Source organism: Glycine soja, chromosome 7, assembly GCF_004193775.1.
Source record: "Glycine soja cultivar W05 chromosome 7, ASM419377v2, whole genome shotgun sequence".
Taxonomy (NCBI): Eukaryota; Viridiplantae; Streptophyta; class Magnoliopsida; order Fabales; family Fabaceae; genus Glycine; species Glycine soja.
In genome coordinates, this window is record NC_041008.1 from 6,793,783 (window position 1) to 6,904,351 (window position 110,569).

General features: G+C 30.7%; 10 protein-coding genes and 2 pseudogenes across 25 annotated transcripts; 7 read left to right on the top strand and 5 right to left on the bottom strand.

Moving 5' to 3' along the window:
- Positions 1–5,868: 5,868 nt before the first annotated feature.
- LOC114418460 (remorin-like) lies at positions 5,869–10,210 on the bottom strand. 2 transcript variants are annotated; one of them, XM_028383805.1, is made up of 6 exons: positions 9,869–10,210; positions 8,871–8,872; positions 8,015–8,065; positions 7,638–7,725; positions 7,192–7,273; positions 5,869–6,309 (listed from the first exon to the last, which is right to left on the bottom strand). In XM_028383805.1, exons 1-6 carry the CDS (start codon positions 10,051–10,053, stop codon positions 6,115–6,117), a joined length of 603 nt encoding a protein of 200 aa, XP_028239606.1. In that variant the 5' UTR covers positions 10,054–10,210; the 3' UTR covers positions 5,869–6,114. The 2 variants fall into 2 exon arrangements, with proteins under 2 accessions (XP_028239606.1, XP_028239607.1); XM_028383806.1 differs by lacking the exon at positions 8,871–8,872 and having other exon boundaries at positions 9,873–10,203.
- Positions 10,211–16,636: 6,426 nt separating this feature from the next.
- On the top strand, positions 16,637–19,973 carry LOC114418461 (rop guanine nucleotide exchange factor 3-like). 3 transcript variants are annotated; one of them, XM_028383808.1, is made up of 8 exons: positions 16,640–16,839; positions 17,304–17,670; positions 17,757–17,873; positions 17,952–18,106; positions 18,201–18,275; positions 18,348–18,644; positions 19,075–19,419; positions 19,597–19,973. In XM_028383808.1, exons 2-8 carry the CDS (start codon positions 17,340–17,342, stop codon positions 19,717–19,719), a joined length of 1,443 nt encoding a protein of 480 aa, XP_028239609.1. In that variant the 5' UTR covers positions 16,640–16,839; positions 17,304–17,339; the 3' UTR covers positions 19,720–19,973. The 3 variants fall into 3 exon arrangements, with proteins under 3 accessions (XP_028239610.1, XP_028239609.1, XP_028239608.1); XM_028383809.1 differs by lacking the exons at positions 19,075–19,419; positions 19,597–19,973 and adding an exon at positions 18,760–19,040 and having other exon boundaries at positions 16,637–16,839; XM_028383807.1 differs by having other exon boundaries at positions 18,201–18,644.
- Positions 19,974–25,595: 5,622 nt separating this feature from the next.
- Positions 25,596–29,761, top strand: LOC114418462 (tRNA-specific adenosine deaminase TAD1-like). The gene is made up of 10 exons (XM_028383810.1): positions 25,596–25,836; positions 25,974–26,094; positions 26,592–26,779; positions 26,904–26,984; positions 27,472–27,585; positions 28,057–28,226; positions 28,307–28,383; positions 28,470–28,589; positions 28,667–28,754; positions 29,422–29,761. Exons 1-10 carry the CDS (start codon positions 25,674–25,676, stop codon positions 29,530–29,532), a joined length of 1,233 nt encoding a protein of 410 aa, XP_028239611.1. The 5' UTR covers positions 25,596–25,673; the 3' UTR covers positions 29,533–29,761.
- Positions 29,762–34,050: 4,289 nt separating this feature from the next.
- On the top strand, positions 34,051–38,655 carry LOC114418464 (protein O-glucosyltransferase 1-like). The gene is made up of 6 exons (XM_028383811.1): positions 34,051–34,456; positions 35,497–36,032; positions 36,768–36,960; positions 37,051–37,115; positions 37,228–37,438; positions 38,045–38,655. Exons 1-6 carry the CDS (start codon positions 34,292–34,294, stop codon positions 38,405–38,407), a joined length of 1,533 nt encoding a protein of 510 aa, XP_028239612.1. The 5' UTR covers positions 34,051–34,291; the 3' UTR covers positions 38,408–38,655.
- A 4,278-nt stretch (positions 38,656–42,933) lies between these two features.
- Positions 42,934–49,935, top strand: LOC114418465. Of its 11 annotated transcripts, none has more exons than XM_028383813.1 (15): positions 42,944–43,164; positions 43,407–43,470; positions 43,837–43,913; positions 44,019–44,220; positions 44,292–44,366; positions 44,536–44,640; positions 45,208–45,248; positions 46,020–46,133; positions 46,791–46,905; positions 47,012–47,202; positions 47,305–47,421; positions 47,491–47,571; positions 47,720–47,958; positions 48,419–48,458; positions 48,889–49,935. In XM_028383813.1, the coding sequence occupies exons 3-15, from the start codon at positions 43,866–43,868 to the stop codon at positions 49,453–49,455; spliced, it is 1,935 nt and encodes a 644-aa protein (XP_028239614.1). In that variant the 5' UTR covers positions 42,944–43,164; positions 43,407–43,470; positions 43,837–43,865; the 3' UTR covers positions 49,456–49,935. The 11 variants fall into 11 exon arrangements, with proteins under 11 accessions (XP_028239617.1, XP_028239623.1, XP_028239624.1 ...); XM_028383814.1 differs by having other exon boundaries at positions 43,407–43,465; XM_028383818.1 differs by having other exon boundaries at positions 42,945–43,068.
- Positions 49,936–50,544: 609 nt separating this feature from the next.
- Positions 50,545–53,267, top strand: LOC114417681 (LIM domain-containing protein PLIM2b-like). Its single transcript, XM_028382778.1, has 5 exons — positions 50,545–51,190; positions 51,778–51,871; positions 52,013–52,041; positions 52,376–52,465; positions 52,802–53,267. Exons 1-5 carry the CDS (start codon positions 51,056–51,058, stop codon positions 53,084–53,086), a joined length of 633 nt encoding a protein of 210 aa, XP_028238579.1. The 5' UTR covers positions 50,545–51,055; the 3' UTR covers positions 53,087–53,267.
- A 2,121-nt stretch (positions 53,268–55,388) lies between these two features.
- LOC114418466 (K(+) efflux antiporter 2, chloroplastic-like) lies at positions 55,389–66,359 on the top strand. Of its 2 annotated transcripts, XM_028383824.1 has the most exons (21): positions 55,389–55,544; positions 55,852–57,547; positions 57,887–58,058; positions 58,126–58,216; positions 58,646–58,782; positions 58,873–58,932; positions 59,046–59,165; positions 59,485–59,553; positions 60,389–60,454; positions 60,756–60,845; positions 61,522–61,626; positions 61,819–61,947; positions 62,177–62,386; positions 62,796–62,945; positions 64,082–64,135; positions 64,229–64,287; positions 64,743–64,809; positions 64,883–65,059; positions 65,219–65,275; positions 65,720–65,794; positions 65,938–66,359. In XM_028383824.1, the coding sequence occupies exons 2-21, from the start codon at positions 55,938–55,940 to the stop codon at positions 66,058–66,060; spliced, it is 3,621 nt and encodes a 1,206-aa protein (XP_028239625.1). In that variant the 5' UTR covers positions 55,389–55,544; positions 55,852–55,937; the 3' UTR covers positions 66,061–66,359. The 2 variants fall into 2 exon arrangements, with proteins under 2 accessions (XP_028239625.1, XP_028239626.1); XM_028383825.1 differs by lacking the exons at positions 64,229–64,287; positions 64,743–64,809; positions 64,883–65,059; ... (1 more) ...; positions 65,720–65,794; positions 65,938–66,359 and having other exon boundaries at positions 64,029–64,116.
- A 3,475-nt stretch (positions 66,360–69,834) lies between these two features.
- On the top strand, positions 69,835–76,568 carry LOC114418468 ((+)-neomenthol dehydrogenase-like). 2 transcript variants are annotated; one of them, XM_028383827.1, is made up of 7 exons: positions 69,835–70,009; positions 71,134–71,188; positions 71,333–71,579; positions 72,070–72,144; positions 72,483–72,656; positions 73,942–74,132; positions 76,499–76,568. In XM_028383827.1, the coding sequence occupies exons 2-7, from the start codon at positions 71,169–71,171 to the stop codon at positions 76,551–76,553; spliced, it is 762 nt and encodes a 253-aa protein (XP_028239628.1). In that variant the 5' UTR covers positions 69,835–70,009; positions 71,134–71,168; the 3' UTR covers positions 76,554–76,568. The 2 variants fall into 2 exon arrangements, with proteins under 2 accessions (XP_028239628.1, XP_028239627.1); XM_028383826.1 differs by lacking the exons at positions 73,942–74,132; positions 76,499–76,568 and adding an exon at positions 72,735–73,356 and having other exon boundaries at positions 69,853–70,009.
- Positions 76,569–83,597: 7,029 nt separating this feature from the next.
- Positions 83,598–86,286, bottom strand: LOC114418469 ((+)-neomenthol dehydrogenase-like). Its single transcript, XM_028383828.1, has 5 exons — positions 86,162–86,286; positions 85,780–86,026; positions 85,097–85,162; positions 84,452–84,631; positions 83,598–84,205 (listed from the first exon to the last, which is right to left on the bottom strand). Exons 1-5 carry the CDS (start codon positions 86,179–86,181, stop codon positions 83,828–83,830), a joined length of 891 nt encoding a protein of 296 aa, XP_028239629.1. The 5' UTR covers positions 86,182–86,286; the 3' UTR covers positions 83,598–83,827.
- Positions 86,287–88,454: 2,168 nt separating this feature from the next.
- LOC114419496 lies at positions 88,455–91,176 on the bottom strand (annotated as a pseudogene).
- A 456-nt stretch (positions 91,177–91,632) lies between these two features.
- LOC114419506 lies at positions 91,633–92,979 on the bottom strand (annotated as a pseudogene).
- Positions 92,980–97,484: 4,505 nt separating this feature from the next.
- On the bottom strand, positions 97,485–100,204 carry LOC114418470 ((+)-neomenthol dehydrogenase-like). Its single transcript, XM_028383830.1, has 5 exons — positions 100,061–100,204; positions 99,708–99,957; positions 99,111–99,152; positions 98,836–99,009; positions 97,485–98,618 (listed from the first exon to the last, which is right to left on the bottom strand). The coding sequence occupies exons 1-5, from the start codon at positions 100,084–100,086 to the stop codon at positions 98,241–98,243; spliced, it is 870 nt and encodes a 289-aa protein (XP_028239631.1). The 5' UTR covers positions 100,087–100,204; the 3' UTR covers positions 97,485–98,240.
- Positions 100,205–110,569: the final 10,365 nt, after the last annotated feature.

Here is a 110,569-nt window from a genome sequence, read left to right on the forward strand (position 1 = left end):
GTGAAGATAAGAAGATTTGTTGGATAAAAAATCTATGTTTATTTTGGTGTCAACAGAAGCATGTAATCATGTAAGTATAGTTATTCGATGTAACACGGGACAACATAAATTCTTACTTTGTTTTGTCTTATCTTGATTATATTGTTTAGAATTAGATCTTCAACTAAAAAAAATAGACCTTTAAAAATGATGTGCAGTGCCAAACATGCATCATGATATCATGAATATAGACAAAACAATGTCATTTTGTCAACCAATAACTGAACAACAAGTTCTTTTTATGGACAAAAATTAGTTGTTAATTGTTAGTTTTTATTAGTATTACCTCAAATTTTTTAGTCTTAGCTTCCAGAGCTGCGCTCTCGCTGTTATGCCTAGCAGCAAGAATAGAACACCCCTTTTGGGCCCTGTAACACAATAATTTCTCAAGTTTACGAAAAAATTAACATAATGAAACAGACTAAAAAAAAAATCAAATGACACTGTAAATTTGTAGAAACATTCTTCCCATAACATATTGACATACAGATCACAAATCACATCTTAAATATTTTTTTTTTACGTAAGTCACATCTTAAGTATAAGCCTCATCTGATCTTGAAGCGTATGAACTTATGAAGGGTTTGCACTAGGAGGGTTATTGTGCTATGCAAACCGTATCACCATAGAACTTATTTGATAGATTGTCTATTTTCAAGTTGGGATTCTTTACGCAATGTAACATGGTTTTATGCCAAGTTACTACAAACTACAAACTGCAAAATGGAATTAAAATAAGGACTTACTTATTCTCTGCTTTGGCTTTCTCACTTTCTTCCCATGCCTTCACATTAGACAACCTTTCTCTTTCTCTATTTTTGCCTGTACACCAAAGAAGTGTTTCGGTCATTTGTTAAGGAAAATACTATATGCTATCCGTAAAAATTAATTGGTGAACCATATATCATCTCTAGAAATTATATTTAGAAAGACCAAACTCATCCTCATGCTCCTGAAGAAGAACAGAAAGAGCTTTGGTTATCTCTTCTGCTGCCGGAATAAACTAGGTTTGGAGCTCTACCATAGCTTTGGACTCAGATATACATAGATGAGAGGTGACAAGTGAAAACACCCTATTTTAAGAATATTCCATCAACATTTATGACCTATTACACTTACATATCTCTTTTTTCTCTCTTTCTCTAAGCATTGGATAGCATGCATGCATGGAGTGGTCAAACAACAACAACAACAACAACAACGCCTTATCCCACTAGGTGGGGTCGGCTACATGGATCAACTTCCGCCATAATGTTCTATCAAGTACCATACTTCTATCCAAACCATTAATTTCGAGATCCTTTTTGATAACCTTTCTTATAGTCTTTTTGGGTCTTCCTCTGCCTCGAATTGTTTGTCTTCTCTCCATCTGGTCTACTCTCCTCACTACAGAGTCTACCGGTCTTCTCTGTACATGCCCAAACCACCTAAGTCTATTTTCCACCATCTTCTTTACAATAGGCGCTACTCTAACCCTCTCTCTAATAGCTTCGTTTCTAATTTTATCCTGTCGAGTCTTACCACACATCCACCGCAACATCCTCATCTCCGCTACACCTACTTTATTCTCATGTTGGCTCTTGACCGCCCAACATTCTGTTCCGTACAAAATCGCCGGTCTTACCGCAGTCCGATAAAACTTTCCCTTTAGCTTGATCGGTACCTTTGCATCACATAACACCCCCGATGCTTTTCTCCATTTCATCCATCCTGCTTGAATGCGATGATTCACATCCCCTTCAATTTCCCCATCATCCTGTATTACAGACCCAAGATATTTAAACCGTGTGACTTGAGGGATAATATGGTCTCCTATTTTCACCTCTGAGTTAGAAACCCTCCTTCTTTTGTTGAACTTACATTCCATATACTCCGATTTGCTTCTGCTTAGGCGAAAGCCATGTGTTTCTAGAGCTCGTCTCCAAGTTTCCAACCTCTCATTCAACTCCTCCCTCGACTCTCCAAGGAGGACTATGTCATCTGCAAAAAGCATGCATCTCGGCGCTATCTCTTGGATTTGTTCCGTGAGGACATCCAGAATTAAGGTAAAAAGGTAGGGGCTAAGGGTTGACCCTTGATGTAAACCAATTGTGATGGAAAAATCGTCTGACTCTCCACCCTGTGTCCTAACACTAGTCGATACCCTATCATACATATCTTGGATAGCTCGAATATATGCAACCCTAACCCCTTTCTTCTCTAGAGCTTTCCACAAAATCTCTCTAGGCACTCTATCATACGCTTTCTCCAAGTCAATAAAAATCAAGTGCAAGTCTTGTTGGGCCATGCGATATTGCTCCATCACCCGCCGTAATAAATAAATCGTTTCCATGGTCGACCTTCCCGGCATGAAACCAAATTGATTCTCAGTAACTTGAGTCTCCTTTCTTAATCTCCGTTCGATCACTCTTTCCCATAATTTCATGGTATGACTCATGAGCTTGATTCCCCTATAATTTGCACAATTTTGTATATCCCCCTTGTTCTTATAGATTGGCACTAACGTGCTTCTCCTCCATTCCTCCGACATGTGTTTTGACCTCATAATTTCGTTAAAGAGTTCGGTGAGCCACTCAAGACCTCTATCTCCAAGAGTTTTCCACACTTCAATAGGTATGTTGTCTGGCCCCACCGCCTTACCATTACTCATTCTTTTCAACGCTTCCTTTACTTCCTGTTTCTGAATCCGACGATAGTACTTATAGTTCCGGTCCTCTTCTCTTGTGTCTAGACTGCTAGAGTCATATCCATATCCATCATTAAATAAGTTGTGGAAATACACCTTCCACCTTTCCTTGATATCTTTTTCATGCACTAAGACTTTGTCTTCTTCATCCTTAACACACTTTACTTGATCCAAATCTCTAGTCTTCCTCTCTCTACCCTTAGCAAGCCTATATATAGATCTTTCTCCGTCCCTGGTTCCTAGAGCTTGGTATAGTCCGTCAAAAGCTTGGGCTCTTGCCTCACTCACCGCCTTTTTGGTTTCATTTCTAGCTATCTTATACTTATCCCAAGTTTCAGAATTTCTACACCTAGACCACTCCTTGAAACACTCCTTTTTTACTCTAACTTTGCTCTGAACATTTTCATTCCACCACCACGATTCTTTACCCCTAGGTCCAAAACCTCTAGATTCACCCAACGTCTCTTTAGCCACTTTAATAATCTCTTGGGACATCTTGTTCCACATATCATTTGCACTTCCTTGTGATTGTCCACACCAACCCTCCCATATCTTTTGTTGGAAGATTCCTTGTTTCTCACCCTTCAAGTGCCACCATTTGATCCTTGGTGCTACCAGAGGACTTCTTCTCTTTGCCCTATCTCTAATTCTTACATCCATAACCAAAACTCTATGTTGGGTAGTCAAGCTCTCTCCCGGGATAACTTTACAGTTCAAGCAATACTTCCTATCAGACTTCTTGATAAGGAAGAAATCTATCTGAGAACATGTCCCTCCACTTTTGTAAGTGATAAGATGTTCCTCTCTTTTCTTAAACCATGTATTGGCTATAGAAAGATCCAAAGCCTCCGAAAACTCCAAGATGGATTTACCCTCCCCATTCATCTCCCCTAGGCCAAAACCCCCATGCACCCCCTCAAAACCTCTAGCCACGCTACCTACATGTCCATTGAGATCCCCTCCTAGGAAAACTTTCTCTTCTTGGGGTATATCCTGAAGTACCCCTTCTAGATCCTCCCAAAATTTTACCTTAAAGTGTTCTGCTAACCCAACCTGAGGTGCGTACCCACTAATAACATTAAAGGTGTCCTGTCCCACTACCAATTTTAAGACTATGATACGATCTCCTACTCTTCTTACATCCACGACATCCTTCTTCCACTCCTTGTCCACAATAATCCCTACCCCATTTCTTGATCTGATTTTTCCCGTATACCACAGCTTAAATCCCGAGTTGTCTAATTCTTTCGCTTTTTCACCTGTCCACTTAGTTTCTTGTAGGCACATAAAATTGATCTTCCTCCTCACCATAACATCCACTATTTCCATAGATTTTCCAGTAAGTGTGCCTATATTCCATGTACCAAAGCGAATCCTCCTGTCATGAACTAGCTTCTTTACCCACACCCGTTCACGAAAATGTGGGAACCCTTGCTTACTTTTCACTACATCCGGGCGGCGATGCAGCGGCCCTTGCTCTTTTGACACTGTACTCGAGCCATACAGCGCGTTGCTTCCGGGCAACGACCTAGCATTCGCATTATTACGTAATTGATCCATGTCATAGAGATTTGACAAAGTTTAACGTTGACTGTCGAAAGCCTAACACAACCCTCTCCTTTTATCCGGGCTTGGGACCGGCTAAGAATAGCAAAGCTACCCTAGGCAGGATTGCATGCATGGAGTGGTCAATGCAACATTTTCCTATAATATTGTTACATCTTTATCTCAAACAACCTTTGTAGCAATGTTCCTATAAATAACCCCTGTCTCTTCAACTCTCACAGTGACTTTGAATAAATTCAAAACAAAGTGTTTGATATCGAGGAGTAGTCCTGTTAACACGAGGTTAACATGATAAGTTCTGCTTAATATCTCAAAATTTTATTCTCTTACTCTTATGATCTTTCATTGAGCTTCCTTTATTTCAGGAGATTTGATTTTCTTCTCATGCTTTTGTATAACTGAAAGTTGAAATTCTGTTATTTTGTAACAGGAGCTCTTCCACTAATTTATTTTCACAGCAAAAAAATATTTGTGGATATTGCTATTGGTACCACCGTTTCTTTCTCAATTTTTCACCATTTGATTTTATTTTTTTTTGTTAGTTACTCAAGTAATTTGACTATTATTGTAACTTTTAAGCAGTCTCTTTTGCAAACAAGTTGCAATCATGCAGTTGCCCCTTTCTTGAACCGATAAAATTGTAAGAGCAACTTTATCTCCATTCCATGAACCATGGCTACACAAGCAACGGCTACAAAAATAAATAATTAATCTTTTTTGTTTTGATCCGTATGAATTGAAGACAATATAAAGGATTTATAATAATTTATGTATTTTATTCAACCAACTGAGTCATATGCCATTGTAAATAGTTAATCCAAAGACTCTTTTGATGAGAAACACAAAGTACGTCCAAGTGTGCAACTATCTTAAGATACTCAATGATGATGATGCTTATGCGCACATTTATTTATTATTGCATAAAGCCAAGCACTCGCCTATAGTCCTTGAAGCCCCGCATCATTAAATACTGTCCTCAAATATGCATAAAGATTATACACATTTTCTTATAAAACTTCAAATTCGTCCCAATTTATGTCGTAGCAACGTGGGGTAACTCACTTGAATGTGTGTTGCAAAATTGTTGCTCTCTCTTTATCTCTGGTTTATGAATTATGATTCTCATTTTGTTAATGTCCCGTGGTAACGGATATGGACGGGAACAACACCTAATAAAAATACTAATTAATTTCTTTTGTTGATCATGAAATTAAAGTGAAATATTTATCAGTTTTATTAATGACTAGTTCGTGTCGATGATTTAGTAGAATTTCTTCTTTTAATAATATTTTTTTTATCTATAAAACTCGAATCCAAGATTTTACTTAAAATTAAACGCATTATTAATGGAATCAACTTCTTGTTGGTGTGACACCAATTCACTAACAATTGAGGAACTAAATCAATTTGTTGTAATAACAATTATAGAATTAAAATTAATTGATAATTTACAATTTTAAAAACTATTTTTCCATTTCTTTTATTGTCAGAACCAATTCTACTGAACATTATAATTTCAAGATGAATTATTGATTCATTCCAGAATAATTCTTAATATTGAAGAGAGAGAAAATCTATTGCTTGGTGAATAGAATGATTCTGTTATGGAAAAAACAAATGAATAAACAGCATAGAACACTTCATCTTAACAAAAAGATCTAGAGGCTGTTCTGTATGTCACAAACTTCATAGTGTCCCCCTTTCCATTTCGTACACACATAAACAACATTTAAAAAACAAACATGAAAATATTATAGACAAAAATTTCATTATTGCTATGACATCAGGCACAAAAGCACAACAACAAAAAAAGGAATAAAAATTTAAAAGCATCCAAAGGCCTTCTTTGGAGAGGTTCCAGTTGCACGGTGTTTTGCAGCTATTTCCTCTGCCTTGAGAATTTCTTCACCACGCTTGGCTTCAACCATTGCTCTCTTCTCCTCTGCTTGCTTGTGAACTAAGGCTATTTTGTTTTTCATTTTTTCACCATATTCTGCTTTCTTTTTCTCTAGTTGTTCCTGCTTAGACTCGAGAGTATTAAAAAGATGAATGCAATACTCTTTAAGTGCTTGTATGTTTTTATGTGGTATTCAATGTTGAGTTCCATTATTTGAATATCATAAATAAATTTAATTAGAGTGCACTCTTGATTAAAAAATAAAAACAACATACACTAGCATGCAATTATCATCATAACTTTTGTAATAATAACTAGAGCAATATTTATAATAATTACTTGAGTGATATTTAGAATGGATTTTAATTGATTAATAATGTAAAAATATTTATATTGACTGTGACAAAATTAAACTAAAAAAGTTGTGTTAAAGAATTTGTTCCTTATCCTTTTGAACGGAAAGGAAGGAGAAAAGGGGGTCCCTCCGAGGAGAAGCCATGTTTAACTTCTGCTGTCAAAATTGGAGTTTTTTTATACACTATTTTGTATTCTTATGATAGAAAGAGATAGCTCACCTGTTAAATGGATATGGACAAAATCTATTTATTAAAGAAGTATCAACTTTAGTACGTTCCAGACTGTAGCTGTTCATTTCATTAATAAAAGCATAATTCTTTTAGTAAATGGACTCAATTAGGGACTCCATAGGTATTTGATACCATTTTGACAAAAGCAAGAGAGTAATTGGATAAAGGTTCCACATGTCTTGTAAGAATGTGACAAGGGTGAGGAAAAGAGAATTTATTGGATAAAAAATCTAGATATTTTTTGTGTTAACAGAATCATGTATATTATTCCATCTAACACAGGACAACATAAATTCTTACATTATTTTGTCTTTCTTATCTTGATTATAATGTTCAGAACTAGGCCAAACATGCATCATGAATAATAGAAAAAACTATGTCATTGTATCAACCAATAACTGAGCAACAAATAATACCTCAATTTTTCTCAGCTGAGCTTCAAGAGCTGCTTTCTTGCTGTTTTCCCAAGCAGCAACAGCAGAGAGCTGCTTTTGGGCTCTGTTAACAGAAAACAATAATTTCTTAACATAAAGACACACACAATAAAAAAACAAAAATAATTAAATGACGTTTTAAATTTGTGGAAATATTCCTTCCTTAACATATTGGCCTACAGATCACAAAAGTCTTAAATATTTTTTTTTTGGTAAGCCACATCTTAAATATAGGCCTCATCTGATCTTGAAGCATATGAACTTATGAAGGGTTTTGACTTGTTGGGTTATTGTGTCATGCAAACCGTATCAACATAGAACTAATTCGCTAGATTGTCTATTTTCAAGTGAGGATTCTTTTTTGGAATGTAACTTGATTTTATACCTAGAAGGACGAAGTGCAAAATGGAATTAAAATAAGGACTTACTTATTCTCTGCTTTGGATTTTTCACTTTCTTCCCAAGCCTTCACATTAGACAATCGTTTCTCTTTCTCTATTTCTGCAAGAGCAATGTCTGTACACCATAGAATTGCATCAGTCATTTGTGTTAAGGAAGATATATGCCATCCAAAAACAAATTAGTTGGAGAACCATCATCTCTAGAAAGCATATTTAGAAAGTGGTTTGTTAACATATTCATGTTACATAGCAAGATATAAAGAAGTGTCAACTAGAAATCCATCCATGTACATTTGAAAGGAGTCCATAGACTAGATAGTGCTTCTCAAATTGACAAATTGAAGTAGTTACTTATGAAACTAAAAGCTATATTAAAAGTGTAAATACTATATAATAACACCAACCTCTATCAAGGGATCCACCTGAGGCGTTCTTTTTTACAGGTTCTGGTATCTCTGTAGATCAAAAGTAAAATGGTAAAGAAAAGCAATGATCTCAAAGGTGAAATTGCATCAATGGTAAAGAATGCACGCTAGCGCTTTCATGATCAGATTCTAATTTAAAGACAGCCAGCTGGATAAGAAAAATGCTTAGCATAACTTTTTCCTATTAATCAAAGCATCATTAGCCAAAGTGGAAAAAGACCTTTCATCCCAACATGGGGGGCCAATATTTTTTGACAACTTGGAGGGCCTAATGAAAAATCACTTTATTGGGACAGGGAAAGAAATTGTGCATTGACGTATAGAACAAGAAACGATGAACATGCTTTTGTCGAAAGAAAATTGCTTTAGTACAGCCTAGTTAGACACGTATAAATGAATTTATAACTATGAAAGAGTATATACTATGAATATTGTTCAGTTAGCTTCACGAAAAAACTAGTACAGTTAACTAGATAAACATTTATGAAAGTGAGGTTACCCCATTAAGAAGACACATCAAAGAAAGAATACACAGCTAATTATTGAAAGGCAACCCAAAGAAGATCACTGATGGAGAACCATGAACAGTCAGATAAGTAAGCCAAGATGTTAAATGAATTATTAGAATTGAAACATACAAAATGAAAAAGTTTCTCTTTAAAATTTTTCTAATTCACATCTTTAAAAGGGTTTGTTTGGTATGGTAGAAGGAAAATAAAAAAGGAGAGAAAATTTTGAAATATAAATCGAAGAAAATGTGAAAAAGAAAAAAAAATCAACTTTTTTTTCTTTCTCTGACTAAATAGAAGAAAATACATTATCTTATTTTCTTTACTCCTTAATTTCTTTCCTTCCAACCAAAAATACCATAAACACTCACAGGGAAACAAGGAAAACGGAAATTCCTCAGATCCCATAAATAAATAAAAAATCATGAAACTGAAAACAGGATCACAAAATATATAACCGATGAAAAAAATAAACTAAAATCAGTTAAATTGCAACAACTTTACCAAAAAAAAAGAAAGTAAAATTGCAACTAGAAGTTCTTACAGAGCCATAGTTCTTTTTCCTTTGATTTCCCATTTCCCAACGCTTTCTAAGAAACCAGACAGAAACTAAAGAACAGAACATTCACAAACATCACACTCAACACTCTATAGTACCTAACCAAAATTAGACATATCAATCACTTAAAGCTGGATTTTTTATGACAACCCATAATTATTCTCCTGGAAACCAATCAACACCAAAAAGAAGCACAGAGCAGTACACCAAAGAAAACTTATGGATGAATAATAAACTGAACTGAGCCAAAACCAACTACACAAATCAAGCTCCAAAACATTTTCATAAAAACAAAAAAGGTTCATTAAAAAAGAAAGTCAAGTGGAACAATACAAATTAAAACCAGGTAAGAGACCTGTGAGACAATTTAGTGAATTTACAAACACTGTTCATGTTCCTTCAATTTTCCAACGTTTTCTCATCAACCAAACAGTCACAACATAGCACAATTCACGGTGAAGATTAGTCATTGACATATATAATTTTTTTTTATAATAAACGTACAAATGAGTATATTATTTTTTAGCAAGGAATTCTCATACAGGTGATTAACAAAACAATACAAAACAATTCCTACTACTGAACAAAGTTATTGAATACAATTCACATCATGATAACATGGATACTCCAAAAAAACAAAACAACACAATAGAAAAAGCATCCAAGCTACTAGCTAGCATGTAATTGTAAAATTTGAATTTTGACGGTAACCCATGATTCAATCAAAGCAAAAGTTTGGAAATTTAAACATGAAAGAACAAAAACTCACTCTCATTCTCCTTCTCCACAACAACAAGAGCTTTGGTTTCCTCTGCCGCAGCCGGAACAGGTGGTGGCACCGCCACCGCTTTCTTCTCGAGCGGCGGAGCCTCAGCTAGCGGTGGCTCGGGATCCACCGGAGCCGGAGCCGGGACCGTAACAGGTTCAACCTTGGTTTGGAGCTCTGCCATAGCTTCGGAGTTTGGTTCGGTTGAACTCGGAGATATCGATTGATAGATAGATAGTGAGTCACGTGTTTATCTGAAAACAACAACGTTTATAGCAACGTTCCGATAAACAAGTTGTGCTGTGCCTCTTCAACACAGAGTGGCTTTGAATTTAAAGTGTCGCGAAATTCAAACGGATAAATAGTGAAATTACTGCACCATCATACATGTAACATCGTCCATCGGTCATATTAGTAGTATATGATACATAATTAAATTAGTAAGTGAAACTTATATTAACATTAAATAATATATCTTTCACTATATTCTTAATTGTTAAGTTAGTTTCTTTATTTATGCATTCTAACAATATCAATAATATTTACAATAATTTATACATTCTTTTCTTGCAACTAAATTATATTTTCTTAATCATTATTAAGTTAGCATAATATTTAATACTCGAATTTAAATTTTTAATTAAATCATAATAACTCCATGTTAGTTAATTAATCAATCATGCATTTTGAGCCGTACATAGATGACAAATTCTATCTAATATGTAATATAATTACAAATGAACTCGAGATTATTGATTAAATTAAAATAATTTGTGTTAGTAAATTAAATGTGTTCTATAAGTTAAATCAATAAAAAAAATCGTGACATAAATTTAAGTATACCTTCAAAAAACTTATAAGGTATTTTTATTATTTAAATGATTAATACCACCGACTTTGGCATAATTACATGACTAATTTTGCCGTTACTTGAATGAAGACGAGAGAACTTATAGCGTGGAATCCGTGGGAGCACAATGTTTGTGGGGCATGGGAGATCTGGAGCCGTTCATTGACGATGTGGTTTGATCGTGCGGTGGATGTGAAGTGCCGACAGGTAATACAGGTAAATGGTGGCCACGTATGCATGTAAAAAAATGAATGAAGTTTATCTGTTTATACATTGAATGATGAAAATGGTGGTGGAGGAAGTCTTATTCTTCTTCGGTTGGTGGGTCCCACTTAGATTTTGGTTGAGGTGGCACCATCTTTGAAAAGAGATTTCGGAAGATAGCTAGAATAAGTGAATAGTGATATCACATTTTGTTTATATAAAATAAATGAATCAATAAATATCTCTCCAAAAGTCCATATCCAAGTGCCAATAATTAATGAGGGTATCCAAGAAAGAAGGGTTCACCATAGACACTAAAATGTATCTCCAATATATATGTTTCTTGGATTTCATTAGGTTAACCATCCAATTAAGTGTATGAAATCACAAGGCCTTCCACTAGCTAGCATGCTGGAGATAGGTCTATTAAAAAAAAATCACTGTTTTTACTTATAGCAACACAAGGAGATTAACTGTTTAATTTCAAGAATGATTTATTTATTTATTTTACATTATTGATGATTATAAAAAAATCACAATTTTCATTTTAAATATTTAAATAATTATATTCAGAGGATGTTTTATAATTATTAATAAAAACACAAATTATTTCCTTCAAATAAAAAAATGCAAAGGATGTAATTACTTTAATTAATAACATTTTAATTATAATAATATTTCATTGATGACGATTTACAGCCATTTTAAGAGTGTGGGTGTAAATTTTCATTTATTATCATAAAAATAAAAAAAATTGGTTATTATATACACAAAAGACTGAAATTAAAATTGAATAGTATTACTAATTTTTTTTATATTTAAGTATTTTTTTTCCTTTTCTATTTTTTTTTTAAAATTAGGTGGATCAATTCATAGTTTGTCAATGTGCATAGTGAAGTTGAGTTAACTCCTCCTTGTGTTTCAAAATAGCTGATATTTAAACCTTTGAAAAAAAAGTTCAAATTGATTGATGTTTTCACTTTTTAATTAGATATTCAAACATTAATTTATTTTAATTTTATCCTATTATAAATAATATCTTAAAAGTATAATAATATATGTATTGAAATTAAGAGAGAAAAAATGATATTTTAATAAAATTATCATCTAATAAATATTAGTTCTCTTGAAATACTTACTTTATTAGTTTGTGCAAAGAAATCTTAAACATTAGTCATTTTATGATGAAGAGAATATTTTTAGTAAATTCAAAGTATCCTTTAATCAAGAGTCAAAAGATTAATCTGATAAAATATTAAGATTTGTTCTTCTATGTACATAAACTTAAATCTATCGATCAAACTCTTAATTTAATTATTTTTTAAATTACCAACAAATATAAGTAAGTTGAATGGATTCATTTTCGAACCAACTCACAAGTAGACTAACTCAAATGAGTCAACTTGACTCACTTTGACTACTCCAACTATCATTATATTTTTTTTTCTTTCAAAAAATAGGTTTTAGAACGATTTACAAAACATTTTTTAAAAACAAAAAATTCAAAATAGTTTCAAACATACGCCAAACATGCCTGTGCTACTTGACAAGTACACTAATTATGTAGGCAATGATTATGTGTTTTAGATATATACCTATACCATCCAACTCATTATATTTTTCATATTTTTTTTCTTTTTTTATTACATTACCTATCTTATACTTGTATTTCTTTTCTATTTATAGTATAAAAGGTATATTTCACACACATAAAAAAAAGGTATTGTAATAAGACGTTGTAAGAATAATATTACACGTGTTTTTAAGTTTGACGTGAGTGAAAAAATAATTATAATACTGTATTAATTAAATATTATATAGAAATTTAATATTGAACACAGAAATTGTGAGGGTTGGTTAAATTAACCAAATATAATTAATGAATAGTTTTTATTAACTGAAAATGCAAAATAGTAGATTATAAAAGAGAGACGCGTGATTTTTTTTAAGGATAGGGACCTTCAATTTACTCGGTGTATACACGGGAAAAAAGAAGCAATCATATCATGCACCCTAAAGATAAAGACGTAAAGAGGATTATTCTTGACAACTTTTCTTTCATTATTAATAATCACTATTCTTCGCACTTGATAATTATAATTATCATGATTCATCTCATCTTTTCACAAATTTAACGTTGCGAACGGCTTTCAATTAATTCAAAAGAATCAAAACCAGAGAGGGGAAAAACAAAAGAAAGAAATAAAGATGTTGCCAGCGATATACTCCTTTAGGTACAATGCCAACCATATATGTTGGACTTTTTTTGTGATTTTTTTTTAGTGATTTTCTTTTGTTTGGTGAAAACCTTATATATTGGATTTAATGATGAATTGTTTTAAGGTGAGCGAGAAATTTACTTTAAGGAGTAAAATAAAGAATTATAATTAAAAAATAAATAGTTAAAATTTGAACAAATTAAGAATGTTTGAATTATTGTAATTTCTCTCAAGTTCATATTTTTTTTATGATTAGGCTGATTAGCCAATAGTTTTTCCTTTAAATAAAGATAGCCAACTGTTTTATGCCTTTCTTCGTACTCTAATCTTCATTTGAATTAATGGGGAGATTTTCCTTCCAGCTGTTTGTTTTCTCAAAGACATTAATTATTGATAATTTACTAAAACCCTAATAAAAAATTCGAAAGAAAGAGAAGAAATTAAAGTAGAAAGGGTGTAAAAGTGGGAAAATGAGTAACTATAACACGTACGGTGGGTTTGCGTGGCTGCTCCGTATAAAGTGTTTTACCATTCTTGTGTCGGTAATTACACAACTGATAGATAGTGATGGGTTTGGTGGTAAGTTTGTTTTTCTCGGCATGCATATAAGGGATGTTGTTTTTCCTCACGTCAAATTCGATTAATTCTAGGTTCAAACAGTGTTGTTTGCCGTTTAAATGGCAACAAAATCATTACTCATTCACTCTAATTGCAAAACACAAACAACACCTTAGCTAATTTGTCTTGCCTTTTTATCTAAGTTGATCTTGTTTTTTTTTTTATTATTATTAATAGTGTTATCCGTCGAATCAGATAATTAATCTCCTACGAGGTATAAAAGTTATGAAAAAGGTTTTAGTTCAATTAACATATAAAATCTTTTTTTATGGACAAAATCTTGAATTAATTAACTTGTTTAATGAAATTCATTATCTATCTATTATTATTTGAAATGTGATTTGTTGCTTTGTTTATACAAAATCTAACCGTGTATTTTATTATTACCTTATCTAGCCAAACAATTCATATTGTTTTAAGTAATCTTGAAAGACATGAATATTTTATGGTGGACTATTCAAGTTGAATGATCTACATCTCTTTAAGTCCTAAGCTTAAAAATACATAGACATTTTATTGTTGACTTACTTTATTATAAAATTTATAATTCCTTAAGAATGTATTTGGATAGAGAATTTTAATTGAGGAAAGTAATTTATCAGAGAATTTAAATTTTTTTAATCTAAAATTCATTGTCTGGATATTATTTTATGAAGAATTTAAATTTTTGAAATTTTAAAATAGAATTTTAAACAACTAAAAATATGAGATTTTAATTTCCTTCTAAAATGTGAGAAATTAAAATTCTCTTTTTTGATAGAAGAATCTTCTAAAAATGTTTCCGTATTTCCTTTATAATTTTCATCCTCTCTTCCCCTGAAAGTTTTCGAAATCTCGTTCTCAAACTCATTACTCATTTTTTTACTCTCATAATTTTAATTTTTTTATTCAAATACAAAATTTTAAAAATAAAAAAATTTCAATTGAAGTATTCAAAATTTTTAGAATTTAAAATTTTTCAAAATTTTAAATTCTTTTTCGTGCAAACACGCTCTATCATCAACTTATTTGATCGCATAATTCACAATTTGTTAAGCGTAAATCATATGAGACATTAACTTTTTTATAGTGGGCTTACTTGACCAAACAATCCATGATCGGGTCCAACAATCCACTGTCTCACAAATATTGAGTTTGAAAAGCTTTGAGCACTTTCTGGTGCACCTACCTAACTAAATTGTCCATCTATTTTTTTTTTATATTTTAAACAAGCTTTTATTTTATTAATTTTAGAACATATAACACTACATGCATTGTCTCATTAGTTATAATAGTTTCAAGCTACGGGGCATGTATCTACATTCTATGTAAAAAAAAAAAAAACACGACTTTCCTTCCTTCTCTCAATCTCCACCCTTAATCCTTTGAAAATTTGAAAACAAAATACATTGATCTTTCAATGTCATTAGTTTCATATTTCAATAATTAATGTGGTGTCATTGTATCAAAGGATTTGCTAGAAAGTACTCCCTAGTTTCGTAATAAGTGCTGTTCTAATATTTTTTACACCGAAAAAATAAACTAATAAATAAATATAAAAAAATAGTAGTTATACGAAACAAATCTTATTAGTAATATTATATTAAAAAAATAAAATCAAGGGATCTAATTTAGTTGATTGAGTAGTGTGTAAGTTCAATTTTTAGGTATGAAAAATAGATTAAAAAACTAAAATGACACTTTTTAAGAGTATTAGTGGAATAATTATTGATATTACATTAAAAACTAAAATAATACTTATTTGAAGACTTATTTTTTCAACACTTGTTATAGGAAAGGGAGTATTTGGTATCAAATATGTCACCACAAAAGTAGATATTTATATATAAAAAAAAGGTGTCTGCATGTAAAAAAAAAAGATATTTATTCTTTATTTTGTGTTTCATTAAAAATATGAGAATCATATATTATAAGAGTAAATAATAATGATACATAATTTAAGAATTTTACTTTTACAAACTTTTGATAAACTCTCAGGGCACGTAGACCTCAAATATTAAAACATTCAAAAAAAAGTTTAATGTATAAAATTAATTTCTATGTAACTAAGGAATATTTAATTTAACATCGTAGAGTACTTTTGAATTTAAGCAAAAGCAATATAACATAAAAGATGGAAGTATTCTAGGGAGAAAAAATTAAATTATTAAAGACTTGCTTTTATTACAAAATTTTAACGTTAAGAGGCCAAATGAAAAAAAAAAGGTATTGGTCGTTGCCAACTAGTTTTGTGAAGATAGCCAGCTATGATTCTTAACCATACTGTTAACTTGTAGTATCATTTTCTTTTTCTTTTTTGTGGCATTCCTGGCATTGTTCCCTTGCCAGGTACAGTGCTCTCTTTCTCATAAGTTACGTGCAAGTATTACTTATTAATAATTGATGTTGACCATCCAAAAAAGAAAAAAAAATTAATGTGGTTAAAAGACAGGAAAATTGCGTTGGAAAAATGTGCATTAACATATGTTTCCCTACGTGGCCTGCATGACAGCTCTTTGTTTTCATTTCTACTTTTAAAAAAAGGGTTATGCATTATAAAAGAATTTACACAATTATTTCATCACAATTTATTATATATAATAAAATTATTAATTTTCAAATAATTATCTTAAGATAATTTAAATAATAATTTATAATTAAATGATAATATAAAATTATTTTATATTATGAATACATACATATTAATCTCATTTCTCCCTTCCTTTCTGTTCTACTCTACTTAGGTATGTTAGTTTATTTTTTTTCCATTTAAGTATGTCAGTTTTGTAGTTACAATCATGCATAGACATAGTACCACCCAACCACTCCAATCCAAGACTTCAATCTCTAACTCCCTTTTTTTATTTATGACAACCTTGCATGTATTTTTGTATTATTCTCCAACACAATATTTTAGTCATTTTGCAAATGAGTTTTCATTCTCTAAAGAAAGCTTTCTTCTCTCTCTCTCTCTCTCTTTTTTGGCATGAATAGTCTTCAAGGGAGAAGATAAAGGCACAAACGCTAAGGAGGGAACTGTTTCAAATGATGTTTATTTAGCTAGCTACTGTTCAAATTCAAACCAAAGCCATTAAAAAAGGTAACATAGAAAAGAATGCCGAGACCGTTGCTTTTTCGTTTATTTTTATTTCTTTTTTCATAACCGTTTGTCTTTGGAGTTTGAAAACTTCAGTTGTTTTTCCCCCTCTGGATAAAGAATGCTTTGTAAGCAACCCTCTTCAGTGGATTATTTCGGGGTCTCAATAGCAGCAACATTCTTTGAAAGATTTTGCTTTTTTGTTAAGGCAGGACAAGAACATCCAAGTTTTCAGCCTTTTTCTTTTGATATGTCTTTTTTGTTTTTCTTTATTTTTTCCCGTTTCCATAGTTCAATTTCAATAAAGTAACTGTTCATTTTAAGCTGAGTAGTGGATCCTACTTTGATATCATAGTATGTGACTATGTTCATAGGTGATCATGGAGTACTAGTGTGATAACTACTAAGTACTATTGGAGTCCACAAACCCAATTTTTGTGACTCAACTTCCATGATTATACGTGTAGGTGTTGAGGAAATTTAACATAGGTCGTTGAGTTTAGATGGACAATTCATCCAACTTTGATGACAATTCTGATGTGGGGTACCAACCTTCACCTTCTTCTGTGGATCAAAATGATCATTCAATCACTGAAAACGTTGGATACTCCCCTTTATTCAGTGGGGAATCCTTCGCGTATTGTCGGTCTAATTCGGAGGTCTCAAACTTCTCTGAGCCTATTGATGACAATAGCTTTGCAAGTGAACCTTCACCTTCTCTATGGACACCAATGAAACATGGAGCTAGTCAAGCTGCTCTTTCAAGGTTAGGAGTGAAGCAGCACAGACACTCAGTGGATGAGAAATCTGATGACCTTGACCTCTTAGAGACAGGTTGGTTTGCACTCAGCTTGTGAATTTTTCCTATGTGAAAAAATGCAGTTATATAGAAATTAACTCAGTTTTGTGGGTATTTATAGAGCTTGATATGATGAGGGAAAGATTTTCAAAGCTTCTATTGGGGGAAGACATGTCTGGTGGTGGGAAAGGTGTCTGCACTGCAGTTACAATATCAAATTCAATTACCAATCTCTGCGGTAATTTTTTTAATAGTAGCAATAGCATAGTCCAATAGTATGGCTATGGTTTAACTTATTTGAATTGGGAATTTGCAGCAACTGCTTTTGGACAAAATTTAAAGTTGGAGCCTCTGAAGCCTGAGAAGAAGGGTATGTGGAGAAGAGAAATGAATTGTCTTCTATCTGTGTGTGATTACATAGTAGAATTTTCCCCAACTGCACAATATTTAGAAGATGGCACAATTGTGGAGGTGAATTATTTCTAAACCCTTTAATTATAAGGATAATGAAGATTTTTGTGCATCTCATAATGTGTCTAATATGTTATCTAGTGGTGTCTCTTAGATGATGACAAGCAAACCAAGATCAGATATTTACATCAACCTCCCAGCTTTGCAGAAGCTTGACACAATGCTCATAGTAAGACAAATTTCAAATGCTTCTTGTTTTCATCCAAATATTTTGTGCCTCACAATTTTATTTTTTTTACAGGAAATATTGGATAGTTTCCAGGATACTGAATTTTGGTATGCGGAGCAAGGGAGCATATCAGGGAATTCAACTCGGTCACGGGGAGGCTCATTTCGAAGGATTGTTCAGAGGAAAGATGAGAAGTGGTGGCTGCCGGTTCCTTGTGTTCACACTGGGGGCCTCTCTGATAAGTCAAGGAAGCACTTGAATGAGAAAAGAGATTGTGCTAATCAAATTCATAAAGCTGCAATGGCTATAAATAGCAGTGCTCTTGCAGAGATGGATATCCCAGAAACATATATGTCTAATCTTCCCAAGGTTAGTCCTTATATCCAATTGTTATTAAAGACTATTTTGTTTCTCCAAGTTTCAGTCTACATAAAATCCAAGGAATGAGTCTGCACAGCTGAAATATTTTTTACATGTGATTCAGGATTCCACTAAGTTGCTATAGGGCAAGATAGTTGTAGATGAGTCTTGCACAGAAAAGGATTATATAATTTCATTGAATCATATATGATGCTAAAAATGTAAATTCAATGAAATCCTCTATTAGTCTTATGCTTATCTCCTTGAAATTAATCACAAAAGGAACTAAGAATGAAGTTTGTGCAGGAGAATAACTGTCATACATGAAAGTGAAACCAAGAGTGGTCATCACTCATCACTACAAATAATTTGGTTGCATAGAACGCATTGAGTAGTATGTTTTCATGTTTTCACTTATTTTTCTCTTCTCTAACATTAGAGTGGAAGGACAAGTCTGGGGGACACAATTTACCGCTGTATGTATTCTGCAGACAAGTTCTCACCTGATCACCTTCTTGACTGTCTCAAAATAAGTTCTGAACATGAAGCACTTGAGCTGGCAGATAAGGTTGAGTCTTCAATGTTCACTTGGAGGCGAAAAGCTTGTCTGAGCCACTCAAAAACATCTTGGAACAAAGTTAAGGATCTCATGGCTGACACTGACCGAAGTGACAAAAACTACATCTTAGCTGAGAGAGCTGAGACTTTGTTGTTTTGCTTGAAGCAAAGATATCCTGAACTTTCACAAACATCATTGGACACATGCAAAATTCAATACAACCAGGTAAGTTCAGCCACTTACAACATATCAAGTTGAAAAATAACAAAAAAGACATTACGAGGTCATTTTTTTACAAATGATGAACATTTTAGGACACCATGATATGGATATCTATTGTAGAAACTAGCAGATATCTAGATTATGAACTCATGGACTAAGAATGAGTATTATCTTCTGCAGGATGTAGGAAAAGCGATATTAGAAAGCTACTCAAGAGTATTAGAAGGCTTAGCATTCAACATTGTAGCTTGGATTGAAGATGTTCTTCTTGCTGATAAATCAATGAGGAACCAAAATGTATAGAAATCGCAACTGGGTTGTACATTACCACCCTAACACTGGTGCTCTTCCATTCAGCATTTTTTTAAGCTGTTTGTACTTTGTATTGAAAGCCGTTCACTTGCATCTGTATGACAAGTAGTTGTTGTTAGCTAGCTGTATTATATAAATAGTTTTCACATTCGTTGAAGGATTAAGCATAATATATATAATCTTCTGTTCAGAAAAACTGAAAAACTAAGAATTCTTATTAGTGTAATTGCCTGATTTTGAATCTAGCTGATTATCTATCAGAAGTGGGAGGAATTGATGTTATACACAATAGTATTAAATAAGTGTACATCGTTCACTGACCATTGTGCTATAAGCTTGACAACTAAGCAACACAACTAAGTGTACATAGTTCTACGTTCTATGATTAATTCATCCAAAGCCTAAGGTAGTGTTTGATTTAATTATACTCGAGTGCATTTAAGATGAAAATTTCAAAAATTAGTGTTGATTCCACACTTCTATACTCTACTTTAAGTCAAACATTTTGTCTTTTTTTATCTCAATTCATTTTCACACATCATTCATTCCTTAAATCATCCATAACCCTCCAAACGATGGGCATGAACAACATGAGTGCTTTATTGTTAGCCTATTTGACCCAACAATCCACAAAGAAGTCAAATGATCCACATTCCTTCAAGTGTTAAACCTAAAAGGCATAAACACTTTATGATGGACTTACTTTGGTGAAATGATTTATAACCCCTCAAGCCTTGAGTCTAAAGGCATTAGCGCTTTATTGTCAACCTTCTTGGGCTCACAACCAACATGAACAATCCATCCCTTTAAGCATTGAGCTTGAAAGGTGTGAGCGCTTTATGGTAGGTTTAACTGGTCGAACACAACTCCTAATGTCCTTAGCCCAAAAGGTGTGGGTGCTTTATGGTTAACTTATCTGACACCAAATAGTCCACTACAAGTGTTGAGTCCTGAGGACTTTATATCAACTTGGTTAAATTGTCTTATAATCCATTATGCTTGGAAATAGGGACAGTCGCCCCCCTACCTAGTCCATAAAATGGCTTAATATATACAATAATATCTTGATTATTATATTTGCCTCCCTCTAGATTTCCATTTTAGCCCCCTTTACTACTGCTCTTATAGATTATTATAAAATGCTCCAATGCTTTTCGGTTGTATGTTTACAAAATGTTAGTATTAGTACACTTTTGTTTATCTATTTTATGTCTATTTAAAAATAAAAATATATTAAGAGAACAAAAATATAAAATCTTGTTTTCTTTTTTCTAACTGGTGTTTGTAGTGCTTATAAAAAAAACTGGTGTTTGTAGTGAGATTTCCTTATTTTATTATATAAATTTTGTTTATAACAATAGTTATTAATAAAAAAGAATTAAAATATATGTTAGGCTATATTTTATGCTAAATTTATTTTTCTTTTAATTGCTTTTATAGATAATTTTATTGATAGAGAAAACGTGTTTTGCTTTGAATTTGGAATGTTTTTAATTGGTTTTATAGTAATTTTTATTTCTTTTTCTTATGATTCTTTTTATTTCTTTTAAGATATAAATTATAGATTTTTTTTATTTTCTATTGTCACACATGCGTCACAACGAGACGGCGAAATAAAATTATCATAAATAAATAAATAATTTTCCAAAAAATGAAAAAATTACTTGAAGAGTCGTTACCAACATTTATTTAAGGGAAACGTCAGAAAACTAAAAAGATAAGGAATAATATATGATTGAAGAAAAATGATTCGGGAATCATTTACGCGTGGGGACCACATACGTTTGTCATGAAAACGACAACCTTTAATCGAGTATGTTAACAAATAAAGTGACTTTTAATTATTTATCTTCCATTGAAAACATAAATTATATTTTGTTATACTATTTTTTTATTTAGAAAAGGAAATCAAATTTTAATTTTATTTTTTATTTTTTAAAAAAGATTTTTTTGGATCGGCAAGGGATTTACCCTTGCTCCTACTTATCCTGAGGAGCAACGAAGAAAGCAAACTTATGCAGCTCTTTGTAAAAAAGCAATTGCATGTTGGGTTGATTTTTTTTTTCTTTCAAAGATTTTGATTTTGTGTAAACTTTTTGAAGTCAAGCAAGTCAAAAATCCAACATAACATTTACAAAATTTACTCACTCTATTGAACACACTATCAAGCAAATCGAAGACCCAACATAGAGTGTGTGTAACATTGAGAGATTATTTATTTGAGAATGTTACCATTTTTAGAAAATACTTTATTTTTGTAGTAAACTTTATGAATTCAAACAAGTCACAGACCTACCCTAGCATGACGTTCACAAAATTTACTCATACATTATTGAAACACCACCACAGAGACCCAACATGAAGTGTACAGAGCCTAAGCGTATACTAAATTATCATCATGTGGATTTACAAAAATAAATAAATAATTGACATAATACAGAAAATCAAATAAATAGTATGAGAATAAAAATGGATATAATAGAAGTGAGAAATACACTTACTAATTAAAGACGTGGGATTAAAACACAAAGGAAATAAAAATGTATAACAATATATTTACAATGCATTATTAATTAAGCTAACTAACAAGATAATGATAAAAAGAAAATCATATTATTAAAGAATAAACGATAAAGACAATAAATAAATCCAATTAAATAAAGAGTTATTCACTAACTAATATGTATAATTATTTTTATTTTTATTAATATATATATATATATATATATATATATATATATATATATATATATATATATATATATATATATATATATATATTGGAAAAAAAAGCAATGTATTTTATATTCTTGACAGATATATTTTTTCAAAGATAAATGCAGTGCAGGGCCGTAAATAATGTGAGTATTTCTTACAGCAAGGGTTTTAGCATTATAGGGTACAAACAAGCAAATATGAATGCGTAGAAAAGGAGCAGCAGCTGGTTTTGGTGAAAACAGTTTGGGAAAATGATGAGTAAAATTGTAGCAATTGAAAGGTTATTCACAAAAACAAATGCACGAGGTTCAGCTGAAGAAATCCTGCACCCCTTTACCAGCAAAAATGAAACATGGAAACTGTTGCCTTTTTATACGTTTTCTCTTTTTTTAATATTAGCTTCTATCATTTATAAATTATAGATTTATGTTAGGCAACAATGCACCACTTTTATTTTCAATTCAAATTCCTTATTATACAACAATTTCATGATTTCGTGCCTATGCGTGAAAGACATGAATGCCTTAGTGGATTTATCTAACTGAATACTCTTTGGTTTAAAATAACTTAAAACGATATTTATTTTTTGAGATGGAGAAAGTAATATTCAAGTGAAAAAAATTAAAATTATTAAAGACCTTGCTTTTATTACAATTTTTTCTCGTTGTGAGACCAAAGGCAAGAAAAGGTATTGGTCGATGCCAACTAGTTTTGTGAAAATAGCCAGCTATATATATGATTCTTAACCAATAATCATACTGTTAACTTGTAGTGTCATTTTCTTTTTGGCATTCCTGGAATTATTCCCTTGCTAGGGACAGTGCTCCTTTTCTCAGAAGTTTCGTGCAAGTATTACTTATTAATAATTGATGTTGACCATCCGAAAAAAAAAATTAATATGGTTGGAAGACAGGAAAATTGCGTTGGAAAAATGTGCATTAGGATATGGTTTTTTTGTTGTCCCTTTTCTCAGTGTCCCTTTCCTCACTGTCCTTATACTACCCCTTGAAAATCAGATAATTTTAAAATTGAATCACAAAATTAAATATTAATAAAATTAAATATTAACATAATTACATGGACAACTAAAAAAAGAACAACAGAAAAGCCAGTCTTGCTTCCCTACGTGGCCTGCATGACAACTCTCTTTCACTACTTCAAAAACAATTTATTACGACGCGCTAATAAAGATGGTTGACAAAAACCATTTTTGAAAATAATGCAATGATACAAATATAATTAAATCCATTAATAATGAAGACGGTTTTTAAAAATGATAAATTTAAGGATGATTATTTAAAAAAATTCAATTCCCCTTTCGCTCTCTCTTATTGAGCAGTGTGTGCACACAGTGACCTTCTCTCTCTCTCTCTCTCTTATTGTCGCTTTCTCTGTTCATAATGAAATCCTAAATGAGTAAGCAGTGTGACTCCTCTCTCTTTGACCAAGCGCCCACAACAAGATTTCCATGATCAGTGCCGGCAACGTGGGAGTGGCTATCGCGCATACCATCCTCACTTGGGACCTCACCGACGAGCTCATCCTTGTCGACACCAACGCCGACAAGATCCGCGACGAGATGCTCGATCTCCAACATGTCATTTTGTTTTGAAATTCTTTTATGGAATTCCCATGATGGCATGACCGCTTTACGCGGAACATTATTTTCTGTCCTAGTTAAATCAACTGTCTAACCCAAGTAATTAATTGAAGAATTATATTAGTAATCAACACAGTAAATATATTTTATGTCTTTATTATTCTAATTTAAATATGAAGTACATTTATTGTTTTAGTTACTAAGAAAATTGCTATGTAACCTGAAAAATTGACTTGATATTATTGGAAATGATGTAACACATATAAACTTGTTTTTTTTTCTTTTAGAAAAACACGGATTTAAATGTTTTTTCTTAAAAAAACAAAAAAAAAACAATATAAAACAACTATGATGACAACGAGGTAGGAAAAATATAGCTACTATATAGTAACCTTCCATTACCAACCTGTTAGATTAAAATCCCGCCATATACGCATATAAGTATTTGTTTAGCAGCATCAAATATTCTAACCAGATTCGTTATCACCAGATTTATTAAAACAACTGAATAAAATATAATTCATTAATATTATACATTTGACAAAAAAATAAATATAAAAAAAATAAAACAAATAATGATATATTAGGAAGGAATATATAGTTTCAACACTAGTAGTTTCAATGTTTATCGTTCTAACACTTGAGAGTCTCAATATTAACAGTATTTAAAGCGCCAGATCAAACAATCCAAAAAATTTTGATTAATTTTGATTAGTTCGGTTTGATGTTGACCAGATATATAAATTTAAACCTATGATCCAACTGTACATAAATGGTTTTGATCGGTTCGATTTAATTTTAACTCAAATACATAAATGACTTGACCCAAATTATTCAATTAGATTTGAATCATTTCGAATTCGCAAGTGATCTATACAGGAACACCCACCCTTAATACTCTTTGCCATTACAAAAATAAATAATTACACACCCAAAATGATATAACTGCTGAAGACCAATAATGATCCGTGAACATAAAAATTTGGTAAAAAGTCATCAGAAAAAAGAGGGATTTTATTTATAAAGACTTATAATGTTGTGAAAATTATTGATTAGTTATTTTTACATTTTTAAAACTTGCCTTAAAGTTTTTCCAAAAACTGTATTAATATTTTGTTTAGTCTTTATTGTTAAAAATAATATATTTGAAAAGTATTGATAGTAAAATTTTATATCATTACTCATTATAATTACTAAGGTTGTTAACTTTTACCATACTTATTTAAAAATAATCTCTAATTAAATTGTGTAAAATTTATACGGAACATAAAAGTCAAACTCTTAAAAAAATAGTCTCACACTTTTTTTTTATTGATTATGCTACTATGAAATATTTATCACAATAAATAATGAATTATTTCCAAAATTTTTATTAATCATAGTTTTTATTGATTAATATATATATATATATATATATATATATATATTCACTAATAATACATAAAAAAAATTAAAAATTAAGCTTAAAATTTAATAGCCTTTTTTTTTAATTTTCTTTCAATAGGATGAATTTTATTTTATTAATACAAAAAAAGTCTAAACTAAACTAAATTGTTGGGGCTTTCTTCTTTGAACTGTTATTACACACAGTACAGGGTCACTGGGTTGCTGAACCTGAACCTCAACCATGTCCATGGCGTCTTCAGTTTCATTTTCTGAGGAAAGTAGTTGGGGCAAAAGGGTATCTGAAAAGGTTCTTTCTTTCTACGCTTCTCTTCCCAAAAAGGGCAAACCTCAAGGCCGTGAAGTCACCGTTTTGGCCGCTTTCCTTCTCTCTTCTCCTTCCAATGGTTCTCTTCTTCCTCTTTTCGCCACAACAATTACCCATTAACCAAATTTCTCTTTTTTATTATTTTTCTCAAAATATAAGAAAAAAAAGCTTTTCTTTGGGTTAAGGAATTCTCTTATTTGTTTATTTTTCATTAAGATTTGAAGGTTGTTGCAATGGGAACGGGGACAAAGTGCATTGGACGTTCTCTCTTGCGCACTTGTGGTGATGTTGTTCATGATTCCCATGCTGAAGTCATTGCTCGAAGAGCCTTGATGAGGTTTCATTCCTGTCTTTTTGAAATTTGCTATGTTTAATATTTTTTATGAGCTTTTTACATTCTGTATCATGATTATGCAACAGTTTGTATCCATAAGATGTATCAATTTTGAATGTTGATAGTGTTTATTTGTCCTTGTTTCATGTTCATGTTCATTGATACGTGCTATTACGTGATCATGTGCATTTTACTTAAGTTTTGTAAAATTGTAATGGAGGGTATTACTACTCTTTGTGCTGAATTCATATAAGGATAAAACTTATATATAATTCTTTGGATACTATTTGTATTATTCTCCAATCAGAATTGGAGTTTTACATCGGTAATATGTGTAATAAATGTTTGCATTAAAGAATTATGTAGATTATTGGGGTGAAACTCTCATTCTGATTGGAGAATCGTACAAATAGATCCTATGAAACTGTATATAAGTTGTCCTTAATTTAATGTCTTGCAATTTGAGGAGATGCTATTTCATTTGTTTCTATTCACACCAGGTTCTTCTATACACAGATTCAACATCTTACTGAAAGTAGTAGTAAGCATGCACCTGGAAATGGAGGGAAACGGTTCAAACTTGATGAAGATCACTTGCCATTTGAGTGGGATCCAGGTTGTCTTAATAAAGGGAAGTATACCTTGAAAAAAGATTGGAAATTACATATGTACATATCCCAGTTACCATGTAATTTATCTCTTTCTCCTTTTTACTCTCTTTAATCATCAAAGTTTTTCATTTAGTTGTCACTAATTCACTATATGTGGTTAGGAGGTTCAAGGGTAACTGCCTTTTGTGTTCCATTTTTTAGGTGGAGATGCTTCACTGAGCTTTCATGTCTCTCCTTTGGAAACTGTGGTTTTAGGAGAAAGTGATTCAACTTCACCTTTGGGTAAGCTATTCGATTCCATGGTTAAGTTTTACAACATTTAACATTTTATATATAAATTATAAAATGGCTAAGGTCTAGAGGAACCTTTGGCAAATGTGATTAAGAAAACATTCAAACAACTAAGATTGGGTGAATTCTTTCCTTCTATAATTCAATGATTGCACTTTGATTGCAACTCTTATCAAATTTGATGTATAGTCTTTTTTTTTAATTTTCTTTTTTTAAATATTTGATGGGAGGGCGAGCCCTGGTGCAGCGGTAAAGTTGTGCCTTGGTGACTTGTTGGTCATGGGTTCGAATCCGGAAACAGCCTCTTTGCATATGCAAGGGTAAGGCTGCGTACAATATCCCTCCCCTATACCTTCGCATAGCGAAGAGCCTCTGGGCAATGGGGTACGAAGTTTTTAAATATTTGATGGATATTTACCATTGAAAGATTGGCTGTTTATTTTTGTCTGAGGAGAAATACTTTTGCCATTAATTCCAGATAATGGATCAAAACAAAAGGGGATGGTCCAGAGGAAGCCAGGTCGTGGTGATACAACCCTGTCAGTTAGTTGCTCTGACAAGATAGCTCGTTGGAATGTTGTTGGTGTTCAAGGTTAGATATGCTTAAACCAGGGCTGTCTGCATGTTGGTAGTATAAATTAGTTGCGATGTGACATATTCCTGCTATACAACAACAATTTAATACAGCATATGAATCATCATGGACAATGACATTCATAGTGGTGTTTGTATACATGTAACTATTTTACATAAACCATACAAGGTCAGTTGGTTGTATGATTCTGACATTTGTTTTATATTTACTTAATTTTTTTACAAATCTTGTACGTTTTTATATTACTAGTGCCTAAATGTATATAGTTTGATTGCAAACACAGCAGTGAGGATTGAGGTATATCATTGGCTATCCCAAAACAAACAGTCGATTTTACAAACTTGAATTACAGATTTGTGTTGGTGTGATAATGTTAGATGTGTGGATATGAACGTGAATTAGAATAGTGTGGTTTTATTGTATTTTCCATTGTGAAAGTCAAGTGTGGCATTTTTTCTCTTATTCCAGGAGCTTTGCTTTCCTACTTTCTTCAACCTGTATATCTTTCTTCAATTACTGTTGGTCTGCCCCTAAACATCCCTGAGAATTTTCGTTTGGAGGATAACTTGAAAAGAGCTTTGTATGAACGTATTCCACCCTTATTGAATGAACTGACATCTCCGTTTCTAGTGAACCAGGTCTGTGGAAATTCAGTTCTTAGTGAGAAAGAAAAGTGTGTTGTAGGATGCTAACTTCTATGTATTTTTTCATTTCATAGCCGATATTTCACGCTGCACCAGTACCCCCAAAGGACTTTCAGCAATCTGAGAGTGCTGCTAACACTTTAACATGCGGGTACTTACAATCAGATGTTGGAAAACTGTAAAGTTAATGTAGCTTTATGGATTGATGTCGTATTTATCTGATGCATAACTTTGCAGATATTCTATAGGTTGGAATGAATGTGGCTTGCATGACATCATCATGGGAACTACTGGAAGAAAGCAAGGCACCTCTGCAAAAGGGGCACTCTACCCATCGACACAGTCATCTTTATGCAAGTGAGTGCTGATATATACGGTGGTGGAAATTTTATTTGTAAAGCACTAACAATAATAATAAATTATTATTTTCTCAGAAAGAGGCTGTTGGAGGTTTTCTTGTCACTGAGACCGGAAAATTTAATCAGTTCTCTGCCCAATGGGATTACTTATCGAGAACTTAAGGTATTCTTCATGTTCTTCGCATTCTCTTTTTTTGTGATGGCCTGAATTGTGTTGTCTTATATAGTGATATAGATCATGTAAAGTCTATATGGCAAGGAATAAGAAACAGACTTTGATCCTATTTGGATAAACTTTTCTATAAACATGTATAGGAAAAGAAAATAAGAAGGAAGAAAGAAATGAGCTTTGTCTATAAGCTAAAACTTGCTTATGTATACGTCAGAATCAACTTTGTGAAGAAGCTAACTGATTATTAGTGTTTGTGTAGTAATCATTTAGCTTGGCCAGAATTACTAATGTCTGTGTATTAATTGTGTCTTTAGTTTGGGTGGTTATGGATCTGAATTATCATACGTGTATTATTTCTGTCTTTATAAGTTATTTAGGCAGTTATAGAATGATGTAACAATTAGTGTGTGATGGGGTTTTGGGTTTGTTATTCATTGAGTTAATTGCTTAATGAAGGAGGAGATTCGTTGTTATTGGGAAATCCTATATTGTCTATGTCTTGTACTGTATTTCTGGCCTAAAAACCACTTGTTTTAAGTAATAAATACATAATTCAGAGTGTTTACTGTTGAGTTTAGCATTGTCTCTACAACTAGAGTGGACAAATGTTTATGGCATGCCATTTCCTAACTTGTTTTGCATGATTAAACATTTGCAGGATGGAGCTGAAGAATATCATTTGGCTTCCAAAATTTTTAAAGGGAAGCCACCTTTTAACAAGTGGTTCTTGAAACCCTTGGATTGTGAGGCCTTCCACATTTCAGAATAATACTTTTAAGTTTTAATTATCTGTCTAAAGCCCATCTTTGGTTATGTCAATTGAATTGGATGTAAGAATCCAACTTCTGTCACCTAATCTGTAAGAGCTGGTTGCACCTCCAAAGAGAAGAAGGGACGCCACCCCCATTTTTTTCTTCTTGTCTGTTTACATTAATATAAAGATATTTTTGTGACCCCCTAGAATATATATAAAAAAACTAATCTATTTCTTTTTCACATACTTTATTTTTTTGTACTCAAGATTATGTTTCTTTATTCATAGGAAAGTATTATTATATATGTTATACATATGAAATTTAAATTTTCTTTACTAAGTTATATCTTTTGTACTTGGCCTCCCTTGAGCCAAAGTTCTCACTCCACCTCTGCAATGTAAAGTCCCCCTTCTCCCAAACACCCATCAAAAGGAAAAAAAAAAAACTCAGTCTTTAAAAGAAACTATAACTTTGCCATTGTTTCAGGCTCTGTAAGCCAACTTTTAAAATATTTGAAAAGAACAGCATAAAACAGTTTTATATTATTATTCAATCATAATTATCATATATTGTAATTTTTTATTTTTATAATAATTACCTTAAAATTCATGGTAAGAATTACATTGACGATGCACAATTATTAAATTTAAATTATTTTGGTTCTATCATAAACATTTTAAACGTGTATATGTCTGTTTTTATAAGGCAAGTCCTTCATTGATAGCCAATAGATATATCTTCTAAATACTATATCAACCACAGATAACTTAGGTATTATCATAAAAAAAAGTTCAAATTTAATTCGTTAGTGTGAAGATTTTTATATTTTAATTCTTTAAAAGGGTCCTAGCTCTCAATAAACTTTTCCACTCTAAGACCACTTGGTGAATGATGATCCACTAGAAATCTCATACAAGGTGGGGGCATTTGCTTCCGGTATCTTTTTAAGCTTTTGGGAAGGTTAATCCGAAATGTAAAATTACATTACAGATTAGCCTTTTTGAAATGTAAACTTTTACCTTCTGGAAGACTAATTTAGAATGTAACTTTTACATCATGGATTAGGTGTAGAAGCAATAAGAGCGGGGATGGGGTGAGAATAGCAACCCCAAGCTGGGAGATAGATTTCTCAACCCTGGCCTGTTATGAAATCTGTATTTTGGGCCTAACAAGCAACAAACCAATTTCACGGTCTGGTCACGGTTCTATAAACAGCTCACAGTTTAATAGTGTGCTTAGATTACCTTCAATTGTAGCGATTCCAAATTTCATGTTGAAAGCCAAAAAATAACAAATGGTTAGATTTTCTTTTAGTCACGTCATGATTTTGGTTGGAAGAATTGATTCTCGTTGATATCCAAAACACAATATTAGAATCAGTGAGCTTGAATAGAAAAATATACAATTAGTGAGCTAGCCGTATGAAGCCTTTTTGCAAAGTTTGGCAAAATGGCACATGGAGTGTGAATCGGAATTGATGACCAAAAATCAAAGTCAATTTCTCCTTTGCATAATTTCTTGATAGTTTGGTGCACGTTAGTGTCTAGTAACTAGTTACTCTACACTTCCAGTCAATAAATAAATATCCAAAATAGGCAGAAAAATATGAGGTCATCTCATCAATCCACAATACTGTGTTACCTGATGATCAAGTTATTAACCAAATTTATCGGTGTAAAAATAACGTACACAAAGTGGTATCCATATATATATATATATATTTGTAATGCTTTTTAGTCTCATTAATTGTACATTGGTCCTCCACTTCTCCTAGTCTGGGACCACCCATTCTAGCAACATCTACAAAGTCTCGAGTCTTTAATTGATATTAATCCCCCATTAGGCTAAAAATTCTTCTCGCATGCTAGTCTTGTTTGATAGTTTAACACTTATACACTATTTAATAAGAGAGAAAGAAGAGAAATTTTAAGTGTTTTTTTTTTCTTCTAGATAAACCATTTGTTACTGCTGCAGTTAGTGAAGCTCTTACAAGCTAGATAGCTATTTTAATTTATAGATGCAGAGGAATAAAGGATATTGACAAATATTTTAAATAACATTTATTCGTCAAAGTAAATTAGTGTGACAAAGTATCAATTGGTTTTTAATTTGCAAGAAAGCTTATAAACTTGATCTTGATTACAAAACCTTTTTATTCAATGATTAAATGGTTAATTTTGTATTGTACAAATTTCAATTCAATGATTAAAACCTTTCATATCATTTCATTAACAATCAAAGCTTGAATACAAGTTAGAATCAAATTATGGAAGTGTGAACTAGTATAAAATCTAGACTCTCTTTGCAAGACAATTTGTAACTCGATTTGCTTGTTTACTTTGAAAACTCCTTTGCATGAAGAATAATAGCATCAAACTCAAATTGAATGTGACTGTGCTGAGCTATTAAATAGTGTATAAGAGTTAAATGACACCTAGTGTGAACTGATCCGGTAACATATAGTTTTTTTTTTTTTTTTGGCTGATGATCCGGTAACATGGTTAATTTAACATAGTTTGGGGATCCAGAACATTTATCTACCAACCCTAGCTTCCTAGTCTTTACGTTTCATTTTGAAAATCCTTGTTAAAAATTAACATTGAAACTTGAATGTTGATCTGCAATAGTGCAACGCTCAAGAATAAGTGAGCACGTGGTTTGCTGAACTATAGAGGAGGCTATAGGCAGAGTTCGTGGATCTTAACCTAATAATGCTCTAATATAGTATACTACTTTTCCTAATAAATTTGGCCCATTTTTGAAGTAATTAACTACTGGAAATAGCTAACTAGTTTGGTATTCATCAGTTCACAATATAATTATATTACTAATGAAATTAACAGTCGTCGCTGACTTTTCATCCTTTGTCTCACTCTCATCACTTTCTTGAAACCCACTCTTCCTACGAAATGCAATGTACTACTAGTGTGTGTTTGACGGAGAAAGTGGGAACGAAACAAAGCAATGTCCACAATTATATTGCACTATTCTTGTTTTCTTCTCATAGGTTCTAATTCGTTAGATAAATTATTATTATTATTATTATTTTCATAAAAGACAAGAACATGGTGGTAGTGAGATTCATTGGAGAATTCCATATGTTTGAGCTTTCAATTAAGACTTGGAGTAGTCTTTCTAATTGCCCCTTTGAAACGTTGGAATGGAAAATTATCCGATTCGGATTGAGGAGCAAATCCCGGGTATAAACGTGGAATAGGCTTTACAAACAAGTTAGCATAAGATCAGTACCCCATGTTATTTCTTTTTGTTCCATTAATTAAAAAATGTTATTTCTTTTTATTAGTAAACCCATACATTATATATAATAAATAAATAAATAAATCTTTTAGAGGATTCTTTTAAATCTTTTACTTATTTTTTAAGAGTGTATTTTTTTCCCTTTTCCCCATTCTTACCTCTTGATGCAGCACGTAACTGGAAGTGTTGTTTCAATATTCCGGATTTAACATTTTCACCAAAAAATAAATAATCTGGATTTTAACATAATAATGGTTTAAAATAGAATCACTCTCCCATATTTGATCTTTCCACGGCAATATATAGGCTCTCTATCTCTAAGAGAGATTTTTCAACGAAAACAGTTTATCACCTTTTGTTTTTCTTCAATAAGATGGACTTTAGAGATTTTTTTTCTTAACCGCTTATTTTTTTTTTATCTTTATTCCAAAACTGATTTTCGATATTTAATTTTAAAATAAGTTATCTATAGTTAAAAATAATTTTGTATTTTCTTTTTCTTCTTAAAAAAGTACCCTGTATCTCAATGTAAATTACTTAACATAAATATGAAATATAATTTATATGTTCACAATATTTATTTATTCTAAATTCTAAGTATAATATAAATTTTATATTTAAAAATATTTAAATATTATAAATTTTAATTATATAAAATAAATATTTATCACCCACATTCCTTTGGCTAAAATATTTGTGTTAAAAATATAGTTTAGTCATTTAACTTCGTTAAAGAATGTTCTTTAAAAGATTTTAAAATATGTTTTTTATAAAATATATGCTAAATATTTTTAATTTATCAAGTTACCATTCACTTGCTCAATAAAGATTTTTTTAAATGTATAGTAAAATTTAAAATAATTTATAAAAATAAAAAATTAAGAATAAAAATTATGAGATAAATTATCATATATATATATATATATAATTAATATATATTTAAAATTTCTATTTTAAAATATGTGTGTATGCAATATTCGTATATCTCCGCAGATAAAAGTGATTTACTCTAATTCATATTATCATATTGAAATTTTGTGTCTATCTAAGACGATATAATTTCCATTATATTTTTATAGATAATTCATTGACAGAAGATAATGAGTTTCCTTATGTATAGATGGAAATCAAATTCCCATTTGATAATTATCTTGAAAAAACTAACAACTGTATACAGGATAAATAAAAACTCTTGATGATAAAAAGTAAAAACTCAATTATGAGATTTATTTAAAGATTATAAATTGCAGCTTTGACTATTTGAGGAAGCACGTTCACTATACATCCATGGTTCCTCTCTTCCTCATTCCTCACTGCACCGTATATCTCTCTCACGCATAACTCAAACACAAAAAAATAGAGCTTTTGATGAGAAAATACACCATCCAAAATCCATGATCCAACACCATCTACTATTATTGTTGTTTTGAGGTTGAAAAAACACAATTGGGTATATATAGAACTCCAAAACCTACGAGAAGAAAAGAAGACAGTGATCAAAAAATAAAGTGAAGCATGGAAAAGGACAACGAGACGTATCTGAAGCTCTTTTGGGGGCGTTCTAATCATGAGAAGTCATGTTTGCTGTCAAAGAAGGGCAAAAGCACGGCACTTAGCACCACCGTGATTTTGCTCGTTTGCTTTGTAGCCACTTTCCTTGTTTTGACTATCTGGAATACGGTGAGTCATGCAAATTACAATACCTAGTTTTCTGTTTCTATGTATTATCACTACCATGCATATTAATGTTTTTTCTTCAAATTAAAAAGTGAAATTTCGTTCTTGTTTCTTAGCACAATTATCGTACGGACCAATAAGAGATAGCAAAAGGAGAACACAATTTTTTTTTCGGTTAGTTTTTGAGGTTAAATTATATGTAAATTTAAATTTTAAGATGAGTCTATCTTAGCCATTATTATTTGACTTATGAGACCAACACCTGCAAGAAAATGTCTAATTCTGTCAACTTTTATATGGGAGATTTCATAATCGACTAACCATAATACCTAAAATAGTACATATAAACAAGGAATAATATCTACTTTTAGAATAATTTTTAGGATTGAATTAGCTCTTAATATGATTTTGACACTAAGTTTATAAACCATGATGGTTAAGCGAATGTTTTTTTTTCTTCTTTAATTGAAAGAATACATGCAATCAGTATTCTTTGTGTATATAAGTGCGATCGTGGTAGAAAAATGAAGTAGGAGACACCGGGACAGGAAAAAATTCTGTGCCCATGTTTTCATTCTTTGGGTTTCGCGCTTGTTGAAACAATTGCAGCATTAATAGTCGTGTCAAAACACCAAATAAAAAATATATAAATAATACAAATCAATAGAGTCCATTTATATATATATATATATATATATATATATATATATTTATATATATATATATATATATATATATATATATATATGTCTATGACTGCAATTTTGAAAAACGAAATCTCGTTCGTGTTTGTTAATGTGTTCGTTTTCTTTTACTGAAATGTTAATGTTATTATAAATTCATAATTAGTATGATAGCTAATTCAAAGAATTAAAAAGTTTCTGATTTCAAAAAATATTATAATTATAATGGTTAAAAAAATACTCTCTTTTTTAACATACTCTCCATTGTTTGATCTAATTATTTAAAATGGTTACATTTTATTTTGATGCAATTTAAAATAGTTACTAGTAGCCTGACATTGTAATTTTTGTTTTTTGAAGTCCACATTTGCAGCTCTTTCCATTCCAATCTCAATCATCCCCACAACAAAACCCCAAGAACAAGAATTCCCACTTAGTTGCACCCAAAACGTGACACAAACATGCTCAAGAGACTACCCTACTATACACACCCCCACCAACCCCACCCGCACCTGCCCCTCATATTTTAGATGGATCCACGAAGACCTATGGCCATGGAGAGAGAGGGACAGAGGGATCACAAGGGAAATGTTGGAGGGTGCAAGAAGAACAGCACACTTTAGGCTAGTGATTGTGGATGGGAAATTGTACGTGGAGAAGTATAAGAAGGCTATTCAGACGAGAGATGTGTTTACTTTGTGGGGCATATTGCAACTATTGAGAATGTACCCTGGTAAAGTGCCTGATTTGGAACTATTGTTCGATTGTGATGATAGGCCCGTTGTGTCAAAGGAGAGATTTAAAGGCCCAAATGCTCCCACCCCACCCTTGTTTAGGTATTGCTCGGATCAGTGGAGCTTGGATATTGTGTTCCCTGATTGGTCCTTTTGGGGATGGTATGTGCTAAATCAACTTCCCTTCTTCTATTTAAAAATTAATCTTGTTTAAATATGTTATTAGTCTTAGTGAATGAGACAATTTAAATGTGTTATTGTTTAGTAATCACATGACATCACATCACTTATTAATTTAGAATGGTTGCTTATATAATATGTTTAAGTGTATGTTATGTTCTTGTTAAATATATAATTAGGCGTATATGTTTTTCTAAAAAATAATTTTTATATATGGGAAAGTTTGATTTCAAGACTTGAAGTGAGAAGTTCTTAATTATTTTTTATCTTGTACATAACAAAATAGAAATTGAAGTAAAGGACATGAATAAATAAAAATGTTTAATTTTCTGAGCAAAACAAATGTAATGCATAAACGTGAATGAGAAATTTGTTTTAATTAAAACAGTGTAAACAAAAAAAAAAGTTTACCAGTTCACTTCTTCATTTAACTTCTTTAATTGTGTATAAAGATAATAATTACAGACAATACACTTTTATCTTTTTGGATGAGATCAATGAACACACACATACACATATTCAGTGTAAAAATGTTTTTTTTTTTTTTAATTTTACATTATTATCACTCAACTTTTGACCTTTGTTTGTTTGGTTCCTCATTTTTAGCATACTCAAGTACATCATCTTAGATGTTCAAATTGATAGTACACCTAACCCTGATGGCTAGCTCAATATCTTTTCCCATCTTGTAATCTGGATTTTCTTTATTTATAATAGGGCTGAGATAAATATAAAGCCATGGAAACATGTCCTAAAAGAAATCAAAGAAGGGAACGAAAAGACCAAGTGGAAGGACAGAGTACCATACGCCTATTGGAAGGGTAACCCTCTTGTTAGTCCAACTAGGAAAGACCTTATGAAGTGCAATGTCACAGAAAAAGATGACTGGAACACTCACCTATACATACAGGTTTTATATTATATTTTACCAATTCTTTGTCCACTAATTCAAGTCAAAGACACAATTTATATATGTATTGTATATATGTTTTGGACACAGGATTGGGATCAAGAATCCAGTCAAGGGTACAAGAAATCCAACTTAGGAGACCAATGCACCCATAGGTATGTAATTTAAAGACCTATTTAGGCATATTGAAATATACATTAGTCTATTTATAAATGAAGTATAGATTAGTCCACACAAAATGATATGTGGGTATTGAGCTTGGCACAGGTATAAAATATACGTAGAAGGATGGGCTTGGTCCGTAAGTGAAAAGTACATTTTGGCATGCGATTCTACGACTCTATATGTTAGGTCTCGGTTCCATGATTTTTTTGTCCGAGGCATGGTGCCACTAGAGCACTATTGGCCAATTAGAGACAACAGCAAGTGCAAATCTCTTAAGTTTGCAGTGGAATGGGGCAACAACAACACTGATAAGGTTAAACCTCTCTCTCTCTCTTATTAAAACACGACATGTAGTTGAATTTCGTTAAATCTTATATATTGGAAAACTCAACTACATGTTACTTGGAGAAATTGATTGAGAACATACTCTCCATTTCTCTCCCGGAAAATTAACATATCTATGACCAATCTTTAAATAACACATAATTGAGTTTTATTAATTTTTTCTCCTAAATTAAAAAACTCAATTATGTGACATGTGATTATTAATGAAAATCATATACAATAATTTCACCTTACACACTTGTATTCTTTTTAGTATTTTTTTAGCCTAGTTCACAAGTGTACAAAATGCATTAACTTGAGAGTATTTAATGAATTGTATAAAATAATTCCAATTATTAAAAAACTGAACATTAGATTAGTTTTTTTAATATAAAAAGTGTTTTGTTAATATGAACCTTTTAACTTTATTTTAAACAAATAAAGAGCGGATAATTTCTATTGAAAATGTAACTAAAAGTTTAATGAATATTGTTTTCTTGATAAAAACTTTCTGCTTTTATTGTGGACTTTATGTCACAATAATAAGTATCATATAAAAAATAATGTGTCTTACATTATTACCTCAAATTGGCAGGCACAAGCAATAGGGGAAGCTGGTAGCAAATTCATTCATGAGGACATGGACATGGACTACGTATATGATTACATGTTTCATCTACTTAATGAGTATGCAAAACTTCAAAGGTTCAAACCAACTATACCTCAAAATGCTGTGGAGTATTGCCCCGAAACAATGGCATGTGGTGTAGATGGTATACAAAGGAGGTTCATGGAGGACTCAATGGTGAAGTCTCCTAGTGATTCAAATCCATGCACTCTTCCTCCTCCATATGAGCCTATAAACCTACAAGACTTTCTAGAGAAGAAAGCTAGTTCAATAAGGCAGGTAGAAACTTGGGAAGACCAATACTGGGAGAAAGAAAAAGGGGGACAATAATAGTATTGTCCTGATGAAGATTTTGTCATGTCTTCTTTTATTTCGTGTTGTGACAAATTAAATGGCCCTTTTATTCATACATACCCCTATCCCCCCCAATACACACACATGTGGTGTTGTCTCTTACACTTACATTCATCTTTATCATCAGTTCACATTCTTCTTCTCTTGATTCCTTCCTGGATCTAAAGCTTGTTTAATTTTATTAATTATAATTGTCCCCAGATCGAATTACTAGTTTCATCTAATACTCTTGATCATATGTCTTTGATGACATTGTATGTGTTTGGTATGGTGAGGAAAAAGTGAAAAGAGAAAAGCTTGGAACTTGAAATGAAGTAAAGGTAAGGTGACGTTTAGTTTGAATGTTTTTATTTGTAAAGAAAACAGAAAATAAGAGTGAAAATAAGTTTTTTTAATAATATTTTGAAAATAAGTTTCAAATTGAAAATAACAAATCAATATTTAATTTGAGTTTTTTTAAGAAATGAGAACTTGATACCTTAGAGTATTTTTTTTGGATACATGTTTTTTAAATCTTAAAAAATTGAAAATAAAAATTATTTTCAAAAAATAAAAAAGAAAATAAACACCTAAATTAAGTGGTACTTAAAAGAAATGAAAATTTTAAAATTTTCTTATAAAGTCAAAATTCTTTTTTTTCCCTTCTTCTTTGTACCTTCTCTTCCATTAAACAATAAAAACATCAATTTTTTAAAGGTCAATTTTAAATTAAAGTCAATTGAATTAGTCAACTAATCTTGAGTTAGATTGACCGATTATATATATATATATATATATATATATATATATATATATATATATATATTCTCTTTGTTTATATTAGAATATATTTCTTTGGTCAACATGTCTTATGTATTGTGATTTTTTTAACAAAAGTATTTAATATAAGATTTATCTTGGTGCCATAAATAGAATAATTTATTTAAAATAATATAATAGTCACAGTCAAAATTTCTTTTGGATGATCATTTGACTAATTGACGTGTAGTCTTGGCTCCATTTTAATTAAGTGATAAACTTAATTAAGGTCAATCATGAAACTTTATCTTTTTTTTCTCTCCTTTTTTTAACATGTTATTTGGTTTCAAAGCTACACAAAATATACATAACACAATTTTAAATGACATATAAAATACGATTCAAAATTATCTTTAAAGTCAACATTATCAAAAGTCTAAGACTTTCAATGACAATTCGATAAAAAAATTATTTAATAAAAATGTGTCTTTTTAAAATGATTTTTTGATAAGAATAGAAATATATCTAAGGTAATTTTTAGTCAAGAACCGTCTTATAATATATATTTTTTTAAGGTATTTTTTCAAAGAATCATCTTAAAATGTCTCATTAACAAAAAATTTAATAAAATAATAATAAAATCTTAATAAAATAGTAGATAACGTTTTTCATAGACGTCTTTTTATTTTCGGATATTCTTGTTCGGAGCAATGTTGTTAGAGGTGTTATAAACTTTAAAAAATATTATAGCTGTAAGGATATAAAGGAAAAGATAAAGTCATATGTAATTTTTCTCCTATTCAAAATATATATTTGAGTCGTATTCCAAACTATCACTTAATAAAGTTAAAAAAATATATCAATCAGAGGATATAAGTTAAATATTTAGCTAGGTGTAAGGTATGCTTATCAACATTGAATATGGATTTCTGTATAAAAAAAACATTGAATATGGATGCCACACGACACTGATGTATTTTATTTTTTGAAGTATTTAGGCCTCCTAAATTAAAAATGAATAGTTAATATGTTGAGTGTATGAAATTCATTTCTTTCCGTTGAACATATGAGAGAATTTATAATAACTTAACATTCTGCTAGTGTGTATGCAATTCATAATAAGAGTATTATTGTACGAATGGTGTAAGGACAGATAAAAAAAATATTTATATTTAATATTTTAAATTAATTTTTTATTCTATGTAAAACAACGTGAGTTAAATCCTATAAATTATGACTTATATTTTTATTTAATTATTTGTAGCATATAAATTTAAACTTAATTACTAAATTAAATGCAATGAATACAAAGTTGTTTATATTAAATTGTTAACATAATATAAAACTTTAAGTAGTTTTAAAACTATATTAATCTGCATTTTAATTTTGTATTTAAAATATATTCTATGACTTATATAACTAAAAATAAGAACATTTTAAATATATATTAAGTTAAAATAACTCCTCATAATCTATTTGAAATAATAATTAAACACGTAAGGTATTATATATTTAACTTAATTAAGTTTTTTATATTTGAAATATAAACCAGATTATTATTTAATATTTATTTTTTAATCTAAGTATCTGAAAAAAAAATTAATTTCTAAGTGAATGAGACAATTTAAATGTGTTATTGTTTAGCAATGACATTTAAATATATCACATCACTTGTTAATTTAGAATGATTGCTTATATAATAGGTTTAAGTGTATGTTATGTTCTTGTTAAATATATAATTAGGCGTATATATTTTTTAAAAAAATAATTTTTATATATGAAAAAGTTTGATTTCAAGAATTGAAGTAAGAAATTCTTAATTATTTTTATGTTGTACATAACAAAATAGAAATTGAAGTAAAGGACATAAATAAATAAAAGTGTTTAATTTTCTGAGTAAAACAAATGAAATGCATAAACGTAAATGAGAACTTTGTTTTAATTAAAACAGTGTAGACAAAAAAAAGTTTACCAGTTTACTTTTTCATTTAACTTCTTTAATTATGTTTTTATTTTATTTTACATTATTATCACTCAACTTTTGACCTTTATTGGTTTGGTCCCTCATTTTAAGCATACATGAAAGTATGCTTAAAATAGGTTTGTTTAATAATATTTTGAAAATATTTTAAAAATAGGTTTAAAATTAAAAATAACAAATCATGTTTAACTTATGTTGGTTTAAGAGGTGAAAATGCAATGACACCTTAGAGTATTTTCTTTTGATACATGTTTTATAAATCTTAAAAAATAAAAAATAAAAATTATTTTCAAAAAATAAAAATAAAAAACAGAAAATAAACACCTAAATTAAGTGGTACTTAAAAGAAATGAAAATTTTAAAATTGTTATAAAGTCAAAATTCTTCTTTTTTTTCCTTCTTCTTTGTATCTTATCTTCCATTAAACAATAAAAACATCAATTTTTTTTTGAATGTTTTCATTTATAAAGATGAGTCATGGATAACTACATAAATAATTTGACACTACACTTTAACTCAAAAACCTCAAGACTCAAGTTTGAGTTTTCTCCTCACTTATATGGTGTTCAACTTTTTTACTTTTACTCTCAGTGGGACTTCACCTCACAATTCTAATTTAACAATTACTAAATTAAATGCAATGAATACAAAGATGTTTATATTAAATTGTTAACATAAAATAAAACTTTAGTAATTTTAAAAACTATATTAATCTGCATTTTAATTTTATGTATTTAAAATATAATTTATGATTTATATAACTAAAAATAATAACATTTTAAATATATATTGTTTAAATAACTCCTCATAATCTATTTGAAATAATAATTAAACACATAACATATTATATATTTGACTTAATTAAGTTCTTAATATCTGGAATATAGATCGCTTTCAGATTATTATTTAACAATTACTTTTTTAATTAAGTATTTGAAAAATATTTAAGTTTTATTTTATTATATGCGGTTAATTGTTTTCCGTTAAGTTATGACGTAACAAATGAAATGTCACGTCATCACGTCTTGAAAATGACGTGTGTGAGTGATGAGTGATGACGTGACACTTCATTTGTTACGTCATCACTTAACGAATGAAAACTAACGATAGGTACTAAGTTGAAACATATGCTGAGATATATATTTTGGGTCTGGAGAATGATAAAGGAAGAGTGAGGAAATACATGTTACATGTGTACATTAATTACACAGACCGTAGAACACTAATTATATATGATTTAAATGAATTTTTTATACCTGAAAAATATGTTGTTTTCATATTCCTGGCTAAAAATTCATTTTTTGTTAAATGTCTACCTGAAATTTTTTTATATATTACAACTTATTACCTGATAATAGTCCCCTTCCATTGAGTGATGATGTGACAGACAGAGTGCCACCTCAACACGCCCAATCACTTGCACGTCTTTGTCACACCATTGAAGATGATGATGTGACAACAAGAGATCCATGGTAAGACGCAATAATGTGATATTTCGTCTATCACTTCATCACTCAACTAACGACAGATGGTAGAATGAAAGGGAAATTTTTTTCAAGTACTTTATTAAAAAAAAATATATTAAATAATAATCTAAAAATAATGAAAACTTGATTGAGGGTTATATATTTTTATCAATTTATACGTGTTTCACACACACGTGTGAATGTGTGTTATTAAAAAATATTTTCTCCCAAATTCAATGATCCTTATCCAAACTTTTAATTCATTTATTAATTTTTGTCATTACTTATTTGTCAATTCAAGCACGGAACCATTGTACCAACAAAATATCTTGAAAGGTTAAGGAACTAAAACTAATAGAGGCTGCGTGGGTCCTATCCAGATACAGGAACTAACTCCACAACACAATCTCATTCGATCATCAATCCTCACTCGTGGATTTCAATCTCGTTCAGTTCCTCCCATTTTCATACACAAATAATTTTCTTTATATTTCTGCATTGCTTTGAGTGGATTTTGCATAATCATATTATCAATTTTTCATTCATTTGTAAGTGGGCATGTGATTGTGAACTTATTGAGCTACATTAATTAACCAATGTGAAAGACTCTTGTGCATGTTGTGATATTCATCATTTTATCTCAGTTTGTCTCATTAAAAATGGAAATAATATGCTAAGTTGCTAAATGCTTTATGTCATCTCAGTGTATGTTAGTTTAGTCCAACTGTGCAAGTTTTCATTTCGACCAGTGGTTCGTGTTTGATTTTGATTCTTCATGTTATCTTTGTAGTGGGATATGAGTGCAGAAGTACTCTTGTGAAGGTTGGAAAAAAGAAATCTCAATTTGATGTATGGTATGCCAAGATGGTAGCCTACTGTTGATTATAGATTTTATTTGAATTTGATATTGTTGTTCAATGATTTTCAAAAAAGAAAAAAGCAAACAGAGGATGGTGAAACTGGTTTGAATTTAAGGTGTTTGATAAATAGAGCGCATCTTTTTTTGTTTAACAGTGCTAAATTTTCACACTCAAGATTGAATGGAATACATCGATGCAAAATGTTATCCGGTACTCTAGTCTCAGAATGAAAATGTCCCTTTGATGAATGATTTGTTGTACCTTTGTTTTGCATTAAATTCAGATTCTTTCTCTAGAGATATTGTAAGGGCTCTTGGATTCTTTTTTTTTTTTTTTATGTGGTTATTCTTTTGCTAGCAGAACCAGGGGTGTAAGAAGAAGTTGAGGTGATGGAACCCCAGGATGAAGAAGAGATCCATAACTGTTTGATCAAGCTGGTTGCTTTATTGTTCCTTACCTTGGGTTATCTTTCTAGTTACTGTCTTTAATGCAGCATCAATGCTAGTGAAGGAATTGACTCTATTGTTGATAATGCATTACAGAGAAGTAATCCGGAAAGGCGAAGGGATAAGGTTTACATTGGTTGTGGAGCTGGGTTTGGTGGTGACAAGCCCTTGGCTGCTCTTAAGTTGCTTCAAAGAGTTCAAGAACTAAATTATCTGGTTCTTGAATGCTTGGCCGAGCGAACTCTTGCTGATCGTTATCAAATCATGATGTCTGGTGGTGATGGTTATGATTCTCAGAGTAGGTGTTTCCTGCTCTTGCATTGTTCTAATCTTATTCTTAAGTTTAATTTTTGTAAAAATTTTCTGCAGTTTCTAACTGGATGCATATGCTGCTGCCTCTGGCTTTGGAAAGAGGAACTTGCATAATTACCAATATGGGTGCAAGTAAGAATTTCTAATGCTGCATTTAATGCATCATATAATAATAATTGATAATCAGAAGATATTATAATTTATATGTTCAACTAAGTTTTTTGTAATGCATTTTGTTTGAATTGATATGTATGGTTTCTCTCTTGTTTTTCTAACTTCATTCACTCTTTGTTTCTGAAAGTGGATCCTCTGGGTGCTCAACAGAAGGTCTTAGAAATAGCTAACAGCCTGGGTCTCAATGTTTCTGTTGCTGTGGCTCACGAGGTGTCTGTCACTAATATAATAGGTATTTAGATTTTCCTGTAAACTTTCCTCTGACCTATGTTATTATCAAATTTTAAATGAATGATTGAATTGTGAAGGGGGTTTTGAAATACCAACTAATTTCCAATTCAGTTTATTTGTCTCAGGCATTTGTTTTTTTACCTACTGTTACAATTTCTAGTTTTCATTTTGTTTCGTATATGTTGGGTGATCCCTCCTTTGGTAATGGTCCTTGCTGGAGTAGAATGATTGGTTCTGTAATGGGATAATATGTAGAGTGTTACTTCTCTCTGATGTATAAACAAACAATAGGAGTGTCCTAATAAGGAGATTTTTCTGGTTAAAACAATGATAGTTATTAACCTCATGAGCTCTACATTTATTTACTCTTCATTTAAGCTTAAATACTTTTCAATTTTTTTTCTAGTCTTTAGCTCTTTTGCAAGGTGCTTCCCTGAAATTATTGATGCATCTTATTGTACTATTCTTTCATCTTTTAATATATTTATATATCAAAGAATTTGGGGGATTTTCTTATTATTCTTTGTGCTAAGTTCTACAACTTATATATTCATACAACATCTTTCAGGTTCAGGATTTTCACCAGCAAAATCATATATCATGGAGGGTGTAAGAATCTGTTCTCACGACCCATGAGGCTGTCTGTGTTCACATATAATGTCATTCTCTGATTAACTATTTTTTTCCTTTCATTTTTGTGATGTATTTCCAACCAATTTTTGGGCAGCATTCACCCACCGGCCTGCATCAAATGTCAGATGTACTTTTCATCATACTTGTTTTATTTGGTGATGTCATATGACAAGTTTAGTTGTTAAGCCTGTTTTGGTTAACTATTTATTGGTTGTCATATGAAGAATTTTATTAACTGTTAGATACTAAACCATTCTTGAGCATTCACCTAACAGCTTAAGCTTTGGGGATAGTTGGTCATTATTCATAGACATTGTATCAGTCTTCATAATCAAGTGGATAGTTTGATTCTTGCCACCTCCTTTTTCTTAGCAAAAAAGTTGAATTTTACAGTAAGGTAGGGTAAGCCATGCATTATTCATGCTTTAAATCCAAAAGGCTCTTGCGTAAAGGGGAGTGGTAAGTATAAAATCTTTCACATAGTCTTCACTTAACAACTTAAGCTTTTATGAGAGTTGGTTGTTGATATTAATGATTGCTTTTGAAGTTTTTCTTCAGTTATTTACTTGTAAGGATGCATTCTGATTTGCTTATTGAACTGAGTGAATGGACCAATCTATTCCACTCTGCCTGTCTGTAATATTGTCATGTGCATAATCTGATCAAATTTAGTTATTCATGCATGATTTCTCCACTTTATTAGACTTCTGTTAATCTGGATGTGAAATTTGGCTGTAATTTGCAAAGGGTATCAGCACCTACTTGGGAGCTGCTCCTATTGTTCATTGCCTTGAAAAGTACCAACCAAATGTAATAATTACATCGAGAATTGCTGATGCTGCTTTATTCTTAGCACCTATGGTATGAAATGTGTTCTTTTCTTTCCTTTATATTCCCCATCTTTTCCTCCTTTCTCCATCAATGCTTGCTTTTTAGTGATTGAATTGATTCAGTCTTCATATGGACAGTATTGTTTCTTTGCAAGGTATAGGGAGTTTTATGAAGTTTAATTTGTTACTTGATTATTTATTTTTAGCAGGTCAATATAGACTCCATTAACTAATGTCTACTTAGGATAACTCTTCTTAAAAGCACTATGCTTGTTCTTATAGAGTGGGATCCAGATGATGAACCACAGCACATTGAGCCATCTCCTTATCTTTTTTTCAATAAAAAAATGACAGAAGGAACAATATAGATATATTCGGTAGCTTTTGGTGTGTAGATGAAATGGACTTGAACATTGTGTTCTGTTTTGTTTCATTTTATTCTGTTTAGTAGAGAGAGATAATTGTATTTTTCTCGTACTAAAATTTGTCACATTAATTAAGATTTTATTTCAGAAAAGTTCTAGACTTTTTTGAAGAGCATATTACATTTTTTTTCTATAATGTAACTAATATTTTAGATTGTACTATCCTAACAAGCAAAGATAGGATTGCGAGTGTTCTGTTGTTCAGTTCTTAATAGCTTAGTTATCTGTTGGACATAATTCTGATCAAGCTGGTATATGGGTAGGTTTATGAGCTAGGATGGAACTGGGATGAATTAGAACATCTAGCTCAAGGATCTTTGGCTGGCCATCTTCTAGAATGTGGTTGCCAACTCACAGGGGGATATTTCATGCATCCAGGTATGCTAATATAGGTTAACTCTACCCTTGCATATGGGATAAAATATAAATGGATGGGTTTTGTGAATGAGAAAATACTGTTTAAGCTATATCTTGTTTGTTTTAGGAGACAAGTACCGAGATATGTCCTTCCAGCAACTACTGGATTTATCACTGCCTTATGCTGAAATCTGTTTTGATGGCCAAGTATGTGTATCAAAGTCTGAAGGAAGTGGGGGAGTTTTAAATTTTAATACATGTGCTGAACAATTACTATATGAGGTTGGAGACCCTGGGGCTTACGTAACCCCTGATGTGGTAAGTTAAAATGTTTGTTATGAAGCACACTGGGCATTTATGACTAGATGGTAAAATAAACAACAAAAAGAGAAAGAAAAAAATTACTGTGTTCTTCAACAGGTGATTGATTTTCAGGATGTTTCTTTCCTTCCATTATCAAGCTCTAGAGTTTGCTGTCATGGAGCAAAACCATCTACTATTTCAGTTCCTGATAAGCTTTTGCAGTTGGTTCCACAGGTACATTTCTGAATCATTATCCGTTGGTTCCACAGAATCTCCCTTTGATGTTCCAAATACTTCTTATAGGATTGTGGATGGAAAGGATGGGGAGAGATATCTTATGGAGGTTATGAATGTGTTAAACGTGCTAAAGCAGCAGAATATCTGGTAACCTTTACAACCTTATAACCATCTTCTAGATCAGTGTGCTAGTTTCATTTTTTTATATATAATTTATGTTGTTTCTCCTTCACTATTAGAGGTACATCTAGCTTACTATTGATTAATATATTCATCTTTTCATATGCTTAATTAGGTTAGATCATGGATGGAAGAAATATTTCCTGGTCTTAATCACCGTATACTTTCTTATATAATTGGGTTTGATAGCCTTAAAGCTACCAGCGGGAATGGAAATGAGTCATCACAGACAACTAGTGAAGATAATAGGCTACGCATGGATGGGCTTTTTGAACAGAAAGAACAAGCCATCCAATTTACCAGAGAATTTATAGCATTGTATACAAATGGACCAGCTGGTGGTGGTGGTATCAGGTCAATGTTTCATTAAATCTGGTTCTGCACGTGTTTGACCAAAATTCTTAATGTCCAATTTTTATAGCTGAGAATTATAAACCTGTGTCAAATTGACAATCAATGTTCTTCTAATTTGGTGATTTCTGATTAAACCATAATTTTATTTCCAAGGTTTCCCTGAACTTGCTGCTATATCATCATGTTGCTTTGGATTATCAGATTCTGCACTGCACATTAGAATTTCTATGTTCTTGAAGTTTTCAGTTCAACTGTTATAACACAAACTTGCTATTAATGACTTGGGAAACTCCAATTGTGAATGAAGTTGGAGCAAAAATTTGAAACTGAGTTGTTGAACTTTGAATAGCTAGTTAGTTGTATTAGTTATCTGCAAATTAGTTCTTTATTTTGGTTTGAATGCTGTTATAATTCTTTCTGACCATTAGTGACATTGACATATCTTTTATTTTGAATGCAGTACTGGATATAAGAAAGAGACTCTTCTAGAGAAACACTTGGTACTCTCTTCTTTCCATTCCTCTCATGGATTTCCTCACACTTGTTTATATGCATGAATTAGGACTATACTTACACACATGGACCAATAGACTCCATTGAGATCTATCAAACACCAAATTTTCAGTAAAATGATTTAGAGCAAAATCTTTTTTAATGGGATAAGGATTAATTGTTGTTCAATCAACATTATGCCTTGGAGAATGAGAACTAGGAAATCATCTGTCAAACTGGTAATGAGACATGCAGCGTTTCATTGTAGTGAAATCATCCTTCTGAACTGCTGAAGTCAGATAATGAACTTGAACATTCAATGAAACTTCTTGTCTTGAAGAAGTTCGTTTTGGTTGCAGTGCTTATGATCTTGGTCTTACTGCAACATTCATTAACCTTGCTGCCAGGACTATTCATCATAGGTAGTTTTTTCTTCAGGTAAAGCGGGAAGATGTTTTCTGGCGAACTGGGATAAAGAGGAGCACAAGAAGTCAGTCAAATAAAGTAGTTGATCCTGACCACAATCTGAGGCACATATTGACATTGCCACCGAAGCTACAAGCTGAAACAGACAAATCCTTGGAATCTGTTTCTCTTGGTAGTAGTTGCTCACCTGCTCCATCTGGCCAGAAGATTCCACTTTACAGTGTAGCACACAGCAGAGCTGGAGATAAAGGAAATGACATTAATTTTTCCCTCATCCCACATTTTCCTCCTGATTATGAGAGGTTGAAACTAATTATTACATCTCAATGGGTAAAATCAGTGGTCTCCAATCTTCTGGATTTGTCCCTTTCTCCTGATTTAGATGCAAAAATTCCAAGAGATAAACGGGTCAATGAAAATGTTAAGGTGGAGATATATGAAGTCAAGGGAATCCAGTCATTAAACATTGTTGTTAGGAACATACTGGATGGTGGTGTCAACTGTTCTCGACGAATTGATCGGCATGGAAAGACCATTTCAGATCTCATTCTGTGTCAGCAAGTTGTGTTGCCTCCTTGATTGTGTGATTTACTAATAAGGTGGCAATGTTCTCCTGAATGGAATGAATAGAGCATTGCAAAACTTAGAATGATAGAATTTATTGAAGCTTGGAAGTGCTTTAATTGAAGTAGGACTCATATGGGGAGGGAGGATTCCATTTTGTGCTCTTTAGCCTACATATTCTTATGATAATAATTAGCAAAAGCTGTGCTGTAGCCACATCATCCTTTTTAAAGATTATGGTGGGAAGCATTTTGATCTTTAGATTATGTTGTTTCTTTTTCTTTGTAATCTACTACATAACTAGCTTCTATTTTATTTTTTAAACTTTGTTCTGTAGTTTGAGAACTAAGTTTTTTGGCTTAGTAGAAATTTGAGAAGTTAGAGAAAGATGGAGAAAAGACATTAAGATGTACCAAGAAGAGCACCAACACAAGTGAGATTAACTCATACACTATACTTAAATTAGTAAGATTAACACAAACTATACTTGGGATATGTGTTGATTTTATTTCTTTAACTCATACACTACACTTAAATTAGTAAGATTAACACAAACTATACTTGGGATATGTGTTGATTTTATTTCTTTAATTTTCAGCAAATGAACCTTCGAAATGTTATGAAAAGAAAAAAAGAAATGAAACACCCTTGCTTTGATGACCTGGTTAGGACCTAATATTAGAGAGAACAAATTAATTAAATATTTGAATAAACAAAATAAATTATAATATTAATTTACTATATTTTTCTCGAGTCAAATCAAAATCTATTCTAGGATGATTAATGTTTACCATTTTATTATTTTTGGAATTATGGAATAATTTTAGTTCTTAAAATTATCTTTGGAGTCTCCAAAATTATATGATCTGTATAATTTTACCGCGCATGTTAATTTATGACTCTAGTACCTAACTCTAATTAATTCACGGACTCTACAATTATTTCATTTTTTTAATAGATAACCCGTTTAAAATAAGGGGCTTCAGAGCCAGGGAGGAGGAACTATTTTCTTGTTTCTAGATTCAAGATTGTAGAATAAGAACTAGGAGGCTTTCATAGAATTATCCCAACTAAAACATGTTAAAAATACAGTCTCTTTAATTTGGACTATGCCATGATTAAAATTGCAAACATGTTAGCAGTTAGGATGTAGCATTGCCTCTATCTCTCTTAACATCCTTTTCTCTTAAAACTTCTTTTATTAACCTCTTAATTATGAAATCCAAATCTTAGTTATACCAGAATAGTAAATGAAAGAGAAGTTGGACAGAGCTATTTTTGTTGCATCCAATAATTTCCACCCCTTGAAACGATCAAATCCATCAACCTGTTTTCACTCCATCCAATTAGATCATCCACAAATCACAACATAACATTTCCATTTTTGCTTCACATTGTTTAGGGTCTCCAATCACTTGTAACCATTTACCACCGTTAGTATATGTTGATATAAGTTACTTTTTGTTTAGACAAATCCAAGACTTTGTTCAATTCCCTTTTGTCTGAGGTGTGTGCATTCTTGTTTAACTCCTCTTTGTTCCTCAGACATCCCAGAAGGGAACCAAAAATAAAAAATAAAAAAATAAACACAATCAATAAAGGGGAGAAAACAAACATGTCATTCACAGGAACTCTTGATAAATGCACAGCATGTGACAAGACTGTCTATGTGGTTGACTTGTTAACTCTTGAAGGAATTCCTTACCATAAAAACTGCTTCAAGTGCAGTCACTGCAAGGGATGTCTTACGGTACATATAGCTCTCCTTTTTCTTGTTCCTTTTCTTGGTTATTCTCCTTTCAATGTTATTGTTGTCTCTGTGTAACATCACAATTCACATGCAATTGGAATGAAAGAGATCATAATTAATAGAGTAAAGGGTAATTTTGTTTTAATCATATTGTACAAAATATTAAATGGAATGCTACTTTTTTTATTATTTTATTTACTGCTTTCATGATTTTGTGAAGGAAATAGTAAAAATAACACAGTCATGTTTACAAAATTTACTTCATAAAATCTTGAAACAGGAGACAATGTGACAATCTTGTAATTGCTAATGAAAACATATCAACTTAAAATGAAATGAAAACAGAAAACAAATCAAAACATTCTTTTGGCTTCTTAATTCCTGAGTCAAGAAATTGTGAATTAAATTATTTAACAAGTTAGTGAATGTTTGAGAAAGATTAAATTCTTTTCAATACAAAATAAGTTAAGTCTAACACGCATTGAATTAAATTGATATGATACTATACTATTCATTAAAATAAAATGTCCTTTAAACATTGTTCCTAAATCGAGGGTGCCAATGATATACTACTTAATGTTGGTCAGATGTGCACATACTCCTCAATGGATGGAATTCTTTATTGCAAGACACATTTTGAACAGCTTTTCAAGGAATCTGGCAATTTCAGCAAGAACTTCGGTAAGACGAAGAAGACCATCTTTTGGCCAATCTTTTTGTGCTGTTCTCATAATCCAACCTCAAAGTACAAGTAGGTAGAAAAATGTCACTTTCTGTTACTTATGCTAATGAAACTATGTTGTTTTCTTGTAAATGTTGCAGCAAAGTCTTCTGAGAAGCAAAATGAGTTGGTATGTTCACTATCCTACCTTGGCACATACTTTACAAATTGCATACGAATCATACATAATTTTATGAGTTTAATGACTATACTCTCTCAGTGTAAAATTTTTTATATTATCAACCAATCAGAAATTATCGTTGATATGATTTTTAAAGTTATTGTTTTAAAAGTCAAGAAACTTAAGATATACTGTGATTTGTAATTTGATGACATATAAATCAACTTTACACTCTAGTTTTATTATCAGTTTCTTGGCTTGTGATATCTTCTCATGAGACTATATATAATTATATATTCTTGTGTTCTCTTTCTAATATGCAATTTATCATGATCATTAACAGAATAGAACCCCCAGCAAGCTATCTTCCATGTTCAGTGGAACCCAGGACAAATGCTCAGTTTGCACAAAAACAGTATATCCTCTGGAAAAGGTTTGTAATCTCATATCTTCCCCATGTAAAAGGAAACAAGTTTGTAAGATCATAATTCTCACTATTTTCTATTTCCATTTTCTGTTTTCACTATTTTCTATGCAAACTTTTGAAATAGAAATATAATAAAAACAATGTAACATTTTTTTGTAATTAAATATGAACACAAAAAATAAAGTAGAAAATGTTTTCTCAGACCAAACAACATATTAATTTGAAATACATTTAGCAATTTGATTGTAAAATGATTCCATATCACTTGGATTAGGATATTGGTTTATTAACAAAACTAACCATGCATACATGCATAAAAATTTGGTTCAATTTATGAAACAGATGACACTTGAAGGGGAATGCTTCCACAAGACTTGCTTTAGGTGTGCTCATGCAGGGTGCCCTCTCACACATTCAAACTATGCTGCCCTTGATGGTGTTCTCTACTGCAGGGTCCACTTTGCACAACTTTTCATGGAGAAAGGGAACTACAACCATGTGCTCCAAGCTGCTGCACACAGGAGGACTGGTTCCTCTACACCTCCACTACTAGAGGAGCCATCACAAGAGCCAGCACCACCAGCATCTCATGAGGACCAAACAGAAGAAGAGACACCTCTTGAATGAGACTGGAAGTTGACATGAATTGTTTCAATTCCCTCCATCCCCTTCTTTCAGAATATTGAGCAAGGTCTTTGGTTTAAGTTCAGTACAGTGAAAATATTTGTAACAATATCTTTTTGAGTTTCATTGTAAACTAACAACTTGAGAGGTTTGTTTATTATGTATTCAAAATTTTTAAACAAAAGATTTGAGCAATGCAATTTGTTCTTTTTTTCCTTTAATTTGTTGCAGTTGTTACCTTATCGTGCAAGCTAAGTAGTAAACCGTGCTATACCAAAAAAAAAACAAAACAAAACAGTGATATAAATTCTCAAACTTATTGCATTATTAAACTTATTTTAAAAATAATTATTTATAATAATTTGTAATCTACTCGTATACTGCAAATTAGAATTAGCAACTTAAATAATAAAAGTCTCACTATGTATTCTCATTCTTTGAATTAAACATTTTTAACACTTTTCCTCTTTTCTTTAGAAGGTGCATTTCACGCATGACTTTAGAACTAACAAAAACAATTTTTTTTTCTCAATCACTTCAAACTACTATAAGTATACATAATTTTCTTAACCATCCATCCTTTTCAATTTAAAAACTAATCTTATATTACAACTTATATTATTATTATAAATCTAAAATATAATCTATATATTAAAAAATATTCATTGGTTAATATAATTTACATATTTAAAAATATTAATTTATTATGAATTTCAATTAAATAAAATAAATATTGATCCTATGCAACACATAGACTAAAATATTATTTTAAATAAAAATAATCATTTTTTTAATCTTAAATGAAACATAAATATTTTCATAAAATATTATAAATAAATTCAAACAATGTAATATTATTTTATAAAATCAAACAATATTAATAAAATTTCTCGGACATTAGAATGAAGTAGAGAATATACCCCTGTAAATCATAGAGAGAAACAGAAACTCCACTAAAAGACAAAATATGGTTAGGATATTTTCTTAGCAGCCAGTTTCAGTGTCCATTCATCACAACAGACACAGTTATATATCCCGAAATGAGCATTGGATCAATACAAAAACAGAGAAATGATTAGTGACACTTCACGCGCTGGCATGGCGGTTGAATTTAGAAAGCACTGAAGAAGCATAGAAGTTTATAGGCTATACCATATTTTCACTAATTTGTTTATTTTAAAATTGAAATACATATTTTTATTAATTCTAAAACTTTAAATATATTTAAAACATTTCTTTAAATTAAATTCATTTAAACACAAATTTTGCATTAAAGAATAAATTATCAATTTCATCAACTAATACCTTCCTTCTTAAATAATTTTTAAGGTAATAAAAATATTTAAGTAATTTCCAAAATATTAAATATTCATCACCTTAATTCTTATATTTATGCAGTTTAATAAGGTTCATATTTGAAGTTTTTTTTTAATGTGGGTAGGTTAAAATGATTTTTAATACTTCTAAAATTATTTAAGCACTTTATTTAAACACTATTTAGAAGAGAGGATAATGCTTTGAGTTTAATAGTCATATATATTTTTACATTATCATCCAATTATAAATCAATGTGATATGAATTTTGAAGAAGATGAATAAACTTTCAATAAAGTTAAGAACAAATTTTAAAAAATAGACTTAAATTCAATTTTGATCTTTCTATTTTGTTTAATTCATAATTTTGGTCCCTTTATTTTAAAATTGAGACATTTGATTTTCCTATTTTAAAAAATTTATAATTTTAGCTCGTCTATTTTAAAAATTTCATAATTTTTAGTTAAATTCCTAACTTTGTTTACACTTTATTTCTTTTATTTTGGTCCATTGAATCCTATACTTAATATATTCATTTAAGATACTATCAAAAATGATTTAATTAATAATATTATAAGAAATAAAACGTAAAATAAAATTAAAAATTAAATCAAAATTATAAAATTTTTAAAATAGGAAGATAAAATGTTTTTGTTTTGAAATAAAAAGACCAAAATTATATATTTTTTAAAATAAAGAGACCAAATATCTCAATTTTAAAATGGAAGAACCAAAATTAATATTGAGTAAAATATATAGAACAAAATTGTATTTAAGAAAAAAATTATAATTATAAACAAATTTACTACTGATAATTAAATATAAATTAGTTAATTATGTTTTATAATTAGTATAGAGGGGGGGTGACTCCAAAATTTTCTGATTTCTCAATAGAGAGGCACACGCGCGTTAGGCGCAAGTGGAGACAAAGCTTGTGATTTGTGAATAATATCCTCTCTCCCTCCCTCTCGTATATATCTGCTTGCTCACTTGGCTGACCGTTTTAACAAAACACGCAACACACAACTCATTCATATTTTCTTTCACATCACATTTCCCCTCTCTCCAATCCAACACACACATTTGGAACTTCCATTTCCACTTTCTCTGTTCCAAGCTCCCTCCCTATTCACTTCTCTTCGTTTTGGTAATTTCATCAACTGTTCCAATTCCTCTTGCCGAGAACACTTATCTTTGTTCTTTTTTTTAAAAAATATTTTTGTGTTGAATTGAATGAATGTGAAAAAAAAAAAAACGAAAATGCTCCTACGTGCATGGTTGATTATAGTTTGTACACTCCTAACCGAATATTATTCGCTGATGATATAATATGTTTGACAAAATCACGATTGAGGTGTGTTTGATTTGAACGTAATTTTGAGTGCCAAGCCTTGTTATATTTGATGTTGAGCTTTCTAATTCAGTTTTGGACTATTTTTTTTGTTTTGTTTCAGTTTTTTCCCCGAGGAATTCGTTGTAGAATGTGTTGAAGAGAAGTGGCTCTTCGATAGTGTTTTGTTTTGGAAGATAACATCATAATATGGATGTTGCTTTTAGGTTACCACAGTCAAATGTGGTATTGGATGGTTTGGATTCTTGCATTGTATTTGGAGGGAGAGGCGTTGGTTGTGCTTTTCTCGGCAACTCGAGGACTATTCCGAAGGCTCGTTTTAGTGGGGTGAATAAGATAGGTAGTAGGAGTAGTTCAAGAGTAGAATGCGTAGGAGAGTTGAAAGTTCCAATTGGGAAGAGGGGTTTGTCTTGGAAGAATAATAGACTTTTTAGGAAGAATAGGGAAATTTGGTCAAAGTGTCAGGGTAATGATTCTTTATCATATGTCAATGGCAATGGACGGAATGTTGGTAGGGTGGAAGGTGCGGATGAGGACTCTGATTCCAGTGCTGAATTGAGTGAACCTTTGGGAGAAGAAGAAAAAGGGCAAGGAGGGAGGAAAGAAGATGGGGGTGGAGTAGAAATAGAGGTACAAAATGTGGATGAATTGAAAGAACTGTTGCAAAAGGCCATGAAAGCATTAGAAGCTGCTCGAGTTAACAGCATCATTTTCGAGGAAAAGGTTAAGAAGATATCGGAGACCGCAATTTTTTTGCAGGATGAAGCAGCAAGTGCTTGGAACAATGTTACTTCTACCCTTGATGTCATCCAAGATATTGTGAGTCAAGAATTTGTTGCCAAAGAAGCTGTTCAGAAAGCAACTATGGCTCTTTCTCTGGCTGAGGCAAGGCTTCAAGTGGCCATAGACTCTTTGGAGGTTACAAAAGAAGTTTATGATACCCCACAAGGTTCTAACAAGAGTAATGGCGATAAAGATATAATTCAAGAGGAGAAAGAACTTTTGGTTGCTCAGGAGGATATCAGGGAATGCCAGACAGATTTAGCAAATTGTGAGAATGAGCTGAGATGCTTGCAATGTAGAAAGGAGGAGTTGCAGAATGAAGTGAACAAATTGCATGAAATTGCAGAACAGGCACAGCTGAAAGCAGCGAAGGCAGAAGAAGATGTTGCAAACATAATGCTTTTAGCAGAGCAAGCTGTTGCCGCTGAACTAGAGGCTGCACAATGCATGAATGATGCAGAGATTGCATTACAGAAAGCAGACAAATCTTCCTCTAGTTCTAATGCTGATACCGCAGACACTCTACAAGTACAAGATGTTGTGGCTATTCCTGAGGAGGAAGTGGTTCAAGGTTTATCTGGTGATGATGCTGATAAAAGAGAGATTGACTACTTAATCGATGGTGAGCCTTTGCTAGCAATGCAATTGCCAGAAACACAATCTAATAACACCAGCAAAAGTTTGGAAGACATGGTACAGTCTGATTATCTGAGGGATCATGAGAATGGACAGTTAAGCTTAGACTCTCCTAAAGAAGCTGAAGTTGAAATAGAAAAGTCAAAGAATGTAGTTCAAACAAAAAAGCAGGAAACACAGAAAGATTCGGCAAGAGATAACTCACCGTTGGCTCCCAAGGCATCATTGAAGAAGTCTTCCCGATTTTTTCCAGCATCATTCTTCTCTTTTACTGCAGATGAGACTGATTACACACCAGCATCAGTTTTCCATGGTCTTGTGGAGTCTGCACAGAAGCAACTACCCAAGCTGATTGTTGGGTTATTGTTAATTGGAGCAGGGTGTGTATGATCTTTCTTTATTTGATCCTTTTCTTGCTGTTATTTTTATTTCAACCTTTCTACAAACAATTACATCATATGGCTGGCACAAATATTTATTATGGTAAGGAGTAAAACATATGGAATATTAGAATGATAAATTTTAGACTTTGTGTGACATGATAGAAAATATCAAGGGTAAAATATTCACTGGCTTGTTTAAAAACTGTTTGTGAAATTAAATTCCTATCTTAGAAGTTTATGCCTTTCCACGTGATATGCCAATTGCCAATTAGATGCACAGATCAATATGAAGGTTTTACTCTCTTTTTTTCAAGAAGTGGTAGAATTTTATTTCAGGCTTGTGTTCTACACCAATAGAACAGAGAGGAGTGCCCAGCTGCTTCAGCAGCCAGAAGTCATTGCAATCACTGTTGAAGAAGTTTCTTCAACTGCAAAGCCTCTGGTTAGACAGCTTCAGGAGCTTCCCAGGAGAATTAAGAATATCATTGCATCATTACCTGATCAAGAGGTTTGTTTCCCTTGTTCTTATGCTCAATTATTAAGTTTTATCTGACTCTGCATGGTATTTATCATAGGTGGATGAGGAGGAAGCCTCCCTCTTTGACATGCTCTGGTTACTACTTGCAAGTGTTGTATTTGTGCCAATATTTCAAAAGATTCCTGGAGGTAACTAGGTTGCCATGTTTTCTTAATATTGGATGAAAGAATAACAAAGTTGTTTGTCTAAATGTTATACTTTAGTTTGAATTTGATTAGGCACCAAACTCTATATATTGCTTAGTGCTTACATGAAAATTTTGGTTTATAGATTATATCTGCTGCTTTTTTTAGCTCACATTTATTTTCCTATGTCACCTTTTGTTAGTTTGATTATGATGATAAATGCCATTTATTAGCTTGATTATGATAATAAATGAAGTTGCAATGCTTGAAGAAAATTTGGCTACTTGAATTGAATAAAAAGAAGTAAGTGTTTATCTTGTCACAGGCTTCCAATCATCATCTGAATTATGTTTTGGGATACAGGATTTATTTTAAATCATAACTTGATCAAATTGATTGTCTGACAAGTCATCTACCTGCAACAATGTTTAGGCAGTCCTGTTCTTGGCTACTTGGCTGCTGGTATCTTGATTGGGCCTTATGGTCTCTCCATCATTCGTCATGTTCATGGAACAAAAGCAATAGCCGAGTTTGGAGTTGTTTTCCTGTTATTCAATATTGGCCTGGAGGTGGAGCTTCCTATAAGATCTTGTTCTGCCTTAGCTTTGATCATCTCTGTAGTAAGAAATAAACTGAAGCTCTGAACTGTATTTTTATAGCTCTCTGTTGAAAGGCTTAGTTCAATGAAGAAATATGTCTTTGGATTAGGCTCTGCTCAGGTGATGGGAAAACTCCATCTTCCATCCTTGTATTGTTGTTCACTTAGGCTATTTTATTTATATGCTACTAATGCCCGAGTCAACAATTCTTAGCATGTATGGAAAAAATGCAGGTTTTGGTGACTGCTGTAGTTGTTGGCTTGGTGGCTCATTATATTTGTGGTCAAGCTGGCCCTGCTGCTATTGTCATTGGGAATGGCTTGGCATTATCATCAACTGCTGTTGTTCTGCAGGTAAATAACCTTAGCTCTGTTGGCTTTTAACCTTTACTCCGTGCTATATGTTAACAGTCTACTACTCCAGCTTTATGCTTCTATTAATGTAAATTCAAATAAGGTGATATCTACCTTTCTGAAAGTATTAATTGTAATCCGATTTTCATTGTAGCCTGCACGTGTTAGCAATGACTTTTTGGTTGTCATAACTTAATAAGCTTGATGGCTATATCTGTAATTAAAATATTTCAAGGCTGTTCTTTCTATTTAAAACTTATGTTTTCAGGTCTGCTAAGTCTTTTCATATAGCAATAATTCAATTGAACTTGTTTTGCAGGTTTTACAGGAGAGAGGTGAGAGCACATCACGGCATGGAAGGGCTACATTTTCTGTTCTTCTTTTTCAGGTTCCTTTGTAACTTACCATCTATCTAGAAACTGCAGGATTCTCTTGTAAAATAAAATATTAAATGATATAATACTTGAGATATGTAGTTGGCTAAACTTCATCTTATATGAGGCATTTGCTTCAATTTTCCAGACTATTGCCTTTACCTTCTAGACTCTGGATAACCTGAACTGCATATCCTATAGGGGCAAAAGTATGTTATTTTGTCAGCATATAAACATGTTTGCATCCTATACAGTCAAGTATTCTACACAGATACTATAGAAAGTAGAAAGAATAGTGGTGCTTTTCACTTGTTTCTGTTGAAAACTGAATACAAAGATATAGAGAGAGTAGAGAGAAAAGGGAGATAAGGTTTCTCTGAAAATGTCTCAACTCTTTAGATGATTTCGTAGAGGTGTTCACAGATTGGATTTGATTGGTTTTGAGGAGTAAAGTTATTCAATCATATCCCATTGTTTTTATTTTATTTAAACATCCAATCAATTTGATCCTAAATTAAATATGATCTAATTCATTCCAATCAAAAGTGGGTTTGGATTGGATCAATTTTTTGGTTTTTGTATTTTTTTATATAAAAAACTAATAAACAAACTTTTTGGTTTATGTTGGATTGAATTGGTTTACGAACACTCCTAGTTTCGTAGATTGGTTTACGTTGGATTGGCACTTATTTAGTATCTTTATATAGATTCTCAACTTGCATCCTCGTTGTATGATTGTATCTATCTTGCCATTGCTATATCAATCTGTTGTTTTTTTTATCTATTAACCATATTTGGTATTCCAATATTTTGACCGAAACTGAGGATTGTGTCTTTGTTTCTGTTCAGGATTTGGCTGTTGTTGTCTTGCTAATACTCATACCTCTTGTTTCACCTAATTCTTCCAAAGGAGGGGTAACATTTTCTATACTTTATCTTAAAATATGTATATCAGACAATAGACAATATTGTGAACATGGCTACTTAAAGTTGCATGAACTCCTGTCCTGTGTAGCACGAGACAGTTTGTGACAAGGCTGTTTTGATTTTGTTTTTTTATTATGTATGCATTAAAAGGACCAAAACACAGTTCACTCTTTCTAATTAAAGGTGGATCATGTTAAATGCTTGACTGGAAGCCAATGACTTCACCTTACTTTTGTCAGTCATTATCATCTATCTTGTCTTTTTGTGTAATACCAATCTCAGTTTTCAGGTTGGTTTCCAAGCCATTGCTGAAGCTCTTGGTCTGGCTGCTGTTAAGGCAGTGGTTGCCATTTCAGCCATAATTGCTGGTGGACGATTGGTATGTGATATTCAGAACTGAGGCGTAGATGTGCTATTTCTAATTATTAAAATATACTCCTAATCTGGATAGCTGATGCTTAATTTTTTTTTATTGAAGGAAATATTTGCCTTTTCTTGTCAGTTTATCTATTTTTGTTTCTAATAATCTTTATAAAATTATTTTGTTAAATTCATCTTAGAAGTTTACATGGAGCATAACAATAAGCCATCAATTGTATTGCTCAGGGTAGATATGCTGACATCTAGTGGTTGATATGAGATAGAGTTTTGGTACAAATTACAGACCATGTTCCACAGATTGTATATTTTACAATGATCTTTGATCTGTAATACGTTGTACACATTCAGATATTCTAGTTATCACGTGGATGGAAATTGCCAACTAGTACTACTTATCATCGATGTAATGCATAAACTCAGTTGCTTATATTGGTTGAGACGAGTTTTGCAGAGTAGTGGTTGAACATTGAGAAATGGTGGAAGTTTCTAGGCCTAATGGGATTAAATGGAGCGGGCATTTAGCATATTTTATGTTAAGTGTATCAAAATCCTATATATGATATAAAAGTTATTTTTCCCCCTCTATATTTTTGGATTCATTAGGAAGGCATGTTTTGACAATTCTTGATTGCACTATAACTTTTGCTATGTAATTTTCCCATTTCTCTGTACAGCTCCTTCGGCCCATATATAAGCAGATTGCAGAGAATCAAAATGCAGAAATATTTTCTGCCAATACACTCTTTGTTATTCTTGGGACTAGCCTTCTCACAGCCAGGGTAGGTGTTCATACCGATGTTTTTTCTTTCCCTTATTTCCCCTTGGTTTGGGTTTTTGAGCTAAGCCAAGGTTTGACAGTTTTCAACAGTTATTCTTGTGTCCGTTGAAGTGATGAGATGACTTTTTTTTTTGGTGTGCCAACCTTACTTTTACCCCTTTTTTTAAAAATAATTTTTCTTTACTTAAAACAGGCTGGACTTTCCATGGCATTGGGGGCATTTTTGGCTGGTTTACTACTGGCAGAAACTGAGTTTTCCTTACAGGTTGAATCTGATATTGCTCCATATCGTGGCCTTCTACTGGGTCTCTTCTTTATGACGGTTTGTGCTTAATATTCAAATTCAAAAGTTAACTTAGTTGTATTGTATATTTACATGTAACATATATCTATTTTATAGTTTGTCAATATGCTGTTCAATTGCTTATGTTGGAATAATTCTTATGAGACTCTTCAACAGCAAGAAATGGCTGCTTCGAGATTTGTGACTTTCTGAGCAAGCTAGCTTCAATCTGTATAATTGATGGAAAGTAATTTTTGTGACTTTTCAGGTCGGAATGTCAATTGATCCAAAACTTCTTCTTTCAAACTTTCCAGTCATTACAGGGACCTTGGGACTCTTGATATTTGGCAAGACTTTGTTGGTTACTTTAATTGGCAGAGTTTTTGGTATTTCTCTCATTTCTGCCATCAGAGTGGGTCTTCTTCTTGCTCCAGGGGGAGAATTTGCATTTGTGGCTTTTGGTGAAGCTGTTAATCAGGTTTTCGTCTTTGAAAACTGTTTTGCTTTCCTTCAGTTCTGGATTATAAATTATTATATTTATTTAAAATACATCATTCTTCTTTTCTTGTTTTTGACAATATGCATCTTGATATTTGTAACTTAAACTTTTTTTGGAGTTTTATGATTATGGTCAGCTTTCTTGGAAAAATGAACTGATAAGTGGATTAATAATATGTTATAACCATTCACCAGTCAAGTGTTAATAAAATTGGGTTATCGCTGGCTGTTATTTTGACATTTTGTGACTTAATAAGAGTTTTGAGGTGCAATGTCATCTGTTCTTGCATTTCCCAAACATCCATGGGGCCTTTAACCTTTTTCCTCATTGACATTTTATTTGTTATAAAAACTAACGTTTTGCTATTTGATAATTAATATTTGTGCAGGGCATAATGTCTTCCCAAATGTCCTCTTTACTGTTTCTTGTCGTGGGAATTTCAATGGCCCTCACTCCATGGCTAGCTGAAGGAGGTCAGCTCCTTGCTTCCCGTTTTGAGCTGCATGATGTTCGAAGTTTATTGCCTGTGGAAAGTGAGGTAAGATCACCTGCAAGAGTAACTGGCAGGGACTTATATTATTGGGGTTGTTTCTTTAAGCTTATTTTAAAAAAAAAAAAACATTTTTTAATAAAAAAGTAGTTTTGACTTTTTTGATACTTTTTCTTAAAAAAAAAAGTTTTTCTTTTAAGAAACAAATCCTATTTGTTTCTTAAAAAGGCTCCTTTTTAAAAAGCATTTTTTTAATATTTTTTAAAGTTTAAATAAACTGACCCATTAACTGCAAAAGGCTGTAAAATTTATACCTATAGAACTGCCATTGCTGGTGGACTGAATGCCATCTTTTTTATTTTACGATTCAATGGATTGTTTGTTGTGTTGCATGAAATAGCAAGTCTTGCCAGGAGTGTACAATGCAGCTGGGTAGTATTAGTATCTACTGTCTACAAAGAGTAGTAAAAAGGAAAAAAATAGAGAAATGGTTGCTTACACCTGGCATAAGATTTTTCTCTTTTCAAACTATCATTTTGCACCCAGAAAAAAGTCGTAAGTTTATTTGGGTCTCATTGACCATGCGAGTCCAATTGAGAATCATATGGTAGCAATAAGAAAAGGCATTAAATCTTTGACATTTATTATCAGAGAAAGTGGAGGTAATATAAATGAACAATTTCAAAGCCAACCAAGGCAGTTAATTTTGGCACAAGGTCAGTCTATTACTGTCAAGCAAGCACTCACTGCCTTGTGCTTATCTTTGTAATGATACTGATAGTGTTTTGGAAAGAATATCTTAGTCAGAGAAACAATAAATACGTTTACTATGTAGGACAGCTTGATGCAGTAAAAAAAAAAAATGTAGGACAGCTTGATAATTATACCTTTCGTGCCTTTTATTTTTTCTGTCAATCACATCTATTTCTTACATTTGAAATATTATTATTCTCTATACTCTTTTAATCACATGATTGACTTTTTTTCCAATTAGTTAATCATATTTCTTATCTCATATTTAGTCTACTTTAGCTTAGGAGATTCTACAGTAATGCTTCCTACGCTTGTGTTAGTAGACAGTGAATGTAGTTAGACCATATTGATTCAGCATTTGTTATTTTTTTTTATTAGATTTGACACGTAAAATTAGTTATTGACTACTTTTTGGAGGACATCTTTTACAGACAGATGATCTGCAAAATCACATCATAATTTGTGGATTTGGGCGAGTTGGGCAGGTGAGTTCTTTCTTTCTTGGTTTAATTAATTACTTTTAATAATTTATCATTTTGTTATTTATATATAACAGTTTACCATTTTGTTATTTCCAGATCATTGCACAACTTCTTTCTGAGCAACTTATTCCCTTTGTTGCACTAGACGTGAGAAGGTAGCTCAATACTAACTGAAAATATTGTTTTTCTTGTTATTGTATCTTAAAATCCTTCCATGAATGATTGTGTAACTATTAGGTGATTTTTACGATTAGTGGATCTTATTTATGTTGAAAAAGAAAAATTAGTGGACAGAATTGTTAAATGATATTCTAAACTCTGCCTCCCAAGGGAAAAAAAGACAGGACAAGAATATTACTTTGTCTCTTTCTTTATGCATGAGGTATCTAGATGTGCTGCTGTTTGGTTGTGCATCAGTTTTGACTTTCTCGGAGACATTAAAGGCTTCACTGAAAAATAAATTGATTTTGCTGTAAATAGTTGGATGTTTGTCAAGATTATCCTTTAGATTTCTCCGAAGATGTGTGAACTACCATATATCATTTTACATTTTTGCATATGAACATCAGAAGATGGCCTAACCTGTCTTCATATTTCTCAATGTCTTCAGTGATAGAGTGGCAATTGGGCGTTCCCTAGATCTCCCTGTGTACTTTGGAGATGCTGGTAGTCGAGAGGTAGTGCATATGACTTCAGTACTTGAGTTTGCGTGCATGTTCATTGCTTGACTGTTTTGTACTGCATGATAAGGTCCTACACAAGGTTGGGGCTGAAAGGGCAAGTGCTGCTGCGGTAACTCTAGATTCCCCTGGAGCAAATTATAGAACAGTTTGGGCTCTGAGCAAGCACTTCCCAAACGTGAAGACTTTTGTCCGTGCTCATGATGTTGATCATGGATTGAATTTAGAAAAGGCTGGAGCTACCGCTGTAATATTCTATTACCTTTTCTATTATGAATGTTATGATTGCCTTATGGTATAATTTTGGAAGTGTTTTTCTTTACTAATACATATTTAGATTTAGCCAAAATACTCTGTTAATCTTCTCTGTCTTATCTCTTTATCTCTCTGCCTCTTGCATTTGCAGGTTGTCCCAGAGACCTTGGAACCAAGTCTTCAACTAGCAGCCGCCGTGCTTGCTCAGGTAACTATCATGTTATTTGAGCAGATATATTGTCCGAATGAACTTTTTAACGTCTTAGCATTTTATTATTACTCTCACCTGATGATAACAACACCATTTATTGTGGTAAAATATTATGTTCGTTTCTTGTTGTAGCTGAATCTGTCACATTGCCTGAACTTTTGTTTATTTTCTCTTCATTGCGTAAATAATTTACAGAGTTTCTGGTTAATTTTTCTCAGAAATAGTATGAGTATACTTTTGCTCTTTATGCCATGGTAAAATTTGGTCATACATCTCAATGAAAAAATGAAGACACTTGATGTTCTTACAATTGAGAAGGGAAAACTGAAAATTAAATAACATGTTTAATTTAGGCCCTAACAGAATGGGACATACAAAGGTTTCTTATCATAGGATTTAGCTTGTTGATGAACCCAGTTAACTAAGCATTTCTCTCTTCAGGCTAAACTTCCTACATCGGAGATTGCAGCGACTATAAATGAATTCAGATCCCGTCATCTGGCTGAGCTCACTGAAGTACGCGTTTCTTTTAATCACATGCACAATTACTAAATATTAACTCTCATGTTGGATTTTGCATGATCACATACTACTCGTTCACTTTTGTATATCATTGATGCCTGGATGGAATTATGTTACTTTTTGGTTTGTTTATTCAGCTATCCGAAACAAATGGAACTTCTTTTGGATATGGATATAATAGAATTACGAGCAAAGCCAGATCTCAATCCCTAGATTCATCAGATGATACTCAAGTCTCTGAAGGTAAACTGGCGACATGAAGATTGCCCCATATATACAAAGTGGAAGGTAAAAGAAAACAGAGAAGTGAAAAATTGTATAGCAGCAGAGTAGCTGTTTCATCGTTGTGTACAGAAATGTACATATATATGCATCAGAATTTTGATTAGTCATCCTTAAATTTCAGCTGAGGATGTACGTGGCATTGATATTGTTCCATATTCTTTGGCTTTCGAAAAGCCCATCCCTAATATTATTTATTTTTATTTTTATTTTTATTTTTATCCTTTCAAAAAAATTGATTTAACTATTAGACGCAAAAATTCTTTTTCCATGCTCTCAACTTATCCTCTTTTTATTTTTATTTGTAATTGTCTACTTGGTTTTCCTATTCTGTTACATCTTTTAATCTATTTTATTTATCTTTATTTATAATTATCTACTTGATTTTCGTATGTTCTGATGTATCTTTTAATCTATTTTATTTATCTTTATTTATAATTATCGTCTTGTTTTCTTAATCTATTATATCTTTTTATCTTTATTTTTAATTGAATTTCATATTTGTTTAAAGAAATCAATAGTTAAAAATAACATTCATATAAAAATTCAATTAACTTGTAATTGTCTACTTGATTTCAATGTAAATATATTTTATTAATGAGCAAAATATGAACTATTTCACTTTCATACGATAGTTTTCAATTTATACTTTTACAAATTTATATTAAAATTTAATTTTCACATCAATGACTAAACTTGTATGGATTACATTGTAAGTGATTGTTACCCATGATGATGTTTTACATTGAACTCGATCTATTGCTTATGAAATTGATTTTTGTGGCGATGATTATGGGCTCCGTTTGATATGTTCGGAAAATAAAGAGATAAGCTCAAACTCTCTGAATGCATGGTGATCACCATAGGAAATCCAGCACGTAACATCTATCCAAACACTTGTGATACGTTGACACCAGTAATGCCTTCCCAAACTTCCAATAGTAGGCATGTGGTTTCCTTTCATGATAATCTTCGGCAGCAATAGAAGAAACAACAAAAGGAAAGTGCTTGTAGATCCAATATGCACATATTTTAAAAACAACAAAACAATGAAAACAATACTTAATATAAACTAAAGAACTAAAAAAAAAAGTTAAAATTACTTGTAAAAGTGTGATATATCATGTAAGTTGTATGATAATGCTCTTTGACGTGTCATTCAAATTCTCATACATATGAACCAGTGCAGCAGCTCCCCATTTGTAACTTCTACTCTGTGTCAAGTCACAAAATGCGTCCAAGAATACCACATGAATGTATGTGGCAGTCTTGTTAGCAAAGAGTGTGCAACTTATCAGATGCAACAAATATGTTCGAGCTGCTACAATCCATTATGTTGCGTCACATTTGCTCCGATATATGTCTCGCAACCAGAATACCTAACATATGCCCAATAGCATTGTATTGTCTTAGCTCTTGCTTCTTCTGAACTAACTTCAAACAATTCAACTAACAAAAAGATGATTTCGTCCACATGAAGAGCCTCGAAGCTATGGAAGGCCTCTGTAATCGGTAGATGTAGCAACGATGCCACATTGTTGAGGGTGATAGTTACCTCTCCTTCAAGAAGATGGAAACTACTAGTTTCCTTATGTCACCTTTCCGCAAATGCCAATATAAGTTCCCGATCACTAGTGTTCAACGAACATGCGATCAAAGGATTTAATCCTATGGCAATCATTAAGCCTTCAATCTCTGGAACAGACCTGTCAAATTTCAAAACATTCCTTCCATGGGATGATAACTTCAGCTCCGGACATTCTTGAAGATCATAATTTAAATCATTCCAACAATAATAACAAATACTTACGAAAATATTATTTATTTAAAAATATAAATAACTCTCCATTTCAAATTTTTGCTATCACATGATAAACATAGTCTATCAAAACTTATGTATCGTGGGGCCTGCCTAAAAAACCCTCGGCATCAGTCACTACATCATCAACAACTACTTTTTTAGGTTGTTCGTGGACCTCATCACCTACATGATCCACATGTTGTTGAACATCCTCAACAACAGGTGCAACTTCTCATTGCCGACATGCAGATGTTATGAGCCTTTGTCGTCGGGGGCTTCATCCGCATCACCACTGACTTGTCTCCTTAGGACTTTTCCTATAACCCTTCCTAATGTCTGACCCAAACCTCTGGTTTGAACCTTAATCTGCACATTGAAATAGTCATAACAATTTATGTAAGTGTTCAAATAATACTTCAATCAATTACTATTTAATAATTCATGAATAATTTTTTTAAAATAACTTTTTTATTACTTTAATATATTCATAAATGCATACAGAAATTCTTTTTTCAAATATATAGAGTTGATAACACTAATTCTAGTAAACTTAAATTAATGACCAAACTACAATTTTGGTTTTTAACTCTAACAAATTACTATTTCATTTTTCAACAAATTACTATGACAATAACTTTAAATTTTGTTAACTAATATTTTTTTTAAAATTTTATACTTCCAAACACTAATTATATAAATATTTAATACTATGACTGTAATTATATATATATATATACATTTGTTTTAAAATAAAAAAATTACTTAACTTAATTCAGAACCAACTTAAAAAAACAAATATAATTAATTAAATAAAAAACTAAAAAATATACAACAATATTTATTTATTAAATTTTTTAAACAAAAATATTAATTTATTTAAAATTTTAAAAAAATTATAAAATGTTTTTTTTTCAAATTTAAATAAAAAATTAAAATAAATTTATAGGTTGAATAATCCTTATAAGTCATACGGGTATGAATTATATGAATTTACCATCTCTATTTTATATGGATTTCCAATCCTTACTCATGCAATTGTAGAAATAAAAGGAGGGAAGAACCTAGACCATTTACGACGGCGAAAGACGATGACCACAACGGGGCATAGAGTGGCAGCATGACACAGGTAGGTGGATGAGGCACGGAAGCTTGAAATCACAGAGACAACACGGAGGAAGAAGAAGACTGCATAGTGCGTGAGAGGAAGACGAAGGGAGTGTTTTTTAAAATTTTAAGTAAAGAAAATTTTCGTCACTTCACTTAAAATACTGGATATACTAACAATACGATTGGTGCCCAAAGCAAAAGCCCATTTAAATCCATTGTAAGAAAATAGAAAACAATCTACCAAGAAAAAACAAAGAAGGTAAAACACCATTGAATTGATAAAAACCGTATCATATTAATTCTTAAAACTAAAGAAGTTTAAAATAAGTCTCTATGATGTGAAATAAGACATTAATCTTATCATATATTAATTAATCACCTATAGTCACTGTCACTTTTTAAAATTTGGACTAAAGCCTAAAGTGATTGATAGATTATATTGTCAGATTTTTTATTTTATTTTCTTCACTTGTGCAACAACTTTATACACCCTCAGGATCCGAATGATGTTTTATTCAAAAAGTAAATAAATGAATAATACATTGGACATTCATGCCCACCTACTAGAATCAATGTGCAGTCCATTTACAACATATCAACAACAATAAGCAACTAAAAAAGAAAGAAAACATATCACAATTTTGTGTGGCGGCAGATTTAATTAGATAGTTGTACAGTTGTTGTATTATCATGGTAAGATAGTAATATGACAGAAACAAGCTTCTTTTTGACTTTTAGAGTTACGTACCTATCTAGCACAATGAAAAAAGCCAAAAGAGGAGAAAGTAGTCATCATCATCATCATCTTCATCTTCTAGCTAATTAATTGCCCCCATAACTTTGAAAATTGAGTTCAACAAGGTCATATCATATGATCATCATAACGTTCTGTTCCCTTAAGTTGAAAATTGCTGTGCAAAATGAATCTATAATACTGGCTATTCAGAAGGGGCAAAAATCAGAAATCAAAAGAGGGGACATTCTGTGAGAGCATCAAATAGCATCGAGTAATTCATTTGGTATTTTTTTCTTAATCTTCTGTTGCGTTCATTTTTCTCATACATGCTTGCCATTTCTTCTTGTCTAGGTCTCTGTTAATAAGCTTAGGGTTAAAAGTATTTTTTTTTTCCTCCTGTTATGTTATGTTTAAACACCCAGTGCACTAAAATATGATTTTTGCGGGCCGAGTAATTGGAACCACAACCTTGGCCCAAAACTAACTGTATCTATGAATTAGGGGAGTGCATTTAGCAACTGCAATGTTGTGAAGGCTTTTTTGAGTTTTCTTCCACTGCAATCTGAAAACATTTTTCATCTTGCAACGCTTCTCTTTATCTCGAGCTCTTCTCCACCTTTATTTTGCAATGCATTAGCCGCATTCTTTATGTAGGAGAATGTCTATGGAGAAAATGAGATTACAATAATGAAAAATAACAGTTTTATTTGTGCCTCAGTACACTCACAACAGTAAAAGAGCCACTAGCTAGCAAGTTGCAAGCTAAAATTTGCAGAAGGGGAAGACCATGTTTTCTGTTTGTGTTTTGATCTTTTATTTTTGTTTTAAATATAACTTTTTTATTCATTTACCAAGAATAACAAGTATATTTTTTGTTTCGAACAAGGGATAACTTTACAAGGATAATGGAAATTAAGTAATTGAAAATTTGTGCATCTTAAACCACCAAATTAAAAATTTAAAAATTCACGTTCACTTCTTTCAAATTGAAATTTGTTATCCCATCCATCCGGTTAGATATCAGGTGTTCCTATCCCAACCCTGATTCAAATTTATAAAATAAGTTTTATTTTAAAAAATTATATAAAAAATTTAATTTTTAAAAAAAAAATAAATGAATTATTACACATTTATTTTTAATTACTTATATATTAATAAATTTATTATAATGCATTTGTCTAAAAAATTCAGCATGTTTATTGAGCATTTTTCTTTTTAAAATAATAATAAAAATTTAAGTAAGATGTATTCAAAGACAAGAAAATTCAGCATTTGTCTTTTTCATATTTAATATTAGATAAGAAGAGTTGCGTGGCAAACATGCTGATTGGCCATTCTTTTACACGCATAGAAAACAAACATTTGTCTTATTCATATTTAGTATTAAAAGTATGGCAACCACAACAGGTTTGCAATAGCTGACTTGAAAGTTGACACTGAAGATGGGAGAAACTACAGAAAGGTGTAGCACATTGGCATTCTAGCTTCTTCTTTTATCTTTTTTGTGTTTGGTTTTAAACACCCAAATTCCAATTCTACTGCTGAACTTAAATTTTACATTTGTTGAACCCTTTCACCTTTGTGGGGTGGGGGTTGAGTTTGTCAGGTATGCAGTTGTGACAGGTGCAAATAAAGGAATTGGATTAGAGATAGTTAGACAATTAGCTTCAGCTGGAATCAAGGTGGTGCTCACTGCAAGAAATGAAGAGAGGGGTATCCAAGCACTGCAAACACTCAAGGACTCGGGTCTATCTCACCTTGTACTGTTTCATCAAGTTGATGTGGCTGATGCAACAAGCGTAGCTTCTCTGGCAGATTTTATCAAATCTAAATTTGGAAAACTTGATATTCTGGTAACATGCAACTTTGATTCTCCTCTCCTTTTTCTTGTTTGTTTGGTTGTAAATGAAAGTCTGTCAAAGCAATCCTATAAGTCTGCATGCTATTACTTTTCTGTTTTTATGATTCTGAATATTAATTTTTACTCTTCTCTTAGTTCCCATTGCATGTTGGTTTGATCATCTTGCTACTGCTGTTATTCGTTGTTAGAATGTTAGTTGTTGTTCTGCATGTTAAGAATGTGCGAGTTCTGTTTTACTTTATTTTAAAATTTGGCGTAAACTGTGTTCATTTAATGTATCAGATTATGTTCCTTGCTTCTTGTATTACGTTAACATTTGGTGCTAAGTAAGCTTCAGTTTCTGTTTTATCAATTTGGCAAATTTCTTACATATCTAGTTATGGAGTTATGATAAATTTTCTTGATTGATTGCCTTAAAGGGAATCTCATGACCTCTCATTTTGGTGTATGCATATTTCATTAAGAAAAGTTGTACAATGCAGGTTAACAATGCAGGGATTCTTGGAGCTGTAATTAAAGACACTGATTCATTCACTTCATTTCTCTTGAAGCGTGGGGTGAGTATCTTTTCCTTTTTTGGGTTATGAGAAGAGCTTGGTGTGAACTCTTATGACGAGCATGCCCTGTATAAATATAATACACTGAAATTGGATTATTAAAATTTTATGTTGAAATTCTAAATCCACTATAGATGTGGTCAAAGTAGAGAAGAACTTAAAAAAATGAAAACTTTTACTAATTCTGATTGGAGCTTTGGCATTTCAACAATGTTGTATGTCAATGAGAAATCTGGCAGTTAGAAAGGTTGTGATTGGTTTTATTTTAGGGCAGGGGATGTTGTTAGGGATTTGAAAAACTACTGTCATAGAGTATTGAGTTTGTCATTATTCTGCAGGCAGCACCAGAAGATGGGACAAAGGCAATCACTCAATCATATGAGTTGGCTGAAGAATGCTTGCAAATAAATTACTATGGTGCTAAAACAACTGTAGAATCCCTTCTGCCCCTCCTCCAGTTATCTGATTCACCGAGAATTGTGAATGTATCATCAACTATGGGGCAGTTAGAGGTAGGCTATTAATTTATAATTGTATCTCGTCTCCTTTAATTTGCTTGAGGTCATATTGCTTAATCATGTAAAATTCAGAGGTTGCCAAAAGGATCATGGGCTAGAGAAGTCTTCAGTGATGCCAATATCATCACTGAAGAGAAAGTGGATGAAATATTGAAGAAGTTTTTGAGAGATTTCCAAGAAGGTTCATTAGAAAGTAATGGGTGGCCAAGACATCTGGGTGCCTATATTGTCTCTAAAGCTGCTATGAATGCGTATACTAGAATCCTTGCTAAGAAATACCCTTCATTCTGCATTAATAGTGTTTGCCCTGGTTATGTCAAGACAGATATAACTTCCAACACTGGCCTCTTAACAGTTGAAGAAGGTGCAGCTAGTCCTGTGAGGCTAGCATTGCTTCCCAATGGTAGTCCATCTGGCCTTTTCTATTACCGGAGTGATGTGGCTTCCTTTTGATTAGGAATGCAATTTCATGGTTTGAGGGCAACATGCATTGCTTTTGCTTCTCAATTTATTAAGCCTATTTCAAGAACATTATATTATGTTGTATTTGGATCACATCATTATCATGGTTTCAGTTTCTGATTCTGCACAATACACCATGTTTATTGAGTATTTTTCAAGCACATTATATTATATCATGCTGTATTTGCAATTTTACATCATATCATTGTCAAGTTGCAAATTTATCTTATAATTATACATTATATCATGTTGTATGCCATTGGCAGTGTCCTAGGTTTCAACTGCTAAGATTATAAAGTATAATGGTCTGGTGTACAATCAAAGTTTCAAGATTGCAGAATTTAACGAATCAATATTAATTATGCTGGTTGGTTTCACTATAAAGGGATACAATGGTTTGGTGTAGAATCAATGTTTAGTTAGCCATTTTCTTTTACAGGGCGTTGTTTTGTCAAAGTTTGTAGATGGGTTAATCTAGGAATGGTTTGCAACCAAAAGCAGAGTTAACTAAAATCAATGTTTAGTTAACCAAAATCAATGTTTGGTTAACCAAAATCAATGTTTGGTACTGCAACTCCAGATATTTGAGTTTCACATAAGTAGTACTTATCACTCACACATGTCTTATCTAAGTTGAATATTTAATTTTATTTTAATTTTTATCCTTCCAAAAAAAATTGATTTAACTATTAGACCCAAAAATTATTTTTTCATTTTTTATTTTTATTTTCATTTTTATCATGTCTTATTTCTAGAATTTGCTTGCTTCTCCAAACATCAATCTTGCAATGTATCACTCATTCCCTCACCACATCAGGTTTCTTCCTCAAATCTTCCAATGCATCTCAGTCCCTCACCACTTCAATCACCAAAACCAGGTTTTTTCTTCAAATCTTGCAATGCAAGAGTTACTTGGAATGCATCTCTCTGTCCCCGACCACATCAATCAGCAGAATCAGACTGTTTCTCCCAATCTTGCAATCACCCTTCATCAATAAGCACAATCAGGTTTCTTCTCCAAATCTTGTAATGCAACAGTTACATGGAATTCATCCTTCAGTCCCTCACCACACGAACCAGCAACATTAGGTTCCATGCAGTGCCACAATTAATCAAAACTAGCATGATTGTTTATATTGATATTTGCTCATTTACATTGTTTGAAATTGTTCAAGAAAAGTTACGATTAATAATAACTTATTTTATTTTGCAATTTTCTTATGTTTAGTATAAAAAGTGTTATGTATCTTTAGTACAATTTTTAAAATAATTTTTGAATTTTACTACCTTATGCTAACATTCAATAGTGAACCATATCCAAAATCGATCCAGTCATTTTCTCTGTATTTTCATTCACTTTAAAATTATATATAAATATATTAAAAAATATAGTTTACTAAAATCACTATCAAGGTGGGAAAATCTTTTATCCAAATCCAAAGATACAATATAATAATAGATACAATAATTTAGTGGTATGAAAATTTTTATATAATATAATCAACAATTCAAGTAGTGTAAGAAATTTTATATAGACCTTTATTCAAAAGTTTAATTTCTTTTAATTTTTTTTAATTATTAATCAATCAGATTTTTTTAGTATAGCTTATAAAATTATTATTATAAAACATTATGAAAAACTTTTCATATACTTACTATAAAAATTAATAAATTTATCACATATGATAATTTTATGATAGAGTAACAATATAAATGTACATATATTCTTCATTTATTAGATTATAGTTAAAAATGATAAAATTATCAAAGTTTTTCATTCATTTTAAAAGAATATATAAATATTGCCAAGACTTCTTAAAATTATAGGATCTTCTAATATCAAACGACTCATAACAATTATGTGATATTATCTCTCACTTTCTATTTGTAAAATTCTTTGTATCATTAATGTATCATAAATTTTTCTCCCGTATAACTTATAAACCAATTGTTAAAACAAATAATAAATTTATTATGATAATTTTGTGATCAAACAACAATATTATTTGTGTACATCTTATTCATTAATTAAATTATAATTGAATAAGGTAAAGTTATCAAACTTTATAAGTTATTTTTATTTATTTTTTAGATAAATAAATTGTTGGTCCAATTATATGATTTTAACTATCATATATTGTTGACACGTTTGTTTAAATAAGGGTTAAATGAGAATTTTTGAAACTTACAATATAAAAAAACAGCACAAAAAAATCATTTTTATTCATAAAAAATAGTTTTAAAAAATACAAATAATTTTTTATGCTAAACAAAACAAAATTGCATAGCAGAGTACAGTATCCCCTGCGTGTGCACGCGTCCAAGACTAGTTTTTGCTAAAGTAATATAATTTAGGAATATATCATATTTAAAAGGTACACATATGGAAAAAAAGCTTCTGCAATCCCATATATTTGAGAATAGTTTCACATGAGTAATTTTAGTAGTACTCATCACTCACATTGAATCGCATGTCTTATCCTAAAATTATAGATGGAGTATTTAATTTTATTTTAAATTTTATCCTTTCAAAAAATTTGATTTAACTATTAGACTGAAAAAAATATTTTTTTCATTTTTATTTGTAATTGTCTACTTGATTTTCGCATTCTGTTACATCTTCTAATCTATCTTATTTATTTTTATTTGTAATTGTGTACTTATTTTTTTATTCAGTTACATCTTTTAATCTATTTTATTTATCTTTAATTATAATTATCTACTTAGTTTTCTTAGTTTTTATATCTTTTAATCTATCTTTTTTATATCTTTATTTTTAATTGAATTTCATATTTTTTTTAAAAGAAATCAATAGTTAAAAATAACATTCATATAAAAAAAATCAGTTGTAATTGTCTACTTGATTTCAAGATAAATATATTTTATTAATGAGAAAAATAGACACATCGATGAACTATTTCACTTTCATACGATATTTTTCAATTTATACTTTTAAAATTTAACTTAATTTTGTATAAAAAGAAATTAATAAAATGATAAATTTTTAAAAATACTTTAAAAGTTGATGAAAATACACTAAAACTATAAAAAATTGTTATCTAATTAAAAATAATCATATCCAGTAATTTTTTAGTTGAGTTTTTATAATAAATGTCAAATAGTGATATTGTGAATAATTTCTAACTGGTTGTTGGTAAAAAAAAAAAAAAAAAAAAAACCTGCCAATACATGAAAATTAAAGTACCGTTTTATCATAAAATAGATACAATACTGTTTTCATAACTACAAAATATTTAATAGAACTAAATTAATAATAAGAAATAGAAGCTATAAGAAATAGAAGCTATAAAGATATTTTTATTCATCTATTTTAAGACTTTTAAGTAATAGATGATATTTTACATATCTGGTAGAAGAAGATTACAAATATTTTACTTGATTGGGTGCCCAATGCCAAAGCCTATATAAAGGGAACTGGGTGATGAAAGAAAGAAGAAAAGTTGAATTGGAAGTGTTAGAAGAGAATAATGTCAGGAGCGAGCTTCCTCCATTGGATCAAGGGAATAAGACTCACTCGGCGTGGGAGATGGAGTCAAGGAGAACACATGTACTGTTTTCTTTCTTAACATTGTTCTTTGATTCTTTTTCTCTCAATCATTAACATATTTGTGCCATTTCTCTTGGGACTTAGATATATCCAAGGGGAGATTGGATAAACATTACAACAAAGGTTGATAAGCATTCATGACATTACCTTACAAGACCCATCCCTTTCCAGACAACCACCAGAATCAGGTTTCCTATTCAAATCTTCCAATGCATCTCTCAGCCCCTGACCACTTCAATCATCAGAATCAGTTTTTTTCTTCCAATTTTGCCATGCAGCCGTTCCATGGAATTCTTTATTCAGTCCCTCAGCACATCAATCAGCAGAATCAGGTTGCTTCTTCAAATCTTGCAATGCAAGGGTTACTTGGAATGCATCTCTCTATGTTCCTGACCACATCAAAATCAGGCTCTTTCTCTCCCAATTAATCTTGCAATGCAACGGTTACATGGAGTTCACCGTTCAGTCCCTGACCACATCAATCACCAGAATCAGGTTTCTTTTCCAAATCTTGCAATGCAACAGTTACATGGAATTCATCCTTGAGTCCCTGACCACACCAACCAAGAACATTAGGTTCCATGTAGTGGCATAATTATTCAAAACTATCATGATTGTTTATATTGATATTTGCTCATTTACATATTGTTTGAAATTGTTGAATATATAGTCAGTGACTATGTTTGAAATAGTTCAAGAAAGGTTAGGATTAATAAATTTCTATCGCGTCAGAGTTGATGTTTCATTAGAGTGTTTGACCAGAAATATATGGCACAATTTTGATTAATCTTAAATTTCTTCTAAGGATGATATTCTTGTTGTTTCATATTCTCTTGTTTTATATAACACGTGACATCTAGCATGGTACTTTGATTAGCTTAATGATTCATAATTTGACTCATCATTTGTAACCTTATTTTAAGGATTTTATACAATGAAAATATGCCAAGTTCCAACGCATTCAATAGTCACCAAATGTTATCCTCTTTATGATCCTTGGTTGTCATTATAAAGAATCATAGTTTAACACTGGTACACTCAAATTTCTTTCTCACATGTTGTTGTGGTCCGCTATTAGTTCCACTTCTCTTAGAACCTGCACAAGATGTAAAAACCAGAAAACAGAAAACAAGCATAGCAAAGCAAGAATGCAAAGATTTACACAAGATTTAACGTGGTTCAGCAATGTGTCTACATCTACGGGAAATGACAACTCATCGTCATCACATTGATCATGAAAATTACAAGTTCAATACAAGCAGCAACTAACTTGATCTCTCTCGGTTTCTTTCTAACAAAACCTCTTTCAATCACCTAACTCACTATCTCCTTATGAACTCTCACCTAACTCACTATCTCCTTATGAACTCTCTGAATTTTTTGCAACTACTCTGTTTTTCAGCCAGCCATCCATGAATAACATGATCAAACATATATACACTCTAAATGCTAGTCCTAGAAACAAAGACTATACTTTGGTGCCAAAATCAATTCAGTTATGACAACTGAATTCAGTTATGACAACATCACTTAAAACCTTCTCATTTGTGCCTTTAGTGATTTTGAGTCACACACCACACATGCCATGACTATTAGTGGTCACTTAATGTGAATAATAATTTCTATTTGCTTCCCTAATTTGTCTATAGGGATACTATCATGTGACTAATATAAACATGAGATGCAAGAATATTGCTACACGAGAAAATGGAATGGATGTGATGTTCAACTTGCTTACTCCTACATCCTATAAGTGGATCCATTCATTCACGAGAACTTCTGTCAGCATTCAAATCTCCTCTGGTATTGCAGTATTGGAAACAAATTATGTGAAATAAACAAAGTCATGTGAGAAATGTCATTGAAGGATTGCCTTTTGAGAATTGTTAGGTAAACTCATACAAAACTGAAGTATTGAGAATGAAAGTAATAAATATAAGGAAAGAAAATTATAAGATGTACACTAAGGCATTATTAAAAAATGCAAAAATTATATTGACGAAGGGACAAAGATATGATAGATACCAATTTTTTTATTTAAAGAGAGAATGTAACACCTAATTTTTTGTAAAATAAATTAAAAAAGATTTTAGTTAAAAATAAATAGAGTTTTAAAAAAATGGTGAGGCTTTTATAATTAGATAAATAAGGAGAAATAATTTTATTACAATAATGGTTTGAAGGAAGAAAGAAAGAGAGATATTTTATTTATTCATTTGATAAGAAATAAAATAGAGATCTTTTTTATAAAATAAAAAAAATAGAGTAAACAATAGACTTATAGTACTTAGTTATAAATAAAGACATGTTAGGTCAATTTTTAGATTGGCGATAATTTATGTGTTTTTTCTTCCTCTTAATTTCATTTTTTTTCCTTCTCCTCCTCCTCCTCCCAAAACTATCTCTTTTTCCCGCATATACTCAAATCTGTTTCAATAAAATGATGATCTCAGACTCGTTAAGTGATGGATCATTGTAAAATTTGAGCACCGGGTTCATAACTCATTTGCAAACATTCTCATCGTTGGAAATTTAAAAAAATGTCGGAGGTGATAGAAATTGCCTTCGCATTGTAACTTTCTGTTTTCCTGTAGAGACCCAAAACCTATCCTAGTAAAACTATGATCATAGACTTGTTAACCGTTGGATAATTTTGAAATCTGGACACCAGGTTTGAAATTTATTTTCGCACAGCTTCACCGTTGGGATTTGCAAAATTTGTTAAGGGAGAAAGAAATACTCATTGCACACAGACAGTGGAATGAAAACTTCAATCTCTTCTCTTTCTCTCTAATGTTTGGAAACCTTATCAGAGCAACAAGAGAAAAAGTTTGAGGAATGTCAGGAAACCATTCAAGATGCCGCTATCGCTGCCGGAACACACGTGAGCCTACTTAGAGGTAAGGGATGAGTTTATCGCAATTGAGATTATAATGAACATGTGTATGAATCCTTAGGAGAAACATTTTTGTATAATTTGTTTGTGTTTTTGATAGGATTAATGTGATAAATAGTTATATTGAAATCATGAAATTGTGATTAAAACTGTGTATAAGTGATAAATTAAATGTGAAGAATTATGGGATAACATGTTGCTTTGAAATTATAATATTGTTATTGAGATTGAGTATAAGTGCAAAGTTGAACATGTGTTAATTTGTGCGATACACGTAAACACGTGATGGTGGATTGTGACATTATGAAATGTGAAATTGTGAACATGAGATTTAGTTGTGAATAAGTGTGTGGTTAACACTTGATGTGACAATACTTGTGTTGTGAGCTATGAATTATATAATAATTCGACCAATGTTTACCTTGAGAAAAGTGTTTATGCGCAGTGTTATAGGGAAAATGTAGGTTTCCTAGTTAGGAATTAATGTTAAATTGTAGTGCAATGTGTTAACGTGTTTGAAACACGAGTGTGAAATCATGAGTATTGTATAATTCATGGGCAATGTCTGCGTGAAAAAAAATTATTTTAGGGGTTGGACCTGAATTACGAAGGTGAGAGGCCCTAACGGATTCTTCAAAATCTAGGCCTTGGGGGTAAAGACACTCAATTTGAGTACTCCTTTAAGCCTATGTTGATCCTATATGGTTGGATCATTCTCGCAAAACGGAATGACTTGACTGGTCACCTTATGATTTTACTTAGTGAGAGTGATCTGACATACCCATTGTGTGGTATATCTTGTTATGTACTCCTAAGAGCCTCAAGGTGGTTTTTCACTTACATGGTACCACATTGCATATAGGCTTGAGTCTTGGTGCATCTATTGTATAACACTTGTGTATTTATTAATATTGATTGATTTAGTAATATTGTGTTTTGATCTATGAATATGTGAATGATGTGAAAACGAATGAGACGTGTTGTGTTGTGATGTGATGTTATGCGATAAAATGGTGAAATTACGTGAGCTATGTTTAAGTAAGTTGTATCTCATTTATATGATATGTATATCTAGTTGTCTCGTTTCTCTTTATTAGTTAGGAATGTGATAACTCACTCCCCGTGTGCTATTTATGTTTGGATCATGTGATGATCTCGAACTTTGTGTTCGTGGAAACAAATGGTTAGGTGAAGGGTTTGGAGAACCTCATGCTAGAGGACGCAGGAACACATTGCTCTGATAGGATGTGACATTTGGATATATGTTTCTGTATTAATTGCATGAGGTCTTGGATGACCTTGTTTGAGCTGAGATGATTTTATTATTTATTTGGATAAGTTTTATTATGATGCGAGAAAAGTGAATGTGAGCCTTTTACCCTTTTGAAAGATTTTTATTTAAATGTGTTTTAAGAACTTTTAATTAATTATAATTTCTTATTCCTTTTATTATTAGTACATATATGTATGAGGTAGAGGGTGTCACAAGGAAAATTGTATATTAATCAAACGACTCAAAATAGTTTAATACACCAACATGGACAATATTTGACACTTGAGGGACAACTTCTCCTATCCAAAAATTATCCTTAGACCGAAAAGTTAAAGAAGCCAAGACATCAATCTCTTTGCTACCCATTTTCTCGCACACAATAAACTGAGTCATTTTGCTGCATAATTTAGCTATTGAAAGTCACATGTAATCACATCAAAATAAGTAAGATTATGATGTAGCTCCATTGGAGCTTGTAGGCCTTGAATCTTCTTCATCAATGGAGTCATTTGCTTCTTGAATTTTAATGGCGGCAGAATGGAGAAGAAGAGTTGAGAGGAGACGCCACTTCAAGGAAAAGATGAGTTTAGAAGAAGCTCACCACCATAGGAAGCCATGGATAAGAGCTTGAAGGTAAAAGAAGATGAATGGAGGGAGAGGGAGAGAAGGAACACAAAATTTTGTGCCTCAAAAGAGGTCTGAATATTGAAGTTTAATTCTCAAATGATCAAAGTTGAAAAAATGCACACACATGACCTCTATTTATAGCCTAAGTGTCACACAAAATTAGAGGGAAATTTGAATTTCTATTCAAATTTCACTTGAATTTGAAATTGAATTTGTGGAGCCAAATTTTGGAGCCAAAATTTCACTAATTATGATTAGTGAATTTTAGCTATGGTTCAACCTACTAATCCAAGATCAAGTCCAAGATTCTCAATTAAGTGTGTTTAAGTGTCATGAGGCATGTAAAGCATGAAGGACATGCACAAAGTGTGACTATATGATGTGGCAATGGGGTGTAACAAGCAAATGTTCACCTCCCCCTCTAAAATTTAATTGGATTGAGCTTCTCCCAATTCACTTAAATTTATTTCTCAACACACACATCAAATATTCACTTAATGCATGTGAAATTACAAAACTACCTCTAATACAAAAACTAGTTTAGGTGCCCTAAAATACAAGGGTTGAAAAATCCTACATTTCTAGGGTACCCTACATACATTATGGAGCCCTAAATACAAGGCCCAAAAATAATGAAATCCTAATCTAATATGTACAAAGATAAGTGGGCTCATATTTAGTCTATGGGCCCAAAATCTATTCTAAGACTCATGAGAACCTTATGGCCTTCTCTTGCATCTTTGACATAATCTTCTTGGAGTCTTCTATCCAATGCCCTTGGGGGTAGGATTGCATCATATTATGCGTAGACCTTTTTTTTTTTTTTTTTCTGAGAATGTGAAACCTCTTGACAATATGTCTCATAAATAACATCAGTGAAATGCAAAGTAGCAATCATCTCAATACTACACCTTAGTGCTAGGGCCTCAGCTCCTTGGATATTGTAAGAATATATGTGGAAGGAAATGAGTAGTTAGCCTTCATGATACTTGAATATGACTCTAGGTCCTATGCAAACTCCTTTCCTAACTTTAATTTGCATGAAAATTAGCTTTCATGTGGTTTAGTTCAAGTGCCTTCTACAAAATTTTGTTGTTAGATCTTTCTTGATTGAGCTTCACCGGTGGGAAATTCTTAGTCTCTCTACATTATACAAAGCTTGTTCCACTACCACGTTAGCTAAAGTTTAGTAATTAATTACTCTAGCAATTCTTGTATGGAAAGTAATTAGAATGCTCGAGGAGAGTTGTTTAGTGTTAAAAAAAAAGGCACAATACTAATAAGAAAAAATGATGAGAAACTTAAAAATGGACAAAGGAAGAATACAAAAAATTGAAGGAACATAGGTGACACTATGATATAAACACTTCTAATAAACTTTGTATGTAATCAAATCAATGGTGTTAAAAGGACCTGGACATTTACAAAACTAATAAGAAAGATTTTATATAAGAACTCTCCAAAACTATTTTAATTTCTTTATAACAATTTCCAGAGCTATTTTGAAACATAAGTCACACTGTGATACAAATGCTTCTAATACAAACCAACAAACGTTGTATGTAATCGAATCAATGATGTTCCTATTGTTTCATATTCTCTTGTTTTCTGTATTGTCCATGACTCTATAAAATACACATGACACTCTGAGACACATGTCAACTTTACAGGGCAGTCTTGTAACAGGGGCACTCAACCCTTAGCAACCAGGCTCACTAACTGACATATTATCTCTAACCTATTAATATTTTAATATATTTGAATACCATTATCTATTGACAGTTAGTTAATTATTTACAAAATCATACATTATCTACGAGGTACAATTATCTTTTGTCTTGTATTTATTTGTAAGCTACAAGTTTACTTCTAACATTATCTACGAGGCACATGCACGCACGCACACACACATATATATCATACAATAGCAATCTTCCAACATTAATTTAAAAAATTTCATAATCCCAAAATGATTTATAATTTAAAAAATATTATAAAATGATAGAGATGAGAATAGAACTCGAGACCATTTCACAAAACTTCAAACAGAATAATTGTTTCCAGTCCAAAATTTCCTTTTAACTCCCATTTTGCACAAATCAAGCACACTTGATACATTAATTTAAACATTGCTCATTTATTTGATAGAAAGTAAAACTAGCTTGAACATGATGAACATCATTAATGTCTAGACATAATTCGTTATGTTTATTACAAGAAAAACTAATTTAAAACAGGACTACCAAGAGTTAATGTGAAGTTTTTTAAACTCTAGCAACAAACATGGCTTCATGAATTATTCATTAACCTTTTTTTTCCTAGCAACAATATATCTATTATCAAAATGGTTTCTCTTCACCTCTAAAGAAAAACTGACCCGAAGGACTACCATCAGGTAGCAGTGCCAATCGCACTGCAGCTTCAGCACCTTCATCAGGTGTAAGAAAACCAGTATTGCTGTTTATATCTGTTTTGACATAGCCAGGACAAAGAGCATTGATGTAGAATGAGGGGTAATTCTTGGCCAGAATCCTTGTGAAGGCATTCAAAGCAGCTTTTGAGACACTATATGCCGGCATAGCAAGAGGCCAGCCTTTGGTTTCTAGTGAACCCTCTTTAAAATCCTTTAGAAATTCATTCAAAATGTCATCAATCTTTTCTTCTGTAAGGTTCTCAACATCACTCAGTACTTCTTTAGGCCATCCATTTGGTATATGCTGTAAAAACAAAATATTACACGAGAATAAGCATCACCTTCAATTGCACTAATAAACAATAAATCAATTAACAGAATCATTTAATATAGAAGACATACATAATTAGATATATATCTTGTTGCAAATACAATTTTAACAACTAACATTAATACTTTCAAAAGCTAGTATCAATTTGCTAGCCCAATTAAGCTATCAAAGAGAGTAGCAAGAGTTAATTACTAGTATCACTGTATCTCACGCAAATACCTCTAGCCTTCCCATGGATGAGGAAACATTGACGATTTTTGGGGAGTCTGAAAACTGGAGAAGGGGAATAAGTGCTTTGGTCAATTCCTTGGCTCCATAGTAGTTTGTTTTAACACCTGCTTCAGCTAATTCATAGGTATCAGTTACTATTTTACTCCAATCAATGCGGCCAGCATTTTCCTGCAACCAAAAAAACAAACAATAAACTTGATTTCTTTTAAATGAGTTGATAAGGGAAACATCAAGTGCAAGGCATGATGTGAAAATTTTAATTCTTGATTAAGTTATGTACAAATTTTCAATTTCTTTCTTTATTAGATGGGAAAAATAATTCACCAAAGCAACACAATTGCACTTGCTACACGCAGCATTAGGTATCAATTAAAAAAAATTGTTTAATACCGAGAAAGGAAAAGTTCATGAAGTGAACTGTCATCAACATATTCACATTTCAATAAACAATTTGTCCTAGTGCTTTTATTCAACTTTCTTCTTTAGCATTGGTTCACAATATTCAACACTAATACACGATGCAGCTAATCTATGCAATTTGCAATAACAGTTACACTAAATATCCTTTTCCAATGCTAGAAATTATTCCCTAATTAATTTTAAATAAAACTGCCTCAAATTTTAAAATCATACCATAATGCCAGCAGCAGCCAAAGCCTCCCCGTCCAATTGTGCTCCAGGAATTCCAGCATTGTTTACCTACACAAATTTCCAAGTTTCAAATATTTCTGCTCATTCAGAATGGCTACTTGCACAATCAAGTATACATCATTATTGGAACCAGTTTATGTTGATGTATAACGTGTTAAAGCTAAGAACATATTACTTTAAGCAAATGAAATGCAACGAACTTAAACCAGATTGATCAACTGTTTTAATCCTTTAAAATAAAACATGTTTTGGTACAAGGCAGAACAGGGATGGTAATGTAAAGATGAAATATACAGCCAAGTTACCATAGTAGGAGTGTTGTAAGTTTCATTTACTTTTCAAAATAATGAGAATGTTGTAGAAGAGATGGATATGTGTTGATGCCATAGAAAAGAGGAGTTAAACAATATTCCCTAATACACTTCTTCCAATACTCTAGTACTGGATGAAATTTAATATAAATCACAAAATTATGAACAAAATTCAATAAATAAAGAGACTTACACTATTTTACAAATCTCAACAACATCCAATTAATAATAAAGAATGTGTTAGAGAGAATGTTGCTAATAAAGTTGGGTATTACTTATGTTACTCTATCCACTAATCTTACAAAGAATGATGATAACATTAGAAACAAAAAGAAGCCAAAAGAAATTTCTTACCAAGATATCTAGTTTTCCAAATTTGTTCCTGATGAAATCTGCAAGTGATCTTATTCCTGCAGGGTCTGTAACATCAAGTTGATGAAAACCCACATGGCCAGAAAGACCAAGCTCTTGGAGTTTCTCGACAGCTTGAAGACCCCTCTTCTCATCTCTGGCTGTCAACACCACAGTGATCCCATTAGAAGCCAATTGCTTGCATATTGCAAATCCAATTCCCTTATTTGCTCCAGTGACCACAGCATACCTAGAAAACAATTTAACAAGTTAAGGTAGCATTGATATGAGTCACTATGTTATTGTTTTAATATGAAGCTTCTTGTTAAATTTTAAATTCAGAGTACGTTGAAGAAAGGGGGAGGCCAAGAAAAATGTTGAGTACCCTTTTGTTGCTTCTGCCATTACTCTTGAATGAGAGAAGTGCCTGAAAATATGAGTGGACTAATAAGCCTAACACAAGTGCTAATAAAAGAGTTTCAGTTTATGTCTCTATCACTTGTCTTTATTCAAGAGTTCAATTTCTATACATGATGTTCAAACGACTATTTTATAGTAATGACGCAGCGGCAGATAGATACCATAGCCAAGAAAATGTATTTGGAAAAGACATAAAAAGTATGGTGCTAGTCAAAATTGTAGTGCGAAGTAATCATTTTTGTCTATATTTTATGGGAAATGATAAATGACTATAACAGGAATAAGTGGCTAAATAACTTTTTTTTCTATGGGACGAAATTAATTTTCACAGTATATTACGACTCATTCAATTCAAGAAAATTCTTGAGAAAATATCTTATAATTAAAATGATAAAAAAATGTGTTTGAAATTATTGTAATATTTGAGAAAAACTAAATTATTTTAAAATATTTTTGTAAAGAATAAAATTTCAATTTAGATAATCATGGTGTAAAGTTTCACCAATTTTTCTAATGATTAATCATATCTTCATAGAACTTGATTTATTATCTTTAAGAGATTTTTTTTTCAATCATTTTTTCATTCATAAAGTTTAAATCCAAAACATTATCTAACAAATTTAAATCCAGTTTCATTTGGGGTTCAACTCTTATATATATAATTGCATTAAATAATAAGAGAAAGAATGTGTGCTCATAGTAATTTTACTATGCTCGAGAAGAATTATCTCCCATAGAAGAATATTTTAGAAAAAAATAATCTTTTAAAATGTCAAAATCATTATCATGACTAGTTAATTATTTAAAAAGGATACTTACTACAAACATTGCATATTCCACATCTAAAAGTAGAGAAGTGATGTTACTAGTCAAAGGATACTTACTACATTACATATTGCACATTTAAAACTCAAAAGTTAATTTGGTGATTACCGGTCAAGGTTTTTTTTTCCAACAATTGTCAGTCAAATTTGGTGTACATCATAGATGAGATGGGACCAAAAAAATTGTGTACCTGGGCTCTAAATATATGTTTCTTACACTGCTAAAATATATAGAAATTATTGACCAAGAGAGTTTGTTAATGGGAGGAAGAAATAATACTAATAAGTGAGGCACTTCCTCTCTTCAAGTTTGTCACGGCCGGCTTGCATTTTTTTTTTTAATGAGGTGCAGTTTTTTAATTAGTTGTGTTAAGTTTGTGTTCATCCAAGAGTTACTCTTACAAATAAAGAGGCCGAAATAGACATTTTTAAACTAAATAGTAGGAGGACCAGGCTTGCTTTTGCGCCAATGAATCCTATAACTTATGTTGACTAGGTGTATAATTAATCCAAAAAAAATTGCTTATCTATGCTACTATGATACCTTTTTTTTTCAAAAAAAATGACACCTTCATTGTGAAAATTACCATGTGAACATGACAGCTGGCTGCCCTTTTTCTTTTGGACGGTGACAAGTTCTATGTTTCGGGGAACAAAATATTCTTTTCGAATACAGCTTGAAGTGACTCGCTTTTGGACTTGAGTTTTCAATTAACTTTAGGACCCCTAAGTGTATTTTCACACATGAACATAAACCAACAAAAATCTCCTCAACTAGACCAAATCAATCTATTAATGCTTTCAATCCTTATTATTGGACGAAACAAATTAGAGGAAAACACATTCTTATTTACATATAACAACATTATGCATATGGAAAATACACAACATATTACTTTACTATGCAATGATCATAACATATATTTAAAATTTAGGAAAAAAAAAGTTTGGTAATATTTTCATACATTATTAGTAAAAAAAAGTGAATATAAAAATTTATTTTAAATATAAAATTTTAAATAATTATTATAAAAATTATTCTAAAATATTCCATAGCAGTCCAACGGGGGTGCCCACACTAGAGTCCAAAGATAATGAGATTATAAAAAACTCAAAACTTTACACCTTAAGGCATCCAATTTGGTAAGTCTTCATTAGGTTTAAACAAAAAGTATCTTTTATCAAACACAATCTTATTCTGAGTTTATTAGAACATCCCACCCGTTGATCCACATGTTTTGTGGTAAACAACAGTTTGATATGTCTCATATTCAAAGAAAAATATCATTTCTTAGCTAGTATATATTATATATATATAAGAATCAAACAGTTTGGTATGTCTACAAATTATTGACATAGAATCACAGACAGAAAGTTTGCTAGCTCTAAAAATACATACAACAGTGCGAAAATTAAAGTAGATAGCCATGTTGTTCAAACAAAGGAAAGTACTTCCTCCCTTAAGAAAAAGAGACCAGAAGGACCATTATCCGGTAACAATGCAAGCCTGGCAGGACACTCAGCACCTTCATCAATGGTTAAAAAGCCAACATAATGGTTTATATCTGTTTTGACAAAGCCAGGGCACAAGCAATTTATGCGAAAACGTGGGAACTTCTTAGCCAGCATCCTTGTGTAGGAATTTAAGGCTGTTTTTGACATGGTGTAACCGGAAAGAACAGGTGGCCAGTTCTTCGATTCCAATGATCCTTCTTTGTACGTAGTCTTTCAGAAACTCCCTAAGCATCACATGAAGCTTTTTGTTTGTAAGGTTTTCAATGTCACCAAACACTCCTCTTGCCCACTCATTTGGTATATTCTGAAACAACAAAACAAGAAAAATGGTAAAATATAGAATTTAAGTATAATGCATTGACAACCAAACTATTTTTTTAAGTTGTTATTTAATCACATATTATTATGGTAAAATATATAATTTAAGTATAATTTAACACTAATTATGATAAATTTGTTGATTTTTATATTAATATTTTAAAAATTATATTAAAAATAATTTCTGATCGGTTGAAATGATTATTTTTTCTAAGAAAATGAAGCTGGAAAAAAATATAAAATGCCTATATATGGTTAAATTAGGAAATAGTTTTACCTTCAATACTCCTATTCTAGAAGAGACATTGACAATCCTAGGTGAAGTGGATAGTTGGAGCAGGAGAAGAAGAGCTTCAGTTACACTTTCTGCTCCAAAGAAATTAACTTCCACACATTCTATGGCCAACTCATAATTTTGACGTACTATTATATTCCAATCTGATATTTCACCCCTTTTCGACGACAACAAAAATAAAGTGCACCATTAATCCACAGGAAATTATGCAGGATTTAATCAACTAAACCAACAAATATTTAGTAGCTACCCAAACTGAAAACACGGGGATGCATGAATGCATGCAAATGGTTTTCCCTCTCTCATGTTTCCAATATTTAAACTGTTAGGTCTATATATATATATATATATATATATATATATATATATATATATATATATATATATATATATATATATTGTTTGTAATTAAGTTTATTCCATTGACAAATGTGAATAAATAAATTTTATTTCTCAAATAATTTATAATAAATTAATGTAAGGGATAAAGTATTGTAAATGTAATTATTTATAGGTTTTAAAATACCAATAACGGATGACAAAAGAAAAATAAATTATATTAAAATACTTTGACTAAAAAGAGAAAATAATATAGAATATAAAAGGAGAATGAAAGATAGAAAAAATAAGAAAGAAAGCAAAGACTTAAATATGTTTTTAATAGTTGAATTATTGTTTTTAGTCTTTCAAATATAAATTTAAATTTTTTTTAGTCCTTGAAATCTATAAAATATTCTTTTTAGTCTTTTTGCACTGCACAGTCAAATATGAAATAAAAAATTTACAATTTGTGACAATTTTTTACCGACAAAATTTAATTTTCTATTTTACATTTTAAATTAGTGTAGTTAAAAATTATCATAATCAATTTAGTAAAAAAATTAAAAATCCATTAATCGTTTTAAAAATTGTTTTAATTTTTTTATTGACTTCATTTTGATAATTTTAAATTATCCAACTTTAAAATATAAAATAGAAAAATAAATTATAATAGTGAAAAAATGTCAAAAATTTTGAATTTTTTATTTCTTATTTGATTCACACTTTGTGTAAAAATAAAAATTTTGTGGATTTGAGAAACTAATAAAAATAATTTTAAATTCAAACAACTTTAAAATAACTCATATTTGAGGGGCTAAAAACCATATTTAAACTAAAAAAATAACACTTAAATATCATTCATCTAATAATGTATGCAATATTAATGTTAAGATATATACTAAAAAAATTAAAATTAAAAAAAAGGTGCGGCCTTTAGTTATTTAATTTTAATCAACACTAGTAAACATGTGCCCTGAATACAAATATACCTACTCTATAGTGTTTCATTAAGAGAAAAAGTTGTCATATTGAATTATTTTGTGTTGGTCAAACAATGGTTTAAGTGGGATTTAATGGGAACATAATTGAATTATTGGCAACGTAACTCATTCTACAAGGATGAACCTATTATATTTAAATGAAATCATGAAGATAAACTAGTTCTACTATAATCTTCAACAGCAAAAAAAGAAAATTTATCATCAAACATCCTATTTTATTATGATGAGATTTCAATAAACCTAAATATATCACTGGATGCTCTAGTGATACAGCAATTCTACAGGACTAAATATAAAATAATAATAATAATAAATTTAATTTATGCAATCCTAATCTTAAACCAGTTAACCTGGGCTACACATTGGTGGCAACAAGCTGAAACCACTGGCTTTGGGGATCATCAAGACATTGAGAATCATCTTTTATGCAGATACATTTTGAAGTCACAATGCTGGATGAGTTAGAATCCTTCTGTAAGCAAAGTTGCTTCTCATGTTGATCCGTAGTAGCCAAGTGAAGTTTAGATAGTGAGACAGTTTCCCAAGAACTGTTTTTGCTTTGGCACTCATCAGAAACAACAACTGAAAGCCCTTCAGCGGCTGCGGTTAAGCACTTCTTAGTGCCATGTAAAAGGATTTCAGTCCCATTTCTACTACGAACCCATCTGTTTTTGCTCTCACGTACAGCTACCAACTTCAAGTTCATTTTTGCCATTCACTTGGGCACATTGGCCAGATAGTGGGTGGTACAAGATATATAAGCTGGGGACCTTTGAGGAAGGTTCTGCATAAAAACACACATGTTAAATACAAGATAGGAATAGGATATTGATACTGGCCTTTCTGCACATGCCTATGAACCAAGGTAAGTCTTTTTACTTTTATAATATTTACATTTTTTTTATTCTTAGGAATTGAATAAAAATATCGGAATGATTATAATAACTCATATATATTGTTCAACCGAGATAAACCCTTGATATAATAATTATATTTAATAACTCGATATAATAACTATATTTAATAAATCATGATTAACTCAAAAGTCAAAAAGCTTACCTTGATTCTTCCTTTGTAGAAGTTGGAACTTGTCAGTGAAGTTGGGGTTACTCAGGTGATGCCAAGTCTGGTCCATTACACCAAATGGCTCACCAACTTGGACCTACTCACCTCTTACATAGTAGCTACCTTGAAATGCCCCCAATCCCCAGTCCAAATCTCTTCCAACAAGATAGGTTTGAAGGCATGTCAAGAACCTGTTGTCTTCCACTGAAGAACCTGTCTCATCAAACCCAAACTCTGTAAAGATCAAAGGACTTGCATTCTTGCCAGCGGTAAGGAACCCAGCTCTGTGGTCTATTCCCTTAATGCTATTGGCACAAATCCTATTCAGTGGTTGTTTTGTCCATATCTGTTTCAATTTGAGTGTCCCAATTCCAGACCATGAATACAAATGTGTCTCAAACACCATTTTCTTACCTAAGCCTATCTTCAATGGTTTACTTTTAAGAAACTGCAACTCAGTGTCATAGTTCAAACCTGAGATAACCACAAGCACATTTGGGTTTGCCTTGTGTATGGCTAGTGCTCCTTGGCTCATGTACCTGTACCAATCTCGTAGATTTTGGCGTGGACCATGCAATTCATTTCTCAAACTCATTGCCACGACCTGTTAGTAAACAAAAATTATTCACAATAAAGTCATGTTATATTCAATTTTTAGCATTGGATAGAGAAAAAGAAAAAGGTTAAACTATTTACAGAAACTTCTGACAATGATAAACTGCAAAAACAATTTGTAGGGACTAAAACTTACACTTTTTTATAGGAACCATAACTTAAAATTGAGACAATTATATGGATAAAGTGAATAGTATGACCAAAAAAGAAAAAAAGGACAAATTAGCAATATAATACATACAGCATGATTTCCACTGAAGTGCTCGGCTGCCAAAGTAAGGCCATGCACCCATTCCTGAGGATTAAAGTGCCTATCATAGAAGAAGCCATTATCATCATTATCATTGCATCACCACTTTGGATAACTCACATGGTTATCAAGCAACACCTTCACATTCTGAGCCCCAAGCTCATGAACCACGGCATCAAACACCTCAACATGTGTCATGCTCAACACAGAAGGGTTGTTCTTGGCAATGCCTTCCACAACCTCAGGTGCATCCAAAGAGTCAAAGGTGGCGTTCACATTGCCATTGCCATACCGCGTCCACATGTAGATTGCGTAGGTGAGGCGAACGCAGCTGAACTTGTGCTCCACAAGCTCAGAAACAATGTCCTTCAATGGCCTTCTGTCTAGACCCTCAGGGATCATTGGTTTGAGGTGGCCAGCCCAGTTGCCACACACCAACTTGGCACGTTGCCCTGTGGCTTCATCTATAATCCATCTCTTATGTGTTGATAAAGGGTATGCATTAGAATGTGATGCAATTTCAAAGATGAAAACAAGGAGAAGAAGAAAGAGAAGTTGTGAAGGTTTTCCCAACAACATCTTGACTACTTTGAATAGAAAAGAATTTTCAAGTTGGGATCAGATGGCTTTGCACACAAGTGCTTTCTTATATAGAAATTTTCAATCTATCGAATGAGTAAGTAGTAAGAATGTTCTGTTATGCCGCGATCTCTATCCTATCAATAGATTCCTACCTTTGTTTTTAGTGTTAACAAATTTTATCGATCTTATCTGATCTTTATCTACCTGTTTTCCTATATTCCAGTAACTGCGTATCTTCTACCCGTCTGATTAGCTTTGAAAGTTTAAATTTGGCATTAAAAAAATAAAAAATGAGATGTTTTGTCCTCCTCAACAACATCAAATTAATGAAACCTCGGAAGTTTCAGGAATAACAATTAAATATAAATTATATACATGTATGTTACTCATCACTGATGCGAAACCTCGGAACCTTTTAGGAATAATAATTAAACACAAATTATATGCATGTATGTTATCACTGGTTCTTGGAGTTGAAATTAGTTACTATGAAATTATGACTAGCTTAGTTGTTACTCATCCGTCTCATAATAATTATCTTCGTGTAAAAATATTAAATACATTTTGATATAATTATGATTTTAGTTTTTTTTAATGTAACGTGACGTATTTATTTCAGTTGTATTTCTTATTCTTTCGTATTGTAAGATAGTTGAAACTGATTTACACCCCCTTTAAGAAAAATACTTAATTTAGTTAATCACATTCAATATGTGAATTGTTTGTACTATTATTACAAAATTATTATTTTTTTTATTTTTATCCACTTAATTGCTTCTTATTAATGTTTAGAGAGAATAATTAAGTAAAGATGCATGAGAAAAAATAATTAATGCATCTAAAGATTGAAAAACAATCTTATAAAGGAGACAAACAAATTTCCGGAAAGGGTCTTATAATTAGGGACGAAGGGAATATAAGATTAATGATGGACAACAAAAACTAAAAATTAACTAATAATAAGGCTAATTTTGTAAAATTATTATTTTCTTTCATTTATTTATTTTTTCGGTGTAAAATAACCTAGGACAACAATTATAATGGAACAGAGGGAGAATTGAATTCAACAAATTTTTTGGCTAAAATATAATTTTTTGTTCTCATAAATATGAAAATATTCAAAATTTATTCCTATAAAACTTGTAGTATGTTTTTCATTCTCACAAAATTGAAATCTGTTATTTTTTTCCTTAGAGCAATGTTCAGACATTCAAACCTATATGCATAATTTTTTTTACATCGATTATATGCACAACCAATCTAAAAATACGTCAAATTTTATATTGACTATATGCATAATTGAAGTAAAAAAATGTTTCATTTAATTTACATTAATTATACATATAACTGGTGTAAAATGGCCGGTGTAAAAAATCATCATCGTAGATTTAGATTTATCTAAAGCTACTTTCGTGTCAAAAAATAATATATTCTAATTTACGATGATAAAAAATATACTAAAAAATTATAGGGACAAATTCCAAATATTTTTATATATTATTTGAGGACAAAAGTATATTTTAACTTTTTTTTCATTGAAGGTTTGTATTGTAGTCAACAAATATATCGGTCCACTTGTACCCATAACAAAAACATATTAATTAAGTTGGCAAGGATCATGCTCATATATTTATAAAGATGTGAGTTAAAATTTTGTTATCCATGTAAAAATCTTTGATGGGCATGATTTGTAAGCCTTGAGACATATTCTAACAGTGATATATTATTCTACAAGATTCAACTCCTCAAAATTTTTCATATATCAAAAAAATAAAAATTTATCGGAAGACTCGATCAATAGAAATAAGATATAATGTAATCAAGAATATAGTGAAGCAACTTATCTTTACTATATACCCCGAAGCATAGTTTTAAAATCTACCCGGATAATTGACTAGGTCGAGCTAATAGGTAGGTGGTCCAATCGGTGAGTTAGTAATTGATCGGATTTGATTGGACATATATTAAAAATTTAAAATTATATATATATATATATATATATATATATATATATATATATATAAAAGTATATAACTAAGATTATTTGAATAAGAAAAATTTATTCATACTTCAAAATTCAAAATAATAATTGATAACAATGAAACATCAAAACAACGTTATAGAGGTGATTTATTTTTTTTATTTTTGTAAAACCAATCGAGTCATATCGATCTAATTGAGATCTGATACCTAACGACTGGGTTTGACCGAGTTATCCTGGATCAATTTCCTGGTTAATCCAATAATAAAATTGATCCGACTAGTCGGACCAAACCGAACTTTTATTATGTGTGTCGTGTATGACACTTTTCAAAATTGTTTTACTACTATAGGTCCTGCTTCAACATACATATTTCTTAAAAAATATTTTTTTAATTTATAATAAACAATTTAAGTTGGGGTGCAAAGTTATATTAACTATTAATTTTAATAGAAAAATTGGATTATTCTGGTCACATCTCTTGCCCTTGATAAGTTTATGCGAATAAACTTTGTTTTTCCTCTTCGAAAAAATTAATAGAAAAATATTTAAATTTATTTTTAAAACAAAGATGAAATAAAATAAATTAAAAAATCTAATATATAGATTAAAAAATAAAAAAAAATGACTGTTTGAGATAGTTAAGAGAGGAAAATTACTAATACCATGTAAAATATACATCTAGAGAAGAAGGAAAATATAATAATTTTATTATAGATAATCTTTTACTAGAATAGTAATATTGTGTCAAAATATTAAATTAATGTTTTTAAAAGTATAATTACTATAAAATAATGGAATGTTTACTATAATTATAAAATTAATATTATGAAAATATTAGTAAATATTATTTATGTACAGAATAATTTCAAATGTAATTTAAATAAAAATAGGAGTTACAATAACCTGAGAAATCTTTCATTTATTCCAGTTTCTCATAAACATCATATGTTCTTTCAATATTGATATTTTTATTCCTTTGTTTTATTATTTGTATATAAATAATTAATACTAATGTATGAGAAAAATATTAAAATCAATTGTTTTTTTTAATTTGAGAATAGCTAGCTCGTTGAAAACACGAGTACAATATTCAGTTTATTCTATTCTATATATTTAATATTAATAAAATAACATTCTTTCATGGGAGACGTGTTCCTCTGAACAAAATGATCCCACTCAAATTATCACTCAACAGCCAATCAATTACTACTGTTTGTTTTTTTAATGTAATCACTGCATTTCTTTTTCTTTTTCTTGATTGGCTGTAATTTTAATTTTTTTTTCTTTCTATCACTTCTCTTATCTCGCGTGCAGGTGTCACTTTCTCTGCAAAAAAATTTACGTCCCATTCCACTTCCTCAAAGTTGCGTGAGCAATGAACTACATTACAAATGTATTAAAGTTTGGGACAAATCACACCGACTAATAATGGCTTGACTTCTTAACCACGTGCTTGGATTTTTTTATTTAGAACATATCTTTAATGAGTCTCATGAATCATGATGTAGAGCTAAATATTTGTATTAGAAAAGTCAGAATAAAAAAACAAATCATTTACATGTATTTCTTGTAATAAATATGATTTTTGGAATAGAGATAAATAAACCATCAAAAAATCTAAGGGACTTTTTATTAAATCCAAGCTATCTTTTCGTAAGCCTTTGCTCCCTATCCAATCAGGACCGAATTGATTATAAAAATATGGGGCGAATTAATCGATTTATTAGTGAACAAGAAAAAATATTATTCAGACGCGTAAATAGACTGACCTTAAAACAACAATGATTAATAATAATTGCTATAAAATAAACTCGTATTTTATCTTCGTTTACTTTTTCTTAATAATGAAATAACAATTTGAAAAAAGCGAGTAGAACTGCTACTTTATGAAAAAAAAATATAGACATTAATAATTCTTCGAAATCCAATTTTGAATTGGGATTTGAATTAAATATTGATTGGTGTTTTTTTCAAAAATTACGACAATAATTTTATTGGATGTTAGTGTAAATTAGATACCATCCATTCATAGTACATAGTTTCATTAATCCGTCTAATTTAGGATCTTGCTCTATAGTTTATGCTGAATTGTCGGCAGTTTTCTTAGAAATTGTTATTGCTTGGAATCGGGGTTTTAAAGCTTTTGTTGTTGAATAGTACCTTTCTCAGATACAGATACAGGGTGTGTTTGAAAAATATTAAATTCAATTTAACTCGAGCTTTTTTTAATCAAATAATATAGTTCCTTCTTCTTTTACTACTTTAGGGCTTGTGAATGAATATTTGGAGTCTTGTAAACAACAAATCAAACAAAGACGTAATTGTTCAAATTCTATGAACTCATCAAGGAAATAAATGATTTCACAAGGTTTTAAATTTTTTACTAAAAACAAATGCCAAATTACATTTTAAAAAAAATAATTATTTAAGTACTAAAATATTCAATGAAGAAACAAAGGACTAAAGCCAGTTAGTTGTTGAGCAGTGTAATTAAAATTCAATCAACTGCGAGCGAGCCTTGAGAATCAAGGGTAATTAGGAGCCTTTTAAGTTATATTATCATAATAATGGTATGTCCATGTCCTGTAACAATTGTTGTGTTTTCTTTGTCGTATCATGAATTCCTGACCCCCATCATTGCTGCTTTACTATCAAAAGTGCTTTACCATTGCACGTGTGTTCAAAGTTTGAAGTCAAATACAATTCTGTTCACGAATAAGATGACAAATTGACAAGGCCTATCCATTGTAATGACCTAATGTTGACAATTTCCTCACAGCCGAAATGTTCATGCTGTGGTATATATGATGGTCCAAATAACCATTGTAATTTGGAATTTGACCGTTTGAAGCGCCAACAATGTGAGAAGATAAAAGAGCCATGTAACTTAGATGCATTTCCCCACATGCCATAATGTGACAAAAAAGACTAGAAGGGAAACAATCTCATCCCAGACACACCACACCTCCTATCATTTTTCCTCATGTGATTTGAAAGATGGGGTAAGAGCCTGTTTGAATAAACTTCATTATAAACACTTAGAAAGAAGAAAACAAGAAAGAAAAGTGAAATAAGTTTCTTTTATAAGCTAAAATTGGGTTATACACAAGTTAAAATCAACTTTTAGAGAAGTTGATATGAGATAATTTTTACAAGATTTAACTTGTGTAAAGTTAATTTAGCTTATAAGAGAAGCTAATTTAATTTTTCTTTTTTTTTTCTTCTCTTATAAGTATTTATGAAAAAATTTATCCAACTAGACCCTAAAAATGGTTCAAAAGCTGGACACTTCTTGACGAGTAAAGAAGTGGCCAGAAGGGGAACCATTTGGCAACAGTGCTAACCTCACAACACTAGCAGCACCATTTTCAACAGATAAGATGCCAGTGTTTCGGTTAATGTCTGTTTTAACAAAACCAGGACAGACACAATTGATGCACAATTTTTGGTGCCTATAGGCCAGAAGCCTTGTATATGAATTTATGGCTGCTTTTGAGACCATATATGCAGACAAGTAGGTTGGCCACCCCTTTTTCTCTAGTAAACCATCTTCTAAGTCTGTCATATACTCCTTCAGCACCTCATCTATTAGCTCTTCAGTGAGATTTTCAGTGTCATCTAGCACACTCCTAGCCCATTCGTTTGATATGTACTGAAATACACCATAGCACATTTTTTAATGTTGTTGAAGTAATATAAACATCATATTTCAAAGAATTTCATTTAAATACACTTATTTTACACTATCATTCAATCAAAGGTTATCTAACATGATTTCCAGTTGGTTGGTTGAGTAAAAAAAATTAAACTAACAAAATACTGAAATCAAAATTTATTTAAAATAATTCAAAATTAAGTTATTTGGTTACCTTTAATAGTCCTGCTTCTGAGGAAACATTAACAATCATGGGTAAATTGGATAACCGAAGAAGGGGAAGAAATGCCTCAGTTGTTTCCTTAGCACCATAATAATTTGTTGTTAAGCATTTTTCAGCCATCTCATAAGTTTGAGGTAGCTCCTTCCAATTAATTTTGGATGGCACCTGAATCAGTGTAAAAGAAACCCAAATCATTTTTAGAAGCTTTTAATATAGATAGAGCAACAACCCTCACATAGTGTAAAAAAAAAAACATGCACACTGACCATGCCATCTGTATTGAATCCACTGATTCCTGCATTGTTCACCTGCACATGAATTTAAAAATTGTTATTGCTATGGTGAACTTATTGAGATTTGTCAACATCACCAATATAAGTCATGGAAAGTTTTTGGTACTAAAAGTCTAAACTCTGAATCAGGTTGGTGTGAGCCAGAACAGGCTGAGCTCATTGATTTTGCAGATCAATCAAAATATATTGTAAGCATGTAGAATGATGAACATTGAAAATCATTCCAAGATAAACTATAAATATATTGCTCATCCTAGGAAGAACTATTAGGGGAACATATGGAGAATTGGGCCATTAAGAAAATACACAAGAACAGTTAAAGAAAAATTCTAATTGAGAATCACCAGACAAATGGAATTTGAGAATCATATTATTCAATTGAACCAACTAACTGGGGGGGAGGGGCAATGCATATGCAAGATTCCAATGCATTGTCCTATATATTATAAAAATTCGTCAAACTGTGTGCCTTTACACACAGAAAAAGAGAAAGTAGAAAACAAAAATAAGGATAAAAGTAAAAAGAAGCATAATTCAGAATATTCATTAACATGATCAAAATCTTCTTACCAAGATATCAAGTCTCCCAAAGTGAGTCTTCACAAACTCAACTAAAGAAGCAATACTAGAAGGGTCAGTGACATCAAGCTGGTGAAACACAACAAGGTCAGAGAAACCAAATTCTCTCTTCAATTCCTCAACAGCTTGGTAACCCCTCTTCACATCCCTGGCCGTGAGCACCACCTTGATTCCATTAGAGGCTAAACCTTTCACTGTCTCCAATCCTATCCCTTTGTTTGCACCTGTGACAACAGCATATCTACAAAAAAAGAAAAAAAAAGTACAAACGAAAAATCCTTAAAAATGTTACAAAAAATAAACACACAAAAACATTTGTTTTGCAGAAAGAGAGAAACTGGTACCTTTGCTTTGCATCTGCCATACCCATAGTAGTTGTTGTGGTTGAAATCTGGATGAATTGGATGCACAAGGAGGAGGATAATATTTAAAGTGGATGACGACTATTAAATAATGTAAGTTCACTTTTCTTCCATATGAAAAAAAAATGTTAGCGCCGAAAATTATAGTCATATGGGTTTCGACATCTTCTGGTAAGTGTTAAATATTACTTTGACATTTTTGTCAGTGATGTGATATTGTCCCTATCATAAAATAATGCTTATCTATCTCTTCTGGATGTCACACAACAAAAATATTAACAATGGTTATTTACCTATTTATTAATCTATTGTTGATTCTTTTTTAGTACAATTCGCTCATCTAGAAAACTGACTATATAATCACCAGAATAAGAAGTGATATGGAGACAAAAGGCACGGATCACAATCCGAAAACTCGCTTTAGAGGTTTACCTAACGACACAGTTATTGCACACCGCAAACGACTTTTGTTCTGGGTTGACTTTAGGTGTTTTTTTTATTATTTGTTACTGTTAATTGTTTTTAGTCCAGTTGGACATTGTTAAAGGAAAAAAACAAAATTTCAACTGCCACTTTTACCTTGCAACCTTTTTTTATTATTATTATTAGAATAGAAGTATTATAAATAATTATTCATATATGTTGCTGAATTAATTAAGCTAAATTTCTTATATCTCACGTCTATTTGGTAAGAAAGAAATTGAAGAGGAAAGAGAGGATGAAATTAACTTGGATTGTTTTTCTTAGCTAAGTTTGATTTTTGATAAAGAGAGAAAGAGAATGAAAATAATTTTTAAAAATAATAAAACTAACTGTAATATTTCTTATTTTTTTATTCATCTCTGTACATCCTTAAATTCTCTTTCTTATTTTTATCCAACTAAATAATTTTAATTTTTACTTAATTTTTATCTAGTTTTAATTTTTAATTTTATTTTCATTTATCGTATTTTTATCCTCAATATCAAACAGCACATTAGGATTAATAGAAAATTGAATCGATAACTTGTGCAATCAATCTTGATAAATTCGTAGGAGTCTCAAAGTAAGAATCTCCCTCTATTTTTATATTAGATTTTGATTCCTAATCGTCCATGTGATTCGATTCCATTTTTTTCTAAAATATATTTTTCATTTATATCTTTTAAAAGATTTATTTTATTCTTTTATCTTTCAAAGTTGAGTCATTGTTGATCTTTCAAAATAGTAATTGTTTTCAATTTTGTAACACAATTTTAAACTCTTTTTTCTACTTCTTTAAGGCATGAATTTTTTTTTTATTAAATTCATCTACATCAAATCTATCAAATTCAACTAATATTAAAATTAAAAGTCGCATGAAAAGTGAGTCTCACAAATAACTAATTAAAGTTTTTAAAAAATAATATAATATTAGATTCTTTTTCAAGTTATTTGTGAGACTCTTATTATGAACTTTTTTTATTTTAACATTGGTTGATATTCATAATCTTCATGTAAATGAATATAATGTGACAAATTTTATATAAAAAAATCAAAAAATTGTTCAAAATCATGCCCAAAAATTGAAAATAATGGGTTAATTTGGAAAAGGCAACATTGACTAAATTTGATCAGAGGTAAATAATCAAAATAAACCTTTAAAAAAATAGAAAAGACCAAAATAAATTTTAATAAAAAGATAAAGAAACAAAAATATATTTTAACCATTTTTTATAAACTACGTGTATATGTTATTCACAAGAGATAATTTTGTTAGTGTAATAAGACCATGTGACAAATCATACATAATTAAGACTACTTGTTAAGCTAAAAAGAATTGTGTCATTTGATATAATTGCTAAGCACTAGAGAATCCACCCTTTCTAGTTTATAGAGTTCTTTGAATGCCCTTCAGGAGAGCTTCAACTTCTCTATTTTTGCGGAAAATGTTTCCAAATATCTCTCTGTTAAACACAACGGAATCCTCCTTGATTTCGTTTAATTCTTTACTAGATTCTGGTACTCATCATGAACAATCTATGCTGCCTCGAAATGGAAAGGTCTAAAGCCTCTTTAATTTACTGAGTCGTGCTCCTAACCTAGGAAGAGTAGGGTTTTGATTCAAGTGAAGTCTACATAGCACTTCTACATATCCTAACCTAGGATAGTTCATCATGAATGAGACTGTTGCAAGAACCCTAGCTATCCAATGGAATATTAAATCGTAGACATTAAAATCATGATATTAATGAAATTGTGACTGAATTATAAGATATTATTATCAGTATGATTTTTTTGTATTTTTTTAATTAAAATTAGTAATTATAATTATACTTTTATAGCTAATTTTCTCTTATAACCCTTTGACTATACTTCTTAATTATAAGAATAAAATGTCAAAATACATAGTAAATAACATGCCAAATGTGCATACAAGATAGGCTATTCTTATTTGTTAAAAAGGAATAACATATTTTTAGGAAAAAATGCAATAAAGAATTTATAAATTATAAAAAAAATGCTAATGACATATTCTTTAACACATTGTTAGTAACCCATAATTCAATATTGATTAAAATTTATAGTAAACTATAAAATCTGAAGAAAAATGCATTAAAAGAGTAGTGGATCCCATAATTATTTGTAACTTTCAATAAATTTCAATAAAAAATAAAAATATATTTAAAAAAATGTGTTAAAGACATTTCTCAAATAACAAAATTTGCAAAGATGCCAAAGGTATACTAAACAAATTTTTTTACTGTCCCACTCCTTTTATTTTGGAGAAAATTTAGGTGCAGTACTTTATATATATTGCTTTTTTTGTTTTTCAATAAGAATTGAAAATTCACTTCAATAATCCGTGTAGTATTTTAATGTAATTTTTATTATGTACATTATCGAGATAAAATTTCAATTCTTTTTAGAAAATAATACAAACAATATCTAAAGTGCTGTATCTAAGTTTTATCCTTCTATTTTATGCTTTTATATGGTAAAAAGTTTAAACCATAATTTCTTAATGTTGTGTTTAAGATTGTGGAAGATAATATCAGAATAATCGACCATTCTGCACACATATATCGAGGTAACGAGGTGTAAAATAAATTTTAAGATCATTTTTTTACATTTAAATGAAAGAGTAATAAATATATTACATTTTTTTATTAATATATGACTTTTTTGTTAATATATATATATATATATATATATATATATATATATATATATATATGTCGTTTTTTGTTATATATATACTAAAAACAAATAAGATTTTGCTAGTTATTCAAAAGTTTAAACTTTAATTATTTTACTTTTAGGTCCACCATGATTCCACCCCCAAAATAAGATTAATTAACCATTAATTTATTCAACTTCTACTTCTACTTCTAGATAATTCTTCTGTACTTATTATTTTGTTGCGTCAATCCTTCAAACACCAATGCTTTATTGTATATCAAGAATGAATTCTACCCATCAGGGTCCACTAAATGGTCGAAAGTCTGATAGTTTATATACAATTTTGAATTTTATGCTTATTTACTACAGTCGTACATAAAATATATATATATTAAGAAAGAATCTTAACAATAATATTATTATGAAATTTTATTTTATAAAGTGGGAATTGTAGGTGGTAGTTAATGTTTCAGAATTAAAAATAAATAAAAATAAACAAATAGACATGGGAAATGTTTTAAAATTAAATTTATATATCTATGTTGAAATGCAAGACTTTCGAGGGATAATTTATAAGAGATAAATCTCACTGTCCACGTTGATTTTGCTCATCATATTGAAATAAATTTTACTGGTGAACTTAGATTTTTGTTGTTCACAAATTTTATATGTGAATTTAAACTTTGAATTTAGATAATATTGATCTAAATTTAACTTGTCACGTATATTTTGAAGTAGGGATAATATTAATGCAAGTCTTACCTCAAAACATGGCTTTTAACCTTACATTAAAAATAATCGTTATTTGAAATGAAAACTCCTCATATATGAAATAAAGTTACCCCAATTTTAAAATCATTTCCCCATGTAATTGTGATTGACGAACTAGCACATCCAATTACCTTAATGTATAAGCACCAAATCAGCATAATTAAGGAGAGCGGGGTAGTGTTTTTCCAACTACACTACATAATTCGGGGCTATGATCGTTCCCCTGGTCAAAGAAACACACAAAAAACAACTTTAGGGTTGTAGCACAATTGAAAGGTTCAAATATATAAAAGTAAATTACTATGCAATTAATAATATAAGACTGAATTTACAAATGCAATATACATAATCTTAATAATGTTGTTAAAAATAGAACTTCAAAAGTCTATACCTTCGTTAATCACAGCTACGCTAGTCCATTAATTATGGTGCAACACTTTCAAGGTTGTTCCAACTAATTAAAGTTTGTATGAAATTTCTCAGCCCGTTTGTTATAAAGTCGGCAAAAGAGGGAATGATGCCCGCGACATTAAGACACTGTCTTCTCTCTTAGTTGAATAATTCTATTGCTTTTAAGGCGAAGCATTCTGCTTTTAATTCTATGCCAAAAACAAATTACATAATCCATAAATTATAATTTATTACGTATAATAAATTTATTGACTTTTAAAATAATTCAAGTGATAATTTATGATATCAATAAACATTAACCTCCAATTCTATTGTTGTCAAAAAAAACATGTTTAACTTTTTAACATAAAATCTTGAATTAAAATTTTAAACTAGATGTGAATATGTAATACTTTTATTTTATTTATTAAACCATATTTTATAATTTAAATATTAATGAACTTTTGTCTCAATTGAAGTCCTTGAATTTTTCTTCACTACAAGTTTTAATCTCTATTATTAAATAATAACATTGACTAAAAATAAAACAATGACATTGACAACTCAATTTGCTTAGAATCTATAGAGATAAACACATATAATTATTTTTTAAAAAAATATTTTTAATCTTTCAACAACTAATTTTATGTCATAAAAAATTAAGAGACTTTCATGGATCAAATTTTGGATCAGCGGCTAAAAGTAGAAATCCAAACATGTTTAAGAAAAAAAAAACTACTAATGCCAAAAATATTCACTGATAATAAAAATGATTATATTCAAATTAAAATATTCTTATTTAATTCTTTAGTCTACATCACTAATAGTGAATACTATTCCTTTGTATTTATATATAAGAAAAAAAATAATATTATATATTAAACTTAAATATAAGTCTAATTATTTATGTTTTATTTAATGTTATTATTCTTAAAATAAATTATCTAATTTTAATTCTATTTTCAATAATTTTTATTTATTTATGATAACAAGTTCTAAAGAATGATATTTTAAAAATATTTTTTATTTAAAATTAGAAAATTAAATGACATTAACTAATTTTTAAATTAATATTAAATTAATTATTTTTTTATATATGAATCCAAAGAATATCAAATAAGGATATCATAAAAAATATTAATTAAGCTTTAAAATTCTAAAACATGAATATTCTTAAAAAAACTAAAAATTTAGTACTGTCGAAAGGATGTACTGATAAGAAATTTGAATGATTAATCGGAGATATTATGTTCAAATTTTATTGTAATCATTGAAAAAAAAACTTGATTACTTCTAGAATCAGCCAATTAGGATTTATTTAACTTAGGGCATTAATTATGTGGCAACGAAAAAGCTCGTGGGAAACCGGCTACAGGCACTTTCCCGTTGACTTGATTGAGCGCATGGGAAACTGGTGGACCCGCCTACAACAAAGTCCTACCTTCCAGAATACTATCTCCACCGTCACCGCTCTCGTATTCATATAGTAATATTCCAAATCCTTTCTATTTCAATTAAATTAAATTAGTTTCCCACTTCTTCTTAAATTTGTGGATAACAAATTAACTATGCATATTTTTTTCTTCTTTTGGATTCTTCAAGAAAAGAAAATCCAACATTTGACTTTTTGGTGCGCTAGGCAATTTCTGATTAACTACAAAGCATTTTGGAGGGGTGTTTGATAAATTGTCAATTAATTGTTGATTTCTAACAATAGTAATTAAAGAATTAGTAACAAAAAGTTTTTTTTATGAAATATTATGATAAAAATATTCAAAAATATTTTTTTAATAAATACTAATATTTTATACCTTTAATTATTTATTTTGGTGCTGGAATTTTCAATTTTAATTTGGGTAGAAATTAATTTCAGGAATGGTTGATTTGAAAATAATAATGTTTTTAAATAAAAATATGACCTTATTTTAAATTTTTTATTTTAAAATTTTGTATGAGAAATGATAAAAATGTTATTTTATTATTTTCTTTTATGTTTTGTTTTCCCCATTTTCTATACCAATTTTTTTTTTTAAAAAAAGAATGAAAGTAAGGCTACACTTTTATAATTAGAAATAAAAAATATTCTTTCAGGCTAATTTACCCTGTAATATTTTTTAATTTTTATTTTTTAAGTTTTTAGTATGAGCATTTTCATGGGATTATTATGAGAGAGTAATAATTAGATAAAACTTCTCCTTATGATACTTTTGGCATCCAAGCTTTAGGTAAATGCATGATATATATGTTTCGACCAAGAATAAAAGACTAATTTTGTAAAGTATTTAGATCTATTTTAAGAAACTCAGTTTTTTTAACATATGTAATTTCATATTCACAAACCAATAGATCAAATTTCTAATTACATGCTTAAGTGCTTTTATATTTCTCAAACTCCTAACTATTTGAGATATCGCAGTTTAACTTTACAAAGCCAACCTATTCTATTTAAAAATATGCTTCATCGATTGATTTGATTTAACCTTTCAAAATCAAAATTTGAAATTTAACTCCTCTAATAATACCAAAAGTTCCTTGATTTAAGAATTTAACGAAAAATTGCATTGTAAGTCGTGCCAAATATGATGAGAATAAATATTATGCATGGATGTATACAATAATTTTATACTATATAGTTGTATGTAATATGTGCAAAATAAATTTATTGATTTTTATATTATAAAATTATTTTATATTTTCAATACATAATTATTAAATTCTTGTTGTTATTTGATTAATTAGCTTTTAAGCTTGTTCAACTAAAACAATACATTTAGTGTCTCCTTTAACATTATATTGTTTATTTTTAACTATGAAATGATTCATTCATTATCACAATATTTATTTAATTATTGCACTATTATAGTATTTGTTTTTAGCTTTTTATTTTAATAAAATATTTTATATTTAGAAAAAATTTATAAGATTTTGAAAATCAAATAAAATACCAAAACGTATATATATTTAAAAAACCGTGTATTTTTATGTTATTTTACATCATTAATTAATTTTATTAAACATTTTTAATTCAACTAGTTTAACATTTTTATTTATTTTTATCTTAAAGCATTTTTTTGTCCAATATAGCCTGAATTGTTATGTTGGGAAGTAAGCAACAAAAATATAATATGTTAAAATAATTGCATGGTTTAGTCAAAATTTCAGATGTTTCTCTCCTTGTATATATACACTGGATTGTCATTGAATTTTCACTGATGTTTTCACGATTTCTTAATACATGTTCTAGATTGTCAGTAATACATATGAAGTTTTCATTGTTCTAGAAATAATGACAAAGCATGAAATTGTTAAGAAGGTCAAAGCAAAAATTTTCAACTCTATCAAAACATGAAGTGGACGTGAACAGTTCAAATTCAAGTTATTCATATAAAAAACACAGTAGACCTAAAACATGTGTGAGTTGTTTCATTAAACAAAAAGCTAAAGAAATAATGAACAAATTAAAAAAGAAAGAAGATGAATGGCAATAAAGAGAGAGAGTGTGAGCAATTGGTTAGAATAGTTAGGGCAACTTTTCCGTTGACTGAGATGGGCTTGTGGGAAATTGGGTTGGGACAATTCAAGTATTCAACACGTCGATTACATATAAAGTCTAGCTTCCAGAAAAGTATCTTCCATGCATTCATCAATCATTATCACCGGCTAGTTTATTATCCCACAAAGTTAGATTTTCGTCTTGCCACATTTAACGCAATTTTGGCAAGTTCTTTTTTCTCTTATTTGAACGGATTAAAAAGTGAAAAGGAAAAAATGTTTTACTTATTTTGAAGTTTTTAAGAAAATAATAATAATAATAATATATGAATTTAATGATAATGCAATTTACACTTTCGTTCAATTTCATTATTAATATAATTTTTAAAATAATTATCATAAAAATTAATAAATTTATTTTCCTTAATAAATTTTGATATAGTGATGGTTTTTATACTGATAGCGTTGTTGTATAATTTTTTTCTTATTATATTATAGAAAAGAAGTCGTTGGATTATTATCTTCCTCTCTTCCACTTTCTTGTCTCATGAAATGACAAAATTATGCAAAAAATCGAATGCATTTTTATTTCTTTCTTGGCTATTTCTTATTAATTTGAGAACACTAGTTCTTGGTTGTTTCTCTCAGGTGTTTTCTTCCCCACTAATTCTCTCTCTCTCTCTCTCTCTCTCTCTCTCTCTCTCTCTCTCTCTCTCTCTCTCTCTCTCTCTCTCTCTCTATATATATATATATATATATATATATATATATTATATAATCATTAAATTAGTTTTCCAAAAATTAAAGATATAAAATATTGCTCTAGCTATAAGTTTATAAAAAATATTATTAAAATTAATTTGGTGATAACATGTTTAAAAAATTAAATCAATGACAAAATAATGAAGGATTGATTTTATAAGATTTTTTTAAAAAAAACAGTATTAGAACACATATAAATTTAAAAGGATAAATTAAAGATGTTTTTTTTCCACATTTATCTGTCTAGATGGGTTTGATCATTTTTAATTTGGACTTTTGGTACTTCAATTTTTAATAATTTAACAAGAAATCAACTAAAAAAATTCTAAATTTCTTCATTCAGTATTTAACTAGGCATAAAAAATATCATTTACTTTTTTTTTGCAAAATCATGCCAATTTTTGCATTTATTAATATAGAAAAAAAATTAAACACCATATGTATACGTAGGTACTTCGTGCAAAAAACATGGCGACCCAAAAAAAAGATATCAATTGTAACATATAAGCACTTTTGTTTGAGTCCTTTATTGTTAATATAGGTTATAGAAAATTAATAAATCAGTTAAAGTTAGTTAGAGAGACAATTAACACAATCAACTCTATATATAAATAAGTGTAAGTTTCCATTGTATGATTCTCATGTTTTAATGATATATCTTGAGAATTATTCGCTCTATTTGGCTTATGCCTATGATTTGTATCATTCTGATCATCCTTTGATTACCAAAAATTATTGTTTCCCCAATTCGGATTTTGTAAAATCTGTCGGCTACACTTACCGCATCAACCACTTCCATCTCCTCTTAGAACTTCGAGGTTAAAAATGTAAGAGTAAAAACAAGAAGCACAAGTGTTATGCTTAGACATGGCAAGACCCGTATCCGTGGGTACCCGTCCGAATCCGTCTCGACTTTGACGAGTAATATCCGAGTTGACTGGGTATGGATTCGGGTTTGGATTTTCCCCGATAACCAAAAGTCGGGTACAGGTACGGGTATGAGATTACTAGACCCGTCCCGACCCCGAATCCGAACTTGCCCCGCCACTTAAAATCTTTAGAATTTTTGCATAATTTAATCAAAAGACATATAATTTTTATTACTAGTTAATTTTATTTTAAATTTTTTACATAATTTAATATTATTTTCTTAACTATTTATGTAGACACACACGTTATAATAAATTTATTGATATATAAATAGTTAAAAATAAATGTTTAACAATCAATTTATTTTTTTCTAAAATCAAATTTTTAATATTTTTTTTTAAAAAAAATATTTTTTTAAATGGTGCGTGGAACGGGGTTGGGGATACCCGACGGGTACGGGGATGGGACAATAAACTCAAATCCTCGGGTATCGGGTCCTAGTGTGGGGATATGTTGAGGAGTCAGAATAAAGGATTGAGGAGACAATACTCGTACCCGACCCGCCCCATTATCATGTCTAGCTATGCTTTTTGGAGCTTATCTGTTTCAGGGTCGGGGAGGGGACCACGTGTTCATACAACAAGATTTTTTTTAGGCTCTGTGTCATAAAACGTTTCACATGAGGGTCGTTATAGTGCAAGCATTTTCATCTCCTTAATTTTGTTAACAACACAATAAAATAACAGAAAAAGTTATTCTCAAACAAAACCATGTTTTCTTTTTCTTCTTAGAAATGCATTCAAATTACTCGGTTTGAAAGACAAGAGCAATTATCCTTTTATTTAAAAGACAATCCCATATTTTTTTTAATCAGTATTATGAAAAATATTGAAATGACATTTATACAATAAAATTATATAATTTTTTAGACACTTTCTTTATTGGTACTACTTTATTTCTTTCTATCATATAGCTCACAGTTACTTTATTTCATGATTAATTGTATGGATCCATATATATATATATATACTAACATTTGAGGATTCAAAAATTACTTCTATTGAA

Bases quoted from the DNA above. Each gene is read 5' to 3' on its own strand.
- LOC114418460 (XM_028383805.1), bottom strand. From the start codon at position 10,053: ATGGCAGAGCTCCAAACCAAGGTTGAACCTGTTACGGTCCCGGCTCCG. The intron at 7,274-7,637 runs GTAAGTCCTTAT...TTCTGTTAACAG, and splicing joins AAATCCAAAGCAGAGAATAA to AGCCCAAAAGCAGCTCTCTG. The intron at 6,310-7,191 runs GTATTATTTGTT...GAGTCTAAGCAG, and splicing joins CTCAGCTGAGAAAAATTGAG to GAACAACTAGAGAAAAAGAA.
- LOC114418461 (XM_028383807.1), top strand. From the start codon at position 17,340: ATGGACAATTCATCCAACTTTGATGACAATTCTGATGTGGGGTACCAA. The intron at 17,874-17,951 runs GTAATTTTTTTA...GGGAATTTGCAG, and splicing joins TTCAATTACCAATCTCTGCG to CAACTGCTTTTGGACAAAAT. The intron at 18,107-18,200 runs GTGAATTATTTC...GGTGTCTCTTAG, and splicing joins AAGATGGCACAATTGTGGAG to ATGATGACAAGCAAACCAAG.
- LOC114418462 (XM_028383810.1), top strand. From the start codon at position 25,674: ATGTCCATGGCGTCTTCAGTTTCATTTTCTGAGGAAAGTAGTTGGGGC. The intron at 28,384-28,469 runs GTACTTACAATC...ATAACTTTGCAG, and splicing joins GCTAACACTTTAACATGCGG to ATATTCTATAGGTTGGAATG. The intron at 28,590-28,666 runs GTGAGTGCTGAT...TTATTTTCTCAG, and splicing joins ACACAGTCATCTTTATGCAA to AAAGAGGCTGTTGGAGGTTT.
- LOC114418464 (XM_028383811.1), top strand. From the start codon at position 34,292: ATGGAAAAGGACAACGAGACGTATCTGAAGCTCTTTTGGGGGCGTTCT. The intron at 34,457-35,496 runs GTGAGTCATGCA...TGTTTTTTGAAG, and splicing joins TTTTGACTATCTGGAATACG to TCCACATTTGCAGCTCTTTC. The intron at 37,116-37,227 runs GTATGTAATTTA...AGCTTGGCACAG, and splicing joins GGAGACCAATGCACCCATAG to GTATAAAATATACGTAGAAG.
- LOC114418465 (XM_028383816.1), top strand. From the start codon at position 43,866: ATGGAACCCCAGGATGAAGAAGAGATCCATAACTGTTTGATCAAGCTG. The intron at 43,914-44,018 runs GTTGCTTTATTG...AATGCATTACAG, and splicing joins ATAACTGTTTGATCAAGCTG to AGAAGTAATCCGGAAAGGCG. The intron at 46,906-47,011 runs GTATGCTAATAT...TGTTTGTTTTAG, and splicing joins GGGATATTTCATGCATCCAG to GAGACAAGTACCGAGATATG.
- LOC114417681 (XM_028382778.1), top strand. From the start codon at position 51,056: ATGTCATTCACAGGAACTCTTGATAAATGCACAGCATGTGACAAGACT. The intron at 51,872-52,012 runs GTAAGACGAAGA...TAAATGTTGCAG, and splicing joins CAATTTCAGCAAGAACTTCG to CAAAGTCTTCTGAGAAGCAA. The intron at 52,042-52,375 runs GTATGTTCACTA...GATCATTAACAG, and splicing joins CTGAGAAGCAAAATGAGTTG to AATAGAACCCCCAGCAAGCT.
- LOC114418466 (XM_028383824.1), top strand. From the start codon at position 55,938: ATGGATGTTGCTTTTAGGTTACCACAGTCAAATGTGGTATTGGATGGT. The intron at 62,387-62,795 runs GTTTTCGTCTTT...ATATTTGTGCAG, and splicing joins TTGGTGAAGCTGTTAATCAG to GGCATAATGTCTTCCCAAAT. The intron at 64,288-64,742 runs GTAGCTCAATAC...CAATGTCTTCAG, and splicing joins GTTGCACTAGACGTGAGAAG to TGATAGAGTGGCAATTGGGC.
- LOC114418468 (XM_028383826.1), top strand. From the start codon at position 71,169: ATGGGAGAAACTACAGAAAG. The intron at 71,580-72,069 runs GTAACATGCAAC...TGTACAATGCAG, and splicing joins TTGGAAAACTTGATATTCTG to GTTAACAATGCAGGGATTCT. The intron at 72,657-72,734 runs GTAGGCTATTAA...TGTAAAATTCAG, and splicing joins CAACTATGGGGCAGTTAGAG to AGGTTGCCAAAAGGATCATG.
- LOC114418469 (XM_028383828.1), bottom strand. From the start codon at position 86,181: ATGGCAGAAGCAACAAAAGG. The intron at 85,163-85,779 runs GTAAGAAATTTC...AAATTTGTGTAG, and splicing joins TTGGAAAACTAGATATCTTG to GTAAACAATGCTGGAATTCC. The intron at 84,632-85,096 runs GTATGATTTTAA...TTTTGGTTGCAG, and splicing joins TGGCTGCTGCTGGCATTATG to GAAAATGCTGGCCGCATTGA.
- LOC114418470 (XM_028383830.1), bottom strand. From the start codon at position 100,086: ATGGGTATGGCAGATGCAAAGCAAAG. The intron at 99,153-99,707 runs GTAAGAAGATTT...ATTCATGTGCAG, and splicing joins TTGGGAGACTTGATATCTTG to GTGAACAATGCAGGAATCAG. The intron at 98,619-98,835 runs GTAACCAAATAA...GGTGTATTTCAG, and splicing joins CAGAAGCAGGACTATTAAAG to TACATATCAAACGAATGGGC.